This window comes from Oryx dammah, unplaced genomic scaffold (genome assembly GCF_014754425.2).
Source record: "Oryx dammah isolate SB20612 unplaced genomic scaffold, SCBI_Odam_1.1 HiC_scaffold_10, whole genome shotgun sequence".
Classification (NCBI taxonomy): Eukaryota; Metazoa; Chordata; class Mammalia; order Artiodactyla; family Bovidae; genus Oryx; species Oryx dammah.
In genome coordinates, this window is record NW_024070194.1 from 23,325,824 (window position 1) to 23,454,130 (window position 128,307).

Genomic DNA, 128,307 nt, shown 5'->3' on the forward strand with positions numbered 1-128,307 from the left:
AGCAAAAGCTCCTTGCAATGGGCCTTTTGCCTCCTCTCGAGTTGTGCTGTGGCTTGGGAGAGGATATTTGTGAATATGGTCAGAGGTGGATGAGTTGTCCAAAGGCTGTTTACTCATTCATTCATGCAGGCTCATGCTCTGCACCAGGGACCATTGCTAAGCATGGGATGTGCAAATTTCATTGGTCATTCGTTCATTTTTAATATCTCCATGTCAGACACCAAGCTGGGCCCCATGGTCCTAAGCTTGTTATTCAGTGGAGGAGGCACACCATAAACAGGTAAATAAATAAAACTAATGGCTTTGAGAATAGAGTGTGTGTGACCTCAGTCGCTCAGCCATATCGGGCTTTTTTACGACCCCATGGACTGTAGCCCGCCAGGCTCATCTGTCCACAGGATTTCTCAGGCAAGATTACTGGAGTGGGTTGCCATTCCCTTCTCCAGGGGATCTTCCTGACCTAGGGATCAAACCTAGGTCTCCAGCATTGGCAGGCAGATTCTTTACCACTGAGCCACCTGGGAAGCCTGAGAATAGAGTACCAAGAACTAAATAATGTTCACTCAATGAAGAATGGAAGAAGTGTCTTCGCTGTGGGGAGTTGGGGAAGGCCACCTTGAGGAGGGACTTCCCTGGTATCACAAAGAGTCAGTCCCTCTAATTCTTAAACTGGGACACCTTCTTAATACATCTCTTCCTTTGCCATCTTTCAATACATATAAGGTTGAAGAGAAGACTTTATTTCCAGTAAGGAAACAGTCAAAGGGCAATCATTAATTAAAATTTAATTTCCCTGTCAGGGATTAATAAAGAATAGAGGGAAATGTGACAAACTCGAAAGAATCACGTTTTATGCAAAGAGGGAAGTTGTTGATCACTGCCAACCTATTGTTTCATGTGGAAATGTGGGATACTTTAGATATTTTATGAAATCTTCAAATTTAAAAATATCGATGTAAAGAGCATGAGTTTGCATCCTCCATACAATAGCCAACCTCTAAGATGACCCCGATGGTCCCACCTTCTGGTATTTATTCTCTTGTGTCATCTTTCCTCCACTGAATCAGGGCTGGCCTCTGCAATCAGTAGGAAATGGTAGACCTGATAGTATATGGTTTCTGAAGCTAGCTCACAAAAGCACTGAGATTCCATCTTGCTCACTTGAATCACTCACTCTGGGAGCAGCAGCCAAACTATGAGGACACTCAAGCCATCCTCCATTGAGACCCATGGAAAGAGGTACTGAGGCTCTCAGCCTCCAGCCAGCGCCAGCTGGACAGCCACAGAAGGAAAACTACTTGGAAGAGAGTCCTTCATCCCTAGTCAAGCTTCAGGTGAGTGAAGCTCCTGCCAATACCCAACTGGACCCTCATGAAAGACTGTAAGACAGAGCTGGCTGGCCTGCTCCAAAATTCCTGACCCATAGAAACCATGAGAGATCAGAGATGATTATTGTGACTGTTGTTGTGTAACCCAAGGGTTGACAAACTTTATCTATAAAGGGCCAGGTAATGCTTCCCGTGTGGCTCAGCTGGTAAAGAATCCACCTGTAATGTGGGAGGCCTGGGTTTGATCCCTGGGTTGGGAAGATCCCCTAGAGAAGGGAAAGGCTACCCACTCCAGTATTCTGGCCTGGAGAATTCCATTAACTGTGTAGGGGGTCACAAAGAGTCGGACATGACTGAGCAACTTTCACTTTCACTAATGCAGGAGACCTGGGTTCGATCCCTGGGTCAGGAAGATCCCCTGGAGAAGGGAATGGCCACCCATTCCAGTATTCTAGCCTGGAGAACTCCATGGACAGAGGAGAAACTGGCGGGTTGCCGTCCATGGGGTTGCAAAGAGTCGGACACGACTGAGCGACTAACACTTTCACAGTAAATATTTCAATCTGTACAGATTCTGTTAAAACTATTCAAGTCTGAAAAAAGTAGCCCTAGGTCATACAGACGACTGAGCGACTTCACTTTCACTTTTCACTTTCATGCATTAGAGAAGAAAATGGCAACCCACTCCAGTGTTCTTGCCTGGAGAATCCCAGGGACGGGAGAGCCTGGGAGGAGGCCATCTATGGGGTCGCATAGCGTCGGATACAACTGAAGCAACTTAGCAGCAGTAGCAGCAGGTCATACATAAATCATACATAAATGAATGAGTGTGGCTGTGTTCCAATAAAACTTGATTTACCAAAACAAGCAGTGGGCCAGATTTGGCCTGAGGACCACAGTTAGTCAATCTTTACTTTAAGCCTCTTTCTTTTGCAATTGGTTATGTGGCAGTATACAACTAATGCACGACTTCAATTTGTGAAGTGACCTGAACAGCGCGCATTTCAGGCAAAGCACACTGTTGGTGCTTTGGAGGCCAGATTAGAAGCTGCACGCAGCACAAGCATCGAGGGACAATGGTCTCAGGAAGAGACAATGAGCCCAGGCTTGGACGAGGAGATGACACAGATGGCCTTTGTTCTTCCTGCCAGTCAACATCACAAGAATGATATTAGAAGCATAATGGAGACCGTGCCCTTTCATTCTCCCTGCACTGTCTCAAGAATAAACAAAGGGGACAGATAGGGAGGAAGCCTTCTCCCTCCCCAAGTGCTGTGAAGAGTGTGCAGAGCTGGCATGGGGCAAGCTCCTCAGCTGCTAATAAGGCTCAACCTCGAACCCAGGACAAAGAAACTCTCAGGGAGGGTTCTAGGAACACTGCCTCTTGTCCAGTCTCTCTGCACCTTCCATGTGCCCTCTGCAGCCTGTTCCTCACAGCGCCTCTGAGCACCCAGTTCCCTGCTGGAGTCAAAGCTGCAGCTGGGCACAACCTGGGCCCGACCTGAGCCTGAAACGCAAAGGTCTACAAGTGTGGTATGTGGGGGCAGTAACTAGTGCAAGGTGCTCAGGAGCTGGGGAGGTGGGAGAAGAGAGGCAGAGGGCAGGGACATAAAGAAGGGGAGGAGAAAATGGAGAAAAGGGCAGGAGAGAGAGAATCCAATCATCCAGAAGAGTCTGGATACAGGGCTCACACGGTGTCACCAGAATCTTGCCTCTCTCTTGATCCATCTGTGTAAATTCCATTGTCTAGCAACCCAGGCAGCTCCAACTTTTGGATTCTACAGGCTCACAAAGCAGTGACAGTAGCAATCCCAGCAGCAGTTTGGGACCCACTCTAATTGGCTCTCAGGTCACATGCCCGCATACTGTAACCAATCATTGTGTCCAGGAAATGTCCAAGTCAGATTGGCTTGGGTCCAGTGCTCCACCCCAGCCCTCCTGGACTGGAAGAAGAGGAAACCAGCTAGAAGAAAGGGAAAGTTTTAGGTTTAGGGCAGGATAGAGTCCCAAACTATGTCTCCTTTAAAGTTTACTGATTGAAAATTTCCTTTCCATTCCCTTCCTTGTGCAAAAGGGGCGATCGTACTGTGAGAGAAGGATGTGCCTGTGGTCACACAACTTGTCAGTGGTGCTGTGTACTGAATGTTTACATATGCCTCTGAAATTCATATGTTGAAGCCCTAATCCCCAGTGTGACAGTATTTGAAGATGGGGCCTTTGGGAGGAGGTAGGTTTAGGTGAGGTCATGATGGGAGAGACTGCAGGAAGGGAACAGTGCTCTTGTAAGAAGAGAAAGAGACCAGAGACACCTCACCGCCCCACCATGTGAGAGTACAGCAAGAAGGCAGCCGTCTGCAAGCCTAGAACAGGGCCCTCACCACACACCGAATCTGTTAGTACCTTGCTCTTGAACTTTCCAGCTTCCAGAACTGTGAGAGATACAGTAGCCGCCCAGTCTATGGGGTTTTGTTACTGGAGACCAAGTGGATTGAGACGGTGACAAAAGCCAGGCATGATTCAGGGCCTTGCTCTCTGGCAACTATCTCCTCAGGGGCAAGGCCAAATGAGCCAGGTACTGAGGGGGCCAATGGGGCTCTGAGGCTACCTGGGAAGATTTATGGCAGGGCTGGGGGGTGGGGGGTGTTGAGGTCTTTCAGCAAGGGCCTGTAGAGTGGTCAGGGTTTCTGTGCACAGACAGCAGAGAAGAGGACCAGGCTTCCCCCCAAAGGGGTTCTCTCTTTCTCTTCCTCTGGGGACCTAACCATCTGGTGGGGAAATGCTGTGGCTAGGGGGACCAGCTGTAGCTACAGAGTGTTACCAGGACATTACAGGAGAAAGCATTATAGGGAGTGTGGGAGTCCCAGCACTGGCCTTTGTCCAGAAGGAGGAGGTCAAGGAGGCTTCCTGATAGCAGGGATGTTTGAGCTGAATTTTGACAGAAGAGCATAAGTTAGCTAGAAAGGCTTTTCCAGTGATGGGATGTCATGTGCAAAGCATAGAAGTGCAATAGTTCATAACGTGATTTTTGGTGGTGGTTTAGTTGCAAATCATGTCTGACCCTTGTGACCCCATGGACTGTAGCCTGCCAGGCTCCTCTGGGGCTTCCCAGGCAAGAAGGCTGGAGTGGGTTGCCATTCTCTTCTCCGAGGGATCCTCCCAACCCAGGGATCGAACCTGCAGCTCCTGCTTTGCAGGTGGATTCTTTACCACTGAGCCACCAGGGAAGCTCCTCACAATGTGATTGCAGAATAGCAAATAGCTCTGCATGCTCATGTGCCAGAGAGAGGTAAGTGGTGAGGCTGGGGGGTACCCGCAGGCCCTGATGGCACAGCCCCATGTCTGAAACTGACCAGAGCCCTGCCTTTATTTCTCTAGCTCTAGGGAGCTGAGGGAGAACTTGAGAGGATGTAAGATGGGCAGTGACAACTTGTAAAGAAGCAAGTGACTTTGATCTCAAGAGGGATGGAGGTGGCACAGGTTGTAGGGGCAGAACGTGGCTAACTCAAACCACCTTGACCCAAAGAGCAGTTCAGGAAGGATCTTGGGGTGACTCATTCTATTAAGTTTTGTGAAACATCTGTGGAGAAGTAACCATAAAACTTGTTGTTTTCTTTCTTGAAGACAGCTGGGCAATATGAGCAAAAGCCTAAAACATGCATATTCTTTAACCTGAAAGTTCTGCTTCTAGGGATTTATCCTAAGAAAACCAGTAAAGGTGAGGGAAGATTGAGCTTCAAGGATGTTTATTGCAACACTCTTTAGATAGGAAATAACTGGAAATGAACTGAATATCCAAAAATAGGAGGGTGGTATATCTAATGACTGGAAGTCTGATGATGGATACTTCTTTAGTCATTCGACTTGCTGCTGTGGTAAAGATCAACAATTGCCAGACATCTGTCCACGGGCCAAGGCTGCTCTGTGAAAAAGTAGTTACTAGTCTATGGCAAAATCAGAAAAACAGAGACAACAACAAGATGTTCATTAAACTTTTTTTGTGTGTGTAACATTATCTCCATTCTACTTCTTTGGCTTAATGATGAGAAGGGATATTAACTTTTTTCTTTCTAGGCTGCACATAACAAAAAAATCCAATTAACAGAGGCATAAACATGTAGGGGTGTTTTTTTTCAATGTGAAAAAGAAATCTAAAAGTAGCAACAACTGGGCAAGTGCTTACCAACGCTGGGCAAGTAGGGATCTCCGATTTTCTTACCCTTTCCCTCATGATTCCAAGAAGGCTGCCACTACTCTTGGCAAGGTATTCATGTTCAAAGGTAGGAAGAGTTGGGTATGAGATGGTGTCATGACATTTTCCCTTCTACACAAAAGCAAAAATTTCCTAGAAGTCTCCAGCATTCATGTGTGTTCTAAGTTGCTTTAGTCATGTCCAGTTCTTTGAGACCCTATGGACTATAGCCCACAAGGCTCCCCTGTCCATGGGATTCTCCAGGCAAGAATACTAGAGTGGGATGCCATGCCCTCCTCCAAGGGAATCTTCCCAACCCAGGGATTGAACCCATATCTCCTACATCTCCTGCATTGGAAGGTGGGTTCTTTACCACTAGCACCACCTGGGAAGCCCCAGCAGATTTCCTCTTATGTTTCATTGGCTAAATTAGGTCCCAGGGTCACCCTTAGTTGCAAGAGGGTCTAGGAAATCAAGAATCTGGCAAAAGGAGATGGAATTCCATGTTGGATTTACGAATGATGATTAACTGCCAGGACAGGGTACACAGCTTCCTTAAAGAAAACCAAGAAACAAGGGGGGTTGGGTGGTAGGAAATGACTGCTGAGAGCTAGCCATGCCTGCTGCACTTGATGGAAAGAAAGTTGGCAACCTGAGATCAGGCTTCCCTAATTTTTCAAAGGTGAGATTTCCTAGTTCACTAAACACTGAAGACTAGGAACCACGGGGATAGTTTTCAAATCAGATTCCTGTGTTGCCCAGAATTATTTAGGGGCTTCTGTTAGGGTGAGAAGGTGGGGAGAAGGATGGAATTGCTAGTCCTTCAGCCCAGTCATTTCCACTTTTGTCTGAATATTACCGTGAGTATCCACATGAAATTCTACTAGATGTATGTGGAGATATGTGTGTTTCTTGTGCATAGGGGTGTATGTGTATATATTGTATATCTTCATATATCTACATACTTATTCATAAGAGGAGGTGAGCCCCACATCCTACAACTCTGCCACCTTGACCCTTTCCTCCTGTCTACATATTTATATATACATACATATATATACATATATTTTTGAGAGAGAGGAAGATCTAGAAAGATACACAGAAGCAGTTTTAAACCGGTGACTCCTGAAGCCTCAGTCAGTATTTAAAAATTCCTTTGACTTTTGAATGTCCTCAGACTGGCCACATACTCTCTACTACTCCATAGATTCAAACATTGCCGATATTCTTAACATCACAATTCACATATTTATGTGAATTTTCTGCTTTGTATTTAGGCCACCAGTGCAGTATGTGGGATCTTAGTTCCCTGACCAGGGTTTGAACCCATGTGCACTGCATTGGGAGCATAGACTCTTAACCACTGGACCACCGGGAAATCCTTATATTAATTCCATATAAATTGATTTCACCCTCATATCTTTATACTGATTTCAATACCACTTGATTCAGACATCTCTATTCATTTTAATACCATATGATTCACATTTACATTAACTGCCTGGCCCCCTGCGCATTTATTTTGTGACCCCTGAATACACCAGGGCATGAACAATGGCTTTCTCTAGGTCATAGGTTGTTTTTCATTTTTTTCTCTTTTCCTGGTCTGGCCTGTCTAATTTTGCTAAAGTAAACAAACACAGCTTTTGTAATAAAGGGGAAAGACGCCATTTTAATTAAAAAGTAATAACAATGTGGCCTGTGATCCTGTGGGCTGTTGGGCCATGCTCCATCAGCCCCTGTGGAGCCTGGCTCCTCTCTGCTGCCCCTGCCTCCCAGCCTGCTTCAAATGTGCTGCCAAGTGAGTGACTGGGGTCCCAGCCTTGCCCTCTGAGTGAGGCTCTCCTCAGAGGTGTGATGGGAGATGGGGGCTGGACAGCCTCTGAAGAACAGGCTCTTCCTGGAACAGTTCAGACAACCCATTTGGGGTCTGAGGTTCTTCCAAACACGGAACTCAAGTGTGGGGGATACGGTCCTTGCAAATGCCAACGGCTTTGCTCTGACTGGGGCTGTTGATAGATATGTGGCTTCAAGCTAATGTGGTATCATCACAGCACAGCTCCATTCTCGGCTACTGCGAGTCACCAGGACAACATCTGGTTTGAATCTTTGCTCGTTATGACCTAAAAAAATAAAAGCTGAAATCTAAGCCACCCCTTTAACACTCTGTATCTCGCCCTCTTTCATTCCTCTGTTTTTCTCCCCCATCCCTTCTCTTTTTTCTTGCACTCCAGAAACTTCAAGCCAGGTGTCAGAATTTTGAAATTATCCAATCTGAGTGCCTTTCTCTCCTTTCTTTAGAGATGGAGACATTGAGGCCCAGGAAGGAGCAGTGACAACATCGCAAACATTTTCACTGACCTGCTAAGTAGCCTGTGACAAACCATTTGAGTCCCTCAGTTTCCTTTTCTTCAAGGCAGGACGGTAGTGACACCTCCCAACCCATCCTTTCCAAAGAAGCCCCTGCAAGGGGCAGACAGGAGAGCAGGCAGGAAACGCTGGGCTATCAGCAATATAGTGGTCCCTTCACTCAAGGGCTTATAGTTAGTTAGTGGTTGAATTATGCTTTTCTAGACCTCAAGTCTCCTGATTTCTAATTGCAGCAGCCTCTGTAAGTCATTTGGGAGGAAGCACTGGGAAGATAGTAACAATAATACCTTTTAACATATTAGTTATTGCCTTCAGTGCTGTAGGAATAGCACAGCATCACAGCAAAGAACAACATTCTGCAGTCAGGTTATGGCCTTGAGCAAGCACATCACTCTTTCTATCTCAGCTTCCACATGTGATCAATGGGGTGATAATAGTGCCTACCTAATCAGTTTGATTGGAGAAGGCAATGGCACCCCACTCCAGTCCTCTTGCCTGGAAAATCCCATGGAAGGAGGAGCCTGGTAGGCTGCAGTCCATGGGGTCGCGAAGAGTCAGACACAACTGAGTGATTTCACTTTCACTTTTCACTTTCATACATTGGAGAAGGAAATGGCAACCCACTCCAGTGTTCTTGCCTGGAGAATCCCAGGGACGGTGGAGCCTGGTGGGCTGCCGTCTATGGTGTCGCACAGAGTCAGACACGACTGAAGCGACTTAGCAACAGCAGCAGCAGCAGCAGCAGCAGCAATCAGTTTGATATGAGGATGAAACAAGAGCATGTGTGCAGGTTGTTAGACTACCACAGGGAGCATATACACACAAACAATGGAGTCTTTGCTTTCTCTAACTGATTTCTTTTCCGCTCTGGACATTTGACAGCAGCCCATCTTGCAGCAGACCATCATGTGTGTGTGTGTGTGTGTGTGTGTGTGTGTGTGTGTGAATAAAAGAATCTCCCAGGAATCTTGCTTCCTCTCTCTACTTTTTTCTCCCTGACTTCTCTCTCTTCCCTGATCTTCCTTCCTAGGCAGAAGGGTCATCCCTAAACTACTTATCTAAGATGGTCAAGATCCATCTTCCTACCCATCAGGTCAAGGTTAGGCTTCTCACATATTGATGGAACCTAGGAATTGAGAACAACTTGTTTCTCCCTAAATAACTTGGGCTTTCAAGACTCTGCTTTCTTAAGAGGGAATCTATTCCTGTTTTGAGGGAGAGAATTCCTATTTTGCGAGTCCAAGGCCGAACATCAACATTTCCCCTTGAGCTTTTGCCATTACAATTCTGACCCCTGAAGGCAAATGAATGCCTCTGGCTGCCTGTGGGGAAGTTTAGGTACAACAAAAGGAAAGGGGGAAAAGTACTTGGAAATGTTTCAACATTTTAATACTTAAGACACTTTGGCCAGGCATTTCCTCAGTGCCTGGCTGAAACAGAGTTCAATAGTCTTGGCCAGATTATTGTTATTGTTATCATTTATTCCCCATAATATCAGGTACTATCATTTACCCACTTTTGAAAATAAGCACTTTTATTCAAATATAACTTACATACAGTATGTCCCATACAAAGTGAATGTACCGTGTTATCCCCATGTTCCCTCCCAGTCATTCTCCCTTCCCTGCTCCAAACAGTATCCTTCATCATAACTTCAAACAACATGGATTTCCTTTGCCTGGTTTATCTTTATACACAGGATCATGCAATATGTATCTATTGTGTCTGTCTTCTTTCACTAAAAATTATGTTGTGAGACTCATCCATCTTGTCACATAAAGTAAAAACTATTCATTTTCATAGCCCTTTAGCATTCTACTTAAAAACATACCACAATTTATATATTCATTCCACTGGCAACGGATGTTGAATTGTTCCCAGTTTGGGGCTATTACAGGTAATTATACAAACCCTTTTTGTATATTTTCTGGTGCTCATTGGGACTAATTTCTATAGAGTGTAAACCTGAGAGTGAAATTGCTGGCCATAAGGTGGGCATATATCTGGCTTACTAGACACTGTCAGTTTTCAAAACCGGATGTACTGATTTTAAACCAATATGTGTAAAAGTTTCAGTCGTTCCACACCCTTGTCTGTACTTGGCAGTGTCAGATCTTCCCTTTTTAATCATCTTGGTGAGTGTGTAGCGGTATCTCATTGAGGCTGAAAATTTTGCTTCCCTGATAACCAGTGAGCTTGAGCATCTTTTCATGTGCTGTATTTACCACTTGACTATTCTCTTGTGAAATGTTCGTTTGTGTGTGTTGTCCTTTTTAAAGCTGATTTTTTTTCCTGTGCATTTGCACAGCTCTGGGCATACACACAGTCTACACATTCACATGACCGTCTAGATTCCCCAGAATATATCAGAGTGTTTCGTAGCCCCTGTGGGTATCTCATTCTCCAGCTTCTCCTTCAAGGGCTTTTGGTTAGCTGATTGTTTTCCCCAAATGCTATCCATAACCTCAGGCAGCCCCAGAGTTAAACAATTGCCTCTAAATATTTTTGAGAAATGCCTCCAAGGAAAAGAGTTTTTGTGTTGGGTGAGCTCCTAGTCAATTCAAATAAAAACAGTCTTGCAAGTGCGGTCTTCCAGGGAAACACCAGACAGGCCAACTAATGAAACAGCCTGGAATGAGGCTTTGAAAAGAAGTTCCCTCTACTCTCTTCCCTCTGGTGGCTGCTAGGCTGCTGGATTTCAAGTCAACCACAGAGTTGGGGGTGGAAAAATGGGAATAGGGCAGGTTAAAATGCCACAAATGTCAGTGTTTTTGATAAGATTTTGCCCTATTTTGAATAAATTATTTCTTGATTGCTGCAGGTATTTAGTTTCAATAATTCTGGGAAACATTGATTTTGACAATTTTTTCGCCTCCTTTTATAGAAGAATTTTTGGAAGCCCTACTCCATCATTTTCACTTTTCTAAACCTTTGGCAGATACCGCCTTATCTTTTGCCCCAATCCTAAGAGGCAGGTATTGTGATTATCATTACCTCCATTTTACAAATGAGAAATCTGAGGCACAGAGAGGTAAAGCCACTAGCCCCAGGCCACACAGACAACTGGCCGAGCCAGGATCCGAATGCAGAGGTTAACTCTAGGGCTGGCAAGCTCACAAGGCTATTTCGTACCCCCCAGGATTGGACGTTAGGAGTTAGGATTGAGATATGGAGTTAGGAAGGCTGATTTCAAGTCCCAGTTTTGCTTCTGTTCCATTGTGTGACCCTGGGTGCACCAGTTGCTCTCTGTGTGTCTCAGTTTCCCCGTATATAAAATGAAGTGGTTGGCTGATTGTCTTCTATATTCTCTCTCAAGATTTGGGGTTTTCCCCAAGCCTGGGGTGCCCACTAGACACTCAGATGAAGTTATGAGCCCTAGTTGGGAGGCAGGCCTGGGTGCTCCTGCTACAGACAATGTGTGCAGCTGTCACAAGACTTCTTTGGCCCTGCCTAGTTGCCGAGGGGCTTTAGGTGACTGCAGAAAAAGTTTTCTCTGCCAGGGAAGACTCTTCTGTTAGGCCACGGAATAAAAAACTCTCTTTTTAAAAAATTTTCGAAGTCTCTTCCTAATATTTGGCTTTAGGCAGTGCCTCTGACCTCACCTCCCATCTCTCCCTTCCCTCCCTGGGCTCTGAACACACATGTTAGGCACATTCCCACCTCAGGGCCTTTGCACTTGCTGTTCCATCCATCTGATCTATCCACCTGGCCTACTCTCTCACCTCCTTCAGGTCTGTGCTCAAATATCCCTTGTCAGTGAGACGTTTCCCTGTCCTCTGTAGTTAAAATATGTCAGCCTCACTCTTATCCAACTTTCCCCCTCCCCATTTCATTCCACCCCCCGCCCCGGACAGATGATTTTGTTACATAAGCCAACAAATTGTTTTGTTTGGGGGTTTTTTTGTCTTAACTAATTTGAGTTTTCCTTCCTTTGCAAATTAAGCATTCCTAAGCATTACAGCCTTTGATGAAGACTTGACAGCTGAACTCTTCAAAGGTAAGGGCCCCTCCCTTAGCCCCACGGAAGCACTTGGTATAGAGTCCAATGAACTGGAGCCATGACCCAAAGCAGGACAACCTGCCTTGTGGCTGCAGTTGACACAAAGATGCTCTAAGATCTTTGCACACACAAAGATGCTATGTGCAGGATGGCCGCAGGGCCATGGATAAGGCAGAGGGAACACCCTCATTCAGAAGGAAATGGCCTATGCCCCATTTTCCCATCCTTGCCATCTGGGGTTTAACCCAGCCATTGGGAAATATCTTTTCTTTTTTCCTTGTTAAGCTGGGCCAGCCCTTTCCACCAGGCCTTGAGAGCAAGGTGGAAACTATGGTGCTTCCGGACAGGCTGAGGTTTGTGGCTGGAGGCTGGGCCTCATCCCTGCCATGTTCCTGATAGCCAGTCTCTCTGACCTGCCACACCCACGCCCCCTGCCCACCAGGCCATTCCCAGATTTGCTCTGGCCTGGCCAGCTCAGCAGCTGTGGAGTGCTCCAGACAGTGGAGGGAATGTGAGATGTCATTCAGAGGTCAGCTGATGCAACTGTCCTGGAAAGATGGGCAGACTGAGGCCAGCAAGGGGAGGAGACCCAGCCAGAGTCACATAGACATTCAACAAAACCCCAGGGCTTGCAAGACCAGAGTAACTGGGTTTTAACCCAGGCTTCACTTAATTTCAGGGTAATTTTAGGCAAGTACCAACACCTTTGTGGTTCCTTAATCAAAGGGTAGAATGGTTTCTCTTGTATTGGGTTGTCGGTAGGATGAAATGAGGAGCACAACAAATAGCAGGGGCTTGACCCAAACAGTCCCTCGGCAGGTGGTAACCCCCCCAAAGAACAGCTCCGGAGCCCTTGTTGTTCAGTCGCTAAGTCGTGTCTGACTCTTTGCAACCCCATGAACTGCAGCACGCCAGGCTTCCCTGTCCTTTACTATCTCCCCAAGTTTGCTCAAACTCATGCCCATTGAGTCAGTGATGCCATCCTACCATCTCATCCTCTGTTGCTCCATTCTCCTCCTGCCTTCAATCTTTCCCAGCATCAGTCTTTTCCAATGAGTTGGTTCTTCACACCAGGTGGACAAAGTATTGGAGCTTCAGCTTCACTAGTCCTTCCAATGAATATTCAGGGTTGATTTCTGTTACGATTGACTGGTTTGATCTCCTTTCTGTCCAAGGAACTCTGAAGAGTCTTCTCCAACACCACAGTTCAAGTGTATTTTCAAGATAATCAAGTGTATTTTCTAGATAATCGTCATACAGGATGCTACTTGTCACTCTGCAGTTTATGAATGAGGAAATTAGGGCTCAGACAGGCAAAGCAACTTGGCCAAGGTTACACAGTCAGGGGCTTCCCTGGTGGCTGAGAGGGTAGAGAATTTACCTGTAATGCAGGAGACCCAGGTTTGATCCCTGGGTTGGAAAGATCCCCTGGAGAAGGGAATGGCAATCCACTCCAGTATTCTCGCCTGGAGAATCTTATGCACAGAGGAGCCTGGCGGGCTATAGCCCATGGGGTCACAAAGAGTCGGACATGCCTGAGTGACTAACACTTCCACTTTTCACTTCACATGGCTAAGGCCAACAATTTCTCCTTCTAGAGCTGTTTCTGTGTCCTGCCTCCTTGACTAGACTGTGAATCCAGCTCCAGGTAGAGTCCAGGAGATATATTTGGAAATGTTCTGGCGCACGTGACAGGGGCCAGGCGGTGCTGTGCAAACAGGGCAGCTCCCAGAGCCTGTGGCAGGTCACTCTAGGGAATGGGGCTGCAGCACTACAGCTGGCTGTGACTGTGGCCCCTCCAGATCCTGAAGAACAGCCCGGGCCTATGTGGTGGCCCACTCTGTCCCTTCCTAATCTCCCCACTGAGAAGACCACCCATGGTCAAACAGTTTGCAAGTGCTTGAGCCTGGACTGGAACCCAGGAAGTCCAACTTTGCATGCTGCAGGCTTCATACTAGGTCTCCGAGACCTAGACTCAAGCCCAAGGTTTTCTTCTCAACCAGTGTGTGACCTGGGCAAGTTATTTAACCTCTCTCTCAGCTAGTTAACCTCTCATGAAATAGTTAAGATAATTAGATAATGTAAGCCAAGTGCCAGACACATGGTAAGTCCTCAGTAAACAGTGCTATTTCCCAAGGCCTCATTATCTCAAATAATGAGCCATCACTTAGGAACCCCTGCCACGTGCCACTGTGGGGGGCGCTTTGGTGACATCATCTCCAGGAATCCTCCCAACAACCCTTGGGGAGAGACCATTGTAGCCACTATCTGACAATTTGAGAAGTCATTTGCCCAAAATTGCACAGAGTGAGCAGTGAGGTTGAGATATAAACCAAGTTGCCTGACTCCAAGACCTGGACACTTTCCCTTACTCTATGCACTCATTAATTCATTCAATTCAACAAGCAGGACACCTACTACGTATGCAAGGTAACGTTCTAAGAGGTAGACATACAGCAGTGAATCAAACAGACACAAATCCCTGTGCTCCCAAAACTGATGTTCTAGCTACAGAAATATCAAGAAAAGCTTTGGCCTTTCAGGGTGAGTCTGGTCACCCATCCCCACCTGCCTGACCAAGGTGGGGCAAGTACCTGATGGGACTCTGGGGATGGAGCTGGACATGGTTGGGTAGTGAGTAGGGGGAAGGATCAGGACCAAATCTATGAAAAGATGAATGTGAAGATGTCTGCTAAGAGAAGTGGGGAATGGCTTCAGAAACAGCAGAGCAGATTCTCTGTGCCCCCAGGACTTGGGTCCCTGAGGACTATGTCTTTCTGAGTTCAGCAATGCCCTCAGCTAAAAGCAGGTATTTCCATACAAGAAAACTCTGACTACACTGTAGACAAAGCCTGCTTTGGTGTCTCTGATCTAGGGCTCCCTGAACCTCCAAGAAGAAAAAATCAGGATGAAGATGTATACCTTACTCTGCATGGCTGTCTTTGGTGGACTTTTGGGTAGGCCCAGGCGCCCCCTTGTGGCTTCCTTTGTCTGTGCATGGACCCTCCATGTGTCCCTTGGTTGGAGGGCTTAGGCCATTTCTCTGCTCCCAGTTTGAACCCCTTTCCCCTATTCTCAGCCTTTCCTGCCTTCAGCTGAGGCCTGAAAAACTTGGTCACAGTTTTCTCACACTTTACTGCGTAGACCTTGGAACACAAACTTGCTTGCAAGCCCTTGTGACACTATCCGCAGGCACAGTCATGTGCTGGTGTAGCATCCAGACATACCTTTGGTGCAAATCCTGACTGTGTCCACACTTAGAAGCAACTGTACAAACTTGCTGTGCCTTGTGCGTGTGTGTTCAATTGCTTCAGTCGTGTCTGACTCTTTGCAACTCTACGGACTGTAGCCCGCCAGGCTCCTCTGTCCATGGGATTCTCCAGGCAAGAATACTGGAGTGGGTTGCCATGCCCTCCTCCAGGGGATCTTCCCAACCTGGGGACAGAACGTGTGCACCTCCTGCATCTACTGCATTGCAGGTGGATTCTTTACCCACTGAACCACGAGGGAAGACCTGCTTAGCCTTACTTTTCTTTTTAAAAATGAAGATCATAATAGTTTCTACCTTAAAGAGCTATGAGAATTAAATGAGATAATACTCATTGGCCAATTTATCTGTTAAAGCCTCAGTACCATTCCTGTTCTACACACACTCACACACACACATGCATACACAAAAATTCTGTGCTGACTTGCCATCAGAGTTCCAGGTTAGCTTCAGACAATGAGAGGCAGCAAAGGTACGTTACTGCTTCTCCAACAGCAGCAGCAGAATCAAGAGTTTTAGGATTCGATTTTGCAGATACCTCTGCAGGCTTTTCTCTGAACACAGCCTCAGGACAGGAGGCAGCTGCGATCACCGCTAGTGGTTTCCTGCGGTTTCTGCCACTTCCAGACTCTTTGAAAGCTACCTCCAGCCTGATCTTTACATTTCAATGCACCCAATGGCTTTGTAAGCCCCCAGTTTTTCATATCAGATCCATTCCAGCTGGATGTGAAGTAACTAGGGCTCTCATTCATGGTCCTTGGAGTCAACTATAGCACAGCTACCTTGGCAGTTTCTTATAACATACACTACTACCATATGACCCAGCAATCCCACTCTAGCAATGTACCCAAGACTAATGAAAACATACGTCCACACCAAAGACCTGTGTTGTTGTTGCTGTTCAGTCACTAAGCTGTGTCTGACTCTTTCTGACCCCATGGACTGCAGAGCACCAGGCCTTCCTGTCCCTTACTGTCTCCTGGAGTTTCCCCAAGTACATGAACGTTAATAGCAGCATTATTCACAATTACCCTGAACTGGAAATAACCCAAATGTCCATCAGTAAGATAAACTGTGATACAGCCATAGAACAGAATATTATTCAGAAATAAAAAGGAAGGAACTGACACACACAGATGAACCTCAGACACTAGGATGACAGATTAAAAACCAGGCAAAAAAGAGTGTATGTTTTATGCGTCAGCCATGGAAGGGTGCCAGTCTCTCTTCAAGAAAGAAATTGCCAATCACCTGTGAAGAGTGAAGTTCTCCAACAGCCCATAGCTGTAGCTCCTTTGGGATAATGCTGAGGCCACGCTCTTCATGGCAGTTCTCCCAGTGACAGGTCGCTGAGGGAGTGCAAAGGGGTGCTTGACTGCTTCTGCCCCATGTGGGACTCTGCGGGAATCTGTGTTCTGAGCCGGCTGAGATTTACTCAGAACTGCACCCAAACCTGAGGCTCCTCCTGCACAATTTTCATTTCTTCCCCCTCTTCTTTCACAGGTGTCAGACCTGCATCATGGAATGAAAATCCTTCTCAGCTACTCCTGCTTTTGCTCCCCTTTCTCTTTCATAAGCCTTCTCTGCAATAAATCTCTAGCACTGCTAACTCCATCCTGAGATCTGCTTCCCAGGACCCCTAACTGACCTTCTTTTCGATGAAATTTTAAGAGAGCCCAAATTAATCTGTAGAGATAGAAAACAGATCAGTAGTCAAATGAGCAAGAGGTTGGAGAGATCAATTGCAGAGGGGCATGAGCAAACTTTTTGGAGTAACACGAATGCGCTATATCTTGACTATCATGGTGGTTACACTGGTTTATACATTTTTCAAAACCTATTGAAGTGTACAATTGAATCGGTAATTTATTGTATGCAAATTATACTTCCATAAAGTTTTTTTTTTAATCTCTGCTTTCTAAAAATATCTAGACCATGTGGTGGTTATAGGATTGTATACATTTGTCAAACATAGAACTATACACTACAAAGAAGGATTTGTACTATGGTAAGTTTTGTTGTTGTTGTTTAGTTGCTAAGTTGTGTCCCACTGTTTTGCAACCCCGTTGACTGTAGCCACAAGGTTCCTCTGTCCATGGCATTTTCCAGGCAAAAATACTGGAGTGGGAGGCCATTTTCTTCTCCAGGGGATCTTCCCAACCCAGGGATTAAACCCACATCTCTTGCACTGCAGGTAGATTCTTTCCCACTGAGCTATCAGAGAAGACCTGTTAGATACAAGTTATACTTTCATGAAAAAAAGAACGAATCAGGAAAGTAATTTTTACTGGTTATCTCAAGTGATTATTACTTTAATGCTTCACTGCAGAACTCACACTTCTGATTTCAAAAATTACTACAAAGCTACCACAGTAATCAAAAGAGTGTAGTACTGGTATAAAGGACAGACACATAGACCAATGGAACAGAAATAAGAGCCCAGAAAGTAACCCTTGCATATATAGTTAAATGATTTTTGACAAGGGTGCCAAGACCATTCACAGGGAAAGGACACTCTTTACAACAAATGATGGTGCTAGGAAAATTGGATACCCATATGCAGAAGAATGAAGATGAATCCCTATCTCACACCAAACACCAAACTTAACTCAAAATGGACCAAAGCCCTAAATGTGAGATCTAAAACTATAAAACTCTTAGAATAAAACAGGGTAAAAGCTACATGATATTAAATTTGGCAGTGATTTCCTGGATCTGATACCAAAAGCACAGGCAAAAATATAAATAAATAAACAAATTGGGCTTGATGAAAATTTAAAACTTTTGTACATCCTAAAACTCGATCAACAGAGTAAAAAGCAATCCACACAATGAGAGAAAAATATTTGCAAATTATATATCTGATAAGGGATTAATACTCAGAATACATAAAGAACTTTTAAAACTCTACTAGACACACACACACACACACACCACAGACACAAAATCTCAATTCGAAGATCTATGTGAGGGAAACTACAAACAACTCTGATGAAAGAAATCAAAGAACTAAATAGCAAGATATTCCATATTCACAGATTAGGAAGACTCAATAATATTAAGATGTCTTTCAAACTTGATCTATGGATTCAATGCAGTACCAATCAAAACCACAAGTTATTTTGTGGATATCAACTTATTCCAAAGTTTACGTAGAGAGGCAAAAAATCCAGAATAGTCAACACTATATTGAAGGAGATCAATTACCTGACTTCAAGACTTACTATAAAGCTATAGTAATCAGGACAGTGTGGTACTGGTGAAAGAACTGACAAAGAGATCAATGGAACATAGCAGGGAGCCTAGAAATGAATCCAAATAGATACAGTCAGCTGATCTTTCACAAAGAAGTAAAGGTGATATAATGGAAGAATGACAGTCTTTTTAACAAACAGTGCTGGACCACTTAGACATGCACATGCAAACAAACAAAAGAATCTGGACACAGGCCTTACATCTTTCACAAAAATTAACTCAAAAGGAATCACAGACCTAAATGTAAAATGCAAAACTATAAAACTTCTAGAAGACAATGTAGGAGATGTTATGTAGACAACCCAGGGTCTGGTGATGACTTTTTAGATACAACACCAAAGGCACAATTCATGAAAGAAAGAACCAATAAGCTGAACTTCATTAAAATTTTAGAAGTCTGCTCTGCTAAACACAGTCAAGAGAATAAAATGACAAGCCATAAACTGGGAAAAAATTTGCAAAAGTCCTACCTGATAAAGGACTTTAATCCAAAATAAACAGAACTCTTAACAATGAGTTGTTCAACAATAAGAAAACAACCAACGTAATTAAAAATTGGGCCAAAGACCTGAACAGATACCTCATTACAGAAGATATACAAGTGGCAAATTAGCATATGGAAAGCATACTACACATCATACGTGATCAGGGAAATGCAAATGAAAACAATGAGCTATTACTACACACCTATTAGAATGGCCAAAATTCCTAACACTGACAACATAAATGCTGGTGAGAATATGAAACAACATGAACTCATTGCTGGTGGAGATGCAAAATGGTACAGGTATTTTGGAAGACAGTTTGGCAGCTTCTTACAAAACTGAACATACTCTTACCATGCAATCCAGGAATTATGGTCCATGGTATTTACCCAAAGAAGTTGAAAACTTATGGTCACACAAATGCCTGCACATGTATATTGATAGCAGCTTTACTTACATTTGCTTAAACTTGGAAACAACCAAGATGTCCTTCAGTAAGTGAATGGGTAAACAGGCGCATCCGGATAGTGGAATGTTATGTGTGTGCTCAGTTGCTCAGTCACATCTGACTCTTTGCAACCCTACAGACTTTGCCCACCAGGCTCCTCTGTCCATAGGATTTTCCTGGCAAGAATACTGGAGTGGGTTGCCATTTAACCCTCTAGGAGTGGGATGTAATGCAATGCTAAGAACAGACAAACAAAAAAATGAACCAAAAAAACCCCAAAAAAACCACCAAGCTCTCAAGCCGTGAAAATACATGGAAGAACTGTAAATGTGTTTTACTAAGTGAAAGAAGCCAGTCTGAAAAGACTACATACTGTATGTGTAACAGTTTGGAAAAGGCAAACTATGAAGAAGTAAAAAGAATAGTGGTTACCAAGGATTAAGAAGGAGGGAGGGATAAATAGGTGGAGGGAAAAGGATTTTTAAGGCAGTGAAATTACTCTGTACGAATCCATGATGGCAGAAACATGTCATTATTTGTTTGTTCAAACCTACAGAATGTACAACACCAAGAATGAACCCTGATGTAAACTAAGAACTGTGGTGATAATGATGTGTCAATGTAAGTTCACAAACTGTAAAAAATGTACCATTCTTTGGGGGATATTGATAAAGGGAGGGGCTGTGCATGTGTTGAGGGAGAGCATATATAGGAAATTTCTATAACTTCCTTTCAATTTCTGACATGAATCTGAAACTGCTCTAAACAATAAAGTCTATCCCAAAACAATCTAATTCAAAAATGGGCAAAGGACTTGCACAGACAGTTCTTCAAAGAAGATATACAAATGGCCTATAAGCACATGAATTGATGCTCAACATCGCTAATCATTCAGTTCAGTTCAGTCGCTCAGTCGCCTCCGACTCTTTGCCACCCCATGAATCGCAGCACACCAGGCCTCCCTGTCCATCACCAACTCCCAGAGTTCACTCAGACTCACGTCCATCGAGTCAGTGATGTCATCCAGCCATCTCATCCTCTGTTATTCCCTTCTCCTCCTGCCCCCAATCCCTCCCAGCATCAAAGTCTTTTCCAATGAGTCAACTCTTCGCATGAGGTGGCCAAAGTACTGGAGTTTCAGCTTTAGCATCATTCCTTCCAAAGAAATCCCAGGGCTGATCTCCTTTAGAATGGACTGGTTGGATCTCCTTGCAGTCCAAGGGACTCTCAAGAGTCTTCTCCAACATCACAGTTCAAAATCATCAATTCTTCGGCGCTCAGCCTTCTTCACAGTCCAACTCTCACATCCAAGGAAAGGCAAATCAAAACCATAAAGATATATCAGTTCATACCCATTAGCATGGACACTATCAAAAACAAAACAGAAAATAACAAATGTTGGCGAAAGTGTGGAGAAATGTAAACCGTTGTGTACTGTTGGTGGGAATGTAAAATGTTACAGCCCCGGTGGAAAACAGTATGGTGATTCCTCATAAAATTAGAAATAAAATTACCATTGGTTCAAGAATTCTACTTCTGGGTATATATTCAAAACAACTGAAATCAAGGTCTTGAAGAAATAATTGTACACACATGTTCATAGAAATATGGTTCATAATAGCCAAAAGGTGGAAGCAACCCAATTGTCTACCAACAGAGGAGTAGATAAGCAAAATGTAATAGATATAGACATTCCATTGTATAGATAGATAGATATGTAAACAGATATATAGATATATATCTGTCATTTGTTGTTGTTTAGTTGCTAAGTTGTGTCTGACTCTGCAAACTCACAGACTGTAGGCTGCCAGGCTCCTCTGTCCACGGGATTTTCCAGGCAAGAATACTAGAGCAGGTTGCCATTTATTTCTCCAAGGGATTTTCCCAACCCAGGGATTGAATTAGCATCACCTACTTGGCAGGCAGATTCTTTACCACTAAGTAACCTGGAATCCCATATATGTGACATATTAATAGATATATACATATATATATACATATGGAATTTTATTCTGCCTTTAAAAGGAAGGAAATTCTGACACATGTTATAATATGGATCAATCTTGAAGATATTTAGCTGTGAAATAAGCCAGTTACAAAAAGACAATACTATATGATTCCACTTAAATGAGGTATGTAGAGTAGTCAAATCCTTTGAGACAGCAAGTAGAATGGTGATTGCCAGAGACTGGCAAGAGGGGAAGATGGGGAGTTCATGTTTAATGGGTACAAAGTTTTAAGTTTTGCAAAATGAAATGAGTTCTGAAGATGAATGTTGGTGATTGCACAATCGTATGTATGTATTTAATACCACTGAACCATATACTTCTAAATCATTAAGATAACTAAATTTTGTTATATATATTTTACCACAATAAAAAAGTTTCAAAACACTAACAAAGTTATATTAAAATTATATAATACATATATTCTTAAAAAATTATTGCCTCTGGGTGTCAAATATGCTGGGCACCCCATTGACAAGGCAAATGGGAAGTTCAGATACCACTGAATAGTATCAATCATGGAGGGCTTCCTGGAGGAGGGGTAGTGGTTGGACTACTGTTAGGCTAAAGGGGCAAGATTCCAGTGGTGAATGATTCCACCTCACTGTTCATCTGGATCCTGCTTCTCAGCTCACTTTTTCACAGTTTCCAGGGAGATAGTTTCCAAGGAACTTGGAATATGCACATTGCTGTCACTTGGCAACTAAGAACTGGTGGGTGCATCAACTTGCCATGTTCTTCCATCATCCTGGGTCCTGATCTCTGGCATGGACTCTGAACAGCCCAGGCAGCAGGGGCCCAGCCAGGGAGGCACCTTCTACCAGCCTTCCTCCTCAGCCACTCACAAGCTTCACAGAGACAGCTGAGACTCTTGTTGATGGCAGTAAGTCCACAGAATGCTAGATGGACTGGGGGCATGGCACAGACAACCTTCAGCCCCAGAGGATTCCCCCATTTGCTCCCATTCACGGAGGACCCTGGAGGACCCCAGGATCCAGTGTGAATGGAAGACAATTCTGGTCTCAAGGGATCCCGAGCCTAGTGCAAGAGACAGAGCTCACGTCATTCTTTCGATGTCCAGATGCTAGCGCCTACTCCATGCTGGCTGCTGGCCCACAGACCTTGAACTGTGGCAGACCGGAGTGAGTGAACCAAACACCCCGCTTGCCTCGCCTTCAACTGAAACAACTCTGAGACATGTCCTACACTGCTTCCCAGAGTTGCCTGGCAGGACTGAGCTTCAGGTGCCCACAGGTAGCATCCTGGCATGAGCATATAACATACATTGGCTCCCTTCCATTCCCTGTCTCACTTCTCTACTCCTTAACTGCTATTTCCTGGAATCAGCTCCCCAATAAACCACTCAAATCCTCACCTCAGGCTGGCTTCGGCGGGAACCCAAGCTAACAGGGATGATGTCTCACAAGGAAACAAACTTCTGTGAGCTGTAACCAATTGTATGCAAAGCAATGGCCAAACCAAGGGGAGCCACCTGCCCAGGTTCAGGCAATGGTGGAGGTGGTGGGGACTTTGCCTTTAAAACACTTGAAAGCAGTAATATAATGGACCAACAAGCAGTCTACTTTTCTTATCACCATGAACCGGTCACTCTAACCAACTTCAGTGATAAAATTCTCTTCCCCACTGAACATAATAGATCTCATTGTCCATGCCCACCCTTTGGCACCCCACTGAGGCTACCTGCACTAACAGAGAGTAACTGACTGTGAGCAGAGGAGATGGGGGAAGGTCTTACTCATGCAACAGTGACCCGCCAATCACACAGTACCAGCTGCTTGGTACGGTCCTCCAAGTGTCCCTCTCATGGTAGTTTTCACACTGGATTATCTCTGTCATTTTTTTAACCACTAGACAGTGAGCTCCATAAAGGCAGGAATTAAGGCTTGGTTATCTGGGCCTGACTCATAGTAGACACTTAGGAACGGGGCTGCTACTTTTGTGCAGTGCACAGCTTGCATCACTATTCATGGTGATCCAGCCTATGGAGGTTTTGTGAATCAGTGAATGAATGAATAGGTGAGAATTTTCAATAATGGGGAAGGACACTGCAGAAGGGATACAGTAAGCAAAAGTAGGAAGCTTGCAAGTGCAAAATTTCTCAGTGCAGAGGGCAAGTAGCTTACGTCACTGGCAGCACCGCCAATACACGTCAGGAGTTCCGTGGTCATCAGCTTTCAGTTCAGTTCAGCTCAGTCGCTCAGTTGTGTCCGACTCTTTGTGACCCCATGAAGCGCAGCACGCCAGGCCTCCCTGTCCATCACCAACTCCCGGAGTTCACTCAAACTCACGTCCATCGAGTTGCTGATGCCATCCAGCCATCTCATCCTCTGTCATCCCCTTCTCCTCCTGCCCCCAATTCCTCCCAGCATCAGTCTTTTCCAATGAGTCAACTCTTTGAATGAGGTGGCCAAAGTACTGGAGTTTCAGCTTTAGCATCATTCCTTCCAAAGAAATCCCAGGGCTGATCTCCTTCAGAATGGACTGGTTGGATCTCCTTGCAGTCCAAGGGACTCTCAAGAGTCTTCTCCAACACCACAGTTCAAAAGCATCAATTCTTCAGTGCTCAGCTTTCTTCACAGTCCAACTCTCACATCCATACATGACTACTGGAAAAACCATACCCTTGACTAGATGGACCTTTGTTGGCAAAGTAATGTCTCTGCTTTTCAACATGCTATCTAGGTTGGTCATAACTTTCCTTCCAAGGAGTAAGCATCTTTTAATTTCACGGCTGCAATCACCATCTGCAGTGATTTTAGCACCACCCAATGTGTGTTTGACCTACCTGCTCTCTGACCCAAACATGCTCAACCAGAATCTCTGCAAATGGGATTCAAGAACCTGGGCATCCCAGGGGAACCCCAAGAACACAAAATTTGGAGAAGTACTGGGCTAACTAACAAAATGGGTAGTGGATTTCAAAAGGGTGAAATTAGCCCCACTGGGCTGAGCCCAGGCCAATATTTCATTCATTCACCATTCATTCATTCATTCATTACAATAAGTATATATTGAACCAGGGAAGCATTAAAGTACACCTGTGCCCTAGACAGACGTGGACCCTTCTCCCTTGTCACAGTTTAGTGGTAAGACAGTTGTCAAATTATTAAGGAAATAAATATTTAGCATAGTGTCAGGTTATGATTAATGCTTTGCAGGAAAGACAGCAAGGTAAGGGATTAAGATAAAGCTATGACAAAACTAGACAGCATATTAAAAAGCAGAGACATTACTTTGCTGACAAAGGTCTGTATAGTCAAAGCTATGGTTTTTCCGGTAGTCATGAATGGATGTGAGAGTTGGACCATAAAGATGGCTGAATGCCAAACAATTGATGCTTTCCAACTGTGGTATTGAAGAAGACTTAAGTGTCCCTTGGACTGCAAGGAGATCAAACCAGTCAATTCTAAAGGAAATCAACCCTGAATATTCATTGGAAGAACCGATGCTGAAGCTAAAGCTCCAGTATTTTGGCCACCTGATATGAAGATGACTCATTGGAAAAGACTTTGATGCTGGAAAAGATAGAAGGCAGGAGGAGAAAGGGACAACAGAGGACGAGATGGTTGGATGGCATCACCAACTTAATGGACATGAGTTTCAGCAAGCTCCAAGAGATGGTGATGGACAGGGAAGCCTGGCGCAGAGTCAGATATGATTGAGTGACTGAACAATAAAGGGGTTAAGATAGGATGTTATTTAGATGGGATGTCAGGGAAGCCCTCTGCTGAGGCTGAGAGGAGGTGAGGGAAGGAATCACCTAAAATGAAGGCATAAACCATGTAGCTATTTGTGGAAAGAGCAGTCCAGGGGGAGGCAGTGGAGGTGGGAGGAAAGGATTAGATTCAGAATACAATCTGAGGGTAAAGTCAGATCAGATGTGGGTGTGAAAGGTGAGGGAAGTCAAGGTTACTACAGTCAGGAGTGCAGAGGATGACAGGGGAGTTGAAGGAGTTAATGTCTGAGAGAGAGGTGAGGGTGGGGAACGCAGATCAGATGATGGTTCCTGCAGAACAAGGGGAAGGACTTACTTTTCTTTTGAGTGTGATGGGAATCCCAGGAGGTTTCAAGCAGAGGAGAGATGTGATCTGTTGTGTATTCTAACAGGATCTCTAGTTGCAGAGTCTGTTCTCTAGTGCAGAACAGACTTTCAGGAGTCAGAGATGGAGTAAGGCAATTTAGTGGTTGGTGCAGACATTCAAGTGGGGGATGATGGTGGCTTGCAGGAGGGTGGTGACTGGGACCAGAAAACTAAATTTGTCTGAGTAAAAACAGTAAGTGGTACAAATCAGGAAGAAGACAGTCAAATAAATGACTGACATTTGGAAGTAGATCAGCTCTGCAGTCAGCTGTTGTGTCTTCTTGGGGGAAGCAGCTTCCATTCTCCAAGTGAAAAATGAAAGTGTTAGTCTCTCAGTTGTGTCCAACTCTTTGAGACCCCCGTGGACTGTAGCTCGCCAGGCTCCTCTGTCCATGGGATTTTTCAGGCAGGAACACTGGAGTGGGTTGCCATTTCTTTCTCCAGGGGACTTTCCTAACCCAGGGATGGAACCCACACCTCCCGCATTGCAGGCAGATTCTTTTCCATCTGAGCTAAATTTGCAAAATGGGAATGATAATGGAACATATTTCATAAAACATTTGATAGAGTGATATGAAGTTTTTCACCCAGGATCCAGCACACAATAAACATTTAATAAATGTTATCCAATGAGCCAGACTGCTAGATTGCAGTACCATCTCTACTGTTCACTCATCTTGGTCAAATACACTCTTCTGTGTGTCTTTGTTGCTGTTGTGCAGTCCCTAAATCGTGTTCTACTCTTTTGCGAACCCATGTACTGTAGCCTACCAGACACCTGTGTCCATGGGATTTCCCAGGCAAGAATACTATAGTGGGTTACCATTTCCTTCTCCAGGGAGTATTCCGGGCCGAGGGATAGAACCCGCCTCTCTTGCTTGGTAGGCAGATTCTTTACCACTGAGCCAGCTGGGAAGCCCCATGTGTCTGTTTACCCATTTGCAAAATGGAGCTATCAAATACCAACTTTATAGGGTTAAGTCTTGAGGATTAAATAAATTAATACAAGTAAAACATTTACAATAACGTTCCATGGAGCAAGCACTGCATTAAGTGCCGACTATTTCTACGAATATGTTTTAATCTTATTTCGTAATCTCTTCTCCTACCAGCATACGCCCACCCTATTTTGCAGAAGTCTGTGACTCAAAACAAAGGTAGCCTCTCTTCAACGATGCTACCACCTACGTATAGCACACCTACCACCTACAGAGAAGATGGAGATCCTGGCTTTGAAGGACCTGGCTCGCAGGGGTCCTGCCCTGCCCATGTTCTGCCTGGCGGAACCTTTAAGAGTCTTCCTTCTGTTTCCAGCCGGGCGCTCTCGTGAGGGAGCGCGGGAGTTGGAAGTTACTTCCGGTGGCCACACCCCCGCCCCTGGGTATCTCCATTTTGGTCGCGCAGGTTGACATTAGACCACAACCTGCGGAGTAGCGGAGAAGAGTCAGCAGTATTGTGAGGGCCCTGTCGGCTCACCGCACTTTCTTCCTCCCTTCCTCCGCCCGCAGAAGCCAGGGTCGCCCATGGCTGGCTTGGAGGTACTGTTCGCGTCGGCTGCGCCGGCCATCACCTGCGCGCAGGACGCGCTTGTCTGCTTCCTGCACTGGGAGGTGGTCACGCACGGCTACTACGGCTTGGGTGCCGGCGACCAGGTACGCCACGGAGCCAGGGTGGCATGGGACCATTGTGGAGGCGGGAGGCGTCTTCTGCCCGGATCCGAAGACCAGAGGCCTGGTCCAGAGTGCCCGACCTTCCCCCTTCGCACGTCCGGGCCCTGAGGCTCCTGACACCTTTGGTACCTGTAGTCTGCGGCTCAGGGAGGTGCTCTACTGTTGCATTCTAGCTGGCACAACATGATTTGAAAAACCATGGTCAGAAACGCGCTCCAGCACCGGCTGGCGTTCTCCCAGGCTGGAATTGTGCCCTCTGGCACCGAGACGGGGGTAATGAGCTCCCTTGAGCACTCCTCACCTACCCGAACCCCACCGAACTCCTTCACAAGCAGCTGGGTGGGGAGAGGGCTGTATTCAATACCACCCTCCTACTGTACTGGAGCGTTCACCTGGATCCAAGCACCGTATAGAGGGACGCCAGTATAGGGGAGCGCTTGGACTCAGCTCCAGTCAAGAGCAGAGGGCTCAACACCCTTCACTCTCTACTGCAGGGCCCCGTGCTGCCCACTCACCGTTGTCGTCTTGAACTCAGGCTCCAGGCCAACAACCACCTCCCCAACATGCACACACATGCATCCTGGGTGTGAAGGCCAAGTAAACTTTGCTTCACCATAGCTGTCCCTACAGTAGCAGCCTCTCCTGCTCGTTCTGAGACTCTGCCTCTTACAGGCCCCAAAGAGCCCCAGAACTGCCAGGGCCAGCCTGCCTCACTTGTTTCTTGGCTGTAACATTCTCCCATCTTCCCTGCCCCTTCCCTGTGACTCTCCCTCACACTGTCATTGTACACATCAGCTTCCTGTGAGCACTGACTTGGACCCCTTCCTGCACAAATCCTGTCAGCGGAGACACTTTCACAGCCTAGAGACCTCAATCCATGTGGATCATTGCCTGCTCTTAACCGCCACCTTTCCCCTGTCGTGTACTCCAGGCTTCCAAGTTTTAAGAAAGAACATGATTTGGTCTAAAAAAAAAATCCCTGACTGAATCTCAGAGGTGCACACTGTTTACCGTGCCACATGTTGAGTTCATGCAAAACAGAAGTTCCTGGCTCCAGGCCTCTCGGGGGAGGCCCCAGGAGAGTCCAGATGGGGCTCTAGAAAGCATTGCCAACTGTCCATCTGTCCACCCCATTGTTAGGTCAAGCATGTGCCCCTGGGGGATGGGTGTTTGTGTTGCGCACTAGAGCGTGGTGTATTTCTGCTTCTCTCTGCCCTTAAATGCTTCTGGGGCTCAGGTTGTGCTTGTCCTCCTCTCACTTCTGTGTTTACTTTCATTCAGAGTAGAAGCCTTTTGGAGGAGTATCTTTCCTATTAGTTTATTCAAGAGAGGTTTTAGTTTTCCAGCATGGAGCCAGCAGACTCAGCTGAGACCAGCAGTGTTTGCAAAGTTCAGAGAATGTTTGTCTGAAGCAGCAGCCTCCTGCTTCCCACCCTTCTAGCGGTGATAAGAGAGAGAGGAAGGTCCTAAAATTGTGTACTTGATCATTTACTATGTTGACAGTTAAATAGAAAGTTAAATTGTCTCCTTTTCTCTTTGGTTCTATATTCTCTGGTTCAGGAAAATTGTATACATAAAACTTGATTAGAAGAACAATGCATTTTCAATCAAAAATTCAGTATTGAATTTGGATTTCTCTCTTGAAGTCAGCACCACACCTCTTAAGAACTGTACAGCTCTGTCAGGTGGTTTAGGCGGCCCGGGAATAGAGATGGCCATAGGCTTGAGTTCAAGGATTTAGTTTTTGTTGTAGGAATCTAAAGATTATGACAAAAGAGAAAAATATCTGAAATGATCTTTTTGAGACACATTTTAGCCCAGGGATACTGGGATGGACTCACTGCCATGAAAGAATATTTCCAGCCCCAGGATTTTGCCTAAGGGGACAGCTATCTTTACTTTGTGAGGTGAGCATCTTTAGCCATAACACAGGCAACCAGGAGCTCTGAATGCCAAACCCAGCTCTGCACCTGACTTACCATGACCTTGGGCAAGTCTCAGCTCCCTCTTGTTGTTGTTTAGTTGTTAAGTCATGTCCGACTCTGCTACCCCATGGGCTGTAGCCTGCTGGGCCCCTCTGTCCATGGGATACCCCAGGCAAGAATACTGGAGTGGAATGCCACAGCCCCCTCTTAGCTCTTAGATTATTCTCATCTAAGCCAGTTAAACTACACAACCATGTACTTTGGCTACTTTCCAGTTGTAGCTCTTTGGGAGGTCTGATATTGATGTCCTGGTCTAGAAGGCAGTTGAATGCCATGTTTGATTTGATATCACCAAGGCCAGTCTCTTTCAGTCCCACCTGTTTTCCCATATCAGGGCAGGCACTGAGCTGGGGAGCACTGGTTCTGCTACAGTGAGAGGTATCAGCCCCGCCAGACCCCAGTAGTGTCTCTTGCTCTGGAAGCCAGATGTTACGGGGCAGTGAGCAGGCCCAGTTATATATATATTCCAAGAAGAAATTCTGGTGGGTTGAATGCTGTACATGGAGAGTATAAATATAAATTCAGAGGCCCTTGATACAACAAAGACAAGTCATATTATCAAATTCTTGGCTTCCAAAGTAAACCATAAATCCAGGACACTACACATGTTACAGGAAATTTACCCAGCTAGAGGTGAAGGGATAATTTCTCTTTCTTAAGTGGAGTTGGCTGGTAAGTTTCACTTTTGTTTTCTATCACTTTCATTTCCCTGCTTCAGGCCTGTGAGTTTCCTTGTCATTCAGCCAGTTTTGAAACCAGGCCAGTTGTAACATCTTGAATTTTACTCGGCACCGCTTTCCTCGTTTGATTTCTGAGGCCTAGAGGCGACCAAAGAGGAGAGGCCCACAGTCTCTCTTCTTGGCTTCCCGTTGTCCTTGATATCTGTGAGGCTTGTGTTCCTAGACCTTTGTGTTTTGTTGTTGTTTTTCATCTTTGGTCCTACTCCTTCCCACTAGTCTCATGAATACAGATCTTCCCAGTCCACTTGCTCTGTGTTTAGCTATAGACATATGCATCCATGAAAATAATATAGAGGGTTTTTTTTTTTCATGTGTTTTAATTATTCTTTTTACATAAGTGGTACCCAGCTGTAAATCTCATTTTTAAAAAAAAGTTTCTTTGTCATGTTGTTTATTTTTACCTACAATACTGCAATTAGATCTAGTTGTTTCTTCTCACTGCTGTACTGTGGGCATATTGTGCAATTTGCCTCTGCTTTGGTGACCCCAACAAGCCCTTGTCATATTCCCTGTGCCTCTGTGTACAGAATTTCTTTTAGGAGTGGAGGTTTTGGGTCATGGGGTAATTGGCTTATCTGATGGCACTAAATATTACCAAGTTGCTCTCCAAAGGGGGTTGTATGAATGTCAACAGTCTCCAGCAGGACTTAGAGGTTGCTATTCTCCTTACACCCACACAAACACCTGGCAAAAAATAGAAAAATGGATAACAGCAGTCGGATGGGTGGATCCCGGTATCTCTGAATGCTAGTCAAGTTGAACAGCCCTTTATACAGAGTTAGCTGCTCTTACCTTTTGCCAGTTTTTCAAGTGGATTACCGATTTTTATTGTTCATTTTTCAGTCATTCCCTTTTTGTACTAGCTATTCATTCTTTTTCATTTGCAGCCACAGCACATAGCTCATCCTAGCCTGTGGCTGCCTGTTCACTTTGTTAGTAGTAGCGGTTATTGATTGGAAGCTTTAAATTATGAGCAGTGTCAAAGATAGCATTTTTTTCTTTTGTGGACCTTGTTTAAGAAATCTTTTCCCACCTGGAAATCAGGTTTTGGGTTTTTCTATAGAAATAGTTTGAGAACTGTGTCACAAACATTAGTGTGTAAAAGGAAAGTCCTCAGGTTTGTTTGTTTTTCTTTTAAGAAGGGAGGACATCACAACTCCCAGTGATGCATTTTTACATCCATTTGGTTGGCAAAAATATTTTAACTTGGACAGTAGCAATGTTGCTGACTTGAAACAAGAACTTTGATACATCGCTCATGAGAGTGTAAATCCATACCTTGGGAAACAATTTGACTTTATCTTATAAATTAAAAGTTCTTCCCCTAGATATATTTTATAAAAGTTCATTTCTGTGTTACTAGATGTGTGAGCTACTCTGTGTGCAAGAATGTTCATAGCAGCGTTATTTTTAATAGCATAACAAATAAGTTGGAAACACCCCACATATCCGTCAAGTAAGTGTAACTTGCAGCATATTCATGCAGTGATGCATTATGTGGCTGTAAACTGTGTAGCAATGGAACGCACTGTTCATCAACTATAGTTATGGATAACTCTCAAGACAGCATTGAATGAAAATGACAAGAGTGATGCCATTTAGATAAAATTCAAAAACATTTGAAACAGCTTATTTTTAGGATTTGTATATAGTAACATAACTATAAGGAAAAGTAAGGAAATTTTTAAAAATACAGACTAGTGACTACCCACAAGGGAAGAGAAGGGAGATTCATTAGGGGTACACTACTCAAGCCATGTTCTTTGTCTTCAGCTGGTTGTAGATACCTAGTTGTCCATTTTATAATTCTTTTTTTATCTTGTACGTATGCTAGATTTTGTGTTTGTATGAAAGTTGTTCATAATTTTTGTTAAACCACTACAGTAGTCTGGAGAGTTGTCATTAGAATCCATTTTTAGTCACCACTTTCATGATGCCTTTGCAGTTGGCCAAAATTCCAAACTTTGAGAGACACTGTCTTTAGAATTTCACAGTATTCCTTGAGATGACTGGCCTTATTCTTGGCAGGGAGATGGAGAGGAGATTATTCAACCAAGACTGTAGCTTCTTAACAGGTTCCAGTGCTGTGTCACAAAGGCAGTCAGGAGTGAGGGAGAAACACTGGAGCTGGCGTCCAGAGACCACAGATCTCTCACTTGCTGTTGGACCTTGGCCGTTTTACTTCTCCCGACCTCCATGTCCTCATCTGTAAAGTGAGGGAACAGGATTAGATTATCTGTAATTTCCTGTTTTCAGATCTAAAGTCATGATCTTTCTCCTCTCTGGTGTCTTCTCAGCCGGGTCCCAATGATAAGAAATCAGAACTGCTGCCAGTGGAATGGAACAGTAATAAAGACCTGTATGTCCTCCGGTATGAGTCCAAGGATGGGTCTAGAAAGCTCCTCGTGAAGGCTGTCACTGTGGAGAACAGCATGATCATCAATGTGCTGGTGAGTCTGTAGTCACAAAGAGTCTGATGTTGGGAATGAACCTTGGGATCGCCTTTTGGAAACCCATTTAAGAGCCCTTGGTGTATGTGAAGCCTTTACATAGTGATCCTACTTCTGGAACTTTATTCTAAGGCCAGGAGCCTAAATGTAGAAATGCTTTGTGTTTAAAGATGTCTACTCCTACTCCTTATTATTGTAAAAGGAAGTGCTTGCCATCACAAAGGAATAGTGAAGTAAATTAGGGTAGATTCATTCAGGGACAACTTGGGAGAAAACAAAAAAAGCTTATTGTAGCCCTAGGGGACTGCTTTTAGTTCTTTAGACTTGCATGGCTCACAGCTTTCTGCTGCCTCGAAGCCTTTATTCTTCTCGTTTTCCCTCCTGGAAAGCTCTTCCTCTCCACCTTTGCTGCCTCACACAGGTACAGCCCTTTAGCCTGACTGACTCCCTCTTGTTTTCTTTTCACTTACTCAGAAAGTTCAGTCAGTCCTGACTGCTTCCTCTAGTCTGTCAGAAAGATCTAAATTATGCCTCTGCTTGATCATTTTATTTTCTTGCCTGGTACTTGACATGGTTTGCAATTAGTTAATTACATTTATGCTTTGGTGTAATATTTTGTATTCTGCCACTATAGCAGAATGTTCTGTAGTCTATATAACATGCCCTCTAAGCACCCTGAGGGCAGTGACTCTCTAAATTTGGCCTGGTTGTCTGGATTCATATAAAGATTTCAGGCAGTCTGTAGTGTTCTGCACTTTGCATTTTTACCTTGATATGTTTTGGAGGTCTTTACATGGCAATGCAAATGACTATGCCTTATTCATTTTAACCACTATGTAGTATTCCATAATACAATAATTTATTTACCCCTCTTCCTTTTTATGATCACTTATATTGTATATCACTCAAGGTTCTTAGTTTGAAACAACGAAATCCCTTTAGGTTCATTTGAATAGTCGGGTTTATTAAAAGAACTGGGATAACTGAGTTGTCAGAAGGGCTGGAGAAGCAGTTCGAAGGCTGAGCTTCCAGGGCATTGCTCCAGACCATGCTGTGGAAACCAGTGCTGCTGCCGTCAGCCCAGGGCATTAGGTACTGGCTGGCTGCCAACCCAGGGGCCCCTTCTCATGAGCCACTGATGTTGTAGCCCCTGTGCCTCTGCTGCTGCCCATAATGGCAAGATGTCTGCTCCTTACTCAGCCTGTTTATCCATGCTACTCACCACCAAGTTCAAGTTGTGCATCTTTTTGGGACTGCATTCACATGTTTGATTTTAAGCTGCAAAAGAGCTTGGGAAGGAGGTTTTTCTGGGCTCTGCCTCAGAAAGGCATTATTCCTAAATCAAGAGTTGTCCCCAAATGCTCAACGTGTATTTCATCTGTTACAAACAGTCCTTGTATATGTCTCTTGGTGCCCATGTGTATTTCTTTAGGTTGGATATAAAATTGTTCTTCTCCCCCCTAGTCGCCCACTTACTCACTCATTAGACCAGAAATACTCCAGTCTCTCATTTTCTGTTTTTTCATTTTTCTAGGAACATGGCTCACAGCAAGTGTCAGATTTGACCCTGAACTTGAATGATTATATCGATTCAGAACATCTGGTTGACTTCCACAGGTATTTCCAAGCGATGGCTTTTGCCTGGGAAAAAAGAAGAGAGAACCAATGGCCAAACATAAGGAATGGACTTGAGGTGTTAGAGAATGGAGGAAGGTTAACAGAAGGATCCTTCTCTCCTGGGCACTCTGTTCTTTCTGTTTTTAATTTATTTTAAGAGAAGATTCATGTGGAAAATGCCCCGTGAAATAAAATGATGCAGTCAATAGACCACAAGTCTGCAGGGTAGAGATGGGGCCAGGCCAGTGACCTCTTAGGATAAAGTATACCTACTCTGGTACACTCCATTCCCCAGTTTTTTGTTTTAATGGACTTTATTTTTTACAGCAGTTTTAGGTTCACAGCAAAATTGAGCAGTAAGTGCAGTGAGTTCCCTGGGACCTCCCTCTTGCCCCGCACTCTCAGCATCCTGCAACAGAGTGGTGCGTTTGTTATAGTTGAGAACCTGTGCTGACACACGTTATCACCCAGATTCCCTTCTTGGTGGTGTTGGGGTATGTTTACTTTTGTAAGAAACTGCTGCACTATCTTCCTTAGTAGCTATACTATTCTGCTTTCCCACCAACAGTAAACGAGAGTTCCTGTTGGTCTGCATCCTTGTCAGTGTTTGAGATTTTGGCTGTTCTAACAGCTGTGTAGTGGTATCTCATTTTTGTTTTCATTTGCAGTTCCCTGATGACATATGATGTTGAATATCTTTTTATATGCTTTTCTGTTGTCTTTGCATTTTCTTTGGTGAGGTATCTGTTCAGGTCTTTGATCCATTTTTTAATTGAGTTGCTTTCTTAAGGTTGAGTTTTAGGAATTCTTTGTATACTTTGGATAACAGTCATTAATCATATATGTGTTTTGCAAATATTTTCTTGGAGTCTAACTTGTCTTTTCATTATCTTGACTTTTAATTTTGAAATTTGTAACCCCTCAGAAAAGAGGGTTTGCAAAAAAGTACAGTGAACACCCATATACCCACCACCTAACTTGACCAGTTTTTAATGTTTTGCTCCATTTACTTACTTTTTCTGTATGCTTTTTTGTTCTTGAACCATCTGAGAATTATTTCCAGACTTTATGAACCTTAAGCCCTAAATATTTCAGCATGTATCTCCTTGTTCTTATGTAGACGTCCTCCTGTGTAACCTTAAGGCAGTTATCACACTCGGGAAACTTAGTTCTGATAGATTAATGTCATTTTGTACACAGTCAGTGTCCAGGTTTCTGCAGTCATCCAAGTAGTGTCCTTTCTGGGTAGTCTTTCAGTTTTCAAGTTGAGGTTTTTGGTTTTTTTTTACCCAGCCAAATATCACACATTGTGTTTATTTTCATGTTTTTTCAATTACCTTTAATCTAGAAGTTTCCTAGACTTTTATTTTTCTTAGCATTGCTATTTTTGAAGACTTGAGGTCAGTTGTTGTATAGAACATTCAGATTGTTTCTTTATCATTTGATTCAGGTTGGACATTTTCAACAAGAACTCTGTGTAAGTGAGGCTATGTTCGTCTGAGTGTTTCATGTCAGGCTCATGACATCTGTCTTGTAGATTTTGTTCAGTTTGGTCGCTTGATTATGACAGTATTTGCCACCTTTCTCTCCAGTAAAGACATCTGATTTCCTTCAGGTTTTGATTTACATTTATGAAGTTTGCTTTTTTTTTAAATTTATTTTTTATTGAAATATCAACAGTATTGTGTTGATTATTGCTGTATAGCAGAGTGACTCAATTATACAATGTAGACATTGTGTATCATATTCTTTTCTGTTATGGTTTGTCACAAGGCATTGAATGTAGTTCCCTGTGCTACAGAGTAGGACCTTCTTGTTTATTCATTCTGTATATACCATTTTGCATCTGCTAATCCCAATCTCCCAGTTTGGTCCTCTTCTACTTCCTCCCATTGGCAACCAGCGGTCTATTTTCTGTGTCCCTGGTTTATAAGATTTGTTTTTTGACTCAGGATATGACTCATTTTAAAATGACAGATTTTTAGGAACTCCATAGAGTCCTGCTCGCTCCCTGCTACCTCAGTCTGCCTTAGCACTTCAGTGATAGCTCACATTGCTTTTCTCTCACAGACAGAGAAAAAGAGACCTAGAACAGCCTTCCAAGGCCCTTGAGTTAGTGACAGGATTGGACATTAAGCCCCAGAGCCCTGCCTACTTGGACCAGGAACCTGGTTATCCTTCCTATTGGAGCCTTTGCCTTCCATGACTCTTCCCATGACATGTGATGAACACACAATGAGGCTGAGGGCAGGGTGGGGTGGGGTGGGCCCAGAGGAGTCAAGGCCCTGTGCCCCTACACCCTCACCTCTTTCTAATGGGGTGGTAAACGAAAAGGGGCAACTCAGATGCCTAAAAAGCTTAGGCCCAAATCGCGGAGACAACGCCGGGCTGTTGGCCCCCTTACCCAGGTCCGCCGGGCGGCCTGTTCCCACCCTTGCAAACAGTCCAAACGCTATCAGGGCCATCGCCGCCATTGTCGCTGCCGCCGCCACCACCACCACCACCACCAAAATACTGTGTGCAGGGTTACCAACCAGCAGAAAGCAGCTGACGCCTCGTCTCCTTTCTTCAGGGTCTACAAGAACAGCGAGGAACTTCGGTCTCGTATTGTGTCTGGGATTATTACACCTATTCATGAGCAGTGGGAAAAAGCCAATCTAAGTCCCCACCGGGAGTTTCCCCCTGCCACTGCCAGAGAGGTGGACCCACTCCGGATTCACCCACAACACCCACATACCAGCCGACAGCCTACCTGGTGAGTGCACAGCCCACAGAGGGCAGCCCCAGCTTCTCTAGAAGGATTCTATCCATGACTGTCCTGCTGCTTGACCCCTCTCTGGACCCCCCACATCTCTTCAACAGAATTGTCAAGAGTCTTGGTATTTGGAGATAGGAAGTGGAGATCTGAGTGGAGCAGTGAGTTCTTGTACTGCTGCTAGTCACCCCAATATCTTAAGGCTGCCTGCATCTTTATTTTAGAGGCTACACAGAGCCTCTGACTCCCCCAAGGGTCAGTGCCTCTGAGGCATGTGTGTAGTACTCCAGAGTTGCTGCCCAGCTGGTTCAGTTATTCATTCCAAAGCTGTTTGTACAGGACTCTGAATCAGGCTTTTGGGGAAAATGCAAAGATGCAGAAATACTGGAGGTTCCTGGAGGGGATGTCGTCTCAGTGTTCCCTTTCTTTGCATTTCACTTCATTGTAGCCCCCAGTCTCTTTGACAATGTGAAAACTTTTCCAGAACAGCATGAGGTCTGAACAAGTCACATCTAAGATCTTTGCAGATGAGGATGGCAGTATTTAGGACTGGAGACTTCTGCTTTGAGAGAAGACAAGGAGCAGAGATGCCGTAGTCTCTAGCTGAGATGGCACTTCCCAATTTGGAATCCACAGTGTGGTAGTAATGGTGGGCTTGACAGGGTGGAGAGGGAGGGCTCACTGTGCAGCCATAATAAGCACTCAATAAGTGTTAACTGCCATTGTTAATACTACTGTGTTGCAGTTGTATACCTTTGATTAATTAAATGGGAAATCTATTACTATAATAAGTAGTAATTGGCAAGTCTCTTTGACAGTTTTTGGAAATACTGGTTTCTGTGGGCAAAGTGGAAATTGATAAAAAATCTTGAAAGGTTGGGAACAGCTTGTCTGATCTAAACCCCTTATTTAAGATGACTTGCCTAAGGTCACCAGCCAGTAATAAAGAGCCGGAGCCGGAGCTAGGGGTTCAGGTGTCCTCACTCTAGCCCAGTGCTCTGCTGTGATGTAACCAGAATATGTTGACAAGGTTGAAGGATAAGCCCTAGACAGCAGTCAAATTGGGGAAGACTTTTAGATCTTATTAAGTGGATAGTAATTCTCAGTTCTCTCAGATTTACTTCCCATATCAAAACAAATATTCTCTGAAATCTCCCTTACTCTCTGAAAATGGAGTTCATAGATAATCTAACTTACCAAATGCACAATTTCAAAAGGGGTAGTATTAAATATAATATAAATGAGAAATAAATAGTAAATAATGATAAGATAATATTTGTTTCATTGTGTAGATGCCTGAGCATAATTACACCAGAAAAGATATGTACTTGTATGTGGGGTTATCTTGAATTTGACAGCATTTACAAATCATATATCTGACAAGAGACTTGTATCTAGAGATACATAGATACGTAGAGAACTTTACATCTCAATAATAAAAAGACAACCCAATTTCAAAAATGTTAAAGGATTTGAATAGACATTTCCCCAAGGAAGGTGTACAGGTGGCCCATAAACATGTGAAAAAAATGGAAATCAAAACTACAGTGATGAACTACTGGTTTGTGTACAGCTTTTGTACAAGAATGTTCATAGCAGCATTACTCATAATAGTCTAAAAGTGGAAACAACCTAAATGTCCATCAGCTGATAGAATGGATAAATGTGATATATGTATACAGGGAAATATTTCAGGAATAAAAAATGAAGTACTGATACTCATCACATCATATACGAACCTTGAAAACATTGTACTAAGTGCAAAAAGCCATTTATGTGAAATGTCAACAATAGGCAGATCCACAGAAACAGAAAGTAGATTAATTGGTTGCCAGGAGGTGAGATGGAAGGATTAAAGAGCATGATGAGTACAGGGTGTTTTTTTAGGGTGCAGAAAATATTCAAAAGTTAGAGTAGTTGCACTTTCTGTAAACATCTAAAAACCACTGTGTTAACTGGCTGAATTTTGTGGTACATGAAATAGTAAAGCTGCAAAAAAATTTTAAAAGGTCCTAGCTTTGTCTTATTTAGAAGCATGAATATATAACAATTGAAATAAGGCTCCTAGGATCAGACTATAAGAGAACTGATAGTAATAGCCCATGATTGAGATTTTGTATTTTCCCTTCAACTGGAGAGTGGTTTGATAATAACCTAAACAATATTTTTTGAGACCAACATTATACTAGCAAAAGGAATTTATTTAAAATTAGTTACTGAAGTCTTTCCCCCTAAGAAACAAGGCAAGGATATCCTCTCTCACAAGTCTTACTTGGCATAGTACTGAAAGTGTTGCCACCACATTAAGACAAGAAAAAAGGCATACAGATAAGAAAGGAAGAAATAAGTTTACATTCATAGTTGACGTAATGGTCTACATGAAAAATCTCAAGGAATCTACCAGAAAAAGAATACTATGAGCCTAGTAAGGTTGTAGGATACCAGCTCAACATCCAAAGTCAACTATGTTTCACTGTATTAGCAATAAACACATGGAAATAGACGTTTAAGATACAATATAATAGCTTTTAGCTCAGCTGGTAAAGAATCCGCCTACAGTGTAGGACACCTGGATTTGATCCCTGGGTTTAGAAGATTCCCTGGAGGAGGGCATGGCAACCCACTCCAGTACTCTTGCCTGGAGAATCCCCATGGACAGGGAGCCTGGCGGGGCTCCAGTCCATGGGGTCACAGAGTCGGACACAGCTGAACAACTAAGCAGAGCACAGGCCACCATGTAGAATTACTGAAAAAATACTTAGGTGTAAATCTAACAAAACATATCAGACTTTTATGCTGAAAACTGTAACCAAAGAAGACCTAAATAAATGGAGAAACATCACATGTTCCTGAATGGAAGACTCAACATAGTAAAAGTGTCAAATACTCCACAAATTGATACACTCTGTGTGTTAGTGGCTCAGTCGTGTCCGACTCTTTGCTACCCCATGGATTGTAGCCCTCCAGGCTCTTCCATCTATGGTATTTTCCAGGCAAGAATACTGGAGTGGATTGCCATTTTCTACTCCAGAGGATCTTCTTGACCTGGGGATTGAACCTGCATATCTTGTGTCTCCTGCATTGGCAGGCGGATTCTTTCCCACTGCACCAAAGATGTCAAATACTCCACAAATTGATACAGTAGTTTAATGCAATTCCTATCAAAATCCCAACAAAAACTTCTGAAGATAGAGCAAGATTATTCCATAATTTATATGGAAAGGCAAAGGAGTTTGGAGTAGTTAAAAATAATTTTGAAAATAAATAAAGATGAAAAAATCACTATACCCAGTATTCAGGCTTATTATATAGCTACATTAGATGGACAGACTCACAGGTCAATAGAACAATGTTGTTGTTGAGTCACTGAGTTGTGTCTGACTCTTTGCGACCCCATGGACTACACCATGCCAGGCTTCTCTGTTCTCCACTATCTCCTGGGGTTTGCTCAAATTGATGTCCATTGAGTCAGTGATGCTATCTAACCATCGCATCCTCTGCCATCACCTTCTTTTTTTGCCTTCAGTCTTTGCCAGTATCAAGGTCTTTTCTAGTTAGTTGACTCTTCATATCAGGTGGTCAAAGTATTGGAGCTTCAGCAACAGTCCTTCCAGTGAATAATCAAGGTTGATTTCCTTTAGGATTGACTGTTTTGATATCCTTGCAATCAAGGGACCCTCAAGAGTCTTTTCTCTGGCACTATGATTTGAAAATATCAGTTCTTTGGTACTCAGCTTTCTTTATGTCCAGCTCTCAGGTCCATACCTGACTACTGGAAAAACCATAGCTTTGACTGTAAAGACCTTTGTCAGCAGTGATGTCTCTGCGTTTTAAGTCTTTGGGCTGCGAAAGGCATTTGGGAATATATAGGCATTGTTCTACGCCTAGAAGATGGGGATAGAGGCTGGGAATAGTGCCAGCCAAGCACAGGCCTGCTGCAGACAGAGCCAACCCTGCCCCACCCTGCTCTTCATGTTCTTTTTGGTTGGCTAAAACTCCTGGCCCGCTAGCACTGGCATTCACCCCATCCTTGAGAATACTACTATGCAGTTCAGTTCAGTTCAGTCGCTCAGTCGTATCCGACTCTTTGCAACTCCATGGACTGAAGCATGCCAGGCCTCCCTGTCCATCACCAACTCCCAGAGTTTACCCAAACTCATGTCCATTGAGTTGGTGATGCCATCCAACCATCTCATGCTCTGTTGTCCCCTTCTCCCGCCTTCAGTCTTTCCCAGCATCAGGGTCTTTTCCAGTGGGTCAGCTCTTTACATCAGGTGGCCAAAGTATTGGAATTTCAGCTTCAGCATCAGTCCTTCCAGTGAACATTCAGGACTGATTTCCTTTAGGATGGACTGGTTGGATCTCCTTGCAATCCAAGGGACTCTCAAGAGTCTTCTCCAACACCAAAGTTCAAAAGCATCAATTCTTTGGTGTGGTGTTCAGCTTTCTTTGTAGTCCAACTCTCACATCCATCCATGACTACTGGAAAAACCATAGCTTTGACTAGATGGACCTTTTTTGGCAAAGTAATGTCTCTGCTTTTTAATAAACAGTCTAGGTTGGTCATAACTTTTCTTCCAAGGAGCAAGTGTCTTTTAATTTCATGGCTGAGATCACCATTTGCAGTGATTCTGGAGCCCAAAAAACTAAAGTCGGTCCCTGTTTCCACTGTTTCCCCATCTATTTGCCACGAAGTGATAGGACCAGATGCCATGATCTTCGTTTTCTGAATGTTGAGTTTTAAGCCAACTTTTCACTCTCCTCTTTCACTTTAATCAGGAGGCTCTTTAGTTCTTCTCTGCTTTCTGCCATAAGGGTGGTGTCATCTGCATATCTGAGGTTATTGATGTTTCTCCCAGCCATCTTGATTCCAGCTTGTGCTTCATTTCTTCCAGCATTTCTCATGATGTACTCTGCATATAAGTTAAATAAGCAGAGTAACAATATACAGCCTTCTCCTTTTCCTATTTGGAACCAGTCTGTTGTTCCATGTCCAGTTCTAACCGTTGCTTCTTGACCTGCATACAGATTTATCAAGACACAGGTCAGGTGGTCTGGTATTCCCATCTCTTGAAGAATTTTTCAGTTTGTTGTGATCCACACAGTCAAAGACTTTCGCATAGTCAGTAAAGTAGAAATAGATGTTTTTCTGGAACTCTCTTGCTTTTTGATGATCCAGTGGATATTGGCAATTCGATCTCTGGTTCCTCTGCCTTTTCTAAAACCAGCTTGAACACGTGGAAGTTCTTGGTTCATGTACTGTTGAAGCGTGGCTTGGAGAATTTTGAGCATTACTTTGCTGACGTGTGAGATGAGTGCAATTGTGTGGTAGTTTGAGCATTCTTTAGCATTGCCTTTCTTTGGGAATGGAATGAAAACTGACTTTTGCCAGTCCTCTGACCACTGCTGAGTTTTCCAACTTTGCTGGCATATTGAGTACAGCACTTTCACGGCATCATCTTTTAGGATTTGAAGTAGGCCCACTGGAATTCCATCACCTCCACTAGCTTTGTTTGTAGTGATGCTTCCTAAGGCCCTCTTGACTTTCCATTCCAGGATGTCTGGCTCTAGGTGAGTGATCACACCATCGTGATTATCTGGGTCGTGAAGATCTCTTTTGTATAGTTCTTCTGTGTATTCTTGCCACCTCTTCTTAACATCTTCTGCTTCTGTTAGGTCCATACCATGTGGTTATATTTCTCTAATTCCAAGATTATTGGTGTTTTTCAAGTGCATATCCCCTTTACCCTCCTTTTTCAGCTCTTTGTATCTCTATCACCTGGACCTATATCTTGCACATTTTTGATGAGTTCTCTATCCAGCAAATGTTTCCCTCTGGGTTCAGAAATCCCTGGGCCTGGGCCCGTACTTTTGAGGTGTGTGCTGTCCCTCTGGTATGGGAGACAGGTGAATAAATAAGAGTTTATATAACTGCCAGGTTACCAGGGATTAGCACAGAGATCCTCCATCGGTGGCCTAGGAAAGGCTTCTTGGGGTTTGCTGCCTGAGCTGTGTGTTCATGGGGAAGAGGGGAAGTTTTCCTCAGGCTCCTTTTCGTTTTTCCTTTTCATGTGTCTGGATTATTTCCTCAGATTCCTTTCTGGGGAGGTTGTTCCAGGCTGTGAGACCAGCAGTCCAGTGGCATCAAGATCTGAAAGCATGGGGTTGTCTCTGAATTTAGGTTTTAGAAAGAGTTCATGTCAGAAACCTGGGATGTAACAGCTCTGAAGGATAAGACTAGATTTTGCAAGGACCCCGATGCCAGGTGTACCTGATATACCTGAATCTCCCCCAGTGGACAGTTGGAAATCACTGAAGAATACTGATAGAGGGCGGTGGTGTCCTTGCTAAGGATCGTGGTGGATTGGAAGGGATGAGGCAGAGGGCCAAGGCTTATCACTGCTATGTACCATTTTCAGCAGGCGGGACTTCTTTCTCTTCTTTCTGCCACCTCACCCACCTCCCCTGTCAAGGAGAGAGTATCATATGGCAGTTAGGAGTACAGGCTTTGCAGGTTGATCAGCTGGCTTCAGACCCTGGCCTTGTAGCCTTGCCTGTCTCAGTGAGAACAGTTAGCCTTGGTTTCCTCATGAGCAACTTGGGAATTATTGTGCCTCTCTCAGAAATATGATGATGGTGTCATATTGAGCTCATTGCTCAGAATATAGTAGATGTTCAAGAACTACTCCATGGATCTTATTCAGGTAGCAAGTAGAGATGAGAACAATACTGAAGGTGTAATGACTAGATGGTCCCCTAGAAGAGAGAACCTTCTTTTATTTTTTTAAAAATAACATAGCCTACTCCTCTGAGAAAAGGATTTGATGCTTGTAGAGCCACTTAGGTGTGAGAATATTGACGCAGAGGGTGTGCTGGGCAACTGCATTTAAGCCCAGGACCTCTATGGGCATTGTTTCCATCATGAGGACACATTCCTTATGGTGGCCACCGCTTAACCTAGGGTAGGAAAAACTGCTGTTTCTTGGCTGTCCACCATGTGTTGACTGCCATCCCAAGTGTTTTCGTTTATGGTTGCTCACTTTCCAGACAGTCCTATGTAGAAATCTGCAGCATCCCTGCTTTTACAGAGAGGGAGACAATGGATAAGGAGAGGCAGCATAACTTGCCAGAATATTCTAACCGAGATGGTGAGGACTGGGCTTTGCCCCTACGTGGGACTCAGAAGCTTATGCTTTCCACATTGCATGCTTCAATTTTAGTTCATGTAATCGGTTTCTGTACAAGTTCAGTATAATGACTGCACACTGATTATGGAGAAAAATGTATCCCCTACTTCTCCCGCCAGTGAGATCTTTCGCAAGCAAGCTACGCTTCCAGGACTAGGACACTGAACTGGAAGGGGAGGCGGATGTTTAGGAGGCTTTTTGTCAGCCACTAGGGAATTGACAGATCTTGCCTCTGTAGTCCCCTTCTCCCTGCACGCCCACCCATTGCAAGCCACCTTCCGCTAACAGCGCAGATGGCTATAAAGACGACTTCTTTGTGAGAGCCCCATCACTGCCATGTTGTTGGGCACCTAGGCACTCACACTGTCACCTTTTTGTTTTTTTCCACGAATGCCAGATTTAAGGGTTGGGCCTGAGGGCAAGAAGAAGGGAAAGAATGGGTCAGCAGAAGACTGCTGCAGGATGTTAATTAACCCTATCACTGAAGAGCCTTGTGTTATGTTCTGAGCAGGAAACAACAGCCTCTGCCCCTTTGTATAGTATACAGTTCTGTGTCTCACCCTGAACTTCCATACCATGTTGCCTATCCCACACCTGGAAACCTCCAAATGCAAACTGAAGTTGAGATGTCTTGCTTCAGTAAGTGTGTGGTGACACGTGTGTCCAGAGCTTGTCAGAGGATACTGGTTTGCTGGTGTGATGCTGGCATAGAGGGAGACGACATTCCATTACAATGGAGAATTGAGGATGCAAAGTAGGTCTGTTCTGCTGAGATCTCTTGGGAAGAATTACTGAAAACAGCCCATCTGTGAGGAAAATATTTTTTACTCTAAGCCTAACTTTTTTTGTTGTCATTATGATTCTAACCCATTTCCCTTTGCTCCATCTGTCCTCAGTCAGGAAACTGTATGCCCCAAATCTTGTTCTCTGTTTTGAAAAATCAATTTTTCCTGTGTTTAACCAGCTTTGCTAAAACTAAACCCTTGCATATAAAGCTCTTATGTCATTCAGAATTCATTTTTTAATCCCAGTCAGTCTGTATCTTTACATATTTTTAAAATATTCCCAATATTTGTGTTCCACATTTTTTTAAATTTTGTTTTATTTACTAAAGTAATAAACGTATTTTTTTTAGTATCTGATATTTTGTTCTGCTGACACATGCTATAATTTGCCTAGTCTCCATTGGGTATTTGAAGAATGTCCAATTTTTCATTTTAAATAGTAAACTATGAACATCTATATAATAAAATTTTATTTCCTGAAGTTACATTTCCTATGCTGGCAGATCTCAACTTTTTTTGTCTCAGGAACTCCCTTGCATGCCCCCAAATTACTTAGGAACCCAAAAGATCTGTTTGTTTGAGTTATATCTGTCAGTATTTATTATATTATAAATTATAGCCAAACTATTTTAATTATAAATTAAAATTTAAATATATATTTATTCATTAAAAATAATAAACCTCTTATGTGTTAACTGAAATAAAATTTTATGAAAATACTTTCCAAATCAAAAACTTAGTGAGAAGAGTGACATTGTTTTCATTGTTGCAGATCTTATTATTATCTGGCATAGAAGTCAGCTAGATCCTCATTTCTGCTTCTGCATTTAGTCTGTAGCTGATTATGTTTAAGCCTTAACATAGACAAGTTGTTGGAAAAGAGAGGAGTAGTTTAGTAATTTTCAAATAATTGTGCATTTTCTATTTTGTATTACACCAAAACTTGATAAGTGATAGTTTCTTTAAGGTGTTAACCTAAAACAATAAGTGAAAGTGTTAATTGCTCAGTTGTGTCCGACTTTTTGTGACCCCATGAACCGTAGCCTGCCAGGCTTTGCTGTCCGTGGAATTCTCCAGGCAAGAATACTGGAGTGGGTAGCCATTCCCTTTTTCAGGGGATCTTCCTGACCCAGGGATCGAACCCAGGTCTCCTGCTTTGAAGGCGAATTCTTTACCGCTGAGCCACCTGGCAGACCCATTTATAGAGAATAAGGGGAAGTTGGTAGTTCAGTTCAGTCATTCGGTTGTGTTGAACTCTTTGAGATCCCATGGACTGCAGCACGGCAGGCCTCCCTGTCCATCACTAACTCCTGGAGTTTACCCAAACTCATGTCCATTGAGTCGGTGATGCCATCCAACCATCTCATGTTCTGTTGTCGCCTTCTGCCTTCAATCTTTCCCAGCATCCAGGACTTTTCCAGTGAGTCAGCTCTTCCCATCAGGTAGCCAAAGTATTGGAGTTTCAGCTTCAACATCAGTCCTTCCAATGAACACTCAGGACTGATTTCCTTTAGGGTGAACTGGTTGGATCTCCTTGCAGTCCAAGGGACTCTCAAGAGTCGTCTCTAACAGCACAGTTCAAAAGAATCAGTTCTTTGGTGCTCAGCTTTCTTTATAGTCAGACTCTCACATCCATACATGACTACTGGAAAAACCATAGCCTTCTTTAGACGGACCTTTGTTGGCAAAGTAATGTCTCTGCTTTTTAATGAGCTGTCTAGGTTGGTCATAGCTTTTCTTCCAAGGAGCAAGGATCTTTTAATTTCATGGCTGCAGTCACCATCTGCAGTGATTTTGGAGCCCCCCAAAATAAAGTCTGCCACTGTTTACACTGTTTCCCCATCTACTTGCCATGAAGTGATGGGACCGGATGCCATGATCTTAGTTTTCTGAATGTTGAGTTTTAAGCCAACTTTTTCACTCTCCTCTTTTCACTTTCATCAAGAGGCTCTTTAGTTCTTCTTTGCTTTCTGCCATAAGGATGGTGTCATCTGCATATCTGAGGTTACTGATATTTCTCCTGGCAATCTTGATTCCAGCTTGTGCTTTATCCAGTCCAGCATTTCTCATGATTTACTCTGCATAGAAGTTAAATAAGGAGAAGGAAATGGCAACCCACTCCAGTGTTCTTGCCTGGAGAATCCCAGGGATGGGGGAGCCTGGTGGGCTGCCGTCTCTGGGGTCGCACAGAGTTGGACACGACTGAAGTGACTTAGCAGCAGCACCACAAATCATCAATCAAGAAGTACCGTATCTGGGGCTTCCCTGGTGGCTCAGTGGTAAAGAGTCCGTCTGCCAATGCAGGGGACACGGGTTCGATCCCATATCTGGGAGGATCCCATACGCATGGACCAGCTAAGCCTGTGTGCCACACCTATTGAGCCCTCATGGTGCAGCTACTGCAGCCTGTGTGCCCTAGAACCCAAGCGCTGCAACAAGAGAAACCACTGCAATGAGAAGCCTGCTCACTGCAACAAGAGCGTGGTCCCCACGCGCCACAACTGGAGAAAAGCCCATGCATAGCAACAAAGACCCAGCACAGCCAAAAATTAATACATTTTTTAAAAAAGGAAGAAGTACCATATCTAAGGAAAAGACCAAGGAAATAAACTCATTTGGATGCTCTGGCTTCCATCAGGAGAGCCCATGCCAGGCAGCTCACCTAGGAGGGCATGCTCTGGGGTCAGACCTCCTGGTGTGATTTTTGGCTCCACTTGTAGGAGCTATGAGAATGTGGTCAAGGTATTTAACACTGCATCTCCATAACCTCACCTGGAAACCACACACCCATCTCACTAGGCTGAAAAGAGACATCTGGAAAGTATTTAACCCGAGCAGATCAAGGAAAGAAGACACTTCAAGCCTACCCTCTAGTCATCCATCTCAACCACACAGTGTGGTGGGGGGAAGTGACTAGGGGACAGGCACGTTCCCCACACGTTTTTCCCCTAGAAGAGACATTTCTGTGAAGCACAATTCAAGACACTCTTTCATGATCTGCTTTCCTTTCCCTGTTTCTCTGAAAGCTTTGACAAGAAAGTATTTCAAGTATAAGGTCAAATAAAGAGCAAGGCAAACTAAAAAAAAAAAAAAAGAAGTTAAATAAGCAGAGTAACACTATACAGCCTGCTCCTTTTCCTATTTGGAACCAGTCTGTTGTTCCATGTCCAGTTCTAACTGTTGCTTCTTGACCTGCATAGAGATTGCTCAAGAGGCAGGTCAGGTGGTCTGATATTCCCATCTCTTGAAGAATTTTCCACAGTTTGTTGTGATCTGCACAGTGAAAGGCTTTGGCATAGTCAGTTAAGCAGAAATAGATGTTTTTCTGGAACTCTCTTGCTTTTTCGATGATCCAGCGGATGTTGGCAGTTTTATCTCTGGTTCCTCTGCCTTTTCTGAAACCAGCTTGAACATCTGGAAGTTCATGGTTCACATAGTGTTGAATCCTGGCTTGGAGAAAATTTTGAGCATTACTTCACTAGCATGTGGGAAGAGTGCAATTGTGTGGTAGTTTGAGCATTCTTTGGCATTGCCTTTCTTTGGGATTAGAATGAAAACTGACCTTTTCCAGTCCTGTGGCCACTACTGAGTTTTCCAGATTTGCTGGCATGTTGAGTGCAGCACTTTCACAGCATCATCTTTTAGGATTTGAAGTAGGTCCACTGGAATTCCATCACCTCCACTAGCTTTGTTTGTAGTGATGTTTCCTAAGGCCCTCTTGACTTCACATTCCAGGATGTCTGGCTCTAGGTGAGTGATCACACCATTGTGATTATCTGGGTCACGAAGATCTTTTTTGTACAATTCTTCTGTGTATTCTTGCCACTTCTTAATATCTTCTGCTTCTGTTAGGTTCATACCATTTCTGTCCTTTATCAAGCCCATCTTTGCATGAGATGTTCCCTTGGTATCTCTAATTTTCTTGAAGAGATCTCTAGTCTTTCGCATTCTTTTCTTTTCCTCCATTTCTTTGCACTGATCACTGGAAGGCTTTCTTATCTCTCCTTGCTATTTTTTGGAACTCTGCACTCAAATGGGTATATCTTTCTTTTTCTCCTTTGCTTTTGGCTTCTCTTCTTTTCATAGCTATTTGTAAAGCCTCCTCAGACAGCCATTTTGCTTTTTTGCATTTCTTTTTCTTAGGAATGGTCGTGATCCCTGTCTCCTGTACAACGTCACGAACCTCCGTCCAAAGTTCATCGGGCACTTTGTCTATCAGATCGAGTCCCTTAAGTCTATTTGTCACTTCCACGGGGCTGTTATAAATCAGAAGTCTGTTGGAAGAAATTGGAAGTTTACAGTGTAATGGCTTTCCATTGGCTGAGTTGTGCCACTCTCTCATTAGCTGAGCTATTACCAGCACTGAGGAAATCCTTCTTCCTCCACTGAAAGTAGTAAGATAGTGTTACTTCCTGCAGCAAATGGAAGATACTCTCTTCTTGCTGGAGTCTGTTGATGTCCAGTGATACCTACTTGAAAGCTCTCCCTTGTGGCCTCCTCATTCTATTTTAGTTAGGTTTCTCTTCATTAATTTTCACAAAGGATTAGTTCCAGTGTAAAATTTGAATTCATATCAGTGAACTTTTTATATGTTATTACATTAAAATCCACTGGTCTATCATGCCCTTTTAATGGATCTTTTACCGGTGCATGCTGTTGGAAGATCATGTATTGGTTATTTGGAAAATGCTGGTTCACTGGTATGTGCTGATCCACTAAACATTGACACATTTTATTACACAATATCTAAAAAATCATATTCATGAATATTACTAATCTCATCAGCATCTGTATGGGGAACCCATCAAGTTAGTGATGAATGGTTGTGGTGGTTTAGTCGCTAAGTCATGTCCAACTCTTACAGCCCCACAAACTGTAGCCTGCCAGACTCCTGTCCATGGGATTCTCCAGGCAAGAACACTGGAGTGGGTTGCAGTTTCCTTCTCCTAGTGGTAAATACAAATTTCCAAATTGCAAATTTTCTTGAAAGCTTGAATTTTATCATTGGCAACATATACTGTCAGTTACTTTCCTTGAAATAACAGGTTCCATGGTTTTCAGGAAAGTGTCTACTGTGTAGCTCAATCTGAATAACCTTGGTTTGCCATTTTATGTAAAAATAGTTTTCCATGAAAAAAATGGCTACTTTAACTAGCAGCTTAGCTGCACAAGTTTCTCTTTGAGACAGCCATTGTATTTCTACATGCAACAAAAGTGCTTTATGAATATTTCCTGTTTCATCACACAGAATATTAAAAAGAAGTATAGTCAGAGATTGAGACTTTAGAACACTTGGTAATTTTTACCACTTCTTTAAGGACATTTTGATGGGAAAATGGATGGGGTGGGTGTAGTTGGAGTGGCTGGTGAGTCAGATTACCATGACTGCTACTCACTGATGCTTTTGATTTTGTGTTTTTGTTTATTTTTGGCTGCACTGGGTTTTAGTTGCTGCGAGTGGGCTTTCTCTAGTTGTGGCGAGGTCTGCTCTTCCTTGCTATGCACAGGCTTCTCATTGCAGTGGCGTCTCTTGTTGCAGAGTACGGGCTCTAGAGTGTGCAGGCTTCAGTGGTTGTGGCATACAGGATCAGGAGTTGCAGCGTACGGGTTTAGTTGCCCTGAGGCATATGGAATCTTCCTAGATCAGGGATCGAACCCTTGTCCCCTGCACAGACATGTGGATTCTCAACCACTGGGCCACCAGGGAAGTCCTCATCATTGCTTTTGTACCATTAGTAAAAATATCAACACAGCGAAGAAAGCAGATAATTTTTAAGATGAAATAGTTTTGACCTCATGGATCCTCTGAAGTGTCGCAGGAACCCACCAGGGGTCCATGGACCACATTTTTAATATCTTTTTTTTTTAATGTTTACAAGCCCATTTGAATTTACTCTTTTGTGAAGAGTCTATTCAAATCTTTTGCTTGTTTTCTTGTTGGATTGTCTTGTCTTCTTATAATTTGTAGACATTGCTTATATAGTCTGGATTTAGTCCTTTGTCAGACATATGTACTACAAATGTCTTCCCTCTGTAGCTTGCCTTTTCACTCTGTTAAGGGTGTTTTTTTTTAATTAAAACATTCTTAATATTTTATGTAATTCGATTTATCAATACCTTCCCTTTATATGTGGTGCTTTTTTGACCTGTTTGAGAAAATTTTGCCCTATCTATGGTCATGTAGAATTTCTCATATACTCTAGAAGCTTTGTTGTTTTACCTTTTACATTAAGATAATCCATTTGAAATTAATTTTATGTGTATTGTGAGATAGATACATGTTTTACCATACTGATATCCAGTTGATCTAGCACCATATTTGGAAAAGAATTATCCCCTACCTGTGCCACCTTAATAATTTTCATGTTTCATTACTTGTGATACAATAATAGTTGCCCTCATTCTTTTCATTGTAATGGAAGTAATCTTGCCTTTTGGTTTTTCCCCCCTATGGATGGCAAAGCTGGTTCAGTAATATTTATATGACTGCTATATAGAGGGCCAACTGTTGCAGAAATTGCTAGGCATTTCATCCATATTCTTTTAATTAATTCTCTCAACCCCATGAGATTGGTAAGGGCTACCCCCCTTTTACAGTTTATGTGAAACTGATGTTCATGTATAAGTAACTTGACCACAGTCATTCATGAACAGAAGTTGTGTTATAATAATAGAATATTGGATAGGGACTCAACCTTCAAGGAGTTCACAGTTGATTAGGGCTGATTGCCCTTTTTATTCCAGACCATAAGTGTTTCTAAAACAATTAAGTATGTCTCAGGTCTGTTGAAGCTCACAGAAGGGTGATTATTCTGAAGGGTTGAGTTGGGACAGGATATAGCAGGAAGGGCTTCACTGAGATAATGCATGATGAACTAAATTTTAAGGGACTAATAAAAGTTCTGTAGTATTGGGAGTAGTTGGTATTTGTGGCCACGAGAAAAATGGATACAAATGGGGCTATGAAATCATCTTGTCATTGTGTGTGTGTGTGTGTGTGTGTGTGTGTGTGTGTGTAGGCAGGGGAGTGACCAGGGGGTTCTATATTACTTGTGTTGGTGTGTGAAGGGAGAATAGGTGAATGTGGGAACCACATCACAAGGGATCTTATGTGCTAAGGAGCTGGTTTTGATCCTGGGGTAATGGGAGCCATCAAAATGTTTTGGATAGAAAGTGATTCATTTGGGACCTTTTTAACCATTTTCCCCCACAGGGAATCCCACTTAGAATGACAACTTACATCGAAGTGAAGTCGCTCAGTTGTGTCCAACTCTTTGCGACCCCATGGGCTGTAGCCTACCAGGCTCCTCTGTCCATGGGATTTTCCAGGCAGTAGTCCTGGAGTGGATTGCCATTTCCTTCTCCAGGGGATCTTCCCAACCCAGGGATTGAACCTGGGTCTCCCACATTGTAGACAGACGCTTTACTGTCTGAGCCACCAGGGAAGTCAACTTACATAGTTAATATTTATTGAGCCTTTACTATGTGCCAAGCTATTATTACACTAAGTAATAATACACTAAGTAATAGTGTATATTCTATACACTAAGTATAGAATATAGTCTCTCTTAATCTTCATTAGCAAGAGAAGGAGAGGTACCTGCTCTTGTTATCCCATTTTTTGGGAAAAAAAAAAACAGACACGGTTTAATCAACTTGCCCAAAGAAACAGCTCATAAATATTGGTGTGGGATCCAGCCCTTAGTATTTTCTCCTTTTGACATTTATATCAGCCATTGCTTCAGAAGAAACTATCTTGGCTTGAATTATTCCAAGAACAAAGAGAAAGCTGGTATGGTTGGAACATGGTGAGATATGGGGATAGGAGATGACTCTGTAGAGATAAGCACAGGACAGTTTGTGTAGAACCTTGGGGTCAAAATCAGGAGCAGTGGGAAGCCACTAGGTGTGTTTAGCAAGAGAGAGACTTGATATCATTTCTTTTTTTTTTTTTTAATTCCTCTGGCTCCTTTGTAGAGAATGGATTGGAGATGGACAAGAGTAGAAACAATAAGATCAGGTAAGAAGCTGACACAGGCACTCTGGCAAGAAATAATGGTGGCAGATACAAGGATAATCTGGGATATATTTGGAAGAACACTTTACAGGACTTGCTTATGGGTTGCTTAATGATGGGAAGAAAAAACCAGGATGATGCAAGGAGGTTTTTTTTAGCCTAAGTCATTTCTAATTTGAGGCTACCATAGCTTTAGGGAACATGCTTTTCGTGCAACTTAGAACACAGCTCTGATTTTTCTTAGCATGCATTCCCAGCAGTAGAATTAACTACATTAAGGACTAACCTATAAAGAGCAATATTGCATAGGAACCTGGAATGTTAGGTCCATGAATCAAGGCAAATTGGAAGTGGTCAAACAGGAGATGGCAAGAATGAACATTGACATTTTAGGAATCAGAGAATTAAAATGGACTGAAATGGAAGAGCTTAATTCAGATGATGGTTATATCTACTACTGTGGTCAAGAATCCCTTAGAAGAAATGGAGTATCCCTCATTATTAACAAAAGAGTCCAAAATGCAGTACTTGAGTGCAATCTCAGAAATGACAAAATGATCTCTTGTTCATTTCCAAGGCAAACCATTCAATATCATAGTAATCCAAGTCTATGCCCCAACCAGTAAGGCTGAAGAAGCTGAAGGTGAATGGTTCTATGAAGACCTGAAAGACCTTCTGGAACTAATACCAAAAAAAGATGTCCTTTTCATCATAGGGGACTGGAATGCAAAAGTAGGAAGTCAAGAGATGCCTGGAATAACAGGCAAATTTGGCCTTGGAGTACAGAATGAAGCAGGGCCAAGGGTAACAGAGTTTGCCAAGAGAATGCATTGGTCATAGCGTCTTCCAACAACACAAGAGATGACTCTACACATGGACATCACCAGATGGTCAATACCGAAATCAGATTGATTATATTCTTTGCAACCAAAGATAGAGAACTCTATACAGTCAACAAAAACAAGACCAAGAGCTGGCTATTGCTCAGATCATGAACTCCTTATTGCCAAATTCAGACTGAAATTGAAGAAAGTAGGGAAGACCACTAGACCATTCAGGCATGACCTGAATCACATCCCTTATGATTATACAGTGGAAGTGACAAATAGATTCAAGGGATTAGATCTGATAGACAGACTGCCTGAAGACCTATGGACAGAGATTCATAACATTGTACAGGAGACAGGGATCAATACCATCCCCAAGAAAAAGAAATGCAGAAAGGCAAAATGGTTATTTGAGGAGACCTTACAAATATCTGAGAAAAGAAGAGAAGCTAAAGGCAAAGGAGAAAAGGAAAGATACACCCATCTGAATGCAGAGTTCCAAAGAATAGCAAGGAGAGGTAAGAAAGCCTTCCTCAGTGATCAATGCAAAGAAATAGAGGAAAACAATAGAATGGGAAATACTAGAGATCTCTTCAAGAAAATTAGAGATACCAAGGGAACATTTCATGCAAAGATGGGCACACTAAAGGATGGAAATGACATGGATCTAACAGAAGGAGAAGATAATAAGAAGAGGTGGCAAGAATACACAGAAAGTGATAGTTAAGTCGTTCAGTCATGTCCAACTGCTTGCGACCCCATGGACTGTAACCTCCCAGCTCCTCCATCCATGGGATTTTCCAGGCAAGAGTACTGGAATGGGCTACCATTCCCTTCTCCAAAGGATCTTCCCAACCCAGGGATCGAACTCAGGTCTCCTGCATTGTAGGCAGATGCTTTACCATCTAAGCCGCCAGGGAAGTCCCAGAATACACAGAAGAACTGTACAAAAAAGATCTTCATGACCAAGATAACCACAGTGGTGTGATCACTCACCTAGAGCCAGACATCCTGGAATGTGAAGTTAAGTGGACCTTAGGAAACATCACTATGAACAAAGCTAGTGTAGGTGATGGAATTCCAGTTGAACTATTTCAAATCCTAAAAGATGATGCTGTGAAAGTGCTGCACTCAATATGCCAGCAAATTTGGAAAACTCAGCAGTGGCCACAGGACTGGAAAAGGTCAGTTTTCATCCCAAAGAAAGGCAGTGCCAAAGAATGTTCAACCTACTGCACAATTGCACTCATTTCACATGCTAGCCAAATAATGCTCAAAATTCTCCAAGCCAGGTTTCAACAGTGCATGAACCTTGAACTTTCAGAGGTTCAAGATGGATTTGGAAAAACCAGAGGAACCAGCGATCAAATTTCCAACATCCGTTGGATCGTCGAAAAAGCAACAGAATTCCAGAAAAACATTTGCTTTATTGACTATGCCAAAGCCTTTGACTGTGTGGATGACAACAAACTGTGGAAAATTCTTAAAGAGATGGGAATACCAGACCACCTGACCTGCCTCCTGAGAAGTCTGTATGCAGGTCAAGAAGTAACAGTTAAAACTGGACATGGAACAGCAGACTGGTTCCAAATCGGAAAAGGAGTACATTAAGGCTGTATATTGTCACCTTGCTTATTTAACTTATATGCAGAGTACATCATGCGAAATGCTGGGCTAGATGAAGCACAAGCTGGAATCAAGATGGCTGGGAAGAACATCAATAACCTCAGATACGCAGATGATACAACCCTTATGGCAGAAAGTGAAGAAGAACTAAAGAGCCTTTTGATGAAAGTGAAAGAGGAGAGTGAAAAAGTTGGCTTAAAACTCAACATTCAAAAAACGAAGATCATGGCATGCAGTCCCATGCCATGGAAACAGTAACAGACTGTATATTTTGGAGCTCCAAAATCACTGCAGATTGTGACTGCAGCTATGAAATTAAAAGACGCTTGCTCCTTGGAAGAATAACTGTGACCCAACCTAGACAGCATATTAAAAAGCAGAGACATCACTTTGCCAACAAAGGTCCATCTAGTCAAAGCTGTGGTTTTTCCAATAGTCACGTATGGATGTGAGAGTTGGACTATAATGAAAGCTGAGTGCCACAGAATTGATGCTTTTGAACTGTGGTGCTGGAGAAGGCTCTTGAGAGTCCCTTGGACTGCAAGGAGGTCCAACCAGTCCATCCTAAAGGAAATCAGTCCTGAGTGTTCATTGGAAGGACTGATGTTAAAGCTGAAACTCCAATACTTTGGCCACCTGATAGGAAGAGCTGACTCACGGAAAAGACCCTGATGCTGGGAGAGATTGAAGGTGGGAGAAGGGGACAACATGAGATGGTTGGATGGCATCACCAATTAGATGGACATGAGTTTGAGCAAACTCCAGGAGATGGTGATGGCCAGGGAAGCCTGGTTTGCTGCAGTCCATGGGGTTGAAAGGAGTCAGACACGACTGAGTCAGAACTCAACTGAGCTGAAGGACTGAGGCTCTTTTTAAAGATTTTGATACACATTGCCCAGTTGCCTTCCTAAAAATTAGCATTCTCTCTCTATTTTGATGTCATTTGCCTATCCTTTTCATTGCTTGAGTTAGTCTTTTTTTTTTAATTATTTAGGAAGGCATCATCCTTATAACATTTGTAAGCTTAACTGAACCCAAATTCAGTTTTTGTTGTTACTTCATTCCTTGCTGGCTGTTGACTGGAGACCTCTCTCTCTCATCTCCTTAAACTTCTTGCATTTCTCCTCACATGGCTGCCTCCGTATTCAAAGCCAACAGCAGTGTGTCAGATTCTTCTCATGCTTCAAGTCTTCCCTTCCACCTTTTCTTCTGCCACCAGCCAGAGAAAGTTCTCTGCTTTTAAAGGTCCATATGATTGGATTAGCCCACCCAGATAATCCCCCATTTCTGAGGACCTCTGTGCCATAAAACAAATGTAGGAGTGATTTCTTATCACACTCACAGATCCTAGGGATTAAAAAGTTATGGAAGATTGAGAAGGGGCCATTTTTACCAAATGCAAAATACAATACCCCTTCCCTAGAGTTCTGAGGACTCTTGTGCCATTACTGTGTCAGCTCAGCCTGAAAATATTGTCTAAATCTCTTCTACTTAAAGGACCCAGATCTCACTTTCTAAATCATCTAAATCGGGTATAGTGGAAGCTCCTGGGTACAACTGCTTTCTGTCTCTTGTCCAGAGAAATGAATTGTCTGTTCCCATCATACACTGGTCGGATGGGCGAAGGATAACAGTTAACTTTTTTCTAACATGGAAAAAAAACATGAACATGAAAGTTACTAATTACAGCATTATTTATAATTACACACACCAGAAGCAATACTAATACCTATATTAGAAGAATTTTAAAGATTTTCTTCACTTCAGTGAATATTGTTTGGTCATTAAAAGTTTTAGTAGCAAGGACAAACAACATGAGAAATATAGGACGCAAATGGAGGAAAACAGATATAATTGTACTTATAATTTTCATGTAAGCATATAAAAATATGCTCATAAAAAGACTAGAAAGAAATAGCAAAAATAATCATTGTGTTAGAGTCGGATGATGGGTAACATTTTTCTTAAAATTTTTTAGTATGAAATATGCATATTTTTCTTTTAAAAATCTTTCTTCAGTCACTCAGTCACATCCAACTCTTTGCGACCCCGTGAATTGCAGCACACCAGGCCTCCCTGTCCATCACCAACTCCATCACGCAAACTCAAATCCATTGAGTCAGTGATGCCATCCAGCCATCTCATCCTCTGTCATCCCCTTCTCCTCCTGCCCCCAATCCCTCCCAGTATCAGAGTCTTTTCCAATGAGTCAACTCTTCACATGAAGTGGCCAAAGTATTGGAGTTTCAGCTTTAGCATCAGTCCTTCCAAAGAACACCCAGGACTGATCTGCTTTAGAATGGACTGGTTGGATCTCCTTGCAGTCCAAGGGACCCTCGAGAGTCATCTCCAACACCACAGTTCAAAAGCATCAATTGTTCGGCGTTCAGCTTTCTTCACAGTCCAACTCTCATATCCATACATGACCACTGGAAAAACCATAGCCTTGACTAGACGGACCTTTGTTGGCAAAGTAATGTCTCTAGTTTTGAATATGCTATCTAGGTTGGTCATAACTTTCCTTCCAAGGAGTAAGCGTCTTTTAATTTCATGGCTGCAGTCACCATCTGCAGTGATTTTGGAGCCCATAAAGTCTGACACTGTTTCTCCATCTAGTTCACATAGTCTAAATGCAGTATTTTCCAACCATTCTCAATCTCCCATTCACCTTTGAACTCATAGGATATCCTTGGGATTAGGAAAGGGAAAGGTGTGGTGCTCTGCTTGCTCAGAACACATAGCTGGTGCTCTACTTGTACACAGGTTCTTGTCTACAATTATCAGCATCTCCCAGTCCTGAGTTTCCACGTTTGGCAGGGCAAAGTACATAAACCTTGATCACCATGATTCCCCAGCTGAACTTGTATCCACTGGGAAGCAGCCTAGCCATTTGAGGTCCCCAGATCAGCAATGTCAGATCACATGGGAGCTTTTACAAAATGAAACATCTAAGATCCCATTCCTCATCTTCTGAATTAAAACCTGCATTTTAGCAAGATTCACCCTCTGATTCAGGTGCACATAACAACTTGAATAGAACTGGCCTAGGTGGTTCAAACAATGCCATGAAAACCGAATCAGGCAGGGGTCAGGGGCGAGAAATCTTCAGGTAACTACTCCAGAAGTACTGTGAAAACACCACCGGCACTCCCAGAGAAGTGTGATGTGCAGATGGAGAGCTTTGTGTTCATGCCTGGTAGTCACCAATGAGTGCAGACCAGCAGCTGTGTTCAAAGCAGATATATTGGTATGGTAAGCAGACAGCTGGTATGTACCAGTTAAAAGCCTGGAGACTCTCCCATTGATTGCAGCTATACAGAGTGCATGGAGCAGTTATTTGAGGATGCTGAAAAATAGTAGCAGGTACATTGGGAGAGAAGACCAAAGGCTGAAGTACCAATAAACTGGCCTGTGGTATGAACTCAAGGAAGCCCAAAATGAAGAATTAGATCTTGGCATGGAAAGAGAGCACTCCAGGAGAGTCTTCCACTGGCTAAAGTACTGAGAATGGGGTCTAGTGCTTAGGGTGGGAAGAAAATCTCCCATGTATTTTCTTCCTTCTTTCCAAAAATTCCCAACATGTGACAGCCCAAAAGCACTTAAAACTGAGGGAAAAGACCCTTCCTTTCCAATAAGACTTGTTTCAAGAGTATGAAGTGAACCACTGCTGCTTTTTATCCTCTCTTTGTTCTCCCTCCACTTGATACAGGTATGTGGACATAGGCACTGTCAGGGGAGGTACATGGCAGAGCAAGGTGAGTAGTGCCCCAGCTTTCTGGCCAGAGGACCAAAAGGAAAGCCTCAAGGACCTAGAAGGTACCAAGGAGATGTGTTAGTCACTCAGTTGTGTCTGACTCTTTGTGACCCCATGGACTCCTCTGTCCATGGAATTCTCCAAGCAAGAATACTGGAGTGGGTTGCCATTTCCTTCTCTACCAAGGTGATAGATCATAGAAAGGGAAGGGTTCAGAAAGCAACTCTGTAAAGTTTGTGGACTCCAGGCCTTATCTGCACAATGTACATAAGTGGATGTGATTCTTAACTAGCACACAAAAAACTTTGGGAACAGAACTGTAGTATCGCCTACTGCCAGGTCTCAGACTGACCACTGGATAGCACATATGTGATACAGAACTAGATAGCACTACAAAGGCTTTGCAAACAGAACTGACCTGAGCTTGAATCCCAAACCCAGCTGGTTGATTGCCTGCTAAGACAACAATATCAGGATTCTCCTAAAACTTGTAGCAAAATATTAAAAATTTTGGGGACTACAAAGAATCAAGAAAATTTTAGTTCACAAAAAGACAAAACAGACGCCAGTATTCCAAGGTGACACAAATGTTGGAATAATTAGCTGACAGATAAAGCAGCTGTTACAAATATGCTCAGAGAAGTAAGGGCAAATAGTCTTGAAACAAATGGAATGATAGACGATCTCAGCTTGGAAACAAGATTTAAAGAATAACCAAATGGGAATTTTAAAAATGAAAAATACAATAATCAAAATAACTTCACTGGATGAATCAGCAGAATAGAGAAAACAGAGGAAATATTAAGTACTTGAAATAGATCAATAGAAATTATCCTATCTGAACAACAGAGAGAAAAAATGTTTTGAACAGTTTCAGAAACCTGAGACAATTATAAAAGATCTAACACTGGGACCATGAGAGTCTTAGAAGGAGAAGAGAAAGAGTGTAGTACAGAAAAATTATTTGAAGAAAATAATGGCTAAAAACGTACAGATTTTAAAAGCTCAGCAAATCTTAAACAGGATAAACCCAAAGAAGTCCATGCTCATACATAATCACATTGCTAAAAGTGAAAAAAAAAAAAGTCGTGAAAGCAACCAGAGGGAAGCGTGTTGCTTATAGTGGAATAAGAATTTGCAAAAGAGACACAGATGTATAGAACAGTCTTTTGGACTCTATGGGAGAGGGAGAGGGTGGAATGGTTTGGGAGAATGGCATTGAGACATGTATAATATCATATATGAAACAAATCACCAGTCCAGGTTCGATGCATGATGCTGGATGCTTGGGGCTGGTGCACTGGGATGACCCAGAGGGATGGTACGGGAAGGGAGAAGGGAGGGGGAACACATGTACACCTGTGGCGGATTCATGTTGATGTATGGCAAAACCAATAGAATATTGTAAAGTAATTAACCTCCAATTAAAATAAATAAATGTATATTAAAAAAAAGAATTTGAATGATTGTGGATTTCTCATCAGTAAACCAGAAATAAGGTGATCATTATTCTTAAAATATGAAGAAAAAAAGAAATGTCAGAACCAGAATTCTATATCCAGCAAACACATCATCTTACTTTTGAAGGATTTTAAGATATTCTTAGTATAAAGGATACTGGAGAAGGCAATGGCACCCCACTCCAGCACTCTTGCCTGGAAAATCCCATGGACGGAGGAGCCTGGTGGGCTGAAGTCCATGGGGTCGCTAAGAGTCGGACACAACTGAGTGACTTCACTTTCACTTTCCACTTTCATGCATTGGAGAAGGAAATGGCAACGCACTCCAGTGTTCTTGCCTGGAGAATCCCAGGGACGGGGGAGCCTCATGGGCTGCCATCTATGGGGTCGCACAGAGTCGAAGCAACTGAAGCGACTTAGCAGTAGCAAGAGAATTCATAGTCAACAGATTTTCTCAGAAGAAATTGCTAATGAAAGTTCTTCAGACAAAAAGGAAGGGAAGTCAAATAGAAACTTGGAACATCAGGAATAAAGGAAGAGCAATAAAAATAGTAAATGTTTAGATAACTATAATAGGCTGTTCTCTAGTTCAAGAGAATTAGAATATGTTTAATTTGTTGTTGTTCAGTCACTAAGTTGTGTCCAACTCTTTGCAACCCCATGGACTGTACCATGCCAGGCTCCTATGTCCTCGACTATCTCCTGGGGTTTGCTCAAACTCATGTGCATTGAGTCAGTGATGCCATCCAACCATTTCATCCTCTGTCCCCATCTTCAGTCTTTCTCAGCATCAGAGTTTCTTCCAAAGAGTTGGCTCTTCCCATCAGATAGCCAAAGTATTGGAGCTTCAACTTCAGTATCCATCCTTCCAGTGAATATTCAGGGTTGATTTCCTTTAGGATTGACTGTTTTGATCTCCTTGCAGTCCAAGGGATTCTCAAGAATCTTCTCTGACACTGCAGTTCACAAGCATAAATTCTTTGGTGCTTAGCCTTTATGGTCCAACTCTCACATCTGTTGATGACTAATGGAAAAACCATAATTTTAACGCTGTGGATCTTTGTAAGTAAAGTATTGTCTCTGCTTTTTAATACATTGTCTAGGTTTTCATAGCTTTCCTTCCAAGGAGCAAGTGTCTTTTAATTTCATGACTGCAGTCACCATCCTCAGTGATTTTGGAGCCCAAGAAAATAAAATCTGTCACTGTAACCCTTCTGTTGAATTATGAAGAGAGAAAACAGAAGAAAGAAAAAAAGGGAACAATTGGAAAAGCAATAGTATAAATTGCAGACCTAAATCTAAACATATCACATTAAATGTAAATGGTCTCAACATACCAATTAAAGGAACATGGCTTTTGAAGTTGGGCAAACCTGGTGTAAAATTTACATTCTTGGCTGCTTATACCTATGTGGCTTTGCTACTTTGAGCCTCAGTTTCCTCATTTGTAAAATAAGTATATGGCCTCAGAGGGCTGTTACAAAGATGAAATAAGGTAATGTATATAAAGAATTCTGCACATCCATCTGTTTAAAAAGTAGAGGAGATGCATATTTGCTCATATATGCAAAGTATCTTTGGAAGGACATACAAGAAGCTGATGTTAGTAGTTGTCTATGGGAAGACCTGGTAGGCTGGAGGACAGGGCTAAGAGGGAGATTTTTTTTTTTTAATTTGTACAGGTCCAGAATCTTTTATCTACAGCTCTGAAATCAAAAGACCACTGAAAAAAAGTGTTGCTGTTTTTTTTTTTTTTTTTTTTCCATAAGATTGGTGCCAAACCTTTTTTGGTAGCAAAACGTGACCTGAAGTGGCATGAAGTTCCTTATATATTCATTTTATGTGAATTCTTATTCATTTTGCAGAAATTTTAGGGTTTTGTTTACAGGGTGCTACATAGTAATATGTTTGGTATACACATATTTCTAAAATATGAAAAATTCTGAATTCCAAAACACATTCAGCACAAGATTATGGATCTATGTAGCCTTTGAATTTTGAATTCAATCTGTGTATTGTCTTGAATTTTGAAACTGGTGAAGGCATTACCTATTCACAAAACTAAATCTTAAAAACTAAATTTAGCATGGTGCCTGACACAAAGCAAGCTGTCAGTAAATATCGGCAGCTGCTGTTATTCATTCTTCCAGGCTTTTCCTGTCAACAAATCTGTTCATGTCCTATACGACGTTTCACCGTCACAGTAGACTTTGTGACTGTTACTGCTTAGATTTTACATTTTTAAAGACTGAGGTGCAAAGATTTTGTGACAGATGCTTGCCAACCAGCCAGGCAGCCCCCCACCTAGGGTCCCCAGGTTTTTTCTGTTAACCAGACCACCTCAGCCACAAGAATGGCATCAGCAGGATTTGTGTGCCCAAGAGAGCCAAGTTGTTTTTATCTAAGAGCAAAGGAGAGAATGAGGAAGTTATGTGTGGTCAGGATCACCCCCAAATCCCATTAGACAGTCCCGTGGGCCCAGCCAGGCAGATGTGCCTATAGCATTTAGTGTGTCAGCATTCTTCTTCAGGGGTTTCCCAGGTGGCTCAGCTTTAAGGATCTGCCTGCCAGTGCAAAAGACATAAGAGACGTGGGTTCAGTCCCTGGGTCGGGAAGATCCCCTAGCAGAGGGCATGCAACCCACTCCAGTATTCCTGCCTAGAGAATCCCATGGACAGAGGAGCCTGGCAAACTATAGCCCATAGGTTGCAGAGTCAAATATGACTGAGGTGACTTAGCATACTCATACTCTCCTTCAGTTGATTACCAGATGAAGTTTTAGGGACTTGATTCTAGAGACTGTACCAAGATTACCTTTTTTTTTTTTTTTTAATCCTGAGAGCCTCATTCAGAACCTTCAGGACTAAGACTATTTTATAATAGATTCTGGATGTGTATATGAGGAGCTCACAGAAGTGTGCTTGTGTTGCAGTTAGACTGTGTTGAGTATGAGCCTATGGGTTATACCATGACCATTTGAAGTACCCAAATTGTTGGGGTGGGCCTGGGAACTGCCTTTCTTATCTGTTGTTCTTTTTTTCTTCTCTCCTCATGCTCCATGGCCTCAGAGAGAAAAATAGAGATGGCTCCATGTTTCAGGAGGCATCAAGGCTTATTTCTCCAAGTCATTGTTACAGTTGGTTCTGTTTGCTCTCTGTAAGGGGGCAGCTTGTGGAGACAGATACAATGCTTCCTGCCCTCTGCACCACCTGGTCTCGCCAGTGAGGCAAGTTATTGGGAGGCCACCTGAAAGTTTGACTGCCAGCTCTATGAACCATGGCTTGGAAACAGTAACCTCGATCAGGAAAAATTGCTTCCCTCGGAAACCATGTCCGCCTAATCACTATGTCTTTTCCAGCTCATTGGTAGAACTGACTGGAGAAGCACCTACTTTTGGATTTTTTCCCAGGTCTTTAATTAATGGCTTCTTACTCTAAGCCCCGATTAACGGCGATTTACCAGGCTTTTCTGAGGTCTGCCATGCCCCAGAACTGCCAGGTGTGTATTGCTCGCCAGGGCTCCAAGTAGATTCCAAAGCACACTTTCAAATACCAGATCTTTTTTGTTTCATTATATCCGTAGCCAGATCCTTCACAGAAAAAGCAGGAAAGTATAAAGAGGAAATGTCACCCAGGTATAACTGTCACTGTTTTTATTTTCAGTTATGCTTCTTTCTTGTTTTATTTATACACACACACATTTTTCCTAGGCTATTGATAATCCCCTTTTCTCTACACTAGAACGCTAGAACATAAACACTTTTCCACATCATTTTTAAACATTCTAGGAACATTTGTTCCCATGGCTCCATGATCTACCTGACTGGTCCCCATTTGTAACCAATCCAGTGCCCTTGGTTAAAGTCTGTATGATGATATTTGAATTTCTTTAAGATGGATTTGTTGTTGAGTCACTAAGCCATGTGTGACTCTTTTGTGACCCCATGGCCTGTAGCCCACCAGACTCCTCTCTCCTGGGATTTCCCAGACGAGAATACTGGAGTGGGTTGCCATTTCCTTCTCTAGGGGATCTTCCCCATCCTCGTTACATTGGCCGCAGATTCTTGACCATTGAGCCACATGGAATCCCTTATGATGGATACCGAGGCATAAAATTATCAGACCATGAAATGTAAAGATACAAAAGGCTTTTGAGAGGCAGTTACGTTGTGTGTGTGTGTCTGTGTGTGTGTTAGTATAAACTTGGTTTCCACAAAGCATGCACTAATTTATGCTTCTGGCTCCTGGAGTCTCAGTGTGGGGAAAAATTGGTTCTTGGTGGGGGGTGGGAAAAACCTTAGAAATGTTGTGGCTATCCAGTGGTTTCCAGTGCATAAACTGATATACAGTATCTGCTTTTAACATTTCATGCAGAGGCCGTAATGAGAAAAAGGTTGAGAAGCAGTTCTAGCTGTATGTGAGCACCCATCTCACTCCATCCTTGGAAGCTTTTAAATTCGAGCTTTTGGTTTGGGATTAGAATAGTATTTTTCTGGTCTAAATGTTCTTAATTCTTTGTACAGACTTTAGGAATCTGAGAAAGGTTTGAATAAAATAAAATGTATGTTTCCCACTGTTCATATTTGTATCTTTCTACATTATTAGGAATCCTCCGTGTTTCTAGCTTTGTGTCCAGCTCTTTTCACGTTACTGTGATACGTAATGTTTTCAGTGTTAGTCTATGCCAAGGACCATGTTGAAATACCCCTTGTGTTATGGTCTTAGGCAGGGACTCCCCCGCCTCCATGCCTGAGAGTACATATGTGTCCCCACAGGCATCAGCTTTGGACCTCTGGGAGCCCAGGCACCAAGCTGCTCTGCAACTTTCAGTAATTGTCCCTTGTTTGTTTCAGGTGTGATCCCCTGGGCCCGTTTGCTGTCGGGGGAGAGGACCTAGACCCCTTTGGGTGAGTACTGCTGGGGAGCTGGCAGCAACACGACTTGGTCTCGTGGCCTTCCAGCCCCAGCTCATCTTCTAATTTTAGAACTTTTCATCAGTCTCCCTTTGGGGTGAAGGAGGCATTTGTTGCTGAGTGGCTGAGGAAGCACTGCCACTGTTCTGCTCTGCCATGCCTGGAGCAGTGCAAGAGGGCTCTGAATGTTGGGAGCAACTGAGCAAGCCCAGTGGGCAGTTCCACTGTTGTTTTCTGGCCCTGCTTTCTGGTGGAACGATACCCCCGGGGGGGTCTATCAGGTGAAGACTGGAAAACACACAAGTGGGTTACAGACCTGAGGTCAGTTGAGGGCTCTTCAGAGGTCATGACCTCACTTGATAAGGGAGGGTCACTGATCCCTACTAGACTCTGGGTTAGTTCTTATGAAGTCCCCAACAGAGATATAGCCTCAGCTATGCACTGCACTGTCTTTGCTCAGTGCTTCTAGATTTTAAGCTCTGCTGCAAAGGGTATCCCCAACTTGAGTGTTTCATTTTTAGACAATGGGGAAAGTAAGTCTTAAGCTTAAACAATTAAGCTTAACTTTTTAACTTAATACTTTTGCTTGAGCTGAAGTTAAGCTCAAACTTCGACCTCAAAGTTTGGGGTAACATCACCTTCTTATTCATCCTAGTTTGAGCCATAAGGTCAGATCCATAGAACTCCATGAGGGATGGGTACTGTCAAGAGTCAGACTTGGACAATCAAGTCATAGAATGCCCAGAGACCCTTCAAGAAAACCACACACACACACACACACACACACACACACACACACAGAAATGCTAGTATTATAAATTGTCTCAATTCTTTAGCCCTTAGACGTAAAGCTGTGCCTGGAAGAGCCTTGTTTTGGTTCTGCATTCACCTTGACAAGTTCTGGCACATGTTCTTGATCAAATCGCATCCCCCTCCTTGGCTGCAGGACATGGCAGGGATCTCAGTGTTGTGGGGTCCTGGAGCTTGTAGAGCTGAAAGCGCAGGCCATGATGGCCAGAAAAGATGTGCTTTTTTGTGTTCTTGCTCTTGCCCACTTCCTGCTGGCACTCAGGCAACCATCCACGCACGTCTGCGTGAGCCATCCAGAGTTGGTGTCCAAATCATTTTTACCTACATTCTCATCACCTTCACTTCTTCTCCAACAGCTGCTTGCCACACCTGCTTACTCATCGTTCCTTCTTGCCTCAGGTGTCGGAGAGGTGGCATGATTGTGGATCCCCTGAGATCTGGCTTCCCAAGAGCACTTATTGACCCATCATCAGGACTCCCAAACCGGCTTCCTCCAGGCGCTGTGCCCCCAGGAGCACGCTTTGACCCCTTTGGACCCATTGGGACCAGCCCGTCTGGGTAGGTATTCACTCAGGGATGCTGAGAGGTAGGACCCAATAGCGGCTCAGCTCAGCATTGCAGGATAAAGGCATCTGACACCAACCGCAGAATTGCCAGTAGTCCCGGGCCTTGCCACCAAGAGAGTGGAGCCTCCTCCAGGCCCCTGCCTGGTGCTCCCTGAAGCCGTCCATGAGCTTCCCATTACTCAGTGGCTCCCTTTCTCAGCTTCCCTCCAGGAGGACTCAGGAGGGGTTGCTACTCATTTACTGGACTTCTTGTATGTGCCAGGAACTCGGTGAATTCTTACGTCAGCACTTGTGGATAGATATTTCACAGAGACAGAAATCGAGGCCCGGAGTGATGAAGTAACTTGTCCAACATGGGAAAATCAGAATTCAGACCAACTCTAGAGCACATGGTCTTTAACTCCACAAACCACCACATCATTCTGGAGGCAGGCTCCCTCCATTCAGGATCCTGTCTACCTGTGTGCCCCTGACTCTTCATCACCCCAACTCACCAGCCCCTCTTTCCATTCCAGACCTAACCCAGACCATCTGCCCCCGCCGGGCTACGATGACATGTACCTGTGAAGGCCTCAAGAATGTAACGTCCCAGCCTTCCCTCCACTGTCCTGGAGCTGCCATCGCGGGCCCCATCAGCACCCATTTTCTTGCGGGCTGGGGACAAAGGACTCTGTCCATGTGTTTGCAGGCCGGCTGGGATTGCCTCTCCACCCCCTACCAGAGCCAGGGCACCTGCTGCAGTTCTCCACCTGGCTGCATATAGGTCCCAAAGAGAAATCAGTGTGTGTCTCACCACCAGCTCCTCTCCACTTCTCAGGGGAGACTCCGGCAACATACACCCTTGACCCGATGCAGTTCCAGCTGCATCACTATAAGAACAGAACCCATTTTGGATGTTATTATTAAGAACCAAATGTCAATACAAAAATCATGTTGCCGGTCTCCCACTCTTCTTTACTGCACAACTCCTTCCATGTATGAGACTTGAGAGTTTGGATCTTTGAGGGTCTAAAAGACTCTCTTAGGCATCTTCCTTTCGTGACTTGCTCTTGCTCCTGATACCACTGAGATAGTCTGGCTGCATGGATGAAAATGAGTGACTGGAACCCCCATAGGCCACAGGGATGACTTCCACAAGGCCAGGCGCATTGCAGAACGACTGCATCTCTCTGGAAAGGGCAAGACGTTCCAGTTCTGCTTGTCTGAGCCTGTCCTCTGGGTCTGTCGTGCCTGGCCAATGGCCTCTTGCGAACAGAGGAATAAAAAGGCTAAAGGCTAATCTCTTTTTTACCACTAACTTCACTGAGTGACCCTATGCAAGTACCTTCTGCTCCCAGGGCCATTGTGCCCACTTGCGAAATCCGAGATGCCTTTCTTGTTCTAAAACATCCTGGTGTCGGCTTCTGTGCATGATGATCCCTAGTAACTGGGGCAAAAGGTAAAGAGTGAAGGTTCAAGGCTTTGTGTGGTGCTTACCTACAGAATCTCCAACTCTGTGCCTCTCACCCACCGTGAGGCCCCAACATGAGCATAGCAGCACAGTGCTGGACTTAGGGACAAGCAGGGAGCCTGGCCTCTGGAAGCCAGTGTTTGAGAGGGTGAATGGAGGAGTTGGTGATACAGGAAACAATCCAGGAAGGCATTCCACCCCTGGGGAGCCCCAGCCTCTGGAAGCCTGTGCCCTGTGTCCAGGCCCACCTGACCTTTGGTGTTCTCTGGATCCTTTTCAGCCCGAGGCCTGACAGACGTGGTCAGTGATGAACCCCTGTGCTGGAGTGGAAAGAGCACCCTAGAGCACCAGACTAAGAGGCAAGAGATGAAGGCATTAGTCACTTTCACTCCACTGCTACCATTTCAGCCATGGGTGGTGCCTTTCATTTTTCAGCTCCTTGGATTCCTTTCTCTAAATTAGGAGATAGTATTTATCTGTGGGCAGAGGAGGGACGAGGGAGCCTGGTGGGCTGCCGTCTATGGGGTCGCACAGAGTTGGACACGACTGAAGCAACTTAGCAGCAGCAGCAGCAGAGGTCTACCAGAGCCTTCCTAAGGCATCTGCTAACGTGCTATATAGCCTGGAAGTGCCTGTCTGCTGTGCCCAAGAGTGGGTTACAAGTAAATTAGACAGGCATATATGCGCAGGGTCAATCGAAGATGCCACCTGGGTGTAGCTGGGGAGGCTAGGGCTTCCTGGGCATTTCTGGCAGGACGCATTTCAAGCATTGATTTAGTAAAAGACCACTGTAAAGCTTTTAGAACAATTTTGCTCTGGAAAAAGACCCAGAGGTCAGGCAGAGCTACAAATGCAGTCATCAATGGACATCTTCCCCAAGAGCCAGCAAATGGGTGAGAAGTTTTTGTTTGGAAGCTGGATCATACCTTCTACCAAAGAACTTGAGGCAATTTGCTCATAAAAGCATCCTTTATTATAAAAAGAAGCATTTAAAGGAACATCAGACAAGCAGGGGAAGTGGATAACTTTTAGGACCCTGATTCAGGGGAAGGACAAGATTAAAACAATAAATTCACCACTTAGATTTTCTAATAGTGAAAGTGGAAAGGACAGTCATAAGCATAATACTGTTTTCTGAAAACAGAAACTTCAGTGATTCATCTGCAGAATCAGTCATTTTTTGAGTGGGACTCCTTGCATCAAGGACACTGAGGAACGCAGACTGTGCCTTAGTTATGTGTGGGGAGGTGAATGGGACCTTTAGGAACTCCCAAGTCAGCCTGTCAGTACAGTACATGATGTGTATCTAGGCCACTTCCCTCCTTCCAGCCATGAGTAATCACCAAGCAGCCAGAGGGAGTGATTCAGGTGTATGTTTTGTGGAACCTAGAAATAGCAGCGCTTAATAACCTGTTCCTCCTTTTTAAAAATAACAGCTTTATTGAGATACATTTCACATATGCATAAAGTCCATGTTTTTTAAAGTGTACAATTCAGTGTTTTTAGTACATTCACAGTGTTGTGCATCCATCACCATATCTGAGTTCTGCACATTTCATCATCCAAAAAAGAAACCTCATACCCATTAACAGTCACTCTCCAGTCCCTTCTCCCAGCCCCAAGTAACCACTCATCTCTTTCTGTCTCTAAAGATATGCCTATTGTGGACAGTTCTTACACGTGGAATCACACAATATGTGGTCTTTCATGTTTGGTTTCTTTCAGTTAACGTTTGCAGGGTCCATCCATGCTGTAGTGTGTATCAGTAATTCATTTTTTTTAATGGCTGAATAATATTCCACATTTTCCTTATCCATTTATCAGTTGATGGACAGGTTGTTCCAACTTCATGGCTATTATGAATAAGGCTGCTATGAACATTTATGTACAAGTTTTTGTTTGGTCATGTTTTCCGTTCTCTTGGAGTGGAATGGTGGGCTCATACGGTAACTCTATGTTTAATTTTTTAGGAACTTCCAGACCATTTCCCAAAGTGACCGTGCCATTGACACCCATTAGCAGAGTGTGAGGGGCCTGGTTCCTCCCATCTCCTCACCAGTACTTGTTAGTCTTCTTGTGTATAGGTATCCTAGTGGGTGTGAAGTGGTATCTCATTGTGGTGGTGTCCTCTATTTTAAAAAAAAACAAAGAATTCTGACCTAGGTCAAACAAGACAGAGGCCGCAGACTCTGGCTTTGGTGATAGCCACCTGGGAATGACTGACTGGTGGGACAGAGGAGTTACATTTTGAGTTTTGGGGAAGTTTCAGGCCTGGATGTGATGTAGGAGAAAGGTCCTATCTGTAGGGAAGTTACCATGACCTTTCCAGGTCTGGTGAGATTCATGGTACCACTTTTGCTTGTTTTGAAATAATTTGTATTGACCCAGTGGCTTACAAGTAAAATAAACATCTAGTTCTAAATCTTTGTCTTTTGAAGTGACATAGACCACGTGTACCATCTCTGGCAGTCTCCTCATCCCCATCTCTTCTTCCTTGCCTTGTGTCGTTCCTGATTCTTAGAGCTGGCTGTGTTTTTCACTGCATGGTATTTATCTGCTCATCGTGAGCTGTCAGCCTCCATGGTGAAGTCACTGGTCTCAAGACCCTGACTCCCAGCAGGTATTATGTTCAAAACATTTTATATTCCTGTGCTGGATGGCTACTACCTGTTGACATGCAGTTAGAAATCGGGTAGCAAGCCCTATAACAACCTCATTCTTTGAAATCCAGATTCCTTCATAGCTTCCTTTTCTACTCATTAATGACATTCTATTACTGACACTTGCCTCTTCACAGAAGAAAACTTAAGAGCCTGTGGAGCAGTTACTGTCTGTCACCTTGTACTCTTGTCTGCTTTGGGCAGTTCCAATGAGACAGGTCCCATCACCAAGGAGATGAAAGATCCCTCACATAAATATCCTCTTCTTTTTCTGATATAAAACTTATATTCTTAAGGCCCACTGTTGACTTTTTGCACCAAAAGAGAGATTCAAAGGCAGGCATCCAAGCCCCCAGCCCGTTTGTCCTTGGGATACCCTAAGTCTCCAGCTGTGCCAAGCCCTGAGCCTCACCCAGAGGGTAGGTCACAAGTAGGAGTGTGGCAGGCAGTGAGGATGGTGGCTATAGAGAAGTGGCAAGACCCAGGTGACCAAGGATACTAGGGCGCAGAGAGCAGCCATGACAGGGGTTTGAACATGAGGTTTGCCCCACTAGTGGCAGGGCTAGGTGGCAGGTACGAGGTGGAAGGCCCAGCCTCGGACATTGGATGACCGTGGGAAAGGCCAGGTTCCATACTAGCCACATAAGGTGAGTGTTGGGTGACGGGGTTCTGAAAGAGAAGAGACAGGGAGGGCTGCAGGAAACAGAAACTACTTTAGCTTTTTGAAACAAGATTTGGATGCAGCAGCAGCAAGATCACATCATTGTCTTGATCTGGGGATCAGGAAACCCCAGAGCCACCCAGCAACTGCCTGGGTCTGTGCCAGAAAGTAAATGCCCCTTGTACTGCCACCTTGACCCCCCCTTCCCCACTTCCTCTCACCTCAGTTCCAAGTGCAAGGCTTGGTTGCATGCATCTGATAGTCGGAACCTACATCAACTCTTAAACCACAGCTGCAAAGGAGCCTGGGAAATGATCTTTTTCCCTTTTCCTGCCTGTCCCAGGAAGGCACGTTTGGGACAGAGGTCTGACAAGCCAGTCTCCTGTGTATTAACATCCCTATAGCATGAGCCTTGATAGAGATGAGCACCACAGCCAGGCTTCTCCAGCTTGCCCAAACCTCCCAGTCTCTCCTGAAATGCTTGCTTGAAGGACACAGTACATCTTGGGCCCCAAACCCAGACCTGGATCCAGATCACTAGGGAAGGGCCCTTAAGTCCATTTTTTTGTAAGTTCCTCAAGTGATTCATCTGGCTGACCAGTTTGAGAATTCCTGAGAAGGGAAGGGAAGGCTATACACATCCTTGCTACTCAAACCAGCAGCATCACCTAGAAACTTGTTAGAAATGGGGAATCTCGGGCCCCACCCAGGCCTATTAAAAGAATCTGCACTTTATCAAGTTGTCCAGGTGGTTTGTGTGCACTTTAAAGTCTGAAACTCTCTAGTGTACAAACCTTATATCTTCTCCCTTTACCTGGATAGCAGGTGAAAAGAATCGTCAGTCTTGGTTGATGACATACTATGACTAATACAAGAACCTCCTCGTTTTAACTGTTTTCTGTGTTACCCCTTGTAACCTCTCCATTCCTTTCTCCCATATCACTCAAAATGTGTTTGTTTCATATGTTTTAAAATATGGGTGTACCCTTGTAAAATAGCATATATCGTATCTAATATAAGGAAATACTATCCCCATTTTTTCCAGGCCAGAAAAAGAGGGTTTGGGAAGTTTCAGTAATTTGCTCAAGAAGGCAAGCAGGGTTCTTGGAATCAAGCAGGAGTAGTTACGACTCCCGGTCATCCCTTTGCTGGTGTTTGACTTTATCTGCAAAATGAGCATCATATCTACCTTCAGGATTGTTGCAGGACCCAACCAAATAATGTGTCTTACAAACAGATAGCAGGAGCTCCGTGGGTACCAGCTATCATTACTGAAGCCATATGGGTAGATAAGACTGGGGGTTCATGGACAAGAGAGCTTCCCTGGTGGCTCAGATCGTAAAGAATCCACCTGCAATGCAAGAGACCTGGATTCAATTCCTGGGTTGGGAAGATCCCCTGGAGAAAGGAGCAGCTACCCACTCCAGTATTCTGGCCTGGATAATTCCAAGGACAGAGGAGCCTGGTGGGCTACAGTCCATGGGGTTACAAAGAGTCAGACATGACTGAATGACTTTCACTTCATGAACAAGAGGAAGGAAACCTTGGGCTGCTATTCAATGAAGAGAATAACTATCTGATGCCTTCAGTGTGCCAAACTCCTCCTAGTCTCATGTAGTACACCTGGCTATTCCCAAGGTAAACACTGGTAGCAGCTTAGTTGAAGTGGTGCTAGGTTTGTTCCATCAGGGGTGGCAGAGCTGTGATGAGGACCCAACAACCTAGTTCTAAAACTGGTGCTCTTTTTAGTAAAACTGCTATACCTAGACCCCACATCTTGTCCAGAGGAGGAGCATGGACAAAATCCACTTCTGAAGCCAGAAAACAAGTCAGGACTGATATGAGAAAGGAACAATGCTGTGTAATTCCCAAGATGGCCCAAGACTCTGAAGTCAGACCTATTGCAAAGTGTATCTCATGTCTCTGAGCACTTCTACCTACAGCCACAGCACCCAAGCACCCAGGTTGGGAGCACCTGAAAGCACCCAGCCCAACCCCCATCCCACAGAGGAAGGAACAGGCCCCAATGCCTGTCAGGGTGACCTCCTGAGAGGCTTCACTGGCCTAGACATGGGCTTGGGCTCTGTGCAGGGCTCTGTCATCTGACCCCAAATGATGCTCACCCCAGCCTTCTGACTTTGGTAGGTTGGGAGCTACTCTCCCCATTGGACAGATGAAAAAGCATATCCAGAGCAGTTGAGTGACCCCCACTCTGCCACAAAGACCACAAAGAAATCCTAGCCCCAAACTTATGTATCAAACATTACCCCCAACAGTCATGTTGGTCTCTTTGAGTAACAAAAATATGACCCCCCAAAATTGTCCCTCCCTCTTCCTTTTCTCCCCTCAGCCAGGCTGTAAGAGGAAGGGGCCATGCAGGTTCAGCACCCTGGTCAGCGCCCACCTAGGCGCAGCTGCCAGAGGAAGCTTTTGGGCCAGGGTAGGCCAGTGTCGACTGCTCCCCAGTCCAGGATGGCCCTCCTCTAGGACAGGCAGACATCCCAGGAAGGATGAACCTAGGTATTCTGCCTACAAGATGGAGCCCTGCCCTCCTGCCCTCCAGATTAGAACCACAGGAGCACAGCGTCATCCTCTAGGCTTCTTGATGTCTATGACATAAATTCACATGAGAACTCTAAGAAGAGAGGGGGCCTGAGCCATGGGGCCCCTGGGCAAGTCCCACCTCTCCCCTTGGTTTTCCCTAGTAGTAAAATGGGGATAAAGGTGGACTTGATCTTCCAAGGATCCTCAAAGATCCCACTGACCTATGAGATTGCATGATTTAAGTAGGACATGGGCCTGTCCAAGTTTGGTGCTGCCCCAGCTGTCCCCTGTTATCCGCCCCCCAGAGCTTCCCACTTGACACCCAAACGACAAACCTCAGTGGCAGCCTACAGCCCAGATCTGCAAACATGCCCTGGCCGGCCTGCACACTATTATAGTTGAGTCTGCTATTTACTAGTTGTGAGACCTTGGGAAAGTCACTTTGCCTGCCTGTGCCTCAGCTTACTCACCTGTAAAATGGAATTAATGATAGCACCCACTCTCCAAGATGGTTGTGAGGTTTAAATGAACTAGCAGATGCAAAGACTTAGAAGAGTGCCTGGCACAGAAAGAATACTGTATTTCATTTAAAATTTGATTGTCTAATGTGTATAATACATAATGGGTTCACTGAAATGTAGAAACTGGAAGTGTTTTGTTTTATCCAACTAACTTCTGTCAGACCCCCCTTTCTCATCTCAGCATCTAGTATCCAACCAAAAGCTGAATGTCACTTTGATTTTCAAACTCAGTCCGGTCCTATTTAAACTTACATCCAGTTCCAAGAGGTCTCTCCTCTGACCTCTTTTGAACACTTGCTGCTCCTCTGTGGTGGGATGGGAGGAGGAAGGGAGAAAAATGAAGAGTCTCTTCACTAGCCATGGTGATGGAGTTGGGGGGTGGGGGGTACTCTTACTCTAACTCATATTGGGGTTTTGCTTTTTGATGCTGGAGTCTTTGGTAGACAACATGCAAAACTGGGGTGGGGGTGCCATTGAGAACTTTACCCAGGACTCTCAGTAGTGAGGGTCTCTCTCCGTCCATAAGAGGTTCTCAGCCCATCTGCTCCTTGAGGTAATATCCTGGGCTGCATAGCCACCTGCACCATCCCACAGCTCCAGCCTCCCCTCACCTGCCTACATCAACTCTTGGAGCCCTGGAACACTAGGGTCCTCCACCTACCTTCAAGAGCCTCAGAACACTGGGAGGGATTGCAGGACTGCCCTTCTTCCTCCCTGAGTCCCACTACCCTTCAAGCCAGCGTGGGCTGTTCCCATGGGCCTCCCATATCAGAAATTCTCCAGGTCAGAAGCAGACCTCATCTCTGCATTCACACTGATTCTGAGCCCCAAATATACTTGTCAAACCCACTCAAGAATACTCTCCTTACTTCTTTCATCTGTTTGGTGCTATACCTCAAAACCTAGCACAGAATGGTACATAAGTCCTTTGTGAAAGAATGAAGAATCTTAGATGAGAAACACTCAAGTGGTCTGCAGGTACTGTATTTCAGTGAGCCTCCAGCTGGGAGAGTCTAGAGTGCTTCTTGAGGGTGCCCCCATCCCTCTGAGTGACTTGGTGAGCCCTGGGCCAGGGAGGGGGTGGATGACTGACCCTAGCAGGTAGCATCTCATTGGACAGTCCTTTGTCCTCAGTTCTGGCCTGTCAGAATTCTCAGGCAGTGGGATAATCCTTTTTACCCATGCAAATGTCCAGATGTCCAGCTGCTCTTGAAAAATCAGGAGCTCTGACAACCCTGAGCCCATCCATCAGGGCAACAGCCAATCAGCTGAAAGAGACACCCCTTTAATCCTGCCACTGCTGTAGATTGCCACCTGCTTCATTAGTGAATGTCACCTGCCACACTCTATGGACATTTGCATTTGGGCCCCTGCTTTCATCTTTGATACAGGAGGGAAGACACTCTCAAGAGGAGAGTCAGATGGCTGGCAGGTGAGTCAGCAATAGTAGTAACACACCTGTGGGTGTAACCCCCAGGAGTGGCTTTAGTGAAAGGAGGTGTAAACACAGAAGAATTTAAAAAAAAAAAGAGGAAGATAGGGAGAGATGGGATGAAATGAAGAATCAGGAAAGGGAGAGAGATGGCCTTTCCTGAGTACTCTTTACCCTAAGTCATTATTGTCTCAGATGCCTGCCACCCAGGAAGAGGTTGGCATGGCAGGCACCTTCTTCCCCTGTTCTCCCTGCTCCTCTGGGGCCAGCTTTCCTGCCAGAAGATCGTTCCACTCACTAACCTTCCCCCAGAACCCGGAGATTAAGTTGGCTTGATCTCAACTTAATCAGATCCCTCCTCTGTGCCAACACTCTCCACCCCTGGCCACACATACACAGCTCCCTGTGCACTGTCCTGTTTCTCCAGACAATCTGTGACCAGCTCAAGGGCAGGGCCCACGTGTGCCCATAGGACCTCCCCCAGGGAAGAATATAGATTAGGTGTGAATGAACAAGCAAATGAATAGTTAACATTATTGAGTGAATTACAAAGTGTCGGGCTCTATGTTCAATGCTTTATGGGTATCTCATTTACTGTTCACTATGCCTTATGGGGAAGGTGCTTTCATTTAACAGATGAGGAAACTGTGGCTCAGGGGTATCGGGCATCAGCTCAGTATCCAGGCGGGCTTCCCCCATGGCTCAGCGGTAAAGGAATCCACCTGCAATGCAGGAGACATAGTTCGAGCCCTGGGTCAGAAAGATCTCCTGGAGCAGGAAATGGAAACCCACTCCAGTATTCTTGCCTGGCTACAGGTCATGGGGTCACCAAGAACTGGACAAGGCTGAGCGACTGGGCACACATGCACACAAGCCTCCAGGCAATGAGACTCCAGAGCCAGTGCCCTTATGCTTCAAGTGATGGGTGGTCCTCAGTGACCTCCCTCCATAAGGGCTTCTGCCCCCCCAATCTCTCTAAGACTGGAGTAGGGAGAAAGCTCAGAAGGACTTGGTCCCCTGGGAGGAGGAAGGCAGTAATCCTGCTACCCTCTGTACCATACATATCTCTTGGGCCTGCCCATCTGCTCCAGGACCCAACCCAACCTAGGAAGAGGGTTGATCTGGGGGAGAGGGTGTTGGGACCAAAGAAAAGAGGATACAGCAAGACCAACATTGCTACTGTCTTTAGCCAGGCTCTGGCCACGGGGGCACAGGTTCTCCTCCAAGGAGAGGGGGTTGGAAGCCTCAAGACTAATCCTACCCAAATTCCACTATGTTTCTCCCTGAAGACACCCAACACCCGACCAGTAAATGCTAACATACCTCCACTGACAAGGAGCTCCCTACCATTCCAACCCAGGCAAGATCTCAACAAGCTTCTCCTTCCCTTAGCTGAAACTCACCTCCTCAGGGATATCAGGAGGAGCCCAGTATTTTGGGAGAAACCAACATACCCAACCCGAGGGCATCTCCTTAACTCTGTCAGTGCCCATGATGCTCCCCTTTCCTCCAAGACAGATCCCTTAGACAGAACCTGCCTCCTGCAGCTTCATAATGCCTCCTTTCCTTTCCCTCCTCTTGCCCCTCCAAAACTCTCTAGACTCAGCACCACTGTCTTAGCTTTGAAAAGCCCTCTTCTGTGTTTCCTGATTCCCTCAGTCCCCAGAGAAGCTGGAGATTGGTTGGGAATGTTTCCAGTCTCTCTCTGGAGCACCAGAGAGGTGGGATGATTCGCCCAAAGGCCCACAAGGAAGGGTTGCCTTCCAGGCAGAAGGAGCAGCAAATGCAAAGGCCCTGAGGTGGGCATGTGCCCGCAGGGAGTGAGCCTAGCTGCAGTGGAGTGAGCAGAGGCTAGGATGGGACAGAAGGTCAGAGCAGCACAGGGGCCAGACTGTGTAGCGCTTTCATAGGCCACCATGAGGGATAGACCTGAAGCCTATGAAATTTAGGGAGTCATCCTTTTTGGAAAAATCAGAATTATAAATAAGTGTGATTTAGGGCCTTGGAAGGAGCTTGCACAAGTGAGAGGCCTTGTAAATGCATCCTTGACTGGCGAGAATGGTAGCTTTTGCCTAGAGTAAGAGGGAGCCATGGGACAGTTTGGAGCAGAAGCAACCTGACCTAATTAACTTTTGAATAGGACCCTCAAAGTAGATCAAACCAGTCAATCCGAAAGGAAATCAACCCTGAATATTCACTGGAAGGACTGATGCTGAAGCTGAAGTTACATTACTCAGGTCACCTGATGCAAAGAGCCAACTCAATGGAAAAGACCCTGATGCTAGGAAAGATTGACGGCAGGAGGAAAGGGGATGACAATGGATGAGATGGTTGGATGGCATCACCGACTCAACAGACATGAGTCTGAGCAAACTCCAGGAGATGGTGAAGGACAGGGAAGCCTGGAGTGCTGCAGTCAATGGGGTCGCAAAAAGTCAGACACAACTGAGAGACTGAACAACAAGGATCCTCCTTGCTGCAGAGTGGAACAAGAGGTGAGGTGGAGGGTGGGCAGGAGAGGAATTAGGACTCAAATGAGCAACCTGGACTGGGCAGTTGTGACTGAGGAGTCAGATTCCAGAGATGGAACCAATGAGATCTGCTGATCAATAGGGTGGGAGGTGAGAGAAGAAAGTCAGAAGGGTTGACTCTGGAGTTTTAGGCCTAATCCAGTTCATCTCCAACCGGGGTGAGGAAGGAGAGTGATCATGGAGACAACCTCATACACTCAGGCCTGCAGCTTATCTCTGATTTTTCCCAACCTCCCTCTCTCTGAAAAGAGGCTGAGGATGAACTTTCATTCCTCCCACTTCACAAAGACAACAGTACTCAGGATACTTAGAGAGGTACAATACCTTGCTCAAGGTCAAACAGCCAGGAAATGGCAGACCCTGAAGCCCAGGTTTTACCGACTCCAAAATCAGTATCTGTTCTCATATACCAGGAAAAGCAAGGTCTGGGGACCCTAGTAGCTTCTCAAGTAGGAGATGCAGTTCCTACAGGTGGGCACCTTCCAGCCACCACAGGGTCCCCTGGGGCCACTTCATAGCTACACCAAAAAAAAACTGCAAAGAGAGTTCTCAGCATCCTACACCCTGCTCCCTCCTGACCCTGTTTCTGATCCACTGGCTGGGCCATCTCAGCTGCAATCTTGGGGAAATGTTTTTGGCATCACTTAAGTTTTCTTAACTCATTGACAAAGAAATGACTGCCTCCATCCATTTTATACATTTTCTAAAGAGTACATTAGGATGCAAAGCAGGCTTCTCTGGTTTAGAGAAAACCTGAGGTTCCTGGAACTTAGCCTTCTAACAGATTTACCCCCTAAACACAATTCACGGCATTTAAACTGATAGGGATTGATGGTCCTGGATGCATCCCCTCAACAGGTTTAGTCTTAAAAAGAGTCCCCCACTGTCACAATAATCTATTTGGCTGGATTGATATTTTTATTATTATCCTTATAGATTTGAAAGGCCTGAGCCCATCATTTGGGATGTTCAGTCCTACCTTGACTGGCTCCTGTCACTTCGTGCATCCACTCCTTGCTTGGAGCCTTGACTTGTGAATCTTTCACTATCTCGAGGCTTTGTCCTTTTCAAACCACACCTTTTCAACAGCAGAAACAGAATCTGACAGGCCAAGATGCATAGCCTTTGTCCTCTCTAGCCCTCCCTCAGCCCCCTGCTCCTGGAAAATCCTGCCAGCCGAAGGAGATATTTGATCCGTCATAGAAGCGATAATGTTACACCATCCAGATGTTCAACTCACCGGACTGAGGGCTCAGGTTACAGATAGGGCTGCTCTAGCCTCATGCCCACCCCACTCTCCCACCCCCAAGAAGCAGGATCAGTGACCCACATGGCCAACTGAGATGGAGTACACAGAACCTGCAGGGGTTTGGGGGCTCACTGAAATGACCCCCTTAGAGTCTTCAAACCAGTGACCTAGAAGGTATATATTCTCAAAGCCCTCTAGAGCCTTTCAGAATGAATGATGCCCTCCCCCAGTCCTCAAACACCTTTATCTCCTTGCCCACTAGGACCCACTTCCTTTCCTTGTCAGTAGTTTAAAGACAGTCTGGGTGGAGCCTAGAAAACATTTGACTAAGAGAAACAGAACAAATGGTGATTAAGGTGGCTAGAATTTCCAGGCCACCAGAATGTGTACCTGATTTCTTCCCCAAGTAAATTGGGGCTGCACTTTGCTGCTTAGGGGGGGTGGGAAAGGAAGGTTACAAATTCAACATCAAAAAAAAAAAAGTTTCTTTCCCGTTCCCAGAATAAGGTGATGCCTAAGAGACATAGTATTGGGGAAGGGGCGGTAATGAAGGCCCACACTGTGTCCACAGAAATATAGCAAAGCCCTCACCCTTTCTTATTTGAAAGACCCCCTGCCCCTTGTCCAGGGAGTTAGTGAAACCTGCGCACATGACTGTAAAACTTGTGCTAGTCACTGCAGGGAATTCGATCCCAAGACCAAAACCGGGCTGTCACAAACTGTATTTAGCCCAGCCTAACCTGAGGACTTACGGGCTCCTTTAGCAGGACCGTGGGAGATGCTGGCTGTGTAAGTGGTGGCAGCCCTGGTCAGGAAAACGGCACGGAGAATGGTCAGCACACGCTGGCCTCCCCTGAAGGAGTGGCCACATGTAGACACCAGGCTCCTGTTCCATATGGGAATTCCTAGGGCAGAACTGGAGGGGTCACCCCTCTCACATCACAGTCAGGGGGACTGAGGCCTAGAGAGGGGAGGTCGTCCCAGGGATGACTTCTCCCCTCATCATGAAGCCACCTCCCACCTTCGACGGTCAGGGCTGCAAGGGGTCCTTCCGAGGTCACCCAATACCCATAGGTGGCTGATGAGGACAGCAGAGATCCCGGAATTCCCCAAGGCACGGGGAACAGGCTGGGCAGCCTTTCAAACAGCTCTCAATCCACAGAAATGCCAAGAAACCTCATCCTCCAAGGGCAGCGGTTTCCAGACTTTTGTATTTTTAGCAGCAGAAGCCATCCTTCAAACAAAACCTTATGCAAAACCTCAAGCTACAAAACAGACGGAGGGGCTGCTCTCCTAAGCAAAGCCTGGACCAGGCCCCAAGCTCCCCTTTCTGCACCCACGACTCCTTCCACAGGGCCCTCGGTGGAGCTCGGTCCAAAACCCCAGCCTTGGGGGCCTGGTCACCCCGAAGCTGAAGCAGCCAGACAGAATGGGCTCTTACTTAAGACCCCTGGAGAGCATGGCTGGTCTCTGAGACCTGGACAACCTCGTTCTCCACCAGGGCCTGGCCCCCGTCCCCATGGAGCTGTCTCATGCGCAGGTTGATAGAGCCATAGGTCTTCCTGGAGCCCCTGCCTGGGACGAAGGTGGGCCGGCGATACAGCTCGCCCTTGCACAGGGAGACCATCAGCAGCACAGACAAGAGCATGCCGCCCACCGTGAGCAGCCCCAAGCCTGCAATGATGCACTTGTCCAAGTGCGAGCCCAGGCGTGCATAGTACATCTCCAGCCGTTCCATCTCCCGCGCTGACACCATGTCCGGGTTGACGCGAGCCTCGCGGGGGATGGCATACGCAGTCACTACCAGGAGGATCCCGCTCACCAGAAAAACCAGAGCAGAGACAAAGCCGTAATCCACGGGGCGGCTCACGGGCTCCAGGCCTGGCCCCTCTTCTGAATGCAGGGACGCGTCATCTCTCTGGGGTCGGGGCCGCAAGGGGCCAAGGCCCCCAGGAGGGCTGGGGGAGCGGCCTGGTCTGGCATCCCCAGGGTCCTGGAAATGGGTCTCATGTTCCTCTGAAGAGAAGCAGGCATTCTCCACACCCTCCCTGGGTGGGGCTGCTGGACCCAGAGATGCAGGTCTCCTTGGGGCCTGGGGACCATTGCTCAGTGTCTTCAGTTCCAGACCCGGGGGAGATGCCATTGGGAAGGCGGACCCCAGCTCATCCCTTGGCCCCTTGGTAGCTAGAAGAGAAAACAGAAGAGTAGAATTTAACAAGCCTCTACTACTGACAGCCTGCGGGCCCCAGACATCACACAAGGCCTGCTACTAGGCGTGTGGGTTTTGGGCAATGCCCATATCCTCTCTGGGCCTCAGCTTCCCTGTTTATTGAATGACAGCAATAGTACTACTTCCTACTTAAAAGGGCTGATGTGAGGATTGAGATAATCCACATAAAGTCCTCAGAAGAGTAAATTCTCAGTAAGTACTGGCAATGAGCTATTACTATGATGGAGGGAATTTAAATAGGGTAGATATCAGGTTCTAATCCCAGCATCACCACTTGAGCTTGGGCAAGTGAGGTGATCTTTCCAGACTCAATTTTGTGATCTGCTAAGTGGGAATAAGCAAAATGCTTCCTTCATAGGGTTGATGCAAGGATTCTGTTTCATAAAATAAGGCATGTAAGGCCCCCACCAGTTCAGTTAACGGACACTGTTGCGATGAAATGAGGCTATCTGGGGGCAGGGGAAGGGGAGATGAAGGGGGTTGTAAGAACAAAGAGGAGAAAGTTAGGGTAGCTTCTAGGAGTTGGTAGCATTTGAGCCAAATCTCAGAGCATAAGTGGGAAATCCCCCAGCAGCAAGACGGGACAAGGGCATTTTGGAGAGGAAGAGGGGTTGCCTTGGAGGTCAGCTGGGACTAGCTTTCTAAATTCTCTGAAAACCAAGCCAAGGAGCCAGGGAGGCAAGGCATTGGGGCTGGGAGGGTTAACATCCCCCTGGGTTTTGGAAAGCTCTCTCTGGTTGCTGCATGGAGGACAGTCAGGATGGGAAGAAGGACAGTGGAGGCCAGGGGTCCAGAGAGGAACCCAGTATAGTCAGGGGAAGCATAGAGGCTGAGAGGGCAAAGAGGAGGGAAGAGCATATTTGAGAGCCATGACTGAGGTCAAGGCCAAATGCCTTTATATAAATAGAGATGGGAGGACCTGGATGAGGGTGGCAGAAGGGGAGCCGGGAAAGGACAGGGAAGGGGGCTCTCTGCTCACAGAACAGACACCCCACCCAAGTACCTGAGCACCTGCCCACACAGACAGACAGCACATGTGCCAAAGGATACCAGCTTACAGCCCATGGGCCATGTTTGGCTCATAGGAGTTTTGCTTTTTCATGTTTCTGGTCTTTTTTTTTTTTTTTTTTTGTGAAGCAGTTGCCAATATATAAAAAGCAAAAGATTCTACACTTTAAACCTTAGATGCCTGGCTTCTCTTGCAAAATGGATGAACCTGACGACCCTAGCCCTCTTTCCCTCACAGCCACACAACGGGAGCTGATGATGGAGTCTCCCTCCAGCAGCTCTGGTGCACCCCCAGTAGGACCCCCTGGCATGTAAAATTCCTGACCACCATGTCCCCAGGCACACCCACACCCTGTGGGTACAGACATCCCAGACCCAAGTCCACACACAGCACAGAGACCCCCAGATGCAGAGTGCCTTACATGCCCTAGGGTATCTACACACACATACATAGGATTCTAGACCTTTCTCTGCTTCCCTGTGCCTGAGTTTATTCTCCAAAGCTCCCTGCTTCAGTGTGTGTGTATGTGGGAAAGAGAGAGGATATGAGCAAATGAACGAAGTGAAAATGAATGAAATGAATGAATGAATGAAATTCAAAGAGCCTCTGCGGGAAGGCACGTTTTTCGATCTTTCTGATCTTCCATCCAACATGGACTTGCATCAGACGCCTCCTCTTAGCACACACAGGGCCTTTCATCTGAGTACAAAGCCTGTTTCCACTTACAACCCATCTCGATCACCATGTCCCTTCTGCCTGAGTTCCAATTTTAAAAATGTTTACTGAGCACCTACACTCTCTACTGGGCCCTAGTGTGGACTCTTCACTCAGGAGTATCTTGTGTAACCCTCACGAGCCCCATGAGCAGGTGTTACTATCTCCATTTTACAAAATGTAGCCAAGATCCTATGGCATACATGTTGGGGTCAGGAGCTGAATACAGGTTCCCCAAGAATTATCATCTAAAAGCCTAAAAACCCACACACTCTCATGCCAGTGGCATCATCTGGCCATCCTTCCCTGGTCTTCCAGGCCACATTTGTAGACTCTCTATGCCACTGTTGAACAGCAACCATGAGCAGCTTGAGATCAGGGATATGTCTGGGTCCACAGCCCCCTGCACAAGGCTTGGAACACAGCCAGTCCTCAGGAATGGTTTCACAACCTGCTCAGGCAGACAATCCTTCCCACACAACAGGATGGGGCGTCCTATTCCCGGACAGGCTCTGGCCAAACTGCTCCCACTTTCCAGTAAACCAAGAGGAGACGTGTGTTCACTGGCTTTTCTTTTTTTTACTTTTGGCACCAAATGCATTTTCCTGAGTGCCCAGCCAGTAACAGGGACTGGCAGTGACCACTCCTGCCCAGTTGGTGTCCAGAAGTGGTCCCCTACCCAGATCTTCAGCATCTTCTCTACAACTCAGCCTCTGGAGGAGCCCAGGAACCCTCTTCCCAGACCAGCACATTGATGCCTCCATATCCCAGAAGAAACCCAGGACACTCAGAATCTTGGAGCAGGGCTCTTTCACCTGGCAGGAAGCCAAAACTTTTTCCTTAGGATGCCAGCAGAGTTAGGAAGAGAGTGGAGGAAAAGAAGATTCCTTCTTACACAGAGTTGCTATGTCTCTGACACACAGGTTCAGAGATACCTACCAGTTACAAGAGCATGCCCAATTACTCAAAACATAAGCAGAAACAGACAAGCTGACAATGATGCTGGTTGTCCACTGCTCACACCCCACAGCTGTACCAGTTACACTCCAATGTCATTTGCAGTCCAACAGGACCTGAAAGGTACACCTTGGTCCCACACTCAGACCCCCAGGGGCCTTTTCCATATGCAGCATCCACAGACACTGGAAGCCACACAATACAACCAGAGATCCATTCACCACATTGGTATCCACGCCCCAAGAAAGGACAAAGCTGGTCACACACACACACGCGTGCGCCCCAAGAAATGATAGAGTTGGTCTCACACACACACACACACACACACACACACACACACAGAGTTTACTACTCTCAGGACTGCTAAGATCCACCAAGATCCGCCCAAGTCAGGCACCTCGCGCAGTGGCGTGCACTAACACGCGGGGAAAACAGACGCACAGCGGGCGTGGGTAAGCTTCACAAAACCCAGTCGACAGACAGACGCACGAGTTGTACACAAAGCCTCGGGCGCTCAGATACGTCCACGCTGTGATACCCAAAGTTCCGAGCAGAAAGCTCCAGCACCCCGGCTCCCGCTGCACCCACGCGCCCGCCACCCCGCAGCTCACACCCCCCTGCTCCTGCCCTTGACCACAAACGCCGTTGGGCCGGGCCAGGCCGGACCGGGCCGAGCGGCGCCAGGAGCCAGGCGGCCAGGCGGCCCAGGGAGGCCGGGATCTGTGAGGACCCGCGTGCGCCCAGGTTCCCTCGCCGCGTGTCCTTCGGCCCGGCCGCGAGGTCAGGCTAGCTCTCCTCGGCCGCCCCTCTCCGCCTTGGGTCCTCGGCCTCCCGCTGCCCGCAGCAGTTCCCTCTTGGCGTGCCTACCTGTGCCGAGCCTCCCTCCTCACCTCCCCACCTCCCCACGCGGGAGGCGAGGGCGCCGAGCCGCCTCCGGGGAACGGGGAGGGCGCGTCCTCCCCGGGCGCCCGCCCGCCTTCTTCCAGCAGCCGGTGTTGGTGCTGCGGCGCAGCCCAGGGGGAGAGCGGGCCCGGCCGCCGCCTCCTCTTCTCGCCCTCGGCTCCCGCCCCCTTCCTATCCGGGCCCGGCCCGGAGCCGCGGCCGAGGCGCACGTACCTGCTCGTGCCTCGCGGGGCCGTACGGCGGCGGCTGGGACCGCCAGGGAGGCTCCGGGGAGGGAGGCACGGGGAAGGGGTGGGAGCTGGGGATCGCCGAGCGCCGCGGCTCGAGCTCCGCCCGCGGCCGGCGAGGGCGCCGGGAGTCAGCTCCGGGAGGCACTGGGAGGCGGGTAACAGACTGGGGCGAGGGTGAGGGGACGCGGCTCCATCCTCCTCCGCTTCCCTTGGGGCAGGTCTGGTTCCCCAGCACCTGGGTACCCAGAACCGAAGCCTCCAGCCGGCCCGGGCGCAGGGGCGGGGCGCGGGGTGGGTGCTGAAGAAGACCCCTCCCTCGGCCGCTGGCCTCGCCCCTTGTCTGGGGAGCCCCTACTGCTCCGGGTCCCCGCGCTTACTCCGCTTCTCAGCCCCTCCCACACACGCAGCCCGCTGGAGGGACTCGGGGTCCTCTCCGAGGTCCTTAGGGCGGGATGCTCTTCTCCGGCGCGTGCGGCTCCGTGACTCGAGGGCGCCACCTGAAGGCGGAAAGAAAGCCTCTGATGAACCAACCCCGTAGTGCCCCCTCCCCTGGGAAGCCCACCCTGCAACCCCACAGGCTCCCTCGCCCCAGGGGCCCTTCCAGCTGTGTTCTCTTGGCCTGCATTATTGTCCTTATCTCTGGGAGTTGTGCTTTTCACTAAGTGCCAGCCTCCTTCCTCAGACTGGCAGGTCCTGGAGGCCAGGGCCCCAGACCGACGCTCCCAGAGCCCAGCGTGGCAGTGGTGGACAGGTGGTAGTGGGACAGATTTCACCGTTTCTTTCCTTCTGAGGCTCAGACTAAGGTGAATTAAATTTCACTTCACTTCAATTAAGTGAAATGCCTAGTGCACTAAAGTTAAGGAGACACTCCCTCTTTGGGAGCCCAGGCCAAGCCCAGAGAGGAGTTGGAGCTGAAGATCACCGGCTTACTGGAAGTCTCTGTGACCAGCTCACTCTGGTGGCCTCAGGTGGAATCCTCCCACCTCTCCGAGCCTCCATGTTCGCCTCTGCCAATGGGATCATGAAAATGCAGACTCCAGGAGCTTTGAAGAGGTCAGCAGAGGTAAACCGTACGGAAGTAGAAGCACGGTCCTGAGTCCTCAGCCGCATCATGGTAGAGCTGGACCTGTCCTGCTCCAAAGGCCTGTGCCATCCTTGACAAGTAGGACAGCAGAGGTGGCCCCAGAAGCCAGGTGCCCAGGCCTTTAAGGCTAGGATGATGGAGACCTGGGCAGGACTTCCAGTGCTGGGAGGAGTGGGAGGGCTTCAGTCTCTTCCTGCCTTCCAGAGGCCTGGCCTGCTGTTGTTTAGTTGCTCAGTCAAATCCGACTCTTTGCGACCCCAAGGACGGTAGCTTTGGGATTTTCCAGGCAAGAATACCTGAGTGGTTGCTATTCCCTTCTCCAGGGAATCTTCCTGACCCAGGGATTGAACCTGAGTCTCCTGCATTGCAGGCAGATTCTTTACCATCTGAGCCACCAGAGAAGGCCAATTGTTGGGAGACTTCAGAAGAGAGCTGTCTGTGGCACCAGGCTCCCAAGGGAATCCCAGCTCCACCACTCTGTGTGAAGGGGCCCCTCTTGGAGCTATTTCCTCATCTGTGTAATGGACTCAGTAAGGGTAATGTGATTAGATGACATATTCCCTGTAAAACATCCCACCATGTCCGACTCGATGGACATGAGTTTGAGCAAGCTCCGGAAATTGGTGATGGACAGGGAAGCCTGGCGTGCTGCAGTCCATGGGGTCACAAAGAATCAAGCATGACTGAGCAACTGAAGTGAACTGAACTGAAGGGTAATGGGACTAGATGAAGTACTCCCTATAAAGTGCTCACAGTTCCCTTCCTCATCCTTTGCCTTTGCTGTTTCTTCTGCCTGGGACACTCTTCTTCCTGAGACCCCCCCAGAATGTGCCCTCATATCCTTCAGATCTTGCTCAAATGTCACCTTCTCAGAGACAACTGCCCACGGCATCTTTTTAAGATTAGCAGTACCCCAGCACCCTTTACTCCTTAATTCTGAATTTTTCTCCACAGCATTTATCAGCTGCTGACATTTGCTTATTTCTTTCTTTATTGTCATCACCACCAAAATATAAATGTTAGGAGGCAGAGGCTTTGCCTTATTCCCTCTTGCTGTATCCCCAGATGCTAGAAAAGGAGCCAACACAAAGGGGGCCTTTGATAAACGTTTAACAAATAAAGAATGGAGAAAATGAGCATTTATTGAGCTCCTATTGTCTACTGATTAATCAAGACGACTCCATCCCCACCCTACCTTCTAGAAGTTCTTATTCTAGCGGGAGGAAAGGATAAGCAAATGTAACATTGCCACAAGGAAAAGGTACCCTGCAAGCTTCAGCAAGTTGCTGACCTTGTTTGGGAGACAGGATGGCTCCAGGTTCTCCTGCAGAATTGAGGGCTGAGCTGAGACTGGAAAGATGAATAGGAGGCAGCCAGGTAAAAGACAAGCAAGGAAGCGAGGCCCAGCAGAGGGACTGGCATGGGCAAAGGCTCTGGGGTAGAAGGGAGTGCGGTGAGCGTGAGGCTTGATGGAGGACAGGTTGCCCTGAAGGGCTCAATAAGGAACATGGGAGACGAGGCTGGACTATCAGTAAGCCAGGTCACTGCAAATACTTGTAAGCCAAGCAGTTGGTTCTTTGTCCCCAAAGCAGTGGGGAGTCATTGATCAACGTGAATAAAGGGTTAACGAAAACTTTTCCTCTTCTGTGTGAGAATTTGACCTTTGGTTAACTGTCTAGCTCTGTTTCCTTGGAAACAGATAAACATATGTCACTACGTTACCTGGCAACATTGCAATGATAAAATATGACCCTGAGGAGGAGCCTCCAATGATCCATGTGGTAATGGATTTGAGTTGGAGATATTAGTATAAATTCATGTTTAGCATAATATTGATACAGATGATTACATACTTACGATACATTTTATATACAACTGTAATTGTGTATAGGCACGAGTTAGTATACACTGTATTTCCTTTCTCTGCCAGCTAAGAGGACCTGGCTGCAGGATACTGCATAGTAACAAGCACATCTACTGCCCAGATCCTGGTTTCTAATACCACTCTCCAATAAAAGGAACCAGGGAAAAATGGTTGATGCTAGGACTGGAGCCAAAAACATACAAGACCAGCCTGGAGCATCTAATAGTGCCATAAAATAAACAAGGAACCAACAACAACACACACACACACAATGATGGGGGTATGTCAAAAGACATAGGAGTTGACTGAAAGAGCTCCTAACAGCCAAACTTGGAAAAACCTGATCAAAAATAAATAAATAAAGTAATATTGAATTTTAACCTAAAATATGATACATGCAAAAATGGGGGAAAAGATAAATCTCTGATGAAGAATTCCAAATACTCCCTCGTCAAGGAAGAGCAATATAACTCCTGATTCTTTTTTAAGAATTCTGTGTACAGGTTTTTTAAATAAAGTTTGCAAACATTACTTTCCATTTATAGTTATTAAGAAATATTGACTATATTCCCTCAGTTTGTGCAGTACATCCTTGTAGCCTATCTTACACACAAAGTTTGTATCTCTCAGTCCCCTACTCCTGTATTGCCCCTCCCCCTCCTGGTAACCTCTAGTTTGTTCTCTATTACCTGTGCATAACTCTCCAATCCTTAAACGTGGGCTGAGCAGAGTGACTTTCCGAGAGTACAGTGTGGAAGTGGGGGTGGTAAATAACTTTGAAAAGGAGAAACTGACAAACCTGATTACCTTGGCCAAGTGAACAAGGGGTCAGCCTCAGCAGTCAAATTATGTTGATCGTAGGTATCCTGGATATGATGTGATGAGAGTGGCAATTTACTTCTGTGATCTCTCTCCCCAAACCCATAACCCCCGTCTAACCATGAGATAAACATCGGATAAATCCCAACTGAGGGACATTTTACAAAGTACCTGGCCTCAAAACTGTCAAGGTCATCAAAAACAAAGAGTCTTGAGAAACTGTCACAGCCTAGAGGAGCCTTAAAGAGGTATGATGACTAAACATAATATGGTGTCCTGGATGAAATCCTGGAACAGAAAAAAAGAGCATTAGGCAAATACTAAGGAAATCTGAATAAAATATGGACTTTAGCTAATAATAATAGATCAATATCAGTTCATTAATGGTAACCAACTTATCATACTAATATAAGATGTTAATCATAGAAATTGGCACAATGTCACGTCTGCTGCATTCTGTTGCTTTAGGGAAGCGCACAGGCCAACCCAGAGTCAAGGGTGGGGAGGTCTACATAAGTGTATGAATACTGAGAGGCATGGATCACCGGTGCTATTATTTTCTCTATTTTAAGATGAGGAAGTGGAGGCAAGAATGATTAATAACTTGCCCAAGGTCACACAACCAGTTTAGGATGTTTCTGGGGTTCAAATCCAGAACCTGACTCAGTGCCGATACCCACAGTTCTGAGTTCTGTCATAATTTTCAAAGCATGTGCAAAATTCCTGAGCTGTTGTTATTCCCCCTGACCGCCCCCCCCCTTTTTTTTTTTCCTGGTTGTACCGCATGGTTTGCAGGATCTTAGTTCCCTGTCCAGGGGCTGAACCCAGGACATCACGGTGAAAGCTCCAAGTCCTAATCGCTAAAGAGCCAGGGGAGTCCCAATTCCCTTTTTTATGTCTAAGAAAACTGAGTGCCAAAGACAGAAGAGAGTGTTCTGTGCCTACCCTGAGGAATAGTATTAATAGAAGTACAACCAGACCAAGGGCCTCTGACTTCCAGATGGATTTGAGGACCTCAAAGTCCCGAGGCTGACTGATTGCATGCCTATTCTCCCCACCACTTTCAGTTTTACCTCCTACTCATCCACTGGAGGAGGGAATTGGGGTTCAAATCAATTGGGCAGCTTGCCTCAGAGTCACACTCAAAGCTAGTTGGGGCCGAGAAATTACACTTTTCCCACCATTCCACTCTGCTTTCTCAGTCTCCACCACCTCATCAGGATCAAATGCCTTGCTTCTCTGACATAAGTGGACACAGAGCTGTGACCTGGGTACCTGGGCATGTGACAGGTGTGTGTAGGATACATGTACACAGGGGGCCTGTGTACACGGCAGGAGGGCTAGGATATTCATATATTCTATACAGGACGCTCACGCACAGAAGAGGTACACAGGGCTGTGTACAGGGCATACATGGATGGGACCTGTCGTAGGTTGAGTTCCCCGAGAAGCAAACCCAAGACAAGAATTTTAGGGCAAGTGGTCTATCTGGGAGGTGGTCCAGGAAGCACAGTAGAGGAGTAGGCGAGTTAGACATGAAAGGGAAGGCTTCCAGTGTACTGCCGGAACACTGATGAGCACAGGGCTGCCGCTGACGCTGGGGACTCAGTCCTGCATACTGAGTCTTGTTCCACCCGGGAGCCAAGGGAGGCAGGATATTTATCTACAACACCTATTTGCCAGCACTGTCCTCTGCCCAGGTCAAGCATGTTCCTTAAGCAGAGAGTCAGATGTGCTTTGCAGTCGGAAGCCCTGGGCATATGGAGAAGAGGAATATCAGGGGGATATGGCGGGGCCCTGGCAGCATTTGCTACAGGACTCAAGAGGTGCAGGGCATGTGTTCAGGACCCATGAGTACACAGATAAGGGCACAGGCATAAGACAAATGTTTGGATTACCAGCCTTGCTGTCTGGCTTGAAGGGAAGGCCTGCTGGAAGGTGATAAACAACACAGAAGAAGAGGTGGTGTCGGGACTCCTCGAGTCAACTGGTCCTCCATCCCTGTGCTCCTGCTGGCCGCTGTAATGGCATGTGCTTGCGTGGCAGGAAAGGTGGGTTTAAGGGCTTTCACAATGTGGAAGCTTCTCTCTGCTAAACTTCCACCTCATTTGTATTTCACAAAATGGGAATGAGGGCTAAGATGCCCAGGATAAATGAGGGACCACCTCAAGGGTTGATAGGGCCTTTGATTAGGAGTCAGACATAGAAGCAGAGCTCAGTGACATCACTGAGCCCACTTACCCCATCGAAGAGATGGAAATAATTCTGCCCATGTGTCTCAGCTACTACTCTTGCATTGTGGGTTCCTTGTCTGCCTAGCGAGCATCACGGAAATCCTCTCCCTGCTATGGACTTCACAGAGCTGTTGTATGGAGCAGATCAGGTCACAAACAAGAAAACACTTGGAAGAGAATGAAATATATAGAAAGGACCTGAGTAGGGAAAATCAAGGAACCTGCTTTCTCTCACTAGCTCTGCTGCTGTATTTTTAGGATATTGGTTTGATTCCTATAATAAGGGGACCCAAAATGATAATTCCTGTTAAAAAAAAACAGAGCTCATTTCTCTTTCATTTAAAAGTATTCACAGCGGTTAAGGCTGACACAGTGGCTTCACAGTCACTTAGAGACCCTGGTTCTTTTTATGTTGTTGCTCTGCCATCCTCCACCTGATGGTCCAAGATGGCTTCTCCACCTCTAGTCCTTGCGATTATATTCCAGTTAGCAGAAGGAGGAATGGGGGAGGGGCAGGAACCCTCCTCCCTCCTTTACAGGGCACAGCCCAGAAATTGCACACATCATTTCCATTCATATCCCACTGACCAGGACTTAATCATCTGACCACACTTCCCTGCAAGGGAGTCTAGGAATAGTCTTTTGCCATGTGTGAAAGGATACAGAGGAACAGCTTGCAATTTTGCCCTATCTGCTGACTTGCTTGGGTAACTCACATCTCCATTTGAGCCGTGGTTTCTTCATCTGCACATTTTTTTCATTCATTCATTCACATAACTATGCCAGGCTTGTGGTATGAGGTATGACTTTTGAACCACTTGATTGCTAATGAACTCTCTTGCTAGCTGGATCATGAGTCCTGTGACGTCAGATGTGAGGTCTTTCTTACTCACTGCTATGCTCCCGGTGTACAGGACAGGGTCTGCATGGAAGCCATGTTACCAGCTGCCCATGGATGACGTGTGGATGGCCATTCTGGCTTTGATAACTGGTGAGGACATTTTCCCTCGTTGAGGAGTTGAAATTCTTTCCTTTCTAGGCCTCTTGGCTCCATATCCTTTTCTCACCACGTGCCAAGCCTTTCCAAGCCTATGAAATAAAATGTCTTCTGAGCCAGAAGCGTGAGAGAGGGATTAAAAATAAATGAAAGTGCATCAAAACAAGTTAACCACAGGACATGGCTTCCCAGGGTAATTTGGTGTTGGCACTAGAAGTCAAGGTCAGAGCATTAGAGGCTCTAACTGCCAAGCACTCCTATCAACATCACTCCTGTGTTGGGCAGAGAGCCCACTGGGCTACCCAGCACGGCAGCAGATGCCTAACCCGAGCCCCCACTGACTCTCCACCCCTGCAACACAACAGGCAAGACCCTCCCACAAAGATCAAGGAGAATTCTAATTCCAACCCTGTTGCCTACTTGCCAGAGTAACCCTAGGAAAATCTATGCCTCTTTGAGCTTTAGTTTCCTCACCTGTAAAACAGGTTTAATAATAGGTTCTTAATCAACTATAATGGAGAAGGCAATGGCAGCCCACTCCAGTACTCTTGCCTGGAGAATCCCATGGGTGGAGGGGCCTGGTAGGCTGCAGTCCATGGGGTCACTAGGAGTCGGACATGACTGAGCGACTTCACTTTCACTTTTCACTTTCATGCATTGGAGAAGGAAATGGCAACCCACTCCAGTGTTCTGGGGACGGGGGAGCCTGGTGGGCTGCCGTCTATGGGGTCGCACAGAGTCGGACACGACTGAAGTGACTTAGCAGCAATCAACTATAAAACGCAGATAACACACGACTGAGAGCCTTCGCTTTCACTTTCACTTTCTAATCAACTATAAAATGCAGATAACAAGGGTACCCACCTCGTAGGCAGAGGTTCCCAAACATTCTCAGCTCACGGCATCATTCGCATCTCTGTAATTTTTGCACAGTGCCCCAGGCCCAAAGAAATGTCTAACGGTTGTTTGTTACATTAGGTTCACACAACTTAATAATAGTAGTTTGTCCAGTATCCAACAGATATTATTGTGCTTCCCTCAAATTTTTAAAATATTTTGCAGTGTCTCTGAGCTTTCTGCAGTGCCTCTGGGGGCCCTGGCACTCAGTTTGGAAACGGCAGTCATAAGGTTCTGAGGATGAAATGGGATTGTGTTGTCAAGGGCTCATCACGATGTTTGGTCTGGTGTCACAGATCAATAAACGTTGGTTGTCCTCAGTTGCCCTTCAAGTCTCTTTAGTCCTCCCTGGTCTCTTGCTGCTGCCACCTCATTGGGCCCCTTGGGGCCTGTGGCCCCTTTTCTGAACTAACTTCCTTCTGGAAGAGAATCCCAGCCCCACTTCTTCATTCCTCCCTAACTCTACCACACATGTGGCACGACCTCTTCATAGGTGGAATATACTCTTAATTTGGAGCTTGGCCGTGTGGCTCACTTTGCTTACATGGCAAAAGTGACAGTGTGATTTTCAGAGCCTAAGTCTTCAGAGGCCTCACACGATTCCACCTGGTCTCTTATCCTCTGCCATTGCCAAGAGAAGAACTTGCCCCAGTAGCCTGATGATTCCAGGAGGAGGACAAGGGACCCAGGGCAAGGCTCAGGTCTGCAGATCTGAATCCCAGTGTAGCCCACCCCAGCCACACCACAAACTCAAGAGCAAAAATAAACAAGTGTTGTTTCAAGGAATGGAGTTTTGGAGAGTTTTGTTACATCATATTCTTGTGAGACAACCCAACCCTGCTTAGTGTATCAAATTCAAATTCTCTGGGAGAAGGCCTGATTGGATCATGTGGTCACCACCCAGAACATGACTGCTTTTACACCATCGCCCATGAGCCAAGGATCTCCCTCCTGTCCAGTCTGCAGGTAAATGCCTCGGTTTGGGACACCCACTTCTAATCCAGGCAGCTGTCCCATAATTACAGGGTCCAGTGCCACAAAGCCTGGTGGCCTGCCTGGAAGCAATCATTTCTGGCCTCTGTGTTCAGAGGGGTGCGAATGTGGCAAACAAGTTTCTTGTATCCTCTTGGGTTCTAAAGAGTAACAGCTCAGCTAGGAGAAATTACCCATAAAATTTTCTCTGTGTGTGGCAGTCAGAATGCATCTCAAGCTGTAAACTGCAGGGTACGAGAAATGTGATGTTTCTTACAACTCATTTTTTTTTAAAACTATTTTGAGCCTCCTTATGCTTAAAATGGAAACTATGAGGCTCAAGCTCACATAGAAAATTTGATAGAATCCGGGCTTAGAACCCAGGTGTCCTGGTTTTCTATACAGTGGCCTGGCCCCCTTCCCTGCCCAGTCAGTGTCACACTTGGAAGGATGCTTCAGGTCTCATCTCAGAGCCAGTGGAGCCCCTTTCCAGCTTCCTTGATTGTCTGGGCTGTGCTTTCACGTGCCACTGACTGAGTGCCCACTTCCTGGAAGAATTCTTAGCAACCTTTTCCTCCCGTTGAGTCTCAGTCTGCCTCCCTATGTCCTGTACACCTACCCTAACTATCTTTTGGAACTACACTTAAATAAACACGATTTTTCTTTAACTTACAAACAGTTCCTGTAATTTTCACTTCTATTAATTCTATTTAGTTTTTTTTTTAAATACCCCTTCTTAAATAGTGTCTTTTTTCTTAAGTTTTTAAATTCTTTTGTATGGTTTTAATTTTTTTCAAAATACTGTTTTGTTATCTCATCTGAAGTTCTTGGGGAAGTGAGGTCTAATCCTGCTGACTCTCACTTATGGTGGATGATTCCTTGTGTATTTGTAATCTGGGGCTATGCGTTCATCTTCAGTGGGGCTTTACCTATGATCAACTCGTGTAGCCCAGGTTGAGGGCAAGTCCCTCCCAAATGGGTTGAGTTTGTTTTTCTGGTCACCTCAGCTTCTTATCTGTGATCATTATGTTAATTCTTAGTTTGGAGTTCCTAGTTCAAGTGGATAGAATAAAATTAAAGCCTGTGTGAGAATAGATCCTATTCACTGGCATCATAATATTAACTTGATCTTGGTTGTTTCCATCGATTAGGATGTCAGCTCCAGGAAAGAACAGCCTTTTTCTGTCTGATTTTGGGCTCTGTTCCTCTATCTGCTTACAGCAGAATTTGGCACACAGTAGGCATTCAATAGGGCTTCCATGGTAGCTCAGCAGTAAAGAATCTGCCTGCAATGCAGGAGACCTGGGTTCAATCCCTGAGTGAGGAAGATCCCTTGGAGAAGGGAACGCAACCCACTCTAGTACTCTTGCCTAGAGAATCCCATGGACAGAGGAGTCTGGCAGGCTGCAGTTCATGGAGTCGCACAAAGTCAGACACGACTGAAGCAACTAAGCTGCTGCGGCAGCAGAAGGCACTCATAAGTATATGTTGAAAGGGAAAATTAAAGAATACCCACTTCACAGGTATCCATTAGGACTGTGTTTGCCCAGTTAAAAATTGGAGTTCTTCTCATAAAACAGGCAGATGCTACTGGTGATTCTGTGACTGAGTGATTTCAGTGCCTCTACAGTTTTTTGAGCCTTTATCTAAGGGTTGCAAGATGGTTACTGTAGCTCCAGGCATCGCATCCATTCAAGGCAGAAGGAAGTAGAAGAAAGTAAGAGTAAAGGAGGAGCACCACTGACATTTTTCCTTATCAGGTAGGTAACATTTTCCTAACATCAAATTTCTGTATTGATCTCATTTGCTAGAAATGGGGTGTGTGGGCATTCAGAAGAAAGGGGACTTTCTTTCTTCTGGAAAATAAGCATTTCCCTTATCTATGGACTCAACAGATGGTTAACGGAGGGAGGAAGGTGACGGGGACACAGATGTGGTATCCTCCCCAAATGGGATTTTATTTATCTATATATATATATATGTATGTGTGTGTATATATACATATATATGTATAATTTAGAACAGAACAGGCCCTCAGAAAACAATATGGCCAAAAAGTATGGACACGTATTTCCACAATAATTATTAATTTTGTCATTTAAAGCTTCCGTGATCCTGCGGGCATCAGATTTGGATTCTGGAGCCCACAGGCACTGAGACACCTGTAGCTCAATGATCTCCCTCCTCCGCCCTCCCTCCTTGCTCTGTTCAAAGTACTGAAGCCCTTTAAAAAAAAAAAAAACAAAAAAAAAACACTACATTTTTCAACGTGAGCCACTTCCTGCTCTCATTAACTCCATCCTCAGTGACTTAGCCAGACCCCGATCCTGGCCCGAAGGAGAGAGCCGGACTGTCCAAGTCTAAGGTCGCTCAGGACCATAAGCAGAGCAGTTCGGCATCAAGGTTTCTCCCGAGGAGCTGAGATGAAAACAACAGAGGAGCCAACCTCGAGTCTCGGGCAGACCCTGGAGTGGCTAAGAAAGGAGCTGGTAAGGCTTTGTACTTCTTTGTACCTTACACCGTCACCCCATATCTTCCAAGGTCCCCTGTTCCTACCTCCCAGGTGCCCCTGGGCGGGGCAGAGCTGCAGGCTGGGGTGTGGGCCCCACAAGCTCCCATCTGGGATGAGCCACACAGTGCACAGTTGCCACCCCAGGCGCTGGGATAAGTAGGTCGTGGCCTACATAGGAGGCTCTGGGTGCAGTGCTTGCCAGACGGGTTTTAGAATTACACTGAGTCTGGTATGTGCCCAGCTCTGTGTCTTGTGGCCTCTAGCAAATGGCTTTGAACTTCAGTCTCCTTGTTGTAAAAGGGGGATGACAATCGTACTAACATCACAAGGGTTATTGTGAGAATTTGGTGAGGAGATGGTATAATTCACTTCGTGCTTGCTTGGCACATCTACCCTGGCTCTTACAGTCCCGGCTCAGCTGGAAATGGAGTACACCAGAGCTGTCTTAGCTGGGGCCTTCTAGAAAGCAGACACTTGCACAAACACTGGAGCATTCCTGCTTATTTGGAGGTGCAAGCCCAGAGGGGTGAGAGTGAGAGGAAGAGGTGCAGGGGCAAAGGCCAGTACTATTCCAGCAGATACCTTGTCTTACCCAACTGGATGCCACTTACAAAGAAGTCCTAAAGAGGCCAGCAGCCCTCTTGGCAGCTGATTCTCCTCACTGTGGGACTCTCTGCCTGGAGGAGGAGCTGCACCCTGCCCGAGAGAAGTTTATCCACCCCACTCACTCCTGTCTCCCATTTCCTGTCTGAAATGTCCACGCCGTGGGTCACTACTCTCCTGAACTTATAAAGTGTTACCTGGTCCCTCAGTAACTGCTCAAGAAGCCAGGTCTTACATCTCTCCTTGTGATGTTTCTTCCAAGTCCAAAAATAGAAGGATGCCCCCATAGTATGTGGGGACACTAGCCAAGAGAGAGAAGGAGGTGGTTTGGGGGAACCCCAGAGGGCACCCAAGGTTTGTATCTCAATACGCCAGTTTCAACCCTGGGAGAATTTATCATCCTGAAGAGGAAGAAGAGGGCCATTGAAAAGAGACTGATCAATTCAACAACTTAAAAAACTAAAAAAAAAAACCAAAAACGTGAGCTTCTACTTCTGGCTGGGGGGAGGGTGGGATGCAGGGACAGAAAGGATTGTCCAAAAATGACCTGCCTGGGTTGCCAGGCAACAGACCAGCTGGGACCCAGCCCTGTCCCAGCTTGGTGGGAGGGGCTGGCCCAGTAGGGATCCTCATGGGTCCAGAGGACTCCAGTGGCAGGAGCTACAGCTTATTATAGGCTGTATGCTGCTCCCTCCTTGTGCTCCCCTAAACACTGCACCCCCACATTAAGACTGCTTAGTATCTGAACTCAAAGTGCTGATTTTCATTTGATAAAGTACTTCTCTACTACCCATGAGGAGGAAGAACAGGTGGGGGTAGGGGGAATGACCTGTAGGCCCAAATGAACCCCCACCTCCTCATGATGCCAAGAGATGAGTTTTGAGTCTCCACTTACTGGTCCCTGACTGGTAAGGTTCCCAGTCAAGCCTGCTTTAACCTCTATCACTGGGAATTTACATGACTCCACAAGGACTCCCCTCTGTAGCCCAGCCAAGGAGCCTCAGTTGACTATCAGGGAAGCATGTCCGTCACTCTACGCAGCTGAGAGAACAAATCAGTAGCACCAACAACTACCACGGAAGAAAGTCTGGTGCTCTTCCTCCAGTTCTGGAATCATAAAGCCCCCAAAGTCCTGCTGGGAGCTAAAACAAGGGAGAGATCCTTGGAAGGCAAGTAATTTCCTTTCCACTTTGCAGATGAAGAAATGGAGGCTTCGGTGAAAACATGGCTTCTGTGAGGCTGTGGGCTTGTCTCCAATTAGACAGTGAAGGAGACATCTTTCTGGGAAATGTCCAGTGCTCTGGCCGCTGCCTCACATGCTCCTTCTCTCTCCTAGGCTGAGATGCAGGACCAAGACCAGAGACTCCTGCTTACTCTGAGGCACCTGCACAGCGTCCTGGAGGAGCTCCGCGCAGAGAGTGTCCCCTGGGAGGATGCCAGGTCGAGTGGCGGGACCTCCCCAATCAGAGCTCGAGCAGGCTCTGAAGGCAGGGCCCGCCAACCCTTTCCCTCCAGGCGCCTGGCCCATCTCCTTCAAGGGGTAGACAGCAGACGAAGTTCCCTCCCTTAACAGGCCGGAGATGACCTTGACTTTAACCCTCCCCCAACCAGTCTAAACTTTGACTGTGATGCTGTTGAAAGAGAGCACTGGAATGGGAGTCAGGAAGTCCAGGCTCTGGATTCACCCCTGCCCTCATTCACTCCATGTCCCTGGAACTGTCACTCAGCTTCTCTGTGTCACTCTTTCCTCTCCTGTCACTTAGCAGTATTTCACAAATAAGCTAAGAGATGTGAATACATTTGGGAAACAGAAACATGTTATATGGCTTCCGGCCAGCACCATGGCTGTAATCCTATTCTTGGGAATTTCTCACAAGGTGGTTATTAAAACAAAGAAAGAACTCAGTGTGCCAGGGTGTTTATCCAGTGTTGCCATGGTGAAAAACAGAACCCCATGTAGTGACTTGATGGTTGTTTTCAGGCCTTTTATTTCCCTTTATCTGAAAGCAACAGGCCCTACAACCACCCTGGCCACTCAGCATGTGACCAGGCTTGGCCAATTACAGTTCATCATCACCCTAACAACATGATTGGCCCAATGGGTGGCCCATGTGACTCCACAGAGCCAATCACAAACCTTCTCTGGCATTACCCTCTTGATACTTGTTCTTCTGAAGTTGCAAAGCTGGGGCTGCCAGTGGCCAGGATTACTGTGAGGTGACAGAGACCTGCCTGCACTAGGAAAGAAAGAGGCTGATAAAAGAGAAGCAGAGAGAGGGGTCATTCAAGAGATGGGCAGGCCAGAAGGGTGCTGGCTCTCTTTAGTCCCTGGTGTCAGACTCTAGTTCTGTGAGTTACTCCTGTTGTCTATCCAGAGCAAAAAAACAGAAAATTCCACCACTACCACCTATGAACTCAGGCACCAGTTTGTTTTTGCTTAAGCTGATTTGAGTAGGGCTCCCCTCATTTGCAACCAAAACGGTCCAGATGGTCAAAGAAACAAAGAAGAGAAATCAAGAAAAATAATTGTTTTTCCCTCATTTGGGGTTAGCAACGCCAACCCTGTTTGGCAGGCAACAAAATGTATGATGTGGCAGAACCCTCAATTGCATGGGATGGAGTCATAACTTTGAAAAATTATATCTGCCTATAAGAAAGACTTTTAAATGGAACAGGTGAAAATAAAGTCCTGGTGTTAAGATGGTCCAATTATCCTCAGTCTTTTTTTTGTTTTTGAAAATCTGCTGGCATGTTGTTAGGATATTGTTTTTAATGGCTTTGAAAAAGTAAACCCATTGCATAAAGAGGCAAAGGGTGGGGGGAGGGTTGTATTATATATACAGTGTCTATAGTCAGACTAACCTGGGGCTGTTTCTATACAGTATTTGATAGTGTGAAAAATTGTACTCTATCAATGACTGAATGCATGAACGAAATGTGGCACATACATGCAATGGAACATGAGTCAGCCTTAAAATGGAAGGAATTTCAGCACTGCTATAACGCAGGTGAAACTTGAAGACATAACACTAAGTGAAATAAGCCAGTTGCAAAAGGACAAACGCAGTATGATTCTACTCACACGAGGTACCTGGTCAAATTCATGGGGACAGAAGGTAGTTCTGGTTGTCAGGAATTGGGGAGCAGGGAGTCATTTAAGGGTTGCCGTGCTTCAGTGTTGCCAAATGACAGAAGTTCTGTGGATGGATGATAGTGATGGTGGTATAACAGCGTGACTGTACTTGATGCCACTATACACCTTAAAATGGTTAAAATGACATTTATCTTATGTTCTATTTTGCCACAGTTAAAAATAAATACATTTAAAAATTACCTGCTCTGTGATGCTGGGGCTGGAGCTGGTTAGACTTTGCCAATAAGCAGGGTGAGCTAGAGGGACACCACAGGGCTGGAGGAGGGAGAAAAGACTTGCTTCTTCATCTCTCTTCTCTTTAGCTTCTCCGGTGGCCTTCCTGCTCCCATGAGCATCATCCAGCAATGCTCCTTCACCTCACAGCAGCAATTCCTTCTGTGGCACCAGTCAGCAACCCCTTCTCAGGGCTCTAGGTTCAGCTGCATGGGGCACTTCCCCCAACTGCAGAGCCAAGAGCTCCAGCCAGAATCTCCTCCCCTGAAGTCTGAGTTCCTGCCCTCCCGGCCCCACCCTGCTTTCCAAGACTCGAGCCCCAGCTGAGCACACCTCCTTTCTCAGATACCTGGAGTGGAGTACTACACGTCTTCTGCTTTATGTTTTTCAGTTTTGATCATCTCAGCTTCTTCTCTTTGTTCCCTCAGGCCTGGGTATGGTAGATGCTTCCTGCGAGTGCTACTTTCATTCTATCTTAGAGATCTTTTTATAACCTTTTGGTCATCCAGTTAACAACTTTATACTTGGTTAGCAATTCTCTATATTAAATTCTCTCTGTGAAAATAACTAGAGTGGTTTCTGTCTCCTGCCTGTCTCTGACTGACACAGTTTTCAACTCTGGGCTATCATTACCAATGCTTTGAGATCACGTCTGTTCATGTACATAAGCACAGTGCCCCTAGGATATACAGGTTTCTCCTGCTATCCAAAAGTAGAGTGTTCCTATGAAACATCTCACAAGCTGAAACTGTGTAAAGTGAAGAAACAGTTACCTTAAGACAGATCTTGCTAACAGAGGCACAAAATGAGATAAACTGAGATAAGGCACAGACAGAGGTCAAAGCCAGACCAAAGCTATGGTGGCCTGGTGCAGAGATGCTGAGTGCAGTTTCTGGGGAAGTGCAATTCCTGGGGAAATTCTTGGGGAAGGAGCTTGGTGGCCTCAGTCACCCCTGCCCCCTGCTGCCCCTCCCCAAGGTGTTTGCTGCCTCTGTAACAGCTCGCCCCAGATCAAACACTGAACATCAGTTTCACTTTTCACTCATTTTTGTAAAAGTGAAAATCAACTTGGGCTTTCTTTCAATTCACAAAAACAGTTACAAATGTAGATCTCTCATAAAAGTGAAATGGCGTCAAGTGAACTTCAGAAAAGCGACAGATACCTGTACAGCAAAGAGTTGAACTGGAGGTATGTGAATACTCAAGTTACAGGAAATGCATTTTCCAAAGTGGGGCGTTCGCTTACACTCCCACAAGCTGTGTCCAAGGGCCCCTGTTGCTCCATATTCTCACCAACAATTGGTATTATCAACCTTCTTAATTTTTTCCAATATACTGAGTGCAAAATGATGTTACATTGTGACCTTAACATGCATGTTCCTACTTACGTAGTTGTTAACCTGAGTTTATTTCCAGCTCCACCACTTACTTACTTTTTGATCTTAGATGAGTTACTCAACCTCTCTGAGACTCAATTATCTCATTTATAAAAGGAGGGATAAAAATAGTATCTAGCTCATGGGATTAATATACATAATTGTATAATAGAATGCATATAACCCACCTTACACAGCACTTGGCATTGTAAAGGTTAATAAATGATAACATTATTATTACTGTATAATCACAAATTGATTTGTGAAACTATGACTATTACAAATAGACAAGCTTGTTAGCAACCATCATCAGGAGAAATATCTGCCTGACCATTCAAAGTAACAATGACATTTGCTTCCCATGCCCAATGCCAACCACTAGCCCCTTTTGCCTCTCCCATCTTCCCACAGCTGGGCCCTCAAACCAAAACCATCTGCCAATCCCCTCTCTACTAATCTGGGAAGATAAACCCTCCCCTCTCCTGGGGTATTTGTTGTTTTTGAGATTCCCACCTCTGGAACCAACGTTCAATTTCTGATCCCAGGTCAGAAAAAACTCAGACTGAGCTCAGATGCTGGGGGACAAGAGGATTGAAGTGGAAACGACATCCTCAGTGTGGGTTCCCAGAGGGCAGGGTTACAGATCATGTTTGTCCAAGCCAGCCAGTGCACACCAGAGGGAGCCTCGGGATCGTGATCATGAAGGAAAATCCAGGGTTTTCTCTGCTGAGGCAGCAAAAACAGGACTATACACCCAAGCCTCGCATCCAAAGGCGAGGAGAGAAGGGGGCACAGACGGGAAAAGGACTGACAAGGTCAGAAGCTAAAAAATTAGGAGCAGAACAACAGTAGAAGATGTGATACTTATTGTCAGGACAGGCAGTTCAGGGCTCACACTGTGATTTCACCAGAAAGGATTAGAGGCTCATCTTTACTTGCCACTAGTATCCAGCCCTGGGCCAGGTGTGACAATCTTGCAGAGTGTGTTCTGGCTGTATACTGGTGTGTAACAAAATGCTCCCAAACTGAAAACAGCATCATTTTATTATTGCAACAACCATTCATCATTGCAATAAATCACACTTTCCATGGTTCTGGAGATGGACTGGGCTCAGGTGGGGAGCCGTTGCTTTTGGTCTCTTCAAGTGGCTGCAGTCATATGGTGTCCAGCTTGATTCATCCCAAAGGCTTATTCACATGTCTGGCAGTGGATGTGGGCTGTTACCTGGGATCTTAGCTGAGACTGTCAGCTGGAACACCTACCCCTGAACACTCCGTGTGGCTGGTGCCAAGAACAAGCATCTGAAGAGTCAAGAGGAAGCTGAATAGCCTTGATGACCCAGCCTTGGAGGTCATACAGTGTCACGTCCATTGTATCCTTTGCAGGAGAAGCCAGGCACCAAGCCCAGCTTACATGCAAGGGGAAGAGAATTAGACCATGTCTTGATGGGAAGAGCATCAAAAACTTGCACACGTGTTTTAAAGCCACCACTCCGTGTAAGACTGGATAGGTTTCCAGTGTGGTATACCAGCTGCAAGGACTAGGTGGGGCTTATTATAAACTCAGGCAGAATGATAAGCAGAATCTCATCAAAATCCAACAGAAGGAACTCTAGGAGGTGAAGGGTAGGTCTGGGTCTACAAGAGTTTGCTCGTCACTCCAACATTACTGTGTTTCATTCAGTGTGTTCCTAAGAGGTGTGTTCAGTTCTGCTGCTATGACAAACCAACCTTGAGATCTCAAAATCTCAACCCAACCACGGTCCCTCCCTGGCTCACACTACATATCCTACACTCCGGTGGGGGGCAGGGTGTGTATGTCAGGAAAGGTGCTCATGCTTGGGGACCCAGCCATCATCTGCGATGTCATCAGATGCTACAGCAGGGAAGATACATTTGGAGAGTCACACACTGTCTCTTCCACATTTTAACCAGGTGGTGACACGTGTCCCTTTTGCCCATAGCCCCTTGGCTAGAATTAGTCACATGGTGTGTCCCAGCCAGGGGAGGGAGTTGGCTGGGAAATGTGAGGTGTGGATGACAGTCTGGCAAGCACCACTGTGACAAACACACTCTCTATTCTCTCTCAACAACTGGCTTCCTCACCGCAACAGAGTGGGTCCTCATCAGTCTCCACCATCCCCCAGAAGCTCCCAGGGTGCACTCTAGGAAGGGGGATACCCAGACTCACCTAGGCCTGCTGAAAGGAGCCTCTGAGTTGGGGTTGGGGAACTGAGTGTCCACCAGCCCCAAACCCTCAAGGGAAGGCTGAGAACCCAGGGCCCGGGGCTGTTCTGCCATCTGTCCTGCTTCCTGGCTTTGGCTTCCTTTAACTATGTTTGGGCTTTACTTTCTGGTTTTCTTTCTGCATTTTTTTTGTTTATCCACTTCCATTGCTAAAGATTTCATGGTCCTGCTATTTCTCTACATTGAAGTCTATAGAAAGGGAATCTGTTGGATCAGTTCAACCTTTGACATCTGAGCACATCATAGCAGGTTAGTATAAGGTCTGCCTCTTCTTCTTCTACCTCTTCCCCTTCATCATCCTTGTCAATACACGGGAAGTATAATGCAGTAATTGAGTAAGGGCCGTGACACCAGCATGTCTGGATTTGAATCCCAGGTCTGCTGTATATTAGTCCTATGCCCTTAAGCAAATAACATAACTTTTCTTGCCTCCATTTTCTCCTCTGTAAAGTGCGGACACAACAGTTAATTACCTCACATACCTACTGAGCAAATGCAGTGAATCAGCCTGGTCCTGGCACATCAATCTGAGCTATTATAATGAATAATAACAGCTACCATTTTTTAGCTCAGGATAGTGTAGTGGCTCCGTACAGCCTGGAGCCTCACTGCCAGTGCTCAAATCCCAGCTCTCCATTTACTAATGATGTGCCCATGGGCAAGTCATTAAATTCTCTGTGCTTCAGTTTCATCATGTATAGAATGGGAATGACAATATACCTACCTTCTGAGGTTGTCATGAAAGTGAGCTAACACGTGTAAAATGTTTACAGCCATGCCTGTCTTCTAATAAGGGCTCTGTGTGTGCCATGTAAGCTCTTCATTTTCATTATCAGTCATCTACTCTACCAGCACCATACGAAACAGTGTAAAGATGTTGCCCTGAACCCACTCAGCAGCTCTGCAAGGGTCATATTATATCTCCATTTTAGGAACGTAGGGCTTGGGTTTCAGTGGAACTAAGTGACCCCAAATAACACATTGAGTAAATCTCAGACCTACCTTCTGCCTAAGCAGAGCTCTGACCCACACCACAGTGGTGCTCTTCCTATCAGACGAAGTGAGGGAGGGGTTCCGTGGGAAAGAGGATGCAGAGATCTTGGGGTCATGTGTCTCTCTCCCCTGCCACTCCTTCTGGCAGAGTCTGGGGAGACAGTGTGTGTGTGTGTGTGTGGGTGTGTGAAAGGAACTCAAAGACATCTTTAGACAACACCCCCTGGAATCACCATGGTTGGTGAGCAGACCCAGAGTTGGGGTGTCCCCAGGAGTGCAGCCCCTTTCTTACTCCCAGCAAATTGTGAACCCAGTTCATAAGATGGGAATTCTGCCCTTCCTCTGCCCCCTGGTCACAGTCTCGCTCCTGTTTCACTGGACCAAAACCAAGATGTGTGCCAGGCTGCACTCCTTGTGGAAGCTCTGGGGGAGAATCTGTTCCCGACCTTGTCTGGCTTCTGGTGGCTGCAGGCATTCTTGGGCTTGAAGCTACACCTCTGCCTTCTGCTCTGCGTGTGAACAATCTCTCTCTGCTTCCCCTTACTGAGGATATGTGCGATTACATTTAGCACTCACTTGATAATCCAGGATAATCCCCCATCTCAAGATCCTTAAATCAATCACATTTGCAAAGACACCCTCAGAGCTCTGCTCAGGTAGAAGGTAGATCTGAGATTTACTCAATGTGTTATTTGGGGCCACTTAGTTCCACTGAAATCCAAGCCCTACATTCCTAAAATGGAGATATAATATGTAAAGTAATATTCATGGGCTCCAGGGATTAGGATGTAGGGGCCACTTTTCCATCTAGCACAATAGAGGATCAATAAAAGGGAATTTCTTTCTCATTCCTACTGGAAACCATTCTCTGCCAATGTGCACGGCTAAAAAGAATTTTGTACAGCCGGGGATTACCACGGGCCCTGTCAGAAAAACGAGGACACATGCTTATTGAACATGGGCTATGCATGGGCACCACAGCATATCACCTGGCTAGAAAGTGCCTATTGATATTCCCATTTGACAGAAAGGAAACTTGAGACCCAAAGAGCGGGTGGTCAATGAAGGAAAAGCCGGGCAGTTGAAAGCAAATGAAACTAGTGGCTCAAACTTTGGTTTCTGATCGTTTTTTTGCGTTCCTTATCAAGGACTAAAGGATTTACTCTGTGGATGGGCGCCACCTGGTGTCCATGTGGAGTAACTCTTCGGTTAACCAGCCTGCTCTGGGTTGTGGGACTGCCTTCACTGCTTTCTTACTGTGGAACGGATTATACTGGGAGGGGACACCGAGGCTTTCTGGCGCTGAGATCTAGGTTCAGCTCTGCCGCTGACTGAATGACCTGTGGCAAGTTACTTCTCCTCCTCTGAACATTAACTCTGAAATGAAAATGACACCTGTCAGAGCTGTGGGAGACCTTGGGGAAGTGCTTTGTAAATGGAATAACCAGAGACAAGGAAAAGAAGTATTATCTGCAATAAAACGGGTAACAGGTCTGGACTAATTTAGAAGAATACTTACTGTATTTGGTAGAAACCAACACAATACTGTAAAGCAATTATCCTTCAATTAAAAATAAGTAAGTTGAAGGGACTTCCCTGGTGGTCCAGTGGCTAAGACTTAGCACTCCCAGTGCACGGGCCAGGGTTCAATCCCTGGTCAGGGATCTAGATCCCACATGCCACAGCTGAAGATCCCAAGTGTCACAGCCGTGACCCAGCACAGCCAAATAAAGAAAGAAATACTTTTTAATAAATAACTAATTTTTTTTAAAAAATAGAAAAATACTTATGGTGCATCTGCTCTGTGTCAGACACTGTTCTGGACGTGGGAATGTAGGGAAAAAATTAAATGGATAAAATTCATGTTTTCCTGCAGTCGATATGCTCGCATTCCAATTTCATTCATTTATCTACAAGTAGTTTTCTGGTGTGCCAGGCACTTTCCCAAGCAATGGGCACAGAAAGGATTCAATATATGGCTACCACACAGGGAGCAAGAACACAGGTCTGGGTAGGGACAGAGACAGGTTTTACACGGCCTGAAGCTTATAAAATTTAGGGTATTCTTTGAGTAAAGAAAAAGAATAAAAAGTCATAAGTGAAGCAGTACATTATGGAGGGTTTTTTTCTTTTATAACTATGGAAGAAATAACAGCAAATGATGAAATTTTTAAAACTGACACAAATTATAAACTCTGGAAATATAGCATAATATTTTTATTAATTAGCTGCCATGATATAGCTCTGTAACTTTTTTCTATATATTCTTTGACCATATAGTCATAAGATAATGATTTATTTCTATAAATAAAGACAATAATTCAGCCTTTATAAGATTGACTTTTTTGGTGGGTAGTTTAAACAATTTTCTCTAAGTTGTAAAGCTTAATGCCATCTAAGTTCTTAGGATATTGTCAAATTAGAAAAAACTTCGAAATTTCTTTAACATTAATGCATGAGCTGTAACTCTTAAAAATTTTTTTTAATTGGAGGATAATTGCTGTACAATATTGTGCTGGTTTCTGCCATACATCAACATGAATCAGCCACAGGTATACATATGTCGGGGCTGCCCCAGGTGGCCCTAGTGGCAGAGAACCTGCCTGCCAGTGCAGGAGACAAGTAAGAGATGCAGGTCCATCTCTGGGTCAGGAAGATCCCCTGGAAGAGTGTACGGCAACCCACTCCAGTATTCTTGCCTAGAGAATCCCATGGAGGGAGAAGCCTGGCAGGCTGCAGTCTGTAAGGGTTGCAAAGAGCTGGACATGGCTGAAGCAACTTAGCATGCACATGTGCATACATATACCGCCTCCCTCTTGAATCTCCCTCCCATCTCCCTCCCCATTCCACCGCTCTAGGGTGTCAGGAGCATGGGTTAAGCTCCATGTGTCACACGGCAAATCCCCAGTGGCTATCTATTTGACATATGGCATGTATATGTTTTCATGCTATTCTTGCAATTTGTCTCACCCTCTCCTTCCCACACTATGTCCATAAATCTGTTCTCTATGTCTGTGTCTCCACTGCTGCCCTGCAGCTATAAAAATGAATGCATCTGAGTCGGTCCTAATGGGGTGGATGAACCTAGAACCTACTTCAGAGAGTGAAGTAAGTCTGAAAGAGAGAGTCAAATACTGCATATTAACGCATGTGTATGGAATCTAGAAAGATAGTATTGCCATTTGCAAGGCAGCAATGGAAACACAGACATAAGTCTTTTTATATAGTGACTAAGCTTAAATACTTTTTGAGTTGACAGTCCATTAACTAGTTTTATTGTCAGCATCCCCACGTGGTGGCATAATATGAATTCCACATTATCTTCATCCATGTCAGTATTTCATGTCAAATAAGTGAGAAATTTGAATCTTTCCCCAAATATATTTCTATAATTCACTTTTTTTTTTTTTTAATTAGTTGCGCTGGGTCTTTGTTGCTGTGCTCAGGCTTTCTCTAGTTGTGGCAAGCAGGGGCTACTGTTTGTGGCCGTGTGCAGGCTTCTCATTGCAGTGGCTTCTCTTTTTGTGGACACAGGTTTCAGGCACGTGCGCTTCAATGGTTGCAGTATGTGGGCTCAGGCGTTGTGGTGCATGGGCCTAGCTGCTTCTCGGCATGTAGAATCTTCCCGGACAGGGATTAAGCCCCTTTCCCCTGCGTTGGCAGAGGCAGACTCCTATCCACTGTACCACTAGGGATGTCCTATAATTCTCTTCTTTTAATTAATTAGGTTAGCACAATCAAGTCTGTTCATTCCTTTGATTTGAAATGTATCTATTCCTCTTAATGAATTACAGTTACTCTTTGGTATTTGCAGGGGAAATAGCAACCCACTGGGAAATCCCATGGACAGAGGAGCCCAGCAGGTACAGTCCATGGGGTCGCAAAAAAGTTGGACACGACTTAGCAACTAAAGAACAACAATCTGCAGGGCAATTATTCCCCTGCAAATACCAAGATCCACAGATGCTCAGGTCCTTTATGTAAAAGGACATAGTATTTGCATATAACCTACTCACACACCCCCATATTTTAAACAATCTCTAGATTACTTATAACATCTAACACAATGTAAATGCTATGTAAATAGTTTTCACTGTATGGCTGTTGGCTTTTGGAAATTTCTGGAATTTTTTTTCAAATATTTTGCTGACGTTAATTGAATCCACAGATGCAGAACCTGTGGATATGGAAGGCCTCCTCTACCACTTTTGTTATGATCTACAGGTCACTTCATTTGTAAGACACTGCTAGGACAGAAATGCTAAGTGAGGCATAACCCAACACAATGAGATTATGAAACACTCAAATTTCCTCATATTATGCTTGCTGTTTACAGTTCTCCATATCCCTACAAATACAAGACTTTGATATCTTTAAGTTCATTCCATTTCTATTAGAAAGGAGGAAAAAACACGCAGGACATTTATAATTGTATAAGCTGCACTGCCAGATATACTGCCCAGACTTTGCATGCATACGTGTCTGCTCAGTCGTGTCTGACGCTTTGGGACCCCCACTGGGCTCCTCTGCGCATGGAATTCCCAGGCACAATATATTATGACAGACGGAAATCTGAAAGACAATGATCTTAAATGGGCCCAAAGGAGGCAAGTGACTCCTGGAGTGGGTTGCCATTTCCTAACCAGGCTTTGCTAGGAACCAAATCCTCTGCATATAGTTTAATACATCTGATGATCAACAGAATTTTCTATAGACCAGCTCTGGTACTGTGTGTTTCAAATCTCTTCCCCACCCATTTTGTACACACCTCTGATGCTGGGCCCTACTATAACCTGTGGCCCTGCGCCTTCCTGTCACAGTGCAGGGCGAGTTGGCACAGGGGACGATAGGAGTATTCCTGGAAGCCATTCCTGCACTGGGATGGACAGCAGTGACCCAGCTGCAGATGAAAGGGACTGCGAACCATATAAATGGTTCTTGTCTTCGTCTGTTTGGGCCACTACAACAAACTGCCACAGACTGGGTGGCTAAACAACAAACATTTGTTTCTCTCTGTTCTGGAGGCTGGGAAGTCCAGGATCGAGTTGCCAGCAGACTTAGTGTCTGGTGAGAACCTGTTTCCTATTCCATAGACAGCTGTCTTCTCGTTGTGTCCTCACAGGGCAGAAAGGTTGAAAGGTTTCCTTTATAAGGGACCTAATCCCACATTATTAACCCATCAACATGGAGCCCTCATGACCTAATTACCTCCCAAGTGCCCCATCTCTCAATACTATCACATTGGAGATTAGGATTTCAACATATGAATTTCGGGGGACACAACATTCAGTCCGTAACACCTCTGAATCTAAATTAATGTACACCTAACTCAACTCTGTCTTAGCTGCATCCTTCTAGTACTGCATTGGAGCAATATATCATGACAGAGGGAGAGGTAAAAGACAATGATCTTAAAAGATTATAGTTAAATGTCTTACTTCTGCAATGTTTATAAAAACATATACCCTGTTGAACATATTGCTATGTTCTCCCAGGACTTTGGAGGGGCCCAGGCAAGCAAGGACCCTGAAACTGAAGATTCACTGTGGTCAGGATAAATCAACTCATAGAACATGAAGCTAGAATAATAAGTAAGGGGGAAGCTATGCAGGACCCTGTAGTTGTCAGGAAGGTGTTTGGTTTTATTCTAAGAGCAACAGGAAGACTTAAAGAGCTTTAAAAGGGGAGACTGCTCTGGCTGCAGTGTGGGCAATGGTCTCAAAGGAGGCAAGTGACGTGAGGGAGATTGCAGAGGAAGCTGCTACAGCTTCTCTAGTAGGGAAGTGGTAGAGAGGGTAGAGACAGTGAGAAATGAATAAAATCCTATTTGAAGGTAAAGTGATGGGCTTGATTGCTGCTGCTGCTGCTAAGTCACTTCAGTCATGTCCGACTCTGTGCGACCCCAGAGCCCACCAGGCTCCCCTGTCCCTGGGATTCTCCAAGCAAGAACATTGGCATGGGTTGCCATTTCCTTCTCCAATGCGTGGAAGTGAAAAGTGAAAGTGAAGTTGCTCAGTCGTGTCCGACTCTTAGCGACCCCATGGACTGCAGCCTACCAGGTTCCTCCATCCATGGGATTTTCCAGGCAAGAGTAGTGGAGTGGGGTGCCATTGCCTTCTCCAGATGGGCTTGATTATGGATTGATATTAAGAAGTTAGCATCAAGGACATCTCCCAGAGGTCTGCCTGAGTGGTCACTGTGACGCGGTTCCCTGAGGTGGGAAAACGGGAGTGAAACCATTCCCAACTATGTGACCCTGTCCCACGGCTTCTCCTCTCTGGGCCACTTCCTCATCACAAAGGAGAGGAATTAGTAACTGCTTTGTGGTACCTCACATTCAAGGGCAAAGGAGAAGCCCCAGCAAGATGGTAGGAGGGGTGAAGTCACATTTAGAATCAAACTCCATACCCACCAGAGATGCTCAGAGGGCTCAAACATACCTTGTGCACACCAGGACCCAGAGACCCCACAGAGATTGAGACAGAACTGTGAGTGTCTCTTGAGGAGGTACGGGTCAGCAGTGGCCTGCTGGGTTGGGGGCACTGAGTGTAGCAGTGCTTGCATGGGACCTTTAGAAGAAGGTTACTGATTATCTTCATTACCTCCACCATAGTTTGAGCTCAGGTCAAATAACAGGGAGGGAACACAGCTCCACCCTTCAACAGATAATTGGATTAAAGATTTACCTAGCATGGCCCCACCCATCAGAACAGGACCCAGTTTCTCCCTTAGTCAGTCTCTCCCATCAGGAAGCTTCCATAAGCCTCTTATCCTTCTCCATCAGAGGACAGACAGATGAAAACCACAAACACAGAAAACTAACCAATCTGATCACATGGACCACACCCTTGTCTAACTCAATGAAACTATGAGCCATGCTGTGTAGGGCCACCCAAGATGGACATGTCATGGTGGAGAGTTCTGACAAAACGTGGTCTACTGGAGAAGGGAATGGCAAACCACTTCAGTGTTCTTGCCTTGAGAACCCCATGAATTGTATGAAAAAGCAAAAAGATAAGTCACTGAAAGCTGAATTCCCCAGGTCGGTAGGTGCCCAATATGCTACTGGAGAACAGTGGAGAAATGACTCAGGAAGAATGAAGAGACGAAGTCAAAGCAAAAACAAGACCCAGTTGTGGATGTGACTGGTGATGGAAGTAAAGTCTGATGCTGTAAAGAACAATATTGCATAGGAACCTGGATTGTTAGGTCCATGAATCAAGGCAAATAGGAAGTGGTCAAACAGGAGATGGCCAGAGTGAACATCAACACTTTAGGAATCAGCGAACTAAAATGGAATAGAATGAGTGAATTTAACTCAGATGACCATTATATCTACTACTGTGGGTAAGAATCCCTTAGAAGAAATGGAGTAGCCATCATAGTCAACAAAAGAGTCCGAAATGCAGTACTTGGAGGCAATCTCAAAAACAACAGAATGATCTCTGTTCGTTTTCAGGGCAAACCATTCAATATCCAAGTCTATGCCCCAACCAGTAATGCCAAAGAAACTGAAGTTGAATAGTTCTATGAAGATCTACAAGACCTTCTAGAACTAAAACCCCCCAAAAATGTCCTTTTCATCATAGGGGACTGGAATGCAAAAGTAGGAAGTCAAGAAATACCTGGAGTAACAGGCAAATTTGGCCTTGTAGTACAAAATGAATCAGGGCAAAGGCTAATAGACTTTTGCCAAGAGAATGCACTGTCATAGTAAACACCCTCTTCCAGCAACACAAGAGAAGACTCTACACATGGACATCACCAGATGGTCAATACCGAAATCAGATTGATCATATTCTTTGAAACCAAAGATGGAGAAGCTCTATACAGTCAGCAAAAACAAGACCAGGCGCTGACTGTGGCTCAGATCATGAACTCCTTATTGTCAAATTCAGACTGAAATGAAGAAAGTAGGGAAAACCACTAGACTATTCAGGTATGACCTAAATCAAATCCCTTATGACTATACAGTGGAAGTGAGAAATAAATTCAAGCGATTAGATCTGACAGAGTGCCTGAAGAACTATGGATGGAGGTTCATGACATTATACAGGAGGCAGTGATCAAGACCATCCCCAAGAAAAAGAAATGCAGAAAGGCAAAATGGTTGTCTGAGGAAGAGAAGGGAAAGGCAAAGGAGAAAAGGAAAGATATACCCATTTGAAGGCAGAGTTCCAAAGAATAGCAAGGAGAGATAAGAAAGCCTTCCTCAGTGATCAATGCAAAGAAATAGAGGAAAACAATAGAATGGGAAAGACTAGAGGTCTCTTCCAGATAATTAGAGACACCAAGGGAAGTTTTCATGCAAAGATGGGCTCGATAAAGGACAGAAATGGTATGGACCTAACAAAAGCAGAAGATATTAAGAAGAGGTGGCAAGAATACACAGAAGAACTATACATAAAAGATCTTCCTGACCCAGATAATTACGATGATGTGATCACTCACCTAGAGCCAGACATCCGGGAATGTGAAGTCAACTAGGCCTTAGGAAGCATCACTATGAGCAAAGCTAGTGGAGGTGATGGAATTCCAGTAGAGCTATTTCAAATCCTAAAAGATGATGCTATGAAAGTGCTGCACTCAGTATGCCAGCAAATTTGGAAAACTTAGCAGTGGCCACAGGACTGGAAAAGGTCAGTTTTCATTCCAATCCCAAAGAAAGGCAATGCCAAAGAATGCTCAAACTACCGCACAATTGGACTCAGCTCACATGCTAACTTGCCTTGTGGCTCAGCTGGTCAAGAATCTACCTGCAATGCAGGAGACCTGGGTTCGATCCCTGGGTTGAGAAGATACCCTAGAGAAGGGAAAGGCTACCTACTCCAGTTATCTGGCCTGGAGAATTCCATGGACTATATAGTCCATGGGGTTGCAAAGAGTCAGACACTACTGAGTAACTTTCACTTTCACACGCTAGCAAAGTAATGCTCAAAATTCTCCAAGTGAGGTTTCAACAGTATGTGAACGGTGAACTTCCAGATGTTCAAGCTGGATTTAGAAAAGGCAGAGGAACCAGAGATCAAATTGCCAACATCTGTTGGATCATCGAAAAAGCAAGAGAGTTCCAGAAAAACATCTACTTCTGCTTTATTGACCATACCAAAGCCTTTGACTGTGTGGATCCCAACAAACTGGAAAATTCTTCAAGAGATGGGAATACCAGACCACCTGACCTGCCTCCTGAGAAATCTGTATGCAGGTCAAGAAGCAACAGTTAAAACTGGCCATGGAACAACAAACTGGTTTCAAATCAGGAAAGGAGTATGTCAAGGCTGTATATTGTCACTCTGCTCATTTAACTTATATGCAGAGTACATCATGAGAAATGCTGGACTGGATAAATCACAAGCTGGAATCAAGATTGCCAGGAGAAATATCAATAACCTCAGATATGCAGATGACACTACCCTTATGGCAAAAAGCAAAGAAGAACTAAAGAGTCTTTTGATGAAACTGAAAGAGGAGAGTGAAAAAGTTGGCTTAAAACTTAACATTCAGAAAACGAAGATCATGGCATCTGGTCCCATCACTTTATGGCAGATGGGGAAACAGTAGAAACAGTGACAGACTTTATTTTGGGGGGCTCCAACATCACTGCTGATGGTGACTGCAGCCATGAAATTAAAAGACGCTTACTCCTTGGAAGAAAAGTTGTGACCAACCTAGATGGCACATTAAAAAGCAGAGACATTACTTTGCCGGCAAAGGTCTGTTTAGTAAAAGCTATGGTTTTTCCAGTAGTCATGTATGGATGTTAGAGTTGGACTATAAAGAAAGCTGAGTGCCGAAGAATTGATGTTTTTGAACTGTGGTGTTGGAGAAGACTCTTGAGAGTCCTTTGGACTGCAAGGAGATCCAACCAGTCCATCCTAAAGGAAATCAGTCCTGAATGTTCACTGGAAGGACTGATGCTGAAGCTGAAACTCCAATACTTTGGCCACCTGATGTGAAGAGCTGACTCATTTGAAAAGACCCTGATGCTGGGGAAGATTGAAGGCGTGAGGAGAAGGGGACGACAGAAGATGAGATGGCATCACCAACTCAAAGGCCAGGAGTTTGAGTAAACTTTGGGAGTTGGTGATGGACACGGAGGCCTGGCATGCTGCACTCCATGGGGTCACAAAGAGTCGGACATGACTGAGCAACTGAACTGAACTGAGGTTGTTTGAAGAGTAAATGAGACAACCCATCAGCAAGGAACCTGGGACATTAAATAACCTATATACTGAATGCTATTGTTATTCCAAGATTTATCACTATTTCCTATGGAAATTCAAAGGAGGAAACCAGCCTTGGATCCTTATGCTCTTTTGTTTTTCTTACGTTGTAGCAGTTGGCTTTCGTTATTGAAAGCTGTAATATTCCCGGTAGGAAAATGTTTGCTGTCCCTAAAGCGCAGGTCACTGTGAATGATCTCTTTAGCAATAATAATGATGCCTAATATTCATGAGAAATGCTGGACTGGAAGAAGCATAAGCTGGAATCAAGATTGCCGGGAGTAATATCAATAACCTCAGATATGCAGATGACACCACCTTTATGGCAAAAAGCAAAGAAGAACTAAAGAACCTCTTGATGAAAGTGAAAGAACAGAGTGAAAAAGCTGGCTTAAAACTCAACATTCAGAAAACTAACATCATGGCATCTGGTCCCATCATTTTATGGAAAATAGATGGGGGAAACAGGGGAAACAGTGGCAGACTTTATTTTTGGGGGCTCCAAAATCACTGCAGATGGTGACTGCAGCCATGAAATTAAAAGACGCTTGCTTCTTGGAAGAAAAGTTATGACCAACCTAACAGCATATTAAAAAGCAGAGACATTACTTTGCCAACAAAGGTCCGTGTAGTCAAAGCTATGGTTTTTCCAGTGGTCATGTATGGATGTGAGAGTTGGACTATTGTAGGAGACAGGAAGAATAGAAGAAAAGCAGGCCCAGGCCAGGGCCACAGAAAGAATTTATAATTATTGATAAATTGGATGCTTTAAGCCATGGGACTCTTGGAACATGTCCAGAGGGAACAGTTCATAATCTTGAAAACAAGATATGATCCTGGGGGCGGGAAACCAACCCCAGACTGTTTCCCTACTGGCCTCTCAAGAGTTACATGTTTTTCCGTATCTGGAGGAAATCTATAGATAAGAATATTAGTCTTAGTTACTGATTTGTTATTGATTACTGTTTCTTGTTTACCCAAAAGTTAATGATCACTTTGTTCTTTGGCCCTGAAGGCCACATGGGTTATTGCTTAACCCCCTGCACCATTCCTTCCTTCACGGCTGAAAGTATAACAAAGCTGGCAGGGATTCAGTTTCGGCACCTTCACCTTGGAGCGGTGTTGGTCCCCTGATCCTCGCCTTTCGCTGAACACTTATGTCTCGTTTCTGATTCTCCCGCCGCATCACGCTTTCGGAAACCCTGCTTGTCGAGCTGGACTGAACAGGGACCTGAAAGTGAAACTAGCCTCGAGGCTAGGCTCCTAGCGGCGGAGAACGCAGGGAAATCCGGCCAGCTCTGGAGGAGGAGGAACGAACCTTGGTAAGCACACCCCTCCGGATTTGTCAGTCAGGGTAACAATGGGGCAAAATCCTTCTAGCATAGTGACTGTATGCGAGTGTTAAAAACTTTGTTTAAAAGTTCGGAGGTTGAGATAGCTCAATCCTCTTTTAAAGAATTGTTTTCTGCCACTGAAAAATATTGCTGCTGGCTAGCTCCAGACAGAGGGACTTTGAGGTAGGAATGGCAAGAAGTTACGCGTTGCCTGCGCTGTGCCTTCCCACGCGGGGAAAAGATTCCTTTGTATGGTCAGTAGGGAATCTCATTAGCACAGCTTTAGGACCACTGCAGTCCGAAGGCTCGGATTCAGGGGATTCTACAGAACAATTACAAGAACAAATGGAGGAAATGAATTTGTATGATAACACTGGTGATGAGGAAGAGAAGCAATCCATAAAACCAAAAAATAAGAGCCGAAGGAACGACAGAAGTCAAGAACAGATCTTGCTCTCTAGTCCGACTGTACCTCTGGTTGAGTCTCCTCTGTTCAATCCTGAAACCCCTTGGGATGATGGATTTGCTTTTAAACCACAGATATCTGTGCCTAGTAAAACGACGCCTTTACAAAAGGGGGTTCCTATGGCACAATTGCAGGGGGATGAAGACACTTTAGTTCTCCCTGTGGCTGTAACTCAGATCCCACCAGATCCTCAATTCCGACAAGGAGGAATGCATTATGATTACAGCGCCAAACCATTTAAAACTATATAGGAGATAAAACAGGCATGTACCCAATATGGAACTATTCTCCTTATACCATGGCACTAATTCAGGGACTTTCACAAGCTGACCGGTTAATTCCTTATGATTGGGAAATGATAGCCAGAACTTGCCTATCCACCTCAGAATTTTTATAATTTAGGACTGGGTGGCAAGATGAGGCAAATCAACAAGCTCACAGAAATGCAACAGCCAACCAGCCAGTTAATATAACGCTTGATCAATTAATGGGTACCAGAGGCTATGGTTTTTCCTGTGGTCATGTATGGATGTGAGAGTTGGACTGTGAAGAAGGCTGAGCGCCGAAGAACTGATGCTTTTGAACTGTGGTGTTGGAGAAGACTCTTGAGAGTCCCTTGGACTGCAAGGAGATCCAACCAGTCCATTCTGAAAGAGATCAGCCCTGGGATTTCTTTGGAAGGAATGATGCTAAAGCTGAAACTCCAGTACTTTGGCCACCTCATGCGAAGAGTTGACTCATTGGAAAAGACTCTGATGCTGGGAGGGATTGGGAGCAGGAGGAGAAGGGGACGACAGAGGATGAGATGGCTGGATAGCATCACTGACTCGATGGGCGTGAGTCTGAGTGAACTCCAGGAGTTGTTGATGGACAAGGAGGCCTGGCGTACTGTGATTCATGGGGTCGCAAAGAGTCGGACACGACTGAGTGACCGAACTGAACTGAACTGAGGAAATTTTGGCTATGGCACCCCACTCCAGTACTCTTGCCTGGAAAATCCCATGGACGGAGGAGCTTGGTGGGCTGCAGTCCATGGGGTCACTAAGAGTCAGACACGACTGAAGGGACTTAGCAGCAGCAGCAGCAGCAGCAGCAGCAGCAGAGGAAATTTTGGCATCCAAGCTCAGTTTTAATTTGATGATCAATTACTTACTCAAGTGAGAATGATATGTTTAAAAGCCTGGGAGAGAATAAATCTACCCCGACAAGCCTCGGTTTCATTTACCCAAATTAAACAATCAAATGGGGAAAATTTTGTAGATTTTATCGCCAGGCTACATCAAAATTTGCACAAAACAGTGTCACGGCCTGGTTTGAGAGATTTGCTGATGCAAGTTCTTGCTTATGACAATGCTAACTCAGAATGTAAAAAGGTGATTCAGCCTCACAAAGCACAGGGTGCCCCCCAGAAGAATATCTTAAAGTTTGCCAGGATATTGGATCAGAACCATATAAAATGCAACTCCTGGCTCAAGCATTGTCTAAGGCTAATAAAAAGACAGATATAAGATGTCACCAATGTGGAAAATTAGGACACATTAAAAAAGACTGTAAAGGAGGAAATTAAAAAAAGACAACAAATGATATCAAGACTCCAGGATTATGCCAAAAATGCCATAAGGGAAATCACTGGGCAAATCAATGTAGGTCAAAATTTCATAAAGATGGGACTTCCTTGTCAGGAAACGGGAATCAGTGCCTGGCTCGGGGCCCCAAAAACAATGCGGGCACTTGGAAAGCAGTTCCCTTTGCCTACCCAGCTCAACCTCAAGAAAACAATCAGTTCATGACTTACTCCCCGAAACATCAGGGAGCGCAGCATTAGACATACCAGCCTTAGAAAATTTATAGTAATGCCTTCTATGGGAATATATAAAATACCAACTGACATCTGGGGACCCCTACCTAAAAATACTGTAGGTTTAATAAGAAGAAGAAGCAATCTCACTTTAAAGGGGGTCGAAGTTCAAATAGGAATAATAGATGAAGATTTTGAAAGAGAAATAATTATAATGCTAATAAAACCCAATGTTCCCTATCAAATATCGAAGGGAGGTCAAATTGCTCAATTGTTATTATTACCTTATATAAAATTAAATTCTCCTAAAAAGAGAATAGAGGAACTTGGAAGTACAGGAAAACAAGTATTTTGGCAAACTTTTGTTACAGACGAAAGACCAAAATTAGAAATAAAAATTATGGGAAGGCAATTCCCTGGACTTGTGGACACAGGGGCAGATGTTTCTATAACTGCCTCTAAACACTGGCCTCGATCCTGGCAGTTACAACAAGTTCTTACAATTATTACTGGAATAAGAACAATGAGCAATATAGCTCAGAGTGCATGCCCTGTGTGTTGCCAGAGGCCCGATCAACAAACTGTCATGCTTCGACCATTGGTCGCTGGTATTCCTATTAACTTACGGGCCATGATTTACTTATGCAATGGGGAGCTTATGTTACAATACCTCCCATAATGTCTCAGACAAAACAAATTATGACTAATATGGGACTTCACCCTAGTACTCCTCAAAATTTAGCCTAGGGGTCACTGCTCCAAAGACTGCATTAAAAATAAAATGGCTTTCAGATAAACCTATATGGGTGGAACAGTGACCTTTATCAAAAGAAAAAAATCGAAGCCTTACAAACGCTAGTAGAAGAACAATTAAAATTAGGACATATAGTAGAAACGACTAGCCCTTGGAATTCACCGGTCTCTGATTAAAAAGTAATCAGGTAAATGGAGAATGCTTACAGATTTAAGAAATATCAATGCTGTTATGGAACCCATAAGAGTATCACAACTTGGACTCCCTTCTCCTGCTATTATTCCAAAGTGATAGAAAATTATTATCACTGATTTAAAAGATTGTTTCTTCACTATCCCATTAAATCCTAATGATGCTCCAAAATTCTGCTTTTACTATTCCATATTAATAATAAAGGCCCTAGTCAGCGATATCACTGGACTGTTTTGCCACAAGGAATGATGAACAGCGCCACCTTGTGTCAACACCTTGTAAATCAGCCTTTATGTTTAGAGAAAAATAACCACAAGCCTATATTATTCATTATATGGATGATATTTTATTAGCATACTTTGATAAGAAAATTCTTCAACAAATATTTTTAGAAACCCAAAATATTTTAGAATTGTATGGATTAATTATTATAGCAGATAAAGTTCAAATTGAAGCTCCTTATCAATATTTGGGTTATATATTAAATAGAAACACTATCTCCACAAAAAAACACAGATTCAAATTGATCAATTAAAACCTTTACATGATTTTCAAAAATTATTAAGTGATATTAACTGGCTTCATCCAACCTTAGGGATTCCTAATTATGCCTTTAAAAATCTATTTAATATATTTCAAGGAAATAATGAATTAAAAAGTCCTCGGTCTCTAACCCATGAAGCCAAAATAGAAATACAACAAATTAATCAGGCAATTCAAAATCAACAATTGACTAGGGTAGAATTAAATCAGCCTATAACAGCCTTAATTATGGCCACTCCATATTCTCCCACAGGAATAATCTGGCAAACAGAAGCTATAATTGAATGGGTCTTTTTGCATCATAAACAAACTAAGTGGTTAACAAGTTAATATTTAACATGAGAACTCGTATTCAACAATTGTCGGGTTACGATCCAAAGACTATAATAGTACCATTTTCTAAAATGCAAATTGAACATTTATATATTCAAAATATTGAATGGCAAATTGCTCTTTCTGATTTTATTGGCGACATTGATTGCCACTACCCTTCTTCTAAGTTAATCAATTTTCTTAAAATACATGCTTTGATTCTCTCTAAAATAAAAAAAAAATAGAGCCTATCCACAATGCTGTTACCTATTTTATTGATGCAAATAAGGACCTCAAAACAGGTTATTTTGGTCCTACTGAAGATTTGGCAATCTAAATACCCTTCTGTACAACAGGCTGAGTTAGAAGTTGTATTATTGGATATTAAAGAACCTGTTAACATTGTTTCTGATTCACAATATGCTGTCAAGGTTACTTCTTTAACTGAGACTGTAATAATACCCAACTCTAATCTGCCTATTATTCAACTGTTTAATCAATTACAAAATGCTATTTTTTATAGAAACAATCCTTTTTATATTACTCATATTCGATCCCATTCACAATTTCCAGGAGCTTTAGCAGAGGGAAACAATACTACTAGACACTAAACTCATTTCATTTCTTTCTCATCACAATTTCATGAACTAACACACTTAGAAGTTAAAGGACTATAACATAAATTTCAATTGACTTGTCAACAAGCTAAAGATATTGTATCTCATTGTCCTTCCTGTCAACAAGTTAATTCTACTCCGACATTGCCTGAAGGTGTTAACCCACAGGGATTATTTCCCAATGATATTTGGCAAACTGATGTAGCACATATTCCAACATTTGGCAATGCTGGACTAGTCCATGGGTCTATTGACACTTATTTTGGAATATTTGCATCACATCATACAGGAGAAACTGCAAATCAGTGGGTCTCTCACTTCAAACAAGCTTTGCTTACATGGGACTCCCTAAACATAAAAAAAACCTAATAATGGACCAGCTTGTACAAGTGAAAGTGAAAGTGAAGTCGCTCAGTCGTGTCCAACTCTTTGCGACACCATGGACTGTAGCCCACCAGGCTACATGGGATTCTCCAGGCAAGAACACTGGAGTGGGTTGCCATTTCCTTCTCCAGGGGATCTTCCCGACCCAGGGATCAAACCCAGATCTCCCACATTACAGGCAGATGCTTTAACCTCTGAGTCATCAGGGAAGCCCTAGCTTGTACAAGTCACACGTTAAAATTATTTTTTGAAGACTGGTCTTTAATTAAACACATCACTGAATTCCATATAAGCCACCAGGACAAGCTATAGTTGAATGAGTCCACTGAACATTGAAAAACACTTTACAAAAACTAAAAGGGAGAGAAAGGTATGGAATAGGATCTAATTCCTCAAAAGATAAATTAGCAATAGCTCTTTTAATTTTAAATTTTTTGGATATTAGAGGGGACAATACAGAACCAGCAGCTACAATATACTGGACAAATAATCAAACTGCTAATGGTTTGCTTTCTAAAACAGAAACCTTACAACAAACTCAGCAAGTCTAATGGAAAGAAAATAAGAGTTGGAAACGCGAATTTTACTTAAACAAGGACGAGGTTATGCTCTTATTTTAACAGAAGAAGTTGAACATCGGTGGATCCCAAAATGAAAAATCCAGCCCTGGAAAGAAAAGGACCTACTTCAATATAGACCCACTGTTTGAGCCCCCGCTTGGAGCCATGTCACTGCTGATCCTTAATCCTGGACTATCTCTATCAAAAATAACCCAAGAAGCACCTTTGCCAACTTGGGGACAGATAGAGAAACTATCTCTGGAGGCAGAGAAGATGGTACATAGAAGAAGACTGCCAAAAACACCAGACAACCTGTTCTTGGCTATGGTCCCTTTGCTGACCATGGTGGTAAGTACACAAGCTATAGATAGTCAACACTATTGGACTTACATACCTGATGAGACCTGTGACTCTGGAAGATTCGCCAGTCCCATTATTCGTAAATGATTCTGCCTGGCTCCCCGGATGATATGATCAAAATCTTCCTATTAAAAAGGAAGAAGAAGGTTGTCAGTTGGTAAATTATACTGTTGGCTCCGATACCACTCGTATTTATATTGGTTTTGGAAGTATATGCCTTAAAACAGGATATCAAAAATGGCTGTCAGTTGTCAAAGAATCAAATGATAATAAGACTTCCTTCTTTCTCTTAACTGCTCTTACTTTTTTAGAAAAGGAGGAAACTTCCAGCATGATGAATCCACCGGACCTTCCTGATTGTATTGCTGAAATTAGCCATGGTACTGAAAATTAGATACAATGGAAGTTATGTAAGGGATCAGAAGGTCACTTATTATTAAATGTTACAGAAGGCTCCATTATCAACTGGGGACCCCAAGGAACCCTTAAACTTAAAGAATCTAAAGTGTATTCCCCATGGTTAGGTAAAAATAAGGCCCTTATTACTTATGGTAGTCAATCCCTCATATGGCATGGGGCAGGATTTGCCCCTCCATGCCTTGTTTAGATCATTACCCTATTCATAATGAAATATGGAACATACCCATGGCTTAGAAAAAAACTAATAGCTTGGGATGGAGGATATACTGAATATATTTTAAATGACCCAAAATCTACCTTTAACTTTACAAAAGACTCTACCCACACTATTCAAACTTGTGTAAGAATTCCTTTTGTTTTTATGACTGGACCAGCAAAATATGATCCCAATTTGGGATTAATAATATGTCTTAATTGTTCATTTTATACATGTATAAATAACACCATTCCTTTTAATGAAAGTTGGCAAAGTATTTATATTCTTAAAACCAGAACTGGCATATGGGTTCCAGTTGATTTACAGTGACCTTGGCAAGAAAGCCCTACATTATATGCTATTGAAGGAATATTGTAAAATCTTAAACATATTAAACGTTTTCTGGGATTGCTGATTGCTGCCATCTTAGGCACTATAGATAGCTATTACCGCTTCGGTAGGCATAGCCAGAGTGTCTCTTCATCAGTCTATAGAAACAGTTCATTTTATACAAGAATGGCGTAGAAATGCCGACGTCCTTTGGACCACTCAACAAAAAATTGATGGAGAGTTGGCCTCCCAAGTGGCCAACCTTCAACAATCTGTTATTTTATTAGGAGATCAAACAGTCAGTTTATAAAAACAGATGAGACTAAAATGTGATTGGAACTATACTTCCTTTTGTGTAATGGCTTACAAATATTATAAGACACAATGCAATTGGGATAAAGTTAAACAACACCTATTGAACCATGGTAGTATTTCTGTAGATATTCAAGACTTACAACAAGATATATTAAAAGCTTTTAATAAACATCTCGATGTAATTACTGGATCAGATTTTCTTGATAAGTTGCTGATAATCTTTCTTCTCTTAATCCCTTAAAAAGATCAAAACAATTGGATATGGAATTGCTCTGGTTATGGGAATGCTATTAATTATATGTTTGTGTTTCTGCATAGTCTGGAGAAGAACAATCAAGAGACAATGAAACCAACAACCGCAACTAGTGTTTCTCACCATTTCTCATCGTGTGGAAAATCAAAAAGGGGGAGACGTAGGAGACAGGAAGAATAGAAGAAAAGCAGACCCCGGCGAGGGCCACAGAAGGAATTTATAATTATTGATAAATTGGATGCTTTAAGGCATGGGACTCTTGGAACAAGTCCAGAGGGAACCGTTCATAATCTTGAAAACAAGATATGATCCTGGGGGCGGGAAACCAACCCCAGACTGTTTCCCTACTGGCCTCTCAGAGTAACGTGTTTTTCGTATCTGGAGGAAATCTATAGATAAGAATATTAGTCTTAGTTACTGATTTGTTATTGATTACTCTTTCTTGTTTACCCAAAGGTTAATGATCACTTAGGCCCTGAAGGGCACATGAATTATTGCTTAACCCCCTGCACCATTCCTTCCTTCACGGCTGCGAGTATAATAAAGCTGGCATGGATTCAGTTTTAGCACCTTCACCTTGGAGCGGTGTTGGTCCCCTGATCCTCACCTTTCACTGGACAACATGTTGTGTCCTTTCTCATTCTCCCGTCTGCATCACGCTTTCGGAAACCCTGCTTGAAGAGCCGGACTCAACAGACTACAAAGAAAGCCGAGCGCTGAAGAATTGATTCTTTCGAACTGTGGTGTTGGAGTAGACTCTTGAGAGTCCCTTGGACTGCAAGGAGATCCAACCAGTCCATCCTAAAAGAAATCAGTTCTGAATGTTCATTGGAAGGACTGATGCTGAAGCCAATACTTTGGCCACCTGATGCAAAGAACTGACTCGTTGGAAAAGACCCTGATGCTGGGAAAGATTGAAGGTGGGAGGAGAAGGGGAGGACAGAGGATGAGATGGTTGGATGGCATCACTGACTCAATGGGTAGGAGTTTGAGTAAACTCCGAGAGTTGGTGATGGACGCGAAGGCCTGGCGTGCTGCAGTCCATGGGTCGCAAAGAGTCGGACACGACTGAGCAACTGAACTGAACTGAATATTTACTGAGCATTTATGATTGCTAGGCTCTTTACATGCTTCATCTCACTCATCTCTTACAATATCCCATGGCACATGTACTTTCATTATCATTTCCAATTTACAGGTGAGAGAAACTGAAGTTAAAGAGATTAAATAACTTCTCCAGGGAGCTCCTCGCTCATAAGTGGAAAACTCCATTCTAGTGACGTTCAGAGGCCAGGCAGAGGAGTTAGACATTACCACCTAACACAATTATTCTGTAGGGACCAGGTCCCTGAACAGTGAGCTCCACGAGCAAGCCCCAGGTGGAAAACTTCACGCCCTGCCGCTACCTCCCCGCCCCGGTCCCGGGTTCCCTCCCTTACCCAGTCCTTTGCCACATCCACTCTCTGTGGCACGAGCATTAACCCCGCCCACTCCTGCCGCCCCGCCCCCAGGTCTGCTCCTGCCCACTGCCCCGCCCGGTTCCCAGATGCCTCTCCCCTCTCCCCGCCCCAGTTTGGGGCCTTGTCACTCAGTGGCCCCGCCCCTTGCCCCGCCCCAACCCGCTGCCCTGCCCCGCCCATCGCCCTGCCGCGCCCTCCCTGAAGCCTATCCGATCTGGGAGCTGAGCGTCTAGGACCCACCTCGCAGACCCGGCGACTCCTCCTCCAGGGCCTGCTTCGGCTTGTCTCGCCTCAGACCCGGCGCTGGAAGTAGGGCGCTGGGTGTGATCCGAGGACTGGAGGCTGGCTGGGTCACGGGGGCCACGGCCACCTTCATCCCCACAAGTGGCCTTGCCAGGCTCCTCACTGGCGCGAGTCCTGAGGGACCCTCTGAGGAGAGGAAACGGGCGCTTGCGGTCACCCCTCAGCCTCAGTGTCTCCCTCTGAGCCTCGGGCCTTCAACTCTGAGGAATCGTGTGTGGAGGAAGCCCTAGACGTCCGTGTCCTTGATGCTCGTTGTCTTTTCCTCACACCCCTACTCCCCACGCAACCCCAGCGCCTTCCATTCCTCTCCCCTCCTTCCTTCTCTCTCCCACCCCCTCCCCCGTGGCTCTTACCCCACCTCCCCCGAGCGTCCACTTTCTGCCCCTTCATCCTGCCCTAAAGCTCCCCTTCATCCACCGCCCTCACTCCTCACCAGGGACCCCTTCCCACGAATTAAGCCCACTCCCTGGCTTCTACTACCATGTTTTAATACTATCCTTCGCTTTACGTTGGGCTTCCCTGGTCGCTGGGACAGTGAAGAATCTGCCTGCAATGCGGGAGACCCGGGTTCAATCCCTGCGTTGGGAAGATGCCCTGGAGAAGGAAATGGCAACCCATGCCAGTGTTCTTGCCTGGAACATTCCATAGGCCGAGGAGCCTGGCGGGCTACAGTCCATGGAGTCGTAAAGAGTCGGACACGACTGAGTGACTAACACTTTTCTTTCCCTAGCTATAGGTTGCATGAACTCAAATCAACCTACAAATAACTCTCAGGACATTGGGACTTTTGTGAGGGATTTGGGCCGGGGCGGGGGAGGGGTGGATTTTGTGGGGGATGGGGGATTGGAGGCTCGAGAAAATCAGTGTCTCAGGAATACTAAATCACAGGTTTATTTTTTTCTTAAAGTTTACTAATAATCATACATGTGGGAGCAGTTGAAAAGGACAAACTGGAATTTATTCCAAGATACCAAACACACAGATTAAAAAGAAAGACAGTGGAACCAAGGCAGACAAAGGTCATACACGTTAAAATCTTTGCCCCACCCATTGAGAAATGTGGTTTGGTAGATTGCATAATCACATTTATTGGGTCCAATGATTTGATTCTTGCGGTGAAAATGGCATTGATCACCTAAGTTTTTGATTCTGGGGCTGATTTTGTTTTCGTATTTATTTTGGTTCAGTTTTCCCTTTTATTGGAACTTTAAGTAAGAAGCAAAAGGGTGCTTTTCTAGTGGCAGGTTAAGATTACTTATATGTAAGCAATAACTTGATTCTTTGTAAGTCATTCAAGGTGTCCTGACATTCCTTTGCTAATAATGGAGCCTTATGATGTTACTGAGAATAGTACAGTTTGTAGAAATGTGCATAAATTTTTTACCTTTAAGTGAACGTTTTCTTTTACCATTCTTATTTCAAAACATTCAAATCCGATTCTTTTTTGTTCTTCTCTTCTGATTCTTTTTCTATAGTCTCTTGTTTTCTTAATTTTTCTACTTTATGGTCCTTTGGATTTCCATTATTTTAACTTCATAAATTAATACATCATTGAGTAAACCGTAGTATCTTAAAGAAAACAAAGGAATTCAATACCTGGATATAAATCAATGATCTGACACTTTCCAAACTCAAGTTTTAGAAAAGTGGTTACCTGTGTTTGCTTTTCTTAGTTTTTTCCACCTTGTGTTATTCTGTTGTTTTCCCCTATTTCCATTTCCTGTTTTTTTTCCCCCAGTCTTCCTTCTCTATTTATTTGACCACGTGTGTGTGCTAAGTTGCTTGTCCGACTCTTTGTGACCCTATGGACTATAGCCTA

General features: G+C 44.8%; 3 protein-coding genes across 3 annotated transcripts; 2 read left to right on the top strand and 1 right to left on the bottom strand.

Annotated features, from left to right (window-relative positions):
- Window positions 1–26,780: 26,780 nt before the first annotated feature.
- On the top strand, window positions 26,781–67,559 carry PSMF1 (proteasome inhibitor subunit 1). Its single transcript, XM_040247645.1, has 7 exons — window positions 26,781–27,103; window positions 32,144–32,296; window positions 33,831–33,913; window positions 36,486–36,668; window positions 65,177–65,230; window positions 66,446–66,604; window positions 67,128–67,559. The coding sequence occupies exons 1-7, from the start codon at window positions 26,975–26,977 to the stop codon at window positions 67,177–67,179; spliced, it is 813 nt and encodes a 270-aa protein (XP_040103579.1). The 5' UTR covers window positions 26,781–26,974; the 3' UTR covers window positions 67,180–67,559.
- A 10,720-nt stretch (window positions 67,560–78,279) lies between these two features.
- TMEM74B (transmembrane protein 74B) lies at window positions 78,280–85,107 on the bottom strand. The gene has a single exon (XM_040247646.1). It carries the CDS (start codon window positions 81,801–81,803, stop codon window positions 81,102–81,104), a length of 702 nt encoding a protein of 233 aa, XP_040103580.1. The 5' UTR covers window positions 81,804–85,107; the 3' UTR covers window positions 78,280–81,101.
- An 11,521-nt stretch (window positions 85,108–96,628) lies between these two features.
- On the top strand, window positions 96,629–100,389 carry CUNH20orf202 (chromosome unknown C20orf202 homolog). Its single transcript, XM_040247647.1, has 2 exons — window positions 96,629–97,059; window positions 99,022–100,389. Exons 1-2 carry the CDS (start codon window positions 96,994–96,996, stop codon window positions 99,253–99,255), a joined length of 300 nt encoding a protein of 99 aa, XP_040103581.1. The 5' UTR covers window positions 96,629–96,993; the 3' UTR covers window positions 99,256–100,389.
- The last annotated feature ends 27,918 nt before the right edge of the window (window positions 100,390–128,307 follow it).

Coding starts and splice junctions, on each gene's coding strand:
- PSMF1 (XM_040247645.1), top strand. CDS start 26,975: ATGGCTGGCTTGGAGGTACTGTTCGCGTCGGCTGCGCCGGCCATCACC. Junction 27,104..32,143: donor GCTTGGGTGCCGGCGACCAG/GTACGCCACGGA, acceptor GTGTCTTCTCAG/CCGGGTCCCAATGATAAGAA. Junction 66,605..67,127: donor ATTGGGACCAGCCCGTCTGG/GTAGGTATTCAC, acceptor TTTCCATTCCAG/ACCTAACCCAGACCATCTGC.
- TMEM74B (XM_040247646.1), bottom strand. CDS start 81,803: ATGGCATCTCCCCCGGGTCTGGAACTGAAGACACTGAGCAATGGTCCC.
- CUNH20orf202 (XM_040247647.1), top strand. CDS start 96,994: ATGAAAACAACAGAGGAGCCAACCTCGAGTCTCGGGCAGACCCTGGAG. Junction 97,060..99,021: donor AGTGGCTAAGAAAGGAGCTG/GTAAGGCTTTGT, acceptor TCTCTCTCCTAG/GCTGAGATGCAGGACCAAGA.